Genomic DNA, 144,179 nt, shown 5'->3' with positions numbered 1-144,179 from the left:
ACAGGGTAATGATTTTCATGTAAAATTTCTTAATCTGCACAAAAAGGAGTTTATTGATCACTGTAATAGTCTAAGAATTATTCATGTCATGTAACAAATGTATGAGTCTTCTCTATGATGTTAGAATCATTGTTTATTACGATTAAGCATGGTTCTAGGTTGGATTTGTAGTGACAATTATGTTTATGTGTTTGGACTTGTTATTTTGAATTGCCCTACTTTTTTTTTTTTGACCTAATGATAAATTAGCCCATATTGAAAGTGTGTTATACAATCAAATGCATCAGGTCTCAATTGTTGAGAGCCTAAAGAGACCTGGTGGAAAACAGGTCCTACTCGGCCTATTGTATTGTGGCCCAGTTCTCGCAAAAATCTTCTGCATAAAACAAAAGATTGTTTATAGTTCAAATATCAGTTAAAAACCTATAATCATTCGATTAGAGCCCGTTTAGTTTAATTCGGTACATCCTTACACTGAGTTTAAACCCAACAGCCTTGTTAGTCAAGCTCACATGGTTAAGCCTTTTAAAAGCCATTTGCTTTCATACCAACAAGAGTATGGTATGAAATGACATCAGATGGTCTGCTAGGATATAAATGAATAAGGTCGTTTGTTTAATCTCATAATATCATGCCCTACAATAAAATTCACAAATCTTCGTAGAATGCTTTAGGCGCGTTCTAATCTATTATCATGATTGTGTACATGTTCGCGTGACATAATTATGATTTTCACAAATAAATCAAAGTATGTGGTCGCGCAACTTTGGCCGAACAATCCTAATATTAATAAAGCGTGATTAATTGTGTACACGTATGCACGACACGATTTTAGCGCTCCAAATAAAATAAATTTACACACATGTGATCCGTTTCAAAGATAAACCCATAAAGCGCCATAATTAAAAGCGGTAAAAAGGAAAATACACATAGGTTCTAAAAATACATAATTAAACAAATTAATTAAGTCAAGTATGATTAAAAGCGACCATGCTAAAATCACGAAATCCGGGAGTGCCTAACACCTTCTCCCGGGTTAACATAATTCCTTACACGGTCTTCTGGTTTCACAGACTTAAAAATATAGTCAATTTTCTCGATTTGGGATTTTAAAATAAACCGGTGACTTGGGCCACTATAATAATTATCCCAAGTGACGACTCTGATTAAATAAATAATCTCATTTTGAATAATATCACTTTAATTGGAAAAACTCCTTATTCCTCGGGAAAAAGGAGGTGTGACAGCTCTGGCGACTCTGCTGGGGATCGAACCCAGAATCTCTGGTTCAGGGTTCAGAATTCGAGCTTCTAATGTGATATATACTTGGCTTTCTTGATTGTTAATATTACTGTATTTGTGGGCCTAATGTGTTAATTGCCGCTCATTTACTGCTTTGATATTATTTAAACTGTATTAAACTATCTTATTACACCTCCCTTCTAAATCTTCTAAAAATATGGTGCACACGTACACGTGGCCCACTTTTCTGTTAGAGGTCGTATCAACTAGAATGAGGTTGGATCAGCAACTAGGCCGGGTAGACTTTCGTGCTCCCGGTACATTGGCCCCACCTCGGCTCAAGTTATCCACTTGGGTAAGCCAAGTTTAGAACACACACCCAGAATTTTAAACCTAGAATAATATAACCTCATGCCGGATCCCTAATAGAACTTTTATTTGTATCACGTGCATTTGACTTTTGGGACTCAACACAGGGGTTGGGTCTGTCTAGAACAGGTGTACCCGAAATAAAAGACCATCCTGATACATCCTACGTGCTATTTGTGCATTTATTTATTTTGGCTTGTATGTTGGTCGTCTAGGGAAATAAAATCAAGAGAAAAACTAAGAGTGAGGTAGGAGAGAGAAATTTATCCGGTTCTGAAAAACTCCAGTATTTGAAAAAGTCCCGAAACTCTGCCGAAATTTTGAAAAAAAAGGAAAGTCATTTCAAAATGAGCCAATATCTTCAAAAAATCATGTTTTCGTGTTGCGTCAAAACTGACCAAGCTACGCAGGTCTGATTCTCACTGGATGTGGGATACGTAGACAACCTCCATAGGGTTCGGCCTCATTTTTGCAAAAATAACCAAAGATAATAAAATGTGTCTAGTGTTTTGGTTAAATGAGTAGGCCAACCCAGCTTCGGTTGCGTCCCGAGCCGTTTCTGTCTGAATAGTCGTAGAACATCTCTAAAATATTAGAAGGGCTATTCTCGCAAGAACGGACATATCTGTCAATTTGACATCACTTTTTCCCATAAGTGCCCTTCCCCGGCCTCAAAACTTTCCTTGAAAGTGTGAAAGGGCCATTATTGCAAAATAGCCATTCTTGCTTTAGGGCTAATATTGCATAAATAGCCACCCTCCCTTGGGTTTTTCCTTGGAAAATTGAAAGGTTGATTTGCAAAAAGAGTCCATTGGTTTGTCTTTTGAACTAGTGTCAACACTAACCCTAACCTTCCACAGGTACAAAATGAGCACTGTCCAGAACCCGCCATTAACGGTTGTAGAGCAGGCTCTATTACAGCTTCAGATGTGGTGGTATGATTTAGGGAAAGATGGTCAGGATTGGGCAACGGAGTATTTGGGTGCCCTTATAGATATTATGAAAGTTAAACCGCGGGATAATTTGATTGAGGCCCTAGTGACCTTCTGGGATCCCGTTCACAATGACTTCCGCTTCTCGAATTTTGAGCTTACTCCCACTTTAGAAGAAATAGCTGGATATTCTGGTTTCGGCCGGGACTTGAGAAATCAACAACTTATATTCCCAAGGACTCTCTCTCTCTGCACCGATTCTTTGATCTTCTGAATATCAGGAAATAAATCAGGAAAATTAATGTAGACAGAGGATGGTGTTCTTTCTATTTATTGTACTCTAGGTTTGGGCACTTAAATAGTTTTGAAACGCATGAAAATGACCTAAACAACAAGCAGAATAAGGACACATGGAAAATTCATCGTCGCTTTGCTTTCATAGTGGCATTTCTGGGAATTATGGTCTTCCCAAATGAAGAGCGGGCAATTGATACCTGCATGGACAGAATTGCAGAAGTCCTCACTACCAAAGAGAATCACACGCTTGCTCCAATTATACTGCCATACATTTATCGGGCATTGACGTTGTGTAAATTCGGGGCAAAGTTCTTTGAAGGGTGCAATATTCTGTTGCAAATGTGGTTGATTGAGCATCTCCATCATCACCCCAAATTCATGAGTTATGGCCCAAATAAGAACAACTTCATTGCAAGTTACGAGGAAATGGTAAAGGATTATAATTCTCCAGAAGGGGTTGAAGCATGGATATCTCATCTAAGATCTTTAAACGCAAGTCAGATTGAATGGACTTTGGGATGGCTCCCGGTGAGGGAAGTGATACACATGTCGGTTTTGAAAAGCTATTTGTTGCTGGTGGGATTAAGAAGTGTCTAGTCGTATGCACTACAAAGAGTTCTAAGACAGCTGGGAAGGTATCAAGTGGTGCTCGAGGATGAATATTTGAGTGTCCAAGTCATCGAGCTACACCCAGAAGCTCCACTCCCCGAGACTTTAATCCAACGAGTTTAGAATAGTTGCCGGTACTTGAAAGATGATACCCAGGTGCCAGATCCCGCAAGAGGTGAGGTAGACTCAGGTTATGCTATGTGGTTCAAGAAAAGGTCTCGCATTGATGATGAGCCCGAAAGGCCCACCAAAAGGCCTCATGTTTAGGCTTTTGATGATAAAATCCGAGAGCGGTTGGCCTGGGGAGAAAAGGAGAAGGGATATCAAGCAACCATTCACGCCTTAGAAGAAAAGTTGAGAAACCTCTAGTTTAAGAATGACTTACAGGCGTAAGAGGTTGAAGGTGAAAAGAGAAGTCTGACCCGTGAGAATGAGGCGCTCCGAACCCAACTCCGGGAAATAAGGATAGCCGCTGAAAAGCCTGTGAGAAGTGAGAGAGATGAAAAAATCATGAGCAATTTGAGACGGAAAGTGCATGACTATGCAGCCGACCTGACGAAGGCCGAGAAAGATTTGGCAAAAGCTCACGCAAGGATAATCCAACTAGGGAAAGATGCAGAAGTGCAGACAAGGCTAGCCCGCCAGGTGAAGCAAAGTTATGATAGCGAAGTCACAATCTTAATGAAAGAGTTGGCCGTTGTTGAGAACCAAATGGGTCAACAAGTGAAAGACTTTAGGGCAGTGAGGGAGCATTGTTATGCCTTGATCAACAAATTGGAAGAAAAAGTTTTGATTTTGCAAAACCAAAACAACGAGGCCATGCAAATAGTAGAAGATCGAGAGCAACAGTTTGGGCGATTTCTCCAGGAGAATGGCGCTATCAAGCTCATAATCAAGGAAATAGCTTACTACGCGGCAATGAAATTCCATGAGTGTGAAAATATGATTCGAGCTATGTTCCTCGACTCGGCACTATTCTTCGCTCGCCAGGTCATGGCTGACCTCTAGCTCCTTCAGGAAGAGATTACAGGAAGTCCTGCACCGAGACCAGTTGAAGCCACTCGGGGCTCCCGGAATAACATTTGAGGCTCATCTGTGTTCTTGATTTTTCAGTCTTTAAGTCTGTATTTTACTTTTTCTCGAGTCTGTTTGTCCTTCATCAATGTCAAGTCTTTTTGTTGTTTTGTTTTAAGTTTGTATGTTTCCCTTTCAAGTCACCAATATCTATGAGTCTTTGTAATAGAAAAAAACAAAAAGATTTTTATTAATGAAATATTGAAAATCCCCCAAAAAATTTCTTTTCTTTCATTTTTGCATTTTTTCCCCCTGAACTACGAAATGGTCGGATTCATGCGGCGCCATGATACGTAGGCAATCCCCATCGGATGCAATCATAGCCATAATTAATCTAAGTGAAAATCAACAAAAAGAGAAAAAAATGAGAAAAAGGAAGAAAAGTGTGATAAAAATGAAAGAAAAAATAGGAGTGACAACAACAAGAGAAAACCATGAATGACAAAAACAAAAAGAGAAAAAAAAATGGAAATGAAAGAAAAGAATTACATAACAGAAAAGAGATAGTGAAAGCCGAGATGAAACACGCAGCCATTGCAAAAATATTTTAGAAATATTTAACTGTTCAGGTGTATTGCATCCCCAATGTGCGATTCCCTATCTGTTAAATGTCTCAAAACTGAAAAGGGTGTTGTGTGTGCAAATAAGCCAGGTCTTGTTCAAGTGGTTGGTTTTGTCGGTAATCTGGCTTCTCACCCCTATTTTACAAGATCCAAAGGAAAGGTTCCAATGGACTCAAAGAAAGCAATCTCTGTATCGTTAACACTGAAGATAGCCCTAAGCTAGCTATTTCACAACCAGAGTCGGCAACTGTCGAAGAAAACAAGATGTTGCGCCTCTGCATGTTAGAAATGTGGGACGCCTGGTCGAACGGTAAGGAACCACCAAGCGCAATTCCCGGGTTCCCCGAGCTGGTCCCAAGGACGGTTGGAACCACCAACATCCCTATGACTAACCGATTTGTCCCATTTGGGTACCCTTCTACATCATCTAACTTCACCGGTACGCCTTTTATGGTCCTCCTCCAGGCACCGTTCTCCGGAGCATCGTCAACATTGTTCTCCGCACCACCTGTCTTTACCATGGCACAACCAATCGTGCCCAGGCCATGCTTTTAACCTTCAACATTTACCTTCCAAGGCCTGCAATTTCATCCTGACCTAACTCATGTTACTCCGGACTCGTACGCTCAACAACAACAATATGAGCCCCCGATTGAGCAAGAAAGAACAGTTAGGAATCCCGAGCAGGAAGAAATGGCTCAGAAGATGAGAAGCTTGGAACAGAGCTTGAAAAACATGCAAGGCCTGAGTGGCCAAAAAAGTGTTTCCTATTCGAATTTGTGCATGTTCCCAAATGTTCATCTACCTGCCGGTTTCGAAATGCAAGAGTTTGAGAAGTATGATGGGCACAGAAACCCAATTGCTCATTTAAAGAGATACTTCAATCAACTGAGAGGGGCTGGTGGGAAAGAAGAGTTGCTGATGGCCTACTTCGGAGAAAGCTTGACAGGAATCGCCTCGGAATGGTACATGGATCAAGAAATCTCCCACTGGCACATATGTGACAATTTGGCCCTAGATTTTGGCAGACAATTCCAGTACAATGTGGACATCGCTCCAGATAGAAACTCCTTGTCTAATTTGAAAAAGATACCGTGGAAAGTTTCCACGAGTATGCTATCAAATGGCGCGAGCAGGCCGTCAGAGTAAAACCGCCCATGGACGAAACATAAATGGTTACAATCTTCCTGCAAGCCTAGAAGGCTGATTACTTCCAAAATATGATGTCCGCTATGGGCAAGCCATTTGCTGAGGCTATCAAGATTGGGGAGATGGTAGAGAAAGGTCTGAAAACTTGCCGGACATTAAGTTAAGCTACCTTGAAAGCTACCTCCCAAGCCATCCAGAACGGTTCAGGGGGTTTGGCTAATCGCAAAAAGAGGGAGGAGGTAGCCATGATGGCTTCGGGTTCAAGAGGGTCTCGCCGATCACTTGACCATTCTTATATGCCACCAAGAACCCCACAAGACTATTTCCCACATCAAGATGTAGCTTATGCTGTGGAACCACCTCACTAGGCGATGATAAATGCCCAACCTTACACACGGCCCCAACAACACTACAACCAAGCACGAGGTCCACCTCCCAGAAATAACCATCCCTATCAAGCTCCATATAATCTGCGCCCACCACAAAATGCACACCAACGTAACCCACGCCCTCGTGAGCCCCCCAAGAGAAGCAATTTCACCCTTATTGGTGAATCTTACTCCAGTCTGCTTCAAAGGTTAATCCAACTGGGTCTATTGCAACCTGTACCTCCCAATTGGAAAATCCCAAGTCCCCATCATAGAGGGCCGGTACCAGATGTGCTTACTATTTAGGAGTAGAAAGCCAAGATACAAAAGACTGTTGGACCCTCAAAAGGGCGGTCGAAAGCTTGATAGAAGAAAAATAATTGTGCTAAGGGACGAAGAGATCCCTAATATGACTAACAATCCATTACCGGCTCACAATAATGGTCCGGTCATTGGAATGATTTGTGATGACAAAAAGTTTGATCCAGCATTAAAGGCCATTGTTGCCATCACTAATTCAGAAGCAAGACCTAAAGCGGCGGTGCAACCGGACAAAACCAAAAAGAAAGTTGCTCCGGTTCCTTAAGCTTTTGAAACAAAGAATGGGCCGGCACCTGCCAAGAACGTGGTTCTCTATGTTCCTAAGGCCCCGAGAAAAGAACAATTTATCCTCAACACTCCTAAGAAATTCGATGAAAGGAAGGCGTCATTGAGTGTGCCAAGATTGTATGTGCCAAATGTGACCTATGTGGCACGAGGGCCGGTAATTTTACCAAGGCTAACTGAGCCCGTTGTTATCAGCCTCGTACCACAGAGTCCTATGAAAGATTCCCCCATAGTCCCTTGGAACTACAACAAACTGTGGTTACATACAAAGGAAAAGAGGTTATGGGAGAAGTGAACAAGATGAATCAGTCTGGGAAGTACCATACCCCAGAAGAGCTAAAGAAGTCCAAACTAAACATGGATAAACAAATGTCGTCCAAAAAGCATGTAAGCAATGAGGAAGCAGAAGAGTTCTTCATAAAGATGAAAACTTCAGAATATTCAATACCTGAAGACTCCTTCCCAAGTCTCACTCTTATATCTGCTGCTGAGTTTGGATGAACACCAGAAAGTGCTCCTCAAAACACTGAATGAAGCATACGTCCCGGTTGATACTTCTGTCGAACAATTGGAAAGAATGGCCGAAAGATTTGAGGTCAATAGGATTTCCTTCAGCCACGATGATTTTCCCCTAGAGGGAGCTTAGCTTACTACTACTTGTGAGCCCATATTTAAGTTGTTGAAGAAATACGCAGCAATCAAATGGACATATGAGTGTCAAAAGGCTTTTGATAAAATCAAAGAATATCTGTCAAATTCGCCTGTGTTGGTTCCACCCGAGCGAGGAAGACCTTTGTTTTTGTACCTGATAGTCTTGGAAAATTCTTTCGACTGTGTCATGGGGAAACACGATGTGACCGGGAAAAGAGAACAAGCCATATAATATCTAAGTAAGAAGTTCACCAGTTATGAAGCCAAATACACTTTGTTGGAAAGAACTTGTTGCGCCCTAACTTGGGTCGCCCAAAAGCTCAGACATTACTTGCCGGCCTACACAACGTATCTCATAACCAGGATGGATCTTTTGAAGTATATATTCCAGAAGCTAATGCCCACTGGAAGGTTAGAAAAATGGCAAATCCTGCTCACCGAGTTTGACATTGTCTATGTCACTCGCACAACGATGAAAGCCCAAGCCTTGCGGATTATCTAGCTAAGAACCCGGTCAATGATGAATACCAACCATTAAATAATTATTTTCCAGACAAGGAAGTGAACTCAATTGAATTTATTCTAGAGAACACCAATGCCTGGAAAATGTTCTTTGATGGGGCTGTAAATGTAAAAGGCATCGGGATCAGAGCAATTCTAATTTCGCTCACATGTCAACACTATCCGGCCATAGCCCGACTTCGGTTCTTCTGTACAAACAACACCGCCGAGCATGAAACTTGCATCATGGGCATGAATATGGTAGTTGATCTGGATGTAGAGGAATTATTAATCTGGGGGATTCTGATTTGATCATTCGGCAAGCCCAAGGTGAGTGGGAAACCTGAGACATCAAACTCATCCCGTATAGGCAACATGTGGAAGATCTCAGCAAACGGTTCAAGACCGTCGAGTTCAGGTATATTCCTCTATTCCACAATGAGCTAGCTGATGCACTAGCTACTTTGGCCTCAATGCTGCCATACCCGGGTAATGTTCATATTGACCCGCCGAAAATCCATGTTCGAGAAAGGCATGGTTATTGTAACGCAGTTGAAATAGAGTTAGATGTTCAGCCATGGTATCATGATATCAAAAGGTTTTTGAAAACAAAAGAATACCCCGAGCAGGCCAGTGACCAAAAGAGAACCATCAAAAGGCTTGTAAGCAGTTTCTTTTTTAGTGGAGAGGTCTTATACAAAAGAACTCCAGATCTGAACTTTTTGAGGTGTGTAGATTCCCGAGAAGCTGAAAAAATCATGAATAAAGTGCATTCGGGAGTATGTGGGCCTCACATGAACGGGTATGTCCTTGCAAAGAAAATCCTCAGGGCAGGCTAATACAAGATGACTATGGAAAAATATTGTTTTAGTTTTGTCCGAAAATGCCATCAGTGTCAGATACACGGCAACCTGATTCATGCAACACCTTTAGAGTTACATCTTATGTCAACGCCTTGACCGTTCGTCACTTAGGGCATAGATGTTATTGGGCCAATCGAAACTAAAGTTTCAAATGGGCACAAATTCATCTTGGTTGCCATTGATTATTTCACAAAGTGGTCGAAGCAGTCACTTTTAAAGCCGTCACCAAGAAAGCAGTGGTGGACTTCGTGCATTCGAACATTATTTGTCATTTTTGTATTCCTAATACTATCATTACAGATAATGCTGAAAATCTGAACAACCATTTGATGAGGGAGGTATGCGAAAAATTTAAAATCGGCCCAAAGCTAATGGCGTCGTTGAAGCTGCAAACAAGAACATCAAGAAGATCCTCAGGAAAATGATTCAGGGTTCCAGACAATGGCATGAAAAGTTACCATTTGCACTATTGGGATATCGCACAACCGTGCGCATATCAGTTGGGCCCACGCCCTACTTATTGGTTTATGGCACTAAAGCTGTAATACCTGTAGAAGTTGAGATTCGCTCTCTTCGGATCATTGTTGAAGCTGAGATCAAGGATGATGAATGGGTGAAGACCCGTTTGGAACAGTTGACTATGATTGATGAAAAGCGGATGGCCGCAGTTTGCCACGGGAAGTTGTATCAACAAAGAATGGCTCGTGCCTACAACAAGAAAGTGCGGCCCAGAAAATTCAAAGTGGGGCAACTCATTCTGAGACGTATTCTCCCACATCATGAAGAAGCCAAAGGAAAATTTGCTCTAAATTGGAAAGGTCCAAACATTATAAGAAGAGTGTTGCCGAAGGGAGTGTTGTACTTGGGAGATATCGAGGGAAACGACCCCGAGACAGCTGTTAATGTAGACGCGATCAAAAGGTATTACATTTGACTATTTTCACAGCTTTAACATGCTCCGATTGGGATGACGAAGGCTTTCTTTCTCGCTATCCAAACACTATGAACCTTTTGCAAACCTATTTGAGCTGGTTCCCTTTCTTTGATTACCCTCTTTCGAATCTGGAAGTTATTATGAAGAAAAAAAAATGAATGATGAAAAGAAATAAGAAAAAACAAAAGAAACGAAAGACAAAAGAAAATAAAAAAACAAAGTTCATTGAAGTACGTTTGGCTTGATTCCGAAAGGATACGTAGGCAGCCTCTTTCTGGGGTTCAGTCACACCACAATAAAAATTCACACTCCCCCAAAAGTTGAAACAGGGGCAAATGTTACAATGGTTCAGCGATGGTTTCGCTTGAGAGGTTCCAAATTTATAATTCAATTCATATCCTTTTTACCCAATTCCTTTTCAAGTCCTTCCGATCAATCAACGAGAATGTTCAAGAATTGGAGGATACAATCACTTAGATCTGATGCCACCAAAATGAGAGAAATAAAATGAGAGAGTCTTATTGGTGAAAACCCTCACGGGCACCATAAGACGATGGCGAGCAGTAAAACTAAAATGAGAGTCTTGTAGTGAAAACTCATAAAGAGCACTATAAGAAGATGGTGAGAAGAGAAATGAGAGAGGTTAGCTGATGAAAACCTGCAAAGGGCGCCACTGATCGAAAAAAGGATCCTCACAGCCATTGGCATCGACATAGTCCTGGGTAAGGTTTCTTGGTTTTGAGGCAAAAGTTGTGATGAATTTATGAGAGTCAGACGGTTTACACAGATCAGGCATCCAATCCAAAAGGCATGTCATGTTCATTGAAGTCCGCATGTACTCCAGATAAGTTCTTCTTTCCTTTCTCTGAAAGGGATACCTCTTGTCTAAATTCATTGTCCATTCTATTGTTTGTTTTTCTTTGAATCCCTTTCGGTCTAACTCTATTCCAAAACTAAGGCGAAGAAGGGATGGCAAGACTGATTTACAGGGCTTTTGTTTGATACAAGCTAATATTCAAAAGGCACCCAGCCTCGGCAGGGGCATCAAGTCAACCCCGACTGGCCATGGTGGTTGATGCTTGAAATCAAAAACTTTCTAAAGGAGAAAATCAAATTGAAAGTGCCTACAAGGACAAAATAAAGTTGAAAAGGTTAAGTCCCAAGTGGCTAGCCGTTTGCCGTTTGAAAAGCCAAAGGTTCCCCAATGCTCTGAAATTGGAAGTTTTGGAGGAAAGAAGTCGAAAGTGAAATGCCACAAAGGCAAAATAAAGTTTAAAAGGTTAAATCCCACGCGACCAACTGTCATGTAAAAGTTTGAAAAGTCAAAGGCTCTCCGGAGCCAGAAATGCAAGTGGTATTTAGGAAACAGCTAGTGGCAGGTTGAAATCATCATCAAAAGAAGATGGGCCAAGATCAAGTGACTGAAACACTCAAGGCCGTAAAACCAACCACCGTTTCAAACTAACAATTGTTCTTTATTTGAAAAAAAAGAAGAAGAAAACAGGTGTAATCCAAAAGCAACCTTGCAAGAAGCAGGTACAACCAAAAAGAAACCATGCGGAGACTAAAATAGCTCTGCAGCAGCAACAACTCAAAACGGGAAGTCTTCTCCAAATTCCTTCTCACATTCTACTTTATTCTTTTAATATATATATATATATATATATATATATATATATATATATATATATATATAATAAAAATAAAACTTCAAAATCATGGTAGCATAGGGTCTCCACTCCCTAGTTGATTTTATTTTATACATAGGGTCTCTACTCCCTAGTTTGCTTTTCCAAAATAGGGTCTCCACTCCCTAGTTGATTTTATTTTACACATAGGGTCTCCACTCTCTAGTTTGTTTTTCCAACATAGTGTCTCCACTCCCTAGTTGATTTTATTTTAGACATAGGATCTCAACTCCCTAGTTTTCTTTTCCAACATAGGGTCTCCACTCCCTAATTGATTTTATTTTAGACACAAGGTCTCCACTCCCTAGTCCCTTTTCCAACAGAGGGTCTCCACTCCCTAGTTGATTTTATTTTAGACATAGGGTCTCCCCACTCCCTAGTTTATTTTATTTTAGACATAGGGTCTGCACTCCCTAGTCTCTTTTCCAACATAGGAATTCCACTGCCTAGTTGATTTTATTTTAGACATAGGGTCTTCACTCCCTAGTCTCTTTTCCAAAATAGGGTCTCTACTCCCTAGTTAATTTTATTTTAGACATATGGTCTCCACTCCTTAGTCTTTTTTCCAACATAGGGTCTCCACTCCCTAGTTGATTTTATTTTAGATATAAGGTCTTCACTCCCTAGTTGATTTTATTTTAGACATAAGGTCTCCACTCCGTAGTTGATTTTATTTTAGACATAAGGTCTCTACTCCCTAGTCTCTTTTTCAACATAGGGTCTCCACTCCCTAGTTGATTTTATTTTAGACATAGGGTCTCCACTCCCTAGTCTCCTTTCCAATATAAGGTATCCACTCCCTAGTTAATTTTATTTTAGACATAGGGTCTCCACTCCCTAATTGATTTTATTTTAGACATAGAGTCTTCACTCCCTAGTCTCTTTTCCAACATAGGGTATTCACTCCCTAGTTAATTTTATTTTAGACATAGGGTCTCAACTCCCTAGTTTCTTTTCCAGCATAGGGTCTCCATTCCCTAGTTGATTTTATTTTAGACATAGGGTCTCAACTTCCTAGTCTCTTTTTCAATATAGATAAAGTAGTATAGAGTTTTGTTACAAATAACTCGCGAAATTTTCCTAGTAAAAACTGGGGCAGAAAAATTTCGTTCGTTTGTTTGTTTTGGTGTCTAAGCAGGTTCTACCCCTAGGCACAGGGATTCGAGATGACCAAAAGAAGAAGTCTCGATCCAGAATAAAAGAAAAGAACAAAAAGAAGTGAATCCATTATGCAGAAGTAAATGAAAAGGTGTGGACTGCTCAAGACATGATTGAAGTCACGAGTATTGCTGTTCTAGTCTTCATCAGAAGAAGCCGTAGAAGAATGAACTAGCACTGATAGCTAGCAAGCATCAATATTCAGATCAGAGTCTGCATTAAGAGCTAGTCAAGACTCAAGACCAAGTTTCAGAAGACTTATAGATAGAAATCTTGTAACTCATAGTTAATTGGCTGGTTTAATTTTTTTCCATTTCTGATTTATGGTGTAATAAGGAGGTCAGCAAATAGCAACAACAACAGTGAAATCAAAGCTTCCTGGTAGTCCCATCTACCAAAATTTCCAGAACTATACCGACCTGATTCCTTTATAGCCAAGGATATGTAAGCAACCTCCGAAGCAAGGTTCAGTCAAACTTTTTTAAAATGCTTTTCATGGAGTGTCAAACGGGTAAAAATTGCTCGTAACTGCTCACTTTATCTTTGCCCGAAAACTCTTCATGTTTCCGAGTAAAGAGGGGCAGCTGTGAGCACATAATTTTTGCCCTATGAAAATACTCCTACAAAATCCACAAAAAATAGTTTTCTAGTTTTTATAGAATTTTTAGGAATTTCTCTTTATTTGTTGGTTTGCATTTAGCTGTATTTTTGTGCATATTTAATATCTTAAAATCATAAAAAAATTATCAAAAATATTTTTTATATTTCATTTAGTTAAGCTTAGGATTTTAATTGCATGTTAGGATTTAATCATGTGTTAGAAGTATTGTTACAATATAAAATTATAAAAATACACATAATCTTTCTTGGTTTTCTTTTACATCTTAGGTTTAATTAATTAATTAAATTTGGGAATCCACAAATTAATTTGTTTAAATAGACCATTCAGGTAAAAAGGGTTAATTTTGCAATTTGAGTTTTAAGTGCTATGTTAGTTAAAGTGGCTAACATTGCAAAAAATTAAAGAAGGAAAAAGAAGAGGTTAGCTTGGTCTTTGTTGAAATTGGGCCAAGAGCACAATTGTTAAGTGGCCCAATTGCCAAAATTCGTCCCATTTTAGCCCCAAACCTGGTCCGTTTCAATTTACCCTCAGAAGGCTCTTAAACGACACTGTTTCGTCACCTTGAATCCCCACCCTCGATCTCTTTTGATTCTACGGCTACGAACTGATACCCTTTTCCCTATTTAAGTGTCTGAAACCTCCTCCCCCAAAATATCCCCTCATTTCTCCCATCTCGCTCATCTCTCTAACCCTAGCCGCCCCAAATTCCTCTACCGGCGGGCACCACCTCAATCACTCCCAAATTAACACCCTATAATCTCCAACCTTCCTTCATCCCTAATCTACCATTAATTCTCCCAAAACCCCCCACCAAACCTTTCGAATTTCAAATCCAAAAAACCCTAGAAATCCTAGGCCCCCATTTTTGATTCTTCAAGACTTCAAGACTCGATTCAAGCTGAAATTAACATCAATCGATTGATGTTAATTTCGGTTCGTGTCGAATACATTGGAGTCCAGCCAACTTGTTCTCGACCAGTCAGAGTTCCAAATTTTTCACACTCTTCAGGGTAATCATTTTCTTTCTCGTTTAGTTTAATTAACTGTTAGTCTTGCACTTAATAGTATTTGTTATTCTGAATGTTCATTGTTTAAGTTATTAGTTAATTGCATAATCATTTAGTTCAATTATATGTTAATTAATTTAATTGCATAAGTTTAATCAATTAATTATTAAATTATTTGGTTTTTGCATTAGTGTTTTTGTTCAGGTCTGTTTGTTTCTTTTGGTGTGGCTATTTATAATAATTGGAACTTTATGAGGTTAAAAGAAAAAGGAAAAAAGAATAGAATAGAAGATTTGAAAATACAATAAAATGAGGAAATCAGGTTAAGATTGGGGTTAAGGGGGTAATTTCAGAAGTTTAAGGGGTTAGAAGAAAAGGAAGGAATCTCTGGAACTGGACAGCTGTTCATTTTTGTTGTGAAAAGATGTTTTTTAGGAAACTGGCAGAATACTCTCACACCCTCTCTCACTCTCTCATAGGGCACAGATATTTCCTATATAAGGGATCTCACATTCATTCACACCCCCCCCCCCACACACACTCATTCTCTGCAGAAAATTCACACTCCTTTCTTGATTAACACTGATTTTTCTTGGAGAAAAACACTCTGAAAACTCGATTTACATACAAAGAAAACAAAAAAAAGGAGAAAAAGCTGTTTTGAACTTTGAGCATACTTGGTTGATATTTTCCTGGGGTTTCAAAGGATTTTCAAGCTTCAGAGCTGTTGTTTGCTGACTTGATTCTGCTGATTTCCCTGCTGTAGCTGAATTTAGGAATTCTAGACCTCATTTGGTTAACTGCTGCGTAGTTCCTACTTTTAGGTATGTTAATCTTCACTTGTGATTATCTTTGAGCTTATAGATGAATATTTGAATGTTTGATTCCATGGTTATACTCAATTTCATGCATTTATTTTGTGTTAAATTGCCATATCTGCTTATCTTTGTTCCTCTTTTAATGGATATTTTTGTTCATCTGTTTCTCTAGTAAAATTATGTATAAAATTACTTATGAACTAGTCTACTTGCTATTGATAATCATCCATCTTGATGAAATCTGTTAGTTTTTCGATATTTCAAAAATATATAAAAATGATGAAGTTGATCGAAATTTAATGCCTACTAAGGTTAATCTAAGTGTTGTTTTCAATTAGAATGTTAGATGTGTTATTTGATCATTTCAAGTCTAAACAACACATTTTCAAAGGTTCGAAATTGATTCCTATAAACAGACTAAGGAACAGAAGGCTACCATAGTATTATGCGCATGTAAGTAATTCTGTGTTAATTTGGAGAATGTAAAGAGTTGTTGCTACTGATCACATGGCTGTAGTTTGCAGATCTGACCACTAATTGGTCAGATTAGTAAACTCTAAAGCTCAAGGAGGATCTTGAAGGTAATGGGGATGATTCTTTTTATATATGGTAGTACAGAGGCTTAGTTATAATTCGGAGTTGATTTGAAAGATTAGTTGCTAGGGTAGGGTAATGATTTTCATGTAAAATATCTTAATATGCACAAAAGGAGTTTATTGATCACCGTAATAGTCTAAGAATTAGTCATGTCATGTAACAAATGTATGAGTCTTCTCTATGATGTTAGAATCATTGTTTATTACGATTAAGCATGGTTCTAGGTTGGATTTGTAGTGACAATTATATTTATGTATTTGGACTTGACTATTTTGAATTGGCCTACTTTATTTTTTTTGGACTTGATGATAAATTAGCCCATGTTGAAAAGTCTACTATACAATCAAATGCATTAGGTCTCAATTGTTGAGAGCCTAAAGAGACCTGGTGGAAAACAGGTCCTACTGGGCCTATTGTATTGTGGCCCAGTCTCGAAAACTCTTCTGCATAAAATAAAAGATTGTTTATAGTTCAAATGTCAGTTAAAACCCTATAATCATTCGATTAGGGCTCGTTTAGTTTAATTCGGCACATCCTTACACTTAGTTTAAACCCAACATCCTTGTTAGTCAAACTCACGTGGTTAAACCTTTTAAAATCCATTTGCTTTCACACCAACACGAGTAGGATATGAAATGACATCAAATGGTCTGCTAGGATCTAAATGAATAAGATTGTTTGTTTAATCTTATAATATCATGCCCTACAATAAAATTCACAAATCTTCATAGAATGCTTTAGGCGCGTTCTAATCTATTATCATGATTGTGTACATGTTCGCGTGACATAATTATGATTTCCACAAATAAATCAAAGTATGCGTTCGCGCGACTTTGGTCGAACAATTCTAATATTAATAAAGCGTGATTAATTATGTACACGTACGCATGACATATTTTAGTGCCCCAAATAAAACGGATTTACACACATGTGATCCGTTTCAAAGATAAACCTATACAGCGCCATAATTAAAAGCGATAAAAAGGAAAATACATATAGGTTCTAAAAATACGTAGTTAAACAAATTAATTAAGCCAAGTATGATTAAAAGCGACCGTGCTAAAATCACAGAATCCAGGAGTGCCTAACACCTTCTCCCGAGTTAACATAATTCCTTACTAGATCTTCTAGTTTCGCAGACTTAAACAGAGTCAATTTTCTCGATTTGAGATTTTAAAATAAATCGGTGACTTGGGACACCATAATAATTATCCCAAGTGGTGACTCTGATTAAATAAATAATCTCATTTCGAATAATGTCACTTTAATTGAAAAAAACTATTTATTTCGCGGGAAAAAATGAGGTGTGACACTTGCATATTATAGGATTCAAGTGAAGTGATGTCATGCACTTTCTATAGCAAACACATGCCTTATATTGCCTTAGAGAAGGTGAAGTGGTCTTAACATTAGTTCCAATTTTGATGATCTCAGGTCTCTAACCAATGCCTACAAAATTGGCCTCATCTGCAGCTATTCTTTTCTTGGGTAACATCTGCAGCTATTGTACAACTTTCCAATTTTATCGGATGTCCCCGAATGACATAGCTATTTATAACTTTCCAATTTTATCATATGTTCCGACCTCTCTTGAATTCTTGTATACGTAAGCAAAATTAATTTATTGTTCGTGCCTAGACTATTACATTTAACCTCCTCGATGAAGTTTGCCCCATCAAGGCTTGACCTGTAACGGTTCAGGTTCAACTGTCAAAGTATTATACTATTATTTTGGTTCAACTTTCGGATCCTCACAACTTTGACTGCTTGAGCTTTAATCCAAAATGTGCTTCAACAATTGAATTCTTGATCTCGTTTTATATGACCTCTAACTTTTCCATTCTATTCTATAGTGAAATTTGTTTAAGACAAGCTTCAGAACAAACAATATTTTGGAGTTCACTATTATAATTATGACACCTTATTTGCCTATATTTGGTGGCGTTTTAGAAACTTTTAACCATTAAGTTCTAAGTGACTGAAAAAGATGCTAACATATGTTTTTCTTGGTTTGTTTATTGTTTTGGGGCCACTCATTGTGTATGTATAATTGTTTCGTAAATAAGTTTTTTCAAGACAAATTGTACTAGTAGTCCTTTCCTCTTGATTTATTAACCTGTATTACTGTTTTAATGTATATTTTTAACTCTAATCATTTCCTATTGTAATGGTAATGTAACGTTTTTCTATCAATCTGAAATTTTTAATAGTCATTGTAAGAATTCTAGTGAATCAAGTTCCCAAAATTATTCGTTTAGTTTCCGGTGTAGGAAATTAACAGCTGCTCGTTCCCAAAATCACTCGGCTAATTATCCCATAATAAACGCATATGAACTAACAATGCAAAAATATATCGTTGCTGTTAAGAATAGTTAATCTTTTGTAACACATTACTACCTTATTTTTGAGGTTACAAACTCATGCATAAGATAAACAATACAAGTAATTAGCTTTTAAATGACCTGATACCTGATAGTATATAAAATTTTGCAGTCATTGCATTTAAGTTAAAACTCTAATTATTATTCCAAATATCTATTCACGCTTAACTACTCTCTCTGTTTCAATTTAAATGAGACATTTTTCTTATTAGTCTGTTCCAAAAAAATGACACATTTCTGGATTTAGAAATAATTTAACTTTAAAAACTTTTCATTTTACTCAGTTTACCCTTAATGAAAAGCTTTTATAACCATACAAATATTGTGGCCCCACAAAACTTTTGCCCCTCAAGCTTTTAGCACCACATAATTCAAAAGTCTTCTTTTGTTCCTTAAACTTTGTGTCAAGTCAAACTACATCATATAAATTGAAACGAAGAGAGTAATAAACAAGCTTCACTTGTAAGTGTTTTGAAACAATTTGTGTAACAAGTACATAACAAGATAATTCAATCCAAAAAGAGTACCTCACAGGGAATGAACAAGCTATATATACAGGAGTAGTCTCTTATAACAAACTTAAAAAAAAAGCTTAGCAACCACTTGGGAGTACAAAATACTAGTCTAAAACATGAAGGATGATCACAACAAATGGCTAATAAAACACTTTTTAGAGAGCAGGCAACTTTCTGGCTGTTGTTATTTAGAGTCTTCAGTCTTCACTTGATACAGTGCTTCAATCTCTTCAGATCAAATGTGTGCCTGAAATTCAAAGACGGCACGTTTCAATCGTATAGAAAAAAGAAATTCGGTCTAATGTAGAAGAACAGTTAATGGAAGGGCACCACAAAATGGCATTTGAATCATTACCCAATTTACCCGATAAGACAAACAGAACGCGCCAGCACGAACAGCCCTCTGAACTTAGGATCGGACTACACGAGCAGCTTGTGAGCTCTGACTGGCCAACTTTCATGTGACAGCCATAAAACCTTGAAGAGTTAGCAAAAATGCATCTGCTAGCAATCTGACGATGAACCTGAAGCACAAGCGCTTTCTGTATTTACTGTTCCTTATGGCTGCTACGTCAGTGCTACTTGCTGTCTGGGATTGAATAACATACTCCCTCTGCAGATCGTTAAGTTTCTCCACCAATTCTTGGAAAGATGGGCGATACTGTGTCTCACTGAGTTGGACGAAACAGTAAAGTTGCATACCAGGTCAGTTGAGAAGATGAGGAAAATTAAAGTGATTCAAAGCCAAAAGTTGCCAGGGCTAGCGTGGAAAATAGTGGACAATCAGGCAATACAAATTTAAAATGCAACTCAATTTGTACTACGTGTGGAAGTTAGTTATTAGGATGTGTATTGGCTACTGAACATGTATATTTGTGTTTTATGCTCTCAGTTTTTATAGGCAATCGGAGATGTTCCTAGCACATAGGCAAAAATGGATCTTCTCTTCACTTCTGTTTGGTCCACAGATAGCAAAGCATTCATCAGATCAGATGTTGTCATTGTCTTAATCTTCCATATACTCTCCGTCTTTAATAGTATAGGTTCTTGAAAATCAAATAATTAACACTGATATAGCTATAGTGATGTTTCATGAAGAACTTTAGTCGTCAATCCAGGAGGATAACCTAAAGTTCTAGTAAACTTGCACCACGACCAAAGTATACGCAATGCTCCATCTTAGAAGTTAACATGATCAAATAATGAATTAAAAATAAGACTAACTAGACAGGCTTACCCATTGGCTCAGAGATCAAAATATCAGCTTTCTCAGGCAACTCTACATCTTCAACCTTTCCTATGATTACCTAAACATCCATAGATGAAACATTAACAAAAACGCATAAGAAGCACTACCAAGATACTATATGAATATGTCGGATAGCATTGGAAAAGACACCGGAAAAAAACAAGAGAACGATCAATAAATCAAAAACACCTCAATCCCATACTAAGTGGAGTCAGCTTAAACAAGTAAAAGAACACTTGCTGTAATTCTTTCATTCAGTGATGGATTTCCAGCAATCAGTTTTCTGGCATATTCGGCCATTTCAGAAGCTTCTATGGCATAAACATGCTTTGCACCAGCCTATGAGGTTTTTTGGGTGTGAAGAGAGGTTGGAAAAAGAAAAGATAATAGAGTAGAGATATCAGCATAAATGGCTGTGCTATGGTTGATATCGTTCATCGAAAAGCACAAGATGCATTGGTACAAACAGATCACCTGAGCTGCAAATAATGACAAAATGCCACTACCAGCACCAACATCAACCACTATGCGACCCTCTAGAAAAATAGCCAGTAAGATCTAGTCTTCAAGCGTTGATTAGAAAGATGAGTGTCAGAAACCTCATGTAATTAACAACACAAATACTGGTTTAGAGTAGGCTTAGACATCATCCATATGATAGGACCAAGAGACCAGAATTTAGACATTGCGGTACCACGCCATAAGCATAAGCTTGATTCCAAAAATTCTATGATCAAGTTTGGAGTAACTGATAGACTTGTCTTTGACAATTTAACCTGTAAAAGGAATTTCACGCACCTTCTCCAATATGTTCTTCAATTGTTAAGTCCTCCCACAAGATTTCGTAATCCGGGCAGTCAGTATCCATGTCCACCTTATTAACATCACTACTGCTGGTGCTTCCGAAGCTACTAGTACTGCTTGTGCTGTTGACATCAAATGAAGTAGACCAGGATCCCGAAGCTTCATTGGTGGTTGTCCAGTTAGCATCAATGAACTGATTGTCTGGTATTAATGCATTATAACTGTTACTGTAATTAAACTCATGGTCAATGTTTAGCCAAGCCTGTACAAATCTCGTACTCCCTGTCTCTGACGCATCTCGCTTGTTGCCTTTCCATGGCCATGGTAAGCTCTTCTTCGCCATCCATGCCTCTGTCTTCAAGGTGATAGCCTTACAAATCCCTTGTTTTCCCTCACTCTCATCCCCAGAATAGCTTGAGTGTTTCCCCTGAGAATGTTCCTCTTTTGCAAGATTAGAGAATAATCCAAAGGGAGAAGTGTGAACATCTCCCAAACGCGTACGCGCTCCAATGGAATTTGCATCCTCCCAGTGATCTGAGAGAGCAGCCCCAGAAAATGCACGGCTCAAGTAATGACTATCTCCACTTCCACCTTCATGATGCACGCTGCTCTCTCCTGTCCTTATTTTTGACTTAACCTTGTTGCTCACCTTTGAGGCCTGTTATGAGATTTCGTCATATTAGCATATGCCTACCGTTGTATACAGACAGTAAAGAGAACTAAAAGAAAACCAGGCAACTATCCAAACAAAGTGAGTACTAACCAAATTAGAAATTTTGGAGGCAATGGTAACTTGCAGGGGCTGCTGGGGATCAAGCCCAAGTTTGGAAGAAGCAAGGGTTTTCTGGCTCTAAATCTTGCATCAGGTTCCAATTGCTTCACTTCCATTGATGCAAACCCTGTTTCTTGGAAATCCCTCGCATTACTCGATACAGAAATAACACCGACAAAAGTACCATCATCGTCATAAAAAGGGGTAGTGGTAGCAATGACTAGGAATCTATCCCCTCGCTTATTCTTAACTGGAAACAGTCCAGACCAACACTCACCCCTTTTCATCACTAGATGTACAATGTTATTAGCATCAGCATAATCCTGAGCATATGCTAAGAGCTGAACGGGATCTTGTCCAAGAGCTTCTTCAGCAGAATAACCATATAGTCGTTCAGCAGATCGATTCCTGTGCAACAATGGCTCAAATTACACTCCTAAATTAATAACATTGAAAAACATGACAAACACCAATCAAGGTCTAACAATGGCTCAACTTACACTCCTATGTTACATTGAACAAACGTGATAAATAGCAGTCATGGTCTAACTAAAAAGCAAACTCAGCTAATTTTAGACACAAACACAATCTCTCCCAGCCACTTCTTTTCTCTCCCAAGTCCGAATGAACAAAAGAAAAGTGAAAAGGCAAAAGATACGAAGTCTACTTCAATTACTCACCAGTAATTTATACGATAGTTGACATCAAATTTATGCAATGCTTGTCCCATTGACTGTAATATATTCAAATAGTGTCTATCAGTAAACTTCACTGCAGCATGGCCACCACCATTACTGCTGTCACCCTCGCCTTTACTACTACTCTCTCTTCCCAATGGTGACAAATGACTGAAATAAGTTGGCCCTCTCTTCCAAACAGAGACAGCACCACCATCAAAACCACCACCAGCCCTACAACAAGGCCGCTGCTGTGGGGAGATTGAATGGGACGTTTGTCTCTGTGATCTGGGATCATCAGAAATCGTGAGCTTAGACATCTCCTGCTTTAATCGAGCATGCCCTGCCTCAGCTGGTGATGATGGTCCTTGAGCTGATGCTGTTGTATTATCCATTTCGACCCAATATTCCAAGATCGATCAAACCCCACTTCAGATTCAGCCAGTTTGATTTTCCTTCCTCCAATGCTCTGAGAAAAACCAATAGGATGTATCTATGACTAATTTACTGACACCCCACTATATATCTGTGTCTATGTAGCCAAATACAAATGAAAAATTTGAAGTGCATTTCTTGCTGAAATGGAGAAAATGGTCGCCTTTTAAGTTCAAGAAGCCACTTTCTTCGGCCCCTGACAGCTAGCTTTCTCATATCATTTCCGTTAAATAATGACCGTCAAAGGTTAATGACATAGTTTTCCAGAACTCACGGAATGGACCCATATAAGATTCGGTAACGTGATGTCACGTGCCCCAAATGCAGTTTCTAGCAAAACAGCCTTTGAAAAGGTGAAAAGGTCTTAACATCAGTTCCAACTTTGATCATCTCAGGCCTCTCATGGTTCAGATACATTGGAGGTCAAACCAATGACCAGAAAATTGGCCTCATCTGCACCTATTGCACAACGAGCCTAGATATCTGAATTATTTGCATTTAGGCATCACAATCCAGTCTAATCCCACCTCAACTTCACTCTTCTTATGCCGACTAAACTTGCAATACATACATTCAATCTTACTTCTATGTATCCAAAAACTCTTACTCTAGAGTGCTTCTGCATAGTTCAAACTTTTGGTTTACACTCTCGTTGGTTTCGTCAATTAGCAAAAAGTTGTCTTGGAAAATATTAATCCTCATAGTTTAGAAGTGTCTTGGAAAGGTTGGAGTAGGACGGCTTACCAAGCTATTTAATGCTATACTATGAAGTGGTAGCATGCCCGACGAATGGAGAAGCACTACCTTGATTCCAATTTATTATAACAAAGGAGATATTCAAAGTAATGCGAACTATCATTTAAAATTACCAAATAAATCTTTACCCATAACTACTGACCTAAAGTTTCTCACAGCTTGTACTAATCCTAACGTACACCAATTACATAAAAGGCAGTCCAAAATTTCTGCTAAAACCAGAAAATTGAATCTTGACTGATTAATGTCAGATTTTTCCAGAATTTCTGGAATAGATTCAATATAGGATTCAGTAAAGTGATGTCAGTCACGCACCCCAAATTGCACATATAGCTAAATAAGCATTGGAAAAGGTTAGAAGGACTTAGCATGAGTACCAATTTTGATGATCTCATGCCTCCCTAGTTTCAGAATGACTAGAAAATTAGCTTCATCTGCATTAATTTTTTGGGGAACATCTGCAGGGTGCAGCCAAAGGGTTGAAATTGCTTAGTGAAAAAAAAAGGGGTTGAATTTGACCTCTTGAAAATTTTCACTTACACACTATTTACACACGATTATATAACAATAATAACATATCTAGTAAAATTATACAAGTAGAGCATTTTTGAAAAAACAACTTTTTTGAAAAGTATTTTTGAGAAAAATACACTTAGAAGCACTTTTTAAAAGCTTAGCCAAACCCTAATTGTTGCTTAAAAGAGATTTTCAAGTTAATTAGTCAAACACAAACTACTTCTCACCAAAAATATTTTTTTGAAAAGCGCTTTTCTCAAAAGCGCCTCTTAAAATAAGCGGTTTTTAGAAACTTGACCAAACAAGATATAAGATAACTAATGAGAAAAAAAATAACAACAAGGGAGGCTTCATCAGCACACGAAAATTTGGAATTCGGTCCGAATTCTAATATTTTGGCCAAAAAATGCCAAAACACGAGTAACGGTCATGCTGAAACCCTGACTATTGTTCATAAGGTTATTTTTTATGTCCACACACAATTTTAGGTGAATTGGATCCGGTAGCCCGAATTCATGCAAATGGCGTGGACTATAACACACGAAAATTTGGAAATCGACCTAAATTCAAGATCTTTGGCCCTAAAATGCCAAAACATGAGGAACGTTCATGCCGAAGCTATGACTGTTGTTCATTAAGTCAGTTTTGATGGCCCCGCAAAATATTTGGTTAATCAATCTGGTAGCCCGGATTTATGCATACGGCAGCACACAAAAATTTGAAAATCGGCAAGAATTCTAGTTTTTTGGCCCTAAAATACCAAAAAACAAGGAACGGTCATGCCGAAGCAATAACTATTGTTTATTAGGTCATTTTTGATAGCCTCGCAAAATTTTTGGCGATTAGAATCCGATAGCCCATGTTCATGCAGATAGCGAGGACTATAACGCACGAAAATTTAGAAACCGGCCAGAATTCTAGTTTTTTTTTATCCTTAAATTCTAAAAAAAATGAGGAACACTCGTGCCAAAGCCATGACTATTGTTCATTAGGTCATTTTTTTAATGGCTGCGCAAATTTTTAGGCAATTTGGATCTAGTAGCCCGGATTCATGAAAATGGTATTGACTATAGCATAAGAAAATATGAAAATCGGCTCGAATTCTTGTTTTTTGACCCTAAAATACCAAAAAACAAGAAACGGTCGGGCATGATTATTGTTCATTAGGTCATTTTTTATCCGCAAAATTTTAGGCGATTCGGATCCGGTAGTCCCGATTCATGAAAATGGCATGGACTATATATAACACACGAAAATATGAAAATCGGCTCGAATTCTAGTTTTTGGCCCTATAATGCCAAAAACAAAAAGGAATGTTCATGCCGAAATTATGACTATTGTTCATTAGGTCATTTTAGATGGTCCCACATAATTTTAAACGATTCGGATCTGGTAGCTCAGATTCATGCAGATGGCATGAAATATAACTAGTTTTTTAAAAGGCATTTTCGGGGCGAGTGCACCAAAAATGCCCCAATGCGATAGTGTGGGGAGAAAGTCTCAAAAGGCGTACACCCAACAATTCAGGGCGTACGCCCGAGCGTTTGAGGCACAATTTTTTAGTGAGGCATAAGCCCCAAAGACTTTTTCAAATTAAAATAAAATTTGCTGAATAAGTCATTCATATAATATCCAAATTCTCAAAAATCAGCTTGTAATTACTCAAAAGTTTTAAAAAGGAACTGAAATATATTAAATTAAAAAAGTTAAGGCCCTTTTTTTATTGATTAAATCCCTAATTTATGATATTTTTCAATTCTTTATCTTGTCCGCTAGTATACTAATATCTCCCAAAAGTAACGAATCTTTAATTTTTTTTACAAATACAAAAAGAACTCCATTCTCCTACATAGTAGCAAGTTCAAAGTTCAAATTGGAGGTTAGTCATCTTTTTTGTTTCTCCATGTAGAAAATTTTATTCTTTTCGACTCAAATTTTATATATATATATATATATATATATATATATATATATATATATATATATATATATATATATATATATATATATATTCGGGATGGATTTCCCAGGGCATGGACTTAACTTACCAAAACACGAGGAACTGTCATGCCGAAACCACGACTATTGTTCATTAGGTCATTTTGGATGGCCCCGCAAAATTTTAAGAGATTCGTATTCGGAAGCCCAGATTCATGCGGATGGCGCTAACTATAGCACACGAAAATTTAGAAATCGGCCCGAATTCTTATTTTTTGGCCCTAAACTGCCAAAGAATGAGGAACAGGCATATCGAAGACATGACTATTGTTTATTAGGTCATTTTTTATGGCCCCGCAAAATTTTAGGCGATCTGGATGCGATAGCCGGGATTTATGCTGATGGTGTAGACTGTAGCACACGAAAATTTAGAAATCGGCCAGACTACTAATATTTTGACCTAAAAATGCCAAAAAAGAATAACAACCATGCCAAAGCCATGACTATTATTCATTAGGTTATTTTTATGGCCACACAAAATTTTAGGTGAATCGAATCCGGTAGCCCGGATTCATGCAGATGACATGGACTATTGCACACGAAAATTTTGAAATCGACCTAACTTCAAGTTCTTTGGCCCTAAAATGCAAAAAAAAAAAAAAAGGAACGTTAAAGCCGAAACTATGACTATTGTTTATTAGGTCAGTTATGATGGCCACGCAAACTATTAGGTGATTCGATCCGATAGCCCGGATTTATGCAGATGGCGTAGAGTATAGCATTCAAAAATTTAAAAATCGGGCCGAATTCTAGTCTTTTGGCCCTAAAATGCCAAAAAACGAGGAACGGTGATGACAAAGCCATTACTATTGTTCATTAGGTCATTTTTATAGCCCCATAAAATTTAGGCGATTCGGATCCGGTAGCAGATTCATACAGATAGCGTGAACTATAAAACATGCAAATTTAGAGATCGGTCCAAATTCCAGTTTTTTAGCCCTAAAATGCAAAGAAATGAGGAACGATCATGCCGAAGCCATGCAGAAAATTTAAGGGGATTAGAATCCGATAGCTCGGATTCTAGTAGACGAGTACTATAGCGCACGAAAATTTAAAAATCGGCTCTACACTCATGCCGATGCCATGACTATTATTCATTAGGTCATTTTTTAAATGGATGCGCAAAATTTTAGGCGTTTCGGATCCGGTAGCCAGGATTTATGGAGATGGCATAGACTATAGCACACGAAAATATAAAAATCGGCTAGAATTCTAGTTTTTTTGGCCCTAAAATGCCAAAACATAATGAATGATCATGCCGAAACCATGAATATTGTTCATTAAGTTATTTTTTATCCGAAAAATATTAGGTGATTCGTATTTGGGCCCGAATTCATGCAGATGGCGTGGACAACAACATAGAGAATTTTAAAATCGACCCAAATTCTAGTTTTTAACATAAAAAAGCCAAAAAAAGGAACAGTTATGCCGAAGCCATGAATATTGTCCATTAGGACATTTTAGATAGTCCCACATAATTTTAGACGATTCATATTTGGTAACCTAGATTCATGTAGATGGCAAGGACTATAACACACGAAAATATGAAAATCGGCCCGAATTCTAATTTTTTGGCTCTAAAATGCCAAATATCGAGGAACAATCATGCCGAAGTCATGACTATTGTTCATTAGGTCATTTTTATGGTCCCGCAAAATTTTAGCCTAATCGGATCCGGTAGCCCAGATTCTTGCAGATAGCGTGGACTAAAGCACACGAAAATTTTAAAATCGACCTAAATTCAAGTTCTTTGGCCCTAAAATGCAAAATAAGGAGGAACGTTCATGCCGAAGCTTTGACCATTGTTCATTAGGTCAGTTTTTATGGCCCCACAAAATTTTATGTGATTCGATCCAGTAGCCCAGATTTATGCAGATGGCGTAGACTATAGCACACAAAAAATTAAAAATCGGCCCGAATTTCAGTCTTTTGACCCTAAAATGCCAAAAACGAGGAATGGTCATGCCGAAACCATGACTATTGTTCATTGGGTAATATTTTATTGCCCTGCAAAAATTTAGGTGATTCGGATCCAGTAGCACATTCATGCAGATGGCGTGGACTTAAGAACATGCAAATTTGAAAATCGGCCCAAATTCTAGTTTTTAGCCTTAAAATGCGAAAAAGAGGAATGGTCATGCCGAAGCCATGACTATTGTTCATTAGGTTAATTTTTATGGCCCCGCAAAATTTAAAGCTATTAGAATCCGGTAGCTCAGATTCATGTAGATGGCAACGACTATAGCTCACAAATTCTAGTTTTTAGCCCTAAAATGCCAAAAAAGAGGAACGGTCATGCCGAAACCATTAATATCATTAGGTCATTTTAGATGGTCCCACATAATTTTAGACTATTCGGATCTGTTAGCCCAGATTCATGCAGATGGCATGGACTATAACACGCAAAAATTTAGAAATTGGCCTAATTCCAATTCTTTGGCCCTAAAATGCCAAAACACGAGGAACGGTCATGCAGAAGACATGACTATTATTCATTAGGTCATTTTTTATGGCCCCGCAAAATTTTAAGAGATTCGTATCCGGAAGCCCGGATTCATGCGTAATGTGCTAACTATAACACATGAAAATTTAGAAATCGGCCTGAATTCTAATTTTTTTGCCCTAAACAGCCAAAAAATGAGGAACAGTCATACTGAAGCCATTAGGTCATGTTTTATGGTCCCTCAAAACTTTAGGCGATTCGGATCCGGTAGCTCGGATTTATGTTGATGGCGTGGACTGTAGCACACGAAAATTTAGAAATCGGCCCGAATTCTAATTTTTTGGCCAAAAAAAAGCCAAAAAACGAGTAACGGTCATGCCGAAATCATGACTATTGTTAATTAGGTAATTTTTTATGGACACACTTAATTTTAGGTGAATCGGATCTGGTAGCCCGGATTCATGTAGATGGCGTGGACTATAACACACGAAAATTTTGAAATCGACCTAAATTCAAGTTCTTTGGCCCTAAAATGTCAAAAAACGAGGAGCGTTCATGCCGAAACTATGACTATTGTTCATTAAGTCAGTTTTGATGGCCCCATAAATTTTAGGTGATTCGATCCGGTAGCCTGGATTTATGCAAATGACGTAGACTATAGCATACAAAAATTTAGAAATCGGCCCGAATTCCAAATTTTTGGCCCTAAAATGCCTAAAAACGAGGAACGGTCATGCCGAAGCCATAACTATTGTTCATTAGGACATTTATTATGGCCACACAAAATATTAGGCGATTCGAATCCGGTAGCAGATTCATGTAGATGGTGTGGACTATAGAACACACAAACTTGAAAATCGACCCAAATTAGTTTTAAACCCTAAAACGCGAAAAAACGAGGAACGATCATGCCGAAACCATGGCTATTGTTCATTAGGTCATTTTTTAAATGGCTGCACAAAATTTTAGGCAATTCAGAGCCGGTAGCCCGGATTCATGTAGATAGCATGAACTAACACACGAAAATATGAAAACCGGCCCGAATTTTAGTTTTTTGGCCCTAAAATGCCAAAAAAGAACGGTCATGTCTAAGCCATGAATATTGTTCATTAGGTCATTTTGTATGGTCTCACATAATTTTAGATGATTCAGATCTAGTAGCTAAGGTTCATACATATGGCGTGGACTATAACACACGAAAATTTAAAAATCGGCCCAATTCTAATTTTTTTAGCCCTAAAATGCCAAAAACGAGGAACGGTCATGGTCGAGCCATGACTATTGTTCATTAGGTCATTTTTATGGCCTCACAAAATTTTAGGAGATTCGTATCTGAAAATCCAAATTCATGCGGATGGCGCTAACTATAGCACACGAAAATTTAGAAATCGGCCCGAATCTAGTTTTTTTGCCCTAAACTGCCAGAAAGTGAGGAACGGTCATGCCAAAGCCATGACTGTTCTTTATTAGGTTATTTTTTATGGCCTCACAAAATTTTAGGCGATTCAGATCCGGTAGCCCGGATTTATGCTGGTGATAGCACACGACAATTTGGAAATCGGCTCGAATTCCAGTTTTTTAGCCCTAAAATATCAAAAGGCGAGTAACGGTCATGCCGAAACCATTACTATTTTTCATTACCTCATTTTTTATTGCCCAGCAAAATTTTAGGTTATTCAGATTCGGTAGCCCGGATTCATGCAGATGGCGTAGACTATAACGCATAGAAATTTGGAAATCGGCCTGAATTCTAGTGTTTTTGCCCTAAACTGCCAAAACATGAGGTACAATCATGCCGAAGCCATGACTAGTCTTCATTAGGTCATTTTTTATGGCCACGCAAAATTTTAGGCGATTCGTATCTGGTAGCCCGGATTTATGCAGATGGCGTGGACTATAGCATACGAAAATTTGGAAATTGGATCGAATTTCAGCTTTTTGGCCCTAAATGCCAAAAAACTAGGAACGGTTATGCCGAAACCATGACTACAAGCCAAGCCTCACGAGCTTTGAGGCCTGTTCCTTTCCTAGTCCGTGCATTAAACATTTTCTACTTGAGTTTGGAGTTGAGGACTCCGACCCTAACCTATAAATACCCCCTAAACGTGATTATTGATGGGTGGGTCAATTTTGAAGGCAGCAAAGGCATAGAAACACAAACGGAGCACGTAATTCATCGATTCTTCCATCTTTCATCTAGTATTCATAACTTTTATGTTTAAAAATAATATTTCGATTATTTTTATGAACATGAGTAGATAAAAACCTCATTATTCTGGGGTTATGGTTGTTATTGACACTTGTAGTTTGACGGTTGATTATTTTGCTTGAGTTATCATATTAATTTGTTTATTCAATCTTGCACTTAATTATTTTATTGCGTAGCTAACAATAGAATACTATCTACGAATTTATAGTTGAACTGAACAGTGAGAATTATAGATTGCATATAAGATTGAATAGAGTAAGTTCTTGAATCTAAGCATCATAGAAATTATTCGCGATTAGGATATACATATTCTAGTTGCCTTGGTTATTTTCGCAAGAATACACATGCATTCTTGTAAATTCTGATTCTATAGACATATAGTATTAGGTTGGCTTGAATAGGCAAACGAAACATCAAAAGAACTTCGCGAGCATAATAAACCATGTTAATCAATAAATTAGATAAATCAAGTGATTAAATCAACTGGAAGAACGCAATAGGAAAGACATTAATCCCATAACTCCGAAATATTCCCATCTCATTGAATTCTTTCTAAATGTTTGTTTGTTTATTTTGCACCTTTGAATTGTTTGCTTATTTAGTAATATCGTAGTAAATTTTAGTAGTATAAATCACAATCATCTTCTTCACAACTACTTGAGCAATAAATTTATAAATAGTTTAGATTGGACAATAATTGATCATAATTCCTCGTGGGACGATACTTTCTTATTACTTTATTACTTGTCGATCGTGTATATTTGCGTGTGCGTTTGGATCCAAAAAGTTTTTTCCATCATTGTCGGGGTTTTAGAAATTAGCTACTTGTCTAAAATAAGCTTTTATTTATTTTTGTTCAAGATTTAATTTGTTTTTTACTGTTTCTGAATCTATAGGTGTTCACATTGAATGCTAAGAAGAAGTAACAGTTTCAATAATCTTCCTCATTTTGATCCTGAACCCGAAAGGCTCTTTCACAAGTTAAGAAGGGAGACGGAAGCAAGAGTAAGAATTGCAGAGTTGAGCATTATAGTCCAACCATAGTCAATTGAGATGGCAGAGAATGATGAGAGACCGGTGATTGAGGCCGCAAGGCCTAGTCTCGCGAACATGACTTAGGCAATCATGACGCCTGACATAACTGGGCACTTCGAGCTGAAACAGTACACGGTGCAGCTGATTCAATTCATAGGGCAATTTGTAGGTTCGTCGAATGAAGATTCGCGTAGGCACATATAGAATTTTTTGGAGATTACGGATACATACAACTATCCGAACGTCTCCAAGGACTATGTCAGACTCACTTTGTTTCCCTTTTCTCTGTTGTGAGAAGCAAAGGAATGGTTGAACAAAGAGCCAGCAAACTCAATCCGCACACGGGATGATCTAGCACGGAAATTCCTCATTAAATTATTTTCCACAAAGAAAATAAAGTCACTGAGAAGCCAAATTTTGGGGTTTCAAAAAAAAAAATGGCGAGACTATGTGCCAAGCCTGGGAGAGATATAACTACTCAGAGATTTTTCGCACCACTATCAAACTAATGAAGTGTTAGGATATACTTTTATGGATGGGTAGGACGAGACCTCCAAATTGAGCCTAAACTCAGCTTGTGGAGGTAGTACATGCAAAAGCAATACAGTGAGATTCAGACTTACTGAACAGTTTCACTGCTAACGATCATAACTGGCATGGTGAGGGTGAACCAAGAAGACTGTTAAGACAGAAAGTAGCAGGTACACTCGAGCTGGATGAGATGTCAGCCATGCGAGCAAAGATTGCTAAACTCACCAACCAAGTGACTAAGATGGCAATGGGTCAAGGGTATCAAATGCAACAGGTGCAAGGGATGGCCATATGTTGTGAAATTTGGGGAGATGGTCACATGAGTGACAAATGTCTGGTGAATCCATAATCTATTTATTATGTGGGCCAGCAAGGTAGAGGTCCAATGAACCAAAATGCACAATATAGAAATACTTATTATCCCAACTAGAGGAATCACACGAACTTCTGATGGCCTCTCATGGCGGTAGAGAGGTTGTCTCCGAAGACCCTCGGCTCAAAGAAAAATAAAAAAAAGCAGTAGAAACAAGTAGTAACAACAACGATATAATAAGATAACTTATGCGAAAGAAATACAGATAGTCATATAACTTTACGAACAAGAAAATACAAGGCTAATACTAATGCAATTGGTATGGCAAAGAGATACTCTCAACTACCCACTAACCTTCTATCATAATCCTCGACTTGCACACCTTACTATCAAGGTTCATTTCCTCAATAAGCTAAAGTTCTCCATGTCCTACCTAATCACCTCGCCACAATATTTCTTAGGTCTACCTCTACCTCTCCTCTGGCTCGCCAAGGCCAATCTCTCACACCTCCTTATGGTGGCATCCACGCCTCTCCTCTTCACATGCTCGTACCATCTTAACCTCACTTCTCGCATCTTGTCCTCTACAGGGGCAACTCCAACATTGTCTTGAATAACTTCATCCCTAAATTTATCTCTCTCTTCATTCCTAAATTTATCTCTCTTGGTATGCCCACAAATCTATCTTTGCATCCTCATCTCTGCTACTTTTATCTTCTGGACATGAGAGTTCTTAATTGGCCAACACTCTGCTTAAAACAACATAGTCAGTCTAACCATCATTTTACAGGACCTGCCTTTAAGTCTAGGCGGCACTTTCTTGCCACATAAAATGCCGGATGCGAGCCTTCATTTCATCCACCCCGCTCTAATACGATGTGTGACTCCTCATCAATCTCCCCATAACCTTAAATTAGTGAACCAAGGTGTATGAAACATCCTTTCTTAGGGATGACTTGAGTGTCAAGCGTCACTTCCACATCCGCTTCATGAATTCCGTCACTGAACTTGCAATCCAAGTATTCCGTTTTGGTCCTGCTCAACTTAAAACCTTTTGACTCCAGGGCCTGTCTCCAAACCTTCAGCCACACATTACACACGATTATATACATATACTATATATTCGTTGGCTATTTTTAGTTTAAGCGCTGACTATTTAGGTCAATTCTTCAACTTAACCCAAAAGATACTTTAAATTCCTTATTCGGAATGACTTGTTAGGATTGTCTTCATCGTGTTTTCTAGAAAAATGAATGTGTATATATAATTGCTTTGTAAATAAGTTTTTTTTAAAAAAAAAAATTAAAAAAAAAATTGCTGTTTTATTATATAGTTTTGACTCTATCATCTCCTACTATCCGAATGTAATCTCTAAAGTTTATATTACCATAGTAAGAATTCTATTCAGCGTTCATTCCAAAATTCTTGACATGAATTAACAGTCACTCGGTTAATTACCGATAATTAACTTACTTACGCTTACAAAGCAAAAATTCTCGCCATTGTTAGTGTAGTTAATCTGTTGCAACATGTTACTACCTTATTTTTGGGGTTACAAACTCATGCATAAGATAAACAATTACCAGTAATATAAATAGCTTTTAAATGACCTGATACTTGATATTATATAAAATTTTGCAGTGAGTGAGTTTAAGTTGAACGGCAATTAATACAAAATTCTATTCATTCTTAATAAACAAATAAGCTTTACTTGTTAAGTCTTTTAAATTGTGCAATAAGCTCATAACAAGATTCAATCCAAAAAGAGCACCTCATAGGGAATGAACAAGCTATTAGCTGGAATAACAATGAATGCTATCATTTCTATATTGGCGAAAACTCCTCGTATGAAATTAATGAAAAGAGTTGTCTCTTATATAACAACAAAAAAAAAATCAGTATAATCTCACCTTGTAAAGATATAGAGCTTGTTTCCGATAAAGAAAAATACTTAGGCGACCACTTAGGAGTACAAAATACTAGTCTACAACATGAGGAAGAATGGCCACAACAAAAGGCAAACAAAACACTTCTATATAGAATGCTGGATAGAGAGCAGGCAACTTTCTGCCTGTTGCTATTGAGAGTTTCAGTCTCCACTTGATTTAGAGAACATACATGGGTGACGGTACAGAGGCAGAGGCTGCTTCAATCTCTTCTGATCAAATGTGTGCCTGCTATTCAAAGAGGTACGTTTCAACCTTTTAGCGACTAATAATTTTCTGTTTTAACATAGATGAATCGTAAATGGAAGTGCAGCACAAAATGGCATTTGAGGCATTGTTCAACTTACCCAATAAGACCAATAGAGCGTGCCAACATGAACAGCCCTCTGAACTTAGGATCCGAGAATACAAGCAGCCCGTGAGCTATGACTGACCAACTTTTATGTGACAACCATAAGACCTTGAAGAGTTAGCAAAACGCCAATGAAACTCAAGCATAAGCGCTCTATTTGTATTTACTGTTCCTTATGGCTTCGATTTCTTGCAGTTCTACTTGCTGTCTGCGCTTGAATTACATACTCCTTCAGCAGATCGGCAAGTTTCTCCATCAATTCTTGGAAAGACGGGCGACACTGTGGTTCACTGAGTTGGACAAAACAGTAAAGTTTCATACCAGCTCAGTCCAAAAGATGAGAAAAGTTAATGTGATTCAACGAAAAATGGTTGGCAGGGCTAGCGCCTACATGATCCTGAGGGGGTTCAATTGAATCCCGTTTGTCAAAAATTATAGTGCGGAAATAAGGTAAAACAATTGCATAAGGGAAAGCTTTAGTGTAGCGGTAAAGGTGGTTCAAAACTTTCTTTAGGTCATAGGTTTGAATTCCTAGGTGTGGCATTCTTGCTTTTTTCTAAAATCCCTTGTAAGAATTCCTGGATCTGCCACAAGCCAAGGCAGATGCTTTGCCATGGAGTGAAAATGCTGAAGTGATGGGATAGGTTTATCTAAGACTTTAGTCAGAGAATCAAATTCAGCCAGTAATACTTATTAGTCACTTGTAAATGAAATGCACTGGACTCCAACCTCCTTTTCCTAAACTGTTCGTTCTTAAACATATTACTAAAACCTTAAATGCCCAAATGTCAACAGCAAGCAGCTCAGAAGAATAAGAAGAAAAAAAAGGAGGAGAAGTGGGAATGGAAGTCTAAACCTAGTCAAACTGTGGTTGAAGAGGCTCTCAACAGTAAACGGAATGTCACTACTGCAGGACAAAGTGAAGACATGCAAGCATAGATAGATGAGAGGGGCAAGGCTGTGGTGTATCATGGTGAGACTAAGAAGCCAACCCACCATTGACTGTGAAATGCTTGCAAACGAAAACCAATTGCTTCCCTGAGGATTCAGGAAAAGGATCATGTTTTTCTACCAAACACAGGATAACTAATGCATGTATTAGTTATACATAGGTTGAAAAATGCTACCAAACAAGGATTAATAATATCAAAGCTAATAGATGTATTCTTCCCCTAATACATCCTACCAAACGAACCCCAAGTATTTCCATGGCCAGTTAAAAGCTAGACAAGCTAGAAACAGAGTATCCTGCATCTACACTGAATATGATGAGAGATTAACTGAACCTAAACTGATTCAGCAAGAATTTGTGGGGGGTTTTTCAGAAGTTACTGGGCGAAGCAGCATCAGAATTACCTGGGATTGACATAAAACCTTCAATGTCCCATACATCAGTATAAACTAATATCATTGCAAGAGGCTACCCAGGTTGCATATTCTCCATTAATGTCTTCTTTTTTTCCTCTCAGATTAGCAAAGACGATATTGTATGTGTTCCGATGTCATCTCAGCCTGGTTTGCTAAGGACAACTCCCTTATAACTTCAGAATATATTTGAAAGTCATGCAGTACACCTCAGAAGTTTTCAGCATTCCTCATAGGGCTATTTGATTCAGCAAAACAAATTATGATGGCAGAAAGAACTAAGATGCAAATCTGTGCCAACAGCTCTCAATAATAGAAGCCCACTGTGGATGAACATCCTTTGGGATATCTAGCCGCTGATTCATGAATCCTACAGCTCCAATCACCTGCAATCAACTCCAAATAGCTGTTCTTTATATATATTATGATGAAAAATAATCCAATTTTATCTTTTACTTATCTTATGCGTGAAGAGTGGGGGGCTCATAGAATTCAGTCAAACCCCCTCTCTTACAGAATGGGGTGGATACACTATGGCGGCAGGGACACAGCAGGGGCATTTACAAGGTTAATATAGCATACAAGTTACTGAGTCAGCCAAACCAACAGATCACTAATTGGCCATGGAAGCATATCTGGAAAGCCAAGATCCCTTAGCCTGCTTCACTTGGCTTTTAGCAAAGGAGGCTGTTTTCTTTGTGGGGAAGAAGCAGAGACAATCACCCATCTATTTTTACACTGCAGGATAACAGACCAGTTATGGAAAACCTTTATTAATCTCAGAAGTATATCCTGGACTATGCCTAATAAGATTACCGAAGCTCTCTTTAGTTGGGATGAAGCTGGAAGTGGAGCTAGAGACAGATAGATGGAGGATTGTCCCAGCATGTATTTGGTGGACAATCTGGAATGAGAGGAATGCCAAGTGTTTGTTAGTAATTCTGTGCAGAAAATCAAACTAAATTGTATTTTATTTTTTTGTTTTTGGTGTAATCAGGATTACAGAGAAGATACTGCTTCTATCATAGGAATTCTAGTTTCCTGTTAGGATTGCAGAACAGTGTATCTTTTTTTTTTTTTGAATGACTGTAAATATGGTTTCAGTACAACATATGTGCTGTCCTTTGAATATACACAACATGTTATCATCTCGGGAAAAAAAAGGGGGGGAGGGGGGAACTCTTCACCAACCTCTGCGTACACTCTACCCTCCACAGACCCCACTTATGGGATTTTACTGGGTTGTTGTTGTCCAACGATAATACCTGCATTGAGTTGAGGTTATCCCAAGGGAGTTTTCCAGTGGCGAGTTCCCATAGTATCACCCCGTAAACTGTATAGATCAGACCTAATCGCACATCCAAAGAAGGATTGATATCATTAAAATATTCCGGAATCTGCCTAAAAATGCATGTATCTCATAGTTGACATACTTCTCATCTGAAGGTTCACTTCGAAGAACTTCTGGAGCCATCCATTGAGGCTGCAGGAGAATTTAGGTAGAAAGTGATATGAGTCAGCTGAAGTTCAAACAACGTAGGTGAACTAAAATAGCTCTTACTACCACAGTAAGGAAGAGGTTTGAGTTCAAGCTGATACCGTTCCTTTACCCGTCTTTGTTGCTAGAAACGTTTCATATTTAAGACGTGACAGACCAAAGTCCCCAACCTATTGATAGTTTCACGGTTAGATTCTCTTTTTCCACATACTAAAACCTCTTTAGTAAAAGACATTAAGGAGATTGGTGAGAAAGAGAAACGATGACAGTCAGATGAACTGAAGCCAGACCTTAACAGTCCAGTTCTTGTCCACAAGAAGATTTGATGACTTCAAGTCACGATGAACAATAGGTGGGTTATGATGATGAAGACAATTCATGCCACGAGCCTGAAAAAGGTAACAAAAGTGTAACATGATTGTCAACCTAAAAGAATAACCCTGGTAGCTCCAAATATCTGAGATAAATATTATAATACTAACAGAAAGAATTTGATGATCAGCCACACATGAAGGAGAAAAGACTAAAAATGATGCTACTCATGGTAATATTTAATATAACTGGTGGTACCGGTGGAATTGTCGAAGGTGCGTGCAAGCTGGTCTGATATATATATATATAAAGTAACTGGTCTTCCAAGTCTTATAGGAACTTACAATGTCTAAAGCCATGTGGATCCGTCGTCTCCATTCTAATTTGGATGAATACCTCTGTAGTAGCCTGAACAAACTTCCCCTGCATAATGGAAAAGATGAAATGGTTAATAGTTACACACGAAAAATGCTGATACAGTCACAAAGAATAAAACCAAATAAATTGTCACACAGAAGGGGAAAATAGGAACGGGTTATTCAGCATAAAGAAGGTAGACAATTTACCGTGGCAGGAACTCTGTGACAATGCAGAAGCGTTGATGTGAAGTTACTGCACCCATGAAAAGAAGAACATTTGGATGTCGAAGATGTTTCATAAGGGACACCTACAAAAAATAAGCATAAAGCCTGTGAGAGATGCTTCTGGATTTAGCATAATTTTAACAACCTTACTTGAATTGGAGTGGAAAAGCATTAAACTTAAGTCTCCATGAACTAGTATCAGGCAAATAACCTTTTCCAATATATACTATGAATGAGATGTTACGTTGTAGAACTATTTTCTTTGGCCTTTAAATCCATAAAATCAGATAGCATCTGGGTTGGAAAATAAAAGGAGGAACTCCAAATGGAAGCTGATCAAAATTAATAGAATACTATAGATAGATTCAGAACCATGGATGTCTGATTTACAATTATCCAGACAACCAAGACTCGAGCAAAAGAAGAACTCGAAGACAGATAGCTCTCAGTCTTTGTTCCTTGTTTAAGTGCATAATGCAGGTGGTGAAGAACTTGGATAAACTATTAGCATTTATCAAATAATTTACCACTTATTTATGTATCTCTCTTGTTGAGAATTTTAATTTCAACTAGTACCTTATCATATTTGGTTAACATTTTCATGGATTCTATTGTTATAGTCTCTAATGAACTGGAAAGTGGTATTTTTGTTTTAGACAAACTTAATTCTCATCATTTGAAAATTGATGCTGCATTAACTGGGATTGATTACAATAAAAAGTTCAAACTTTCAAGAAATCAGTGACAAAGAGCATAAAAAGCTCCGTTTTAGTGCTCAGTGAGTATAATCCAGCTTTGTCCTTCTCTTCAACAATTCAAAGCATATAATTTGTAGCAAAATATTGCTGGTGTGTTTGACCTTGGTTCACTGCATCTAAGACCTCATTAAAGGCTACAACAATTTTATGGCGATTTTTAGGAAATAACTGAAAGACCGTGATTATGATGGCCATATAGCTTAAAGTTCTATGGGAAAACAAATATTTAATCAGGGGGTAAAAAAGAGCAAAAGCATTTCATGACAAATTTATGGAAAAAAAAAAGGACTGACCTCCTGTTTGAAGGAATAGAATATATCACTTCATCAGAATATTCTTGCTTGGAAAATACCTTAACTAACAGCGACATCCTGCACAGCAAAGACATAATTATGTTACAAAGGAGAACCAGAAAAGTCACACTTTCATGGATTTTCCCTCTAGAAAAAAGCTAGTAGATCCAGATTTCAAGTGTTGATTAGAAAGAGAGTGTGAGGAACCTAATGTAATATACAACACAAATACTGGCTTATAGAAATTTTAGACTTTGACATCATCCATATGATAGGGCCAAGAAGCCAGAGTTAGCCATTGTGGTACCACGCTATAAGCATAAGCTCCCAGAGTAAATGGTAACATACAAATGTATATTCGAACAAATGATATGTTTACGATGACATCTAATCAACATTGCAGTATGTTTAGAAATAACTGACAAATAATTGCTTAGAACATAGTTTCTCCATAAAGTTTAATAACAGAAGGGGCAAAGAACTCTTGGTAAAAAAAATTAATAATAAGAGAAGAGGCAAAGAACATACTGATCCATACCACATCCCATGATAAACAGTTCCACAAGAACCTAGAGAAACACAGATTAAAAGAAAAGTGAGAATGAAGAAGTAAAAGAAAATGCGATGGTTAAAACTGTCAAATGCAGCAGCTTCGGAAAGAGATGTACAAAAAGTTAGGTAAATACATAAGTCTGATTCCAAAGATTCTACGATCAAGTATGGAATAACTGATTGTTAGTTGCTATGTTTTAGGACTGCAGTTTTACTGTGAATAGTTGCAGTTACTTAGTTTGAATTCTGCAGTTATTACTTTTCCCAGTATCTTCGTTAGTTTTTTTTTTAAAGTAGATCATGTGCTGATATTCAGGACCATGAAGTTAGTAGTTAAGTTTTTCTTATAAATTATAACTTATATTACAATGAAAAGTATCCTTGTTCTATATTAGTCTTATGCTCTCTCTTTTCAGATTTCTTCTCTGTTCTTCATTCCTTTAATATTCTGCTCTTTCATTAATCACAAATATTCACTTGTTTTCTGGTTTGTTGATTAAAATTAACAACAATTGGTATCAGAGCTGTTTTTCTTGAGGGGCCTGTGTGAGTGCAAGCAGATCCTGTGGACGCCATGGACGGAGAAACAAGTTTTTCTTCAATCGCACCACCAACCTTTGATGGAGAAAGTTATCAGATCTGGGCAGTTAGAATGCAGACCTATTTGGAAGCATTGGATCTTTGGGAGGCTGTTGAAGATGATTACGAAATTGCTCCCTTGCCAAACAATCCCACGATGGCTCAGATAAAAAATTACAAGAGAGGAAAACCAGAAAGTCAAAGGCAAAGGCATGCTTGTTTGCTGCAGTTTCATCCACCATCTTCACTCATATCATGTCTCTGAAGTCAGCAAAAGAGGTATGGGATTATTTCAAGACTGAATATGAAGGAGATGAAAAAGTTCGAGGAATGCAAGTGCTGAATTTGGTGCGTGAATTTGAGTTGCAAAGGATGAAAGACAGTGAAACCATAAAGGAATATTCTGACAGACTTCTTAACATAGCAAATCGTGTCAGATTGTTGGGTTCCACTTTAAACGATTCAAGGATCGTTGAGAAAATCCTTGTAACGGTGCCTGGAAGATTTGAGGCTACCATTACAACCTTAGAAAAAACTAAGGACTTGTCCAAAATCACACTAGCAGAGCTCTTGAGTGCTTTTCAAGCACAAGAGCAACGACGTGTTATGAGACAAGAAGGAGCTGTGGAAGGAGCCTTACCAGTGAAGCATCAAGACTGTAGAAGAAACCAGAAGAAGCAGAACAAAAAGATCCAAGGAGAAAACAATGAGAATGTTGGAAACAACAACAAAATCAAGACTGGAAGCAAGAAGACAAACTTTCCGCCTTGTCAACATTGTGGTAAAAAAGGTCACCCTCCTTTCAAATGTTGGAGGAGACCTGATGCAAAGTGCAGCAAGTGCAATCAGCAGGGTCACGAAGCTGTAATTTGCAAAAGCAAAATTCAGTAACATGAAGTAGAAGCTCAAGTTGTTGAACAAGAAGAAGACGATCAACTCTTTGTTGCAACTTGTTTCACAAGTTGCGATTCAAGTGAAAGTTGGTTAATCGATAGTGGTTGCACTAACCACATGACATATGATAAGGCTCTGTTCAAAGAGTTAAGGAGCACTGAGACGAAGAAAGTTAGAATTGGAAATGGTGAGTATATTCCTGCTAAAGGCAAAGGCACCATAGCCATTGCAAGTTGTTCAGGAACTAAGTTTATCACAGATGTTCTCTATGTCCCAGATATTGATCAAAATCTGCTAAGTGTTGGTCAATTAATGGAGAAAGGATACGGACTTCACTTCGTAAACAAAGCATGTGTGATAGAAGATCCATCAGGCCATGAGATATTCAAGGTCAAAATGGTGGGCAAGAGTTTCTCACTAAATCCATTGGAGGAGGAGCAAACTGCTTTTCAAGTCAAAGAAAGTGTCACAGAAGTTTGGCATAAGAGGCTCGGGCACTATCATCATGAGGGGCTGTTGCGAATGAAATCTAAAAGGATGGCAAATGATCTTAAATTACAAGGAGAGGAAAACCAGAAAGTCAAAGGCAAAGGCATGCTTGTTTGCTGCAGTTTCATCCACCATCTTCACTCGTATCATGTCTCTGAAGTCAGCAAAAGAGGTGTTGCGAATGAAATCTAAAAGGATGGCAAATGATCTTCCAGAGTTCGATGATCCCATTCCAAACTGCGAAGCATGTCAGTTTGGAAAGCAAAATAGGAAATCCTTTCCTAAGTCAACCTGGAGAGCCACTCACAAGAGCTTGGTATAGTAGAATTGATGACCATTTACTCAGTTTAGGCTTTGAAAAAAGCTTATCTGAGTCCACTTTGTGTGTCAAATATTGTGGAAATGATACTCTAATTATTTCACTTTATGTTTGTTAGTTTATAGATATGTATAGTGTAGTCTTGTCCCACATTGGAAGAGGAGTAATATCCCTTTGTAGTGTATAGCTATAAATAGGGACCTCTTGTATTGTATTTATCATCCAATATCAATAACATATTTTCTCCCGTGCCTTCTCACATGGTATCAGAGCATTAGTGAGAAAAGATCGATGTGCGTCATTCCAGCGTTAACCGGGAAGAAAGAACTTAGTCATCGTGTAATTTTTCCGGTGACCTAAGGCTTGTCTAAGTGAAAGTCACTTTCTGTCGGTGTTGTGCTAAAACTAACACCACCATCAGGTAGATCACCCTCCGACTACCAACCCCTTGAAATTTTATCCGGCAGAAAAGCCGCCACGCTCCTCCACGCGCCGGAAACAACTTTTCCGGCGAGGGTTCCGGCCACTTTCTGGCCATTTTTTCGCGAAACTTCTTCAGGACAGTGTGTTCTCCTCAAAATTCCGAGCCTACCCATCTAATTCAAATCAAATTCCGGCCACTTTTATATTTTTCCGGCGTGAACAGTGACTTTTCTGGCCATTTTTTGAAAATATTTCTTCAGGACAGCTTGCTCACAAAGGAATTCCGAGTCTATCCATCCTGGTTACAACAAATTCCGACAACTTTGGAATTTTCCGGCGAGCTACAGTGTTTCCGGCATGAACAGTGTTCCGGCGCAGAACAGTGTTCTGTTTTCCTGCTGTAAACAGTGTTTTTCAAGCTATTTCTTCAGCTACTACTACAAATTGTAGCGACATGGGGACCGATGCTTTGAATAGTCGGATGGTTTCTTTAGCAGAGTATATTGAGTTCCTTCAGTATAAAGCATATAAGCAGACATCGTCTGAGATAGCTTCTGTTGTTCAAACAGGTAATAGCGTGACTTGTTTCTCCCAATCTTCATCCTCTGAGTTTTGGGTCATTGATTCAGGTGCATCAGATCATATTTCTGGTAACAAATCTCTTTTCACTACTATTTCGTATTCTCAATCTCTTCCAAAAGTCACAATGGCCAATGAGTCTCAAACCATGGTAACTGCAATAGGTCAAGCAAGCCCACTTCCTTCCTTACCTTTAGATTCAGTCCTTTATGTTCCCAATAGTCCTTTTAATCTCATAGCTGTTAGTCGCTTAGCCAAATCACTTAAATGCGCTGTTTTATTTCTTGATGACCATGTTTTTATACAGGAACGCAGTACGGGGCGGATCATTGGTACCGGGCGTGAATCAAACGGACTTTATTACCTTATCCTTGCTAAATCACATGGACTCATATCTTGTCTTCCTTCTACAACTTGTCCTGTTACTGATTCACCAGATTTATTACATAAACGGTTGGGACATCCCAGTTTGTCAAAACTTCAGAAAATGGTATCTGGTTTATCTCACTTGTCAGCTCTAGAGTGTGAGTCATGTCAGCTTGGTAAGCATACCCGCTCCCATTTCCCTCGACGTCTTGATAATCGAGCAGAGTCACCTTTTACTTTAGTCCATTCAGATATTTGGGGTCCTAGTCGGGTCAGTTCCACCTTAGGATTCCGCTACTTTGTTAGTTTCATTGATGATTATTCCAGGTGCACTTGGATATTTTTGATAAAAAATCGATCTGAGCTGTTTTCTATTTTCCAGACCTTCCACGCTGAAATTCAAAATCAATTTGGGGTTTCTATTCGCACATTTCGTAGTGATAATGCCCGAGAGTATTTGTCTTCCCCATTTCAGCAGTTTATGAAATCTCATGGGATTATTCATCAAACATCTTGTCCGTACACATCTCAACAAAATGGGGTAGCTGAAAGAAAAAAAAGACATCTTATTGAAACTGCTCGTACCCTACTCATACAATCTCATGCTCCGTTGCGTTTTTGGGGGGATGCCGTTCTTACATCTTGCTATCTTATTAATCGTATGCCATCTTCAGCTATCCAGAACCAAGTTCCATTCTCTGTCTTGTTTCCCCACTTACCTTTGTTCTCTCTTCCACCCCGTATCTTTGGAAGCACTTGTTTTGTCCATAACCTTACTCCAGAAACAGATAAGTTAGCTCCTCGTGCTCTTAAGTGCGTATTTCTGGGTTTCTCGAGAACACAAAAGGGGTATCGATGCTACTCTCCTGACCTCCAGCGGTACCTTATGTCCGCTGATGTTACCTTCTTTGAAACCCAATCATACTTCACAGGTTCAGGTCATCACTTAGATATTTCTGAGGTACTACCAGTTTCATCTTTTGGAGATTCAGTCACTCCAGCTCCACCACCTACAACTCCAGTTGTAGCTCCACCACCTATAGCTCCAGTTGTAGCTCTACCACCTATAGCTCCAGTTCCACCACCTACAATTCCGGTTGTAGCTCCACCACCTATAGCTCCAGTTCCTCCACATAATCCAGTTCAACCTTCTGCAGCTCCACCATTCTTGACTTATCATCGTCGTCCACATCCAGCATCAGGCCCAGGTGATTCACGCCCCGCATCAGATTCTGCACCTACTGCGGACTTGTCTCCTCTTAGTCAACCAATTGCACTCCGCAAAGGTGTACGATCCACACTTAATCCTAATCCCCACTATGTCGGTTTATGTTATCATCGTCTGTCGTCACCACATTATGCTTTTATATCTTCTTTGTCCACTGTTTCTATCCCTAAGTCTACAGGTGAGGCACTATCTCATCCAGGATGGCGACATGCTATGATTGACGAGATGTCTGCTTTACATGCGAGTGACACTTGGGAGCTTGTTCCTCTTCCTGCAGGTAAGTCTACTGTTGGTTGTCGTTGGGTTTATGCAGTCAAAGTCGGCCTGGATGGCCAGATTGATCGGCTTAAGGCTCGTCTTGTTGCAAAAGGATATACTCAGATTTTTGGGCTTGATTATAGTGATACTTTCTCTCCCGTGGCTAAAGTAGCATCTATTCGTCTCTTTTTGTCCATGGCTGTTGTACGTCATTGGCCTCTTTATCAGTTAGACATTAAGAATGCTTTTCTCCACGGTGATCTTGAGGAAGAAGTTTATATGGAGCAACCACCTGGTTTTGTTGCTCAGGGGAGTTTAATGGTTGTGTGTGCAGATTGCGCAGGTCACTATATGGTTTGAAACAGTCCCCTCGAGCTTGGTTTGGTAAGTTCAGCACAATTATTCAGGAGTTCGGCATGACTCGTAGTGAGGCTGATCACTCTGTGTTTTATCGGCATTCTGCTCCTAATCTGTGTATTTATCTAGTGGTTTATGTTGATGATATTGTTATTACTGGTAATGATCAGGATGGTATTACTAATCTGAAGGAACATCTCTTTCAGCACTTCCAGACTAAGGATCTGGGCAGATTGAAGTATTTTCTAGGTATTGAGGTCGCTCAATCTAGCTCAGGTATTGTTATTTCACAGCGGAAGTATGCCTTAGACATTCTTGAGGAGACTGGAATGATGGGTTGCAGACCTATTGACTCTCCTATGGATCCGAATGCTAAGCTTCTGCCTGGACATGGGGAGCCTCTTAGAGACCCTACGAGATATAGGAGGTTGGTTGGCAAATTGAATTACCTCACAGTGACTAGACCTGACATTTCTTTTCCGGTGAGTGTTGTAAGTCAGTTTATGGATTCTCAATGTGATAGTCACTGGGATGCAGTTGTTCGCATTCTTCGGTATATAAAGTCAGCTCCAGGCAAAGGATTACTATTCGAGGATCGAGGCCACGAGCAGATTGTTGGGTACACAGATGCTGATTGGGCAGGATCACCTTTTGATAGACGTTCTACGTCTGGATATTGTGTTCTAGTAGGAGGTAATTTGGTCTCGTGGAAGAGCAAGAAACAGAATGTAGTTGCTCGATCTAGCGCCGAAGCCGAATATCGGGCCATGGCTATGGCGACGTGTGAGTTAGTTTGGGTCAAGCAGTTGCTCAAGGAGTTAAAGTTCGGAGAAATCAGCAAGATGGAACTAGTGTGTGATAACCAAGCTGCTCTTCATATTGCGTCAAATCCGGTGTTCCATGAGAGGACTAAACACATTGAGATCGACTGTCACTTTGTCAGAGAAAAAATACTTTCAGGAGATATTGTTACAAAGTTTGTAAAGTCGAATGATCAACTAGCAGATATTTTCACTAAGTCTCTTACTGGTTCTCGTATTAGTTACATGTGTAACAAGCTCGGTACATATGATGTGTATGCACCGGCTTGAGGGGGAGTGTTAGTTTATAGATATGTATAGTGTAGTCTTGTCCCACATTGGAAGAGGAGTAATATCTCCTTGTAGTGTATAGCTATAAATAGGGACCTCTTGTATTGTATTTATCATCCAATATCAATAACATATTTTCTCCCGTGCCTTCTCACATGGTATCAGAGCATTAGTGAGAGGAAGTAGTGCATATCAAATTGAAGATTTCAAACAAGAAATGATGAAAGTGTTTGAAATGACAGATCTTGGGCTTATGTTTTACTTCCTCGGCATGGAGATTAAACAAGATCGGGGTGAAGTGTTCATTTGTCAGAAAAAATATGCAAAAGAGATACTAAAAAAGTTTTGCATGGAAGACTGCAAAGAGATGAGCACTCCGATGAATCAAAAAGAAAAATTGAGCAAAGAAGATGGAACACAGAAAGTGGATGAGTCATATTTCAGAAGTTTGGTTGGGTGTCTGATGTATCTAACAGCAACAAGGCCTGACATCCTCAATGCTGTAAGTATTCTATCTCGCTTCATGCATTGTGCAAGTGAAGTGCATTTAAAGGCGGCAAAAAGGGTGATCAGATATGTCAAAGGAACGACTGATTTTGGAATCAAGTTTAAAAGTTGTGAACAACTCAAACTAACTGGTTTTTCCGACAGTGATTGAGGTGGTTCAGTTGACGACATGAAGAGCACTTCTGGATACTGTTTCACTATTGGTTCAGGTGTCTTTTCATGGAGTTCCAAAAAGCAGGATACAATAGCTCGATCGACAGCGGAAGCAGAATTTGTGGCAGCAGCAGCTGCGGTGAATCAAGCATTGTGGTTGAGGAAAATATTGGAAGATCTTCATCTTGAGCAGAAAGAAGAAACTGAGATATTTGTTGACAATCAGGCTGCAATAGCTATTTCTCATAATCCAGTTTTCCATGGAAAGACGAAACACTTTAATATCAAGTTGTTTTTCTTGAGAGAAGTCCAGAAGAATGGGGAGGTGACTCTCATTTATTACAAATCAGATGATCAATTAGCTGATGCTTTTACCAAACCATTGTCAGTTCACAAGTTCGAGTCTTTGAGATCGAAACTTGGTGTCTGCAGATCCTAAAGCAAGGAGGAGTGTTAGTTGCTATGTTTTAGGACTGCAGTTTTATTGTGAATAGTTGCAGTTACTTTGACTGCAGTTACTTAGTTTGAATTCTGCGGTTATTACTTTTCCCAGTATCTTCGTTAGTTTTTTTTTAAAGTAGATCATGTGCTGATATTCAGGACCATGAAGTTAGTAGTTAATTTTTTCTTATAAATTATAACTTATATTACAATGAAAAGTATCATTGTTCTGTATTAGTCTTATGCTCTCTCTTTTCAGATTTTTTCTCTGTTCTTCATTCCTTTAATATTCTGCTCTTTCATTAATCACAAATATTCACTTGTTTTCTGGTTTGTTGATTAAAATTAACAACACTGATAGAGTTGTCTTTGACAGTTTAACCTGTAAAAGGAATTTCACGTACCTTCTCCAATATGTTCTCCAATTGTTAAGTCCTCCCACAAGATTTCGTAATCCAGGCAGTCAGTATCCGTGTCGATCTTATTAACAGCACTACTGCTGGTGTTTTCACAGCTACTAGTACTGCTTGTGCTGTTGCCATTAAATGAAGTAGACCAGAACCCCGAAGCTTCATTGGTGGTTGTCCAGTTAGTATCAATAAACTGATTGTCTGGTTTTAATGCATTATAACTATTACTGTGATTAAACTCTTTGTCTTGGTCATTTTTTAGCCAAGGCCGTTCAGACCGTGTAGTCCTTGCCTCTGACGCTTTTCGCTCGTTGCCTTTCCATGGCCATGGTAAGCTATTCTTTGCCATCCATGCCTCTGCCTTCGAGGTGATAGTCTTATAAATACCTTGTTTTCCCTCACTCTCGTCCCCAGAGGGTTTCCCCAGGGATCACTCCTCTTTTGCAAGATTAGAAAATAATCCAAAGGGAGAAGAGTGAATACTGACACCCCAATATATATCTGTGCCTATATAGCCATACACAAAATCAATATCTGCAAACTTGAAGTGCATTTCTTGCTGAAAATGAAGAAAAAGGTCACCCTTTGAGTTCAAGAAGCCACCTTTCCGGCCCCTAACAGCCTATTCCTCAAATCATTTCCCGTAGATAGGCTGTCAAAGGTTAATGACGCAATAGATCAAAGTACTTACGTTGGTCATGTACTCAGCACAATATGTCGCAACCATGAGAAGCCTTAAATGTTGAACCTACATAAGTGATTCATGCTATATAAACTGGACAAATGCCAGAGTTTTCCAGAATTCTTGAAATGGATCCACATTATAGGAATCAGTTAAGTGATGTCATGCACTTTCTATAGCAACCACATGCCTTGGAGAAGGTGAAAATGTCTTAACATTAGTTCCAATTTTGATAACCTCAGGCATCTCATGGCTCCGAGACATTGGAGGGTCAACTGAATGACTAGAAAATTGGCCTCATCTGCAGCTATTGTACAACCAGCCTAGATATCTGAATTTTAGGCACTCTAATCTCACCTCAACTTGACTCTTCTTATGCCGACTAAACTTGCAATACATACATTCAGTCTTACTTCTACTTATCCGAAAATATTTACTCTCTAGTGCTTCTCCATAGTTCAAACTTTTGGTTCACACCCTTGTTGGTTTGTCAATTAGCACAATATTGTCAGAAAATAATCGGACCTCATCTTGTATTGTATTGGCTAGCTCATCCATTGCTAGGGTTAAACAAATACAGGGTTCAATGTTGATCCTTGGCGTAAATCTACTGTTATGGAAAACTCCTTTGTACCTCTAACTACTGTTTTCACGTCAGTGACGGCTCGTTCATACATGTCTTTTATGGCATTTATATATTTAACAAGATTTCCTTTCTTCTCCAATGCCCACTAAATCAGTTAAACCAGGTGAAGCGTAATAAGGAAAAATGGAGAGACTATTTTGATTAATTGATTCAACTCGAATCACGAGAACAACAAGATCTACATACATCTGCATACGAGTAAAGAGTGTCATGAAAAATATGAAGTTTAGAAAAACATGTGGTCCAGATAGTATCCTCACATAGGTTTGGAAATGTCTTGGTGAGATTGAGTGGGGTGGCTTACCAAGTTATTTAATGCTATACTAAGAAGTGGCTCGATGAGTGGAGAAGGATTATCCTGATTTCAGTTTCTAAGAACAAAGGAGATATCCAAAGTTGTGCCAACTATTTTGGCACTAAAGAAAAAATTCAATTTAAAATATGAAATAAACTATCTAAGCGCTTGACGCCGCTGACACAAATGGCAGTGCACAATCATCCAAAATTTCTGCTAAAACAAGAAACTTGAAGCTTGACTAATGTCAGAGTTCTCCAGAATTTTTGGAATGGATACAATATAGGTTTCAGTGAAGTGATGTCACGTACCCCCAAATGCACTTTCTAGACAATGACTAAAAATTGGCCTCATCTGCAGCTATTGTACACCCAAGGGCTGAATTTGACCTATCTGGATATTTCTTTTTAATAAGCTGTACATAATTTGCTGCTTGTAGACAGACTACGTGGTAAACTTTAACATTCTCCGAGTTTCTGCAATTAGCAGTGATTGTACCAGAAGACTGAATTTAAGGTTGAGGTAAGCCAATTTCTTGCATACTTTCTTGATGACTCCTGAGTCAGGGTTTTTCCATAAATGGGGCCTTTTATAAAACTAGTAAACTACTGTAAGTTATTTTTAAAGTCTGTCCACCTTAGTATAGGGGACTAAATTATCTAATTTATCCATAGAAATGAAAGTCTGTCCAACTACTTCAAAGGAAGAATTTAGGAATAATACATTCCTCTTCATACTTGTTCCAACTGTTGAAAGCTGTGAGAAAAGACTGAAAAATATCACAAACACTATTTTATTTAATGAATTCTTGAAAAGTTAAGCAAAAAGTTGGTAGAAATATACTGGGGTAAAGAATAATACATAGCAAGTTTGATCAACTAGAGATTTATGCTATGTATCAGAATACAAGATAAAAGATGTTCTCGCTCACAGATTTGGAGACAAAGCCCACAGATCCAGGTCTGTATAGCTTGCACTGAATATTGTTATCAATGGTTCCAGCAGTATCACCAATCCTAAAAGCTCCAGCTTGAATCCATCCGACAGTAGCTTGAAGTCATTGAACAGAATCATGCTAGATTCATGTAGTCAGTGAATGACGAGTACCAACTTGACTCCAATAAAAGGCAGCTGCTTTTTCTCTATCAGATTTCCTTGCAGGAAAAGCAACCTTAACATTTTGCCTCTGAACTTAGGATCCGACAACACAAGCAGCTCGTGAGCTCTGACTGACCGACTTTCCTGTGACAGACATAAAACCTTGAAGAGTTGGCACAATGCATCTGCTAGCAATCTGACGATGAAACTCAAGCACAAGCGCACTATTTGTATTTACTGTTCCTTATGGCTGCTATCTCCTGCTACATGCTGTCTGGGCCTGAATAACATACAGCTTCTGCAGATCATTAAATTTCTCCACCAATTTTTGGGAAGACGGGCAAGACTGTGGCTCACTGGGTTTGACAAAACAATTAAGTTGCATATCAGCTAAAATCAAAAGATGAGTAAAATTAATGTGATTCAATGCAAAATGATTGCCAGGGCTAGCAGCAGAGTTACATGGTCCTAAGGGGGTTCAATTGAATCTCCTTCGTCAAAAATTTATACTGCGCAAATAAGGTAAAACAACTGCATAAGTGAACAATTAGAGGAGCGGTAAAGGTGGCTCAAAAATTGCTCTAAGTCATAGATTTGAATTCCAGGTGTGGCATTCTTGCATTTTTTATTTTATTTAAGAATTCCTGGATCTGCCAGAGGCCAAAGCAGATGCTTTGCCATTGCAGTGAAAATGCTGAAGTGATGGGATTGGTTTATCTAAAAATGTAGTCTGAGAATCAAATTCAAGTAATACTTATTCGTTACTCGTAAATGAAATGCACCGAACTCGAACCTATGTTTCCTAAAATGTTCATTTTTAAACAAATTATTAAAACCTTCAATGTTCCCAACTAAACTAATATCATGAAAGAGGCTATCCAGATTATATATTGTCCATTAACGTCTCCTTTATTTTGATTGCAAAGACGATATTGATTGTGTTCTGATGTCATCTCAGCCTGGTTTGCTGAGGACGACTTCATTACAACTTCAGGACAAATTTAAATAATGCAATATGCCTTTGTAGTTCCAAATAATAGTTAGAATAATTCATAATCTTAAGCATATATCTTAGACAGACAATGCATTCGTCATATCTTAGACTGCCACTGTAGCTGTTGCAGCCACTGCCAAAGCGACATGGGATTCCCTCCATACTGCTTATGCCAACAAGTCTCAAACTCGCGTATTCAGCTTGCGAGATCGCCTTGCTCGTCTCACCAAAGAGAACCTTCCTGTCATGGACTATCTCACTCAAGTCCGTTCTCTCTGTGATGAACTTGCGACTGAAGGAGCACCTGTCACCAACGCGGAACTCATTGTCAAGATTCTCACTGGGCTTGGACCAGAATATCGAGAAATCTCAGCAGCAATTCGAGCACGTGACACACCTATCTCGTATGAAGAACTATTTGAAAAGCTTATTGACCATGAGCTTTTTCTCAAACACAATGCTCTGCCTCACACTTCCACCACAATCACTGCGGCTGTTGCTCAAAAGACCAGCTCTCAAACAAGGACCAACGCCACCAACAACAACAGGCGTCAAAATAACAACCAGCAGCATCGTTCTCAGCCATGGCGCAATCGTCGCGTCAATCAGCAAGACAACAACTTAGTGTGCTAGTTATGTGACCGCATTGGACGCTCTGCTCGAGTTTGCTGCTCTCAGTCTCATAATCATTTTCAGGCACGAGCCAACTTTGCTGGACGACAAACGCAACAACCTGCTCCGTGGATAGTCGATACAGAGGCTACACACCATGTTGCATCGGATGCCCAAAGTCTTACAAACATTAATGATTACAATGGTCCAGAAGAGATTGCTATGGGAAATGGTAACACCATACCAATATCTCACACTGGTAACACTGATTTATATGCATCTAATTCTCGCTTTCAGTTATCTAATATCCTTTGCTCCCCTTCAATTGCCAACAACTTAATTTCAATTTCCCAATTTTGCCGTGACAATAAAACGTCCATTGAATTCTTTCCATTCTCTTATCTTGTGAAGGATTTGAGTACGGGGGCGCCTGGTTCAAGGATGGAGTAGAGGACGACTTTATGAATGGCCGCTAGACAACTCTTCTTCTCAACCGCAATGCAATGTGGCTATGCCTTTAGATTTGTGGCATCGGCGTTTGGGGCATCCAACACGCCGTAATTTAGATATATTTTTGAAAAAAAATTCCATTCCAGTTATGAAAGACTCTTTCGATTTGTAATTCATGCCAATCAAAGAAAAGCCACAGGCAATCTTTTTCGACAAGTTCTTTGCAGAGTCAAAGGCCGCTACAAATTATTTATAGTGATTTGTAGGGACCTTCACCAGTTTTGTCTATTGATAGAAAAAAATATTATGTTTTATTCGTCGATCAATTTTCAAAGCACATGTGGCTCCAAACAATACAGACCAAAAATGAGGTTTTAGATGTTTTCAAAACACTACATCCTTTGCTCGAACGTCGGTTTCAAACAAAAATACTATCTTTTTACACTGACGGAGGAGGTGAATTTCAAAGCTTAACTTCATATTTAAAATCACAAGGCATCAAACACTTAATTTCCCCACCTTATACTCCACAAAGAGTTGCTCTGGTAGAACGACGTCATCGCCATGTCGTCGAGACTGCCAAAACTTTAATGCACCAAGCTTCATTACCAGCCACATTTTGGAGTTTTGCATGTCATCAAGCTATTTTTCTCATTAATAGAATGATAACTCCAATTTTAAAATACAAGTCTCCATATGAGATTTTATTTCAAGAATCACCAAATTATGAAAACATCAAAAATTTTGGTTGTTTATGTTATCCGTGGCTAAAACCGTATTCACAAAATAAGCTTGATTCAAAATCAAAGCCCTGTGTTTATTTGGGATTTTCAAATAAATATTATTGCCATCATCAATGCTTTGACCCAACCACCTCCAAAGTTTATCTTTCGAGAGATGTAGTATTTGCTGAAAATAATTATCCTTTTGCCAATATTTTCTCTAATTAGAAAAATCTGAATTTAAAATTAATTGGGATGACGTATCTTCACCAAAAGGCACACACATAGATATCCCAACAGAGTCACATTGTTTTGAACTACCTGTGCCGTTGTCTACGTGTATACAAAAGTCTTGCTCTGTTCCTTCTCCAGCAGCGTCTAAGAGCTCAGGTAATTCTCCTCCTTATCCCAACAATCCAACTAGCACCTCTAATTATTCCTCCCCTACTCAACCCATCCTCCCTCCTCATGCGGAAAAAAGTAAACCACCCATTATTCAAACCTATAGCCGTCGGACCTCTAAAGTTACCACATCTGTCCAAGCCCCTCAACCACAGCCACCCATAGAATCCCAACCCCAACACGTTCTTTCTCCTCCATCACAACCAAAACCAGCCACCCTTCCTCATCCAATGGTTACCCGATCAAAAACAAATAGCCTGAAACCCAAGACTTTTCTTGCCAAAACCAACCTCTCACCACCAATCCCCCGCTCCTGCCGTCAAGCACAACTATACCCCCATTGGAAAGAAGCAATGAAAGCAGAATATGATGCTCTAATCAGAAATCAGACGTGGGATTTGGTTCCCAGTAATCCCTCTCGGAATGTTGTAGATTGTAAGTGGTTCTTTAGAGTAAAACATAAACCTGATGGAAGCATTGACAGGTATAAGGCTCGCCTAGTTGCCAAAGGTTTCACGCAAAGGCCTGGGTTGGATTATCATTCTACATTCAGCCCCGTTGTCAAGCCCGCAACAGTCCGTTTGGTCCTTGCAATTGTTGCCCAACGCTCATGACCTATTCATCAGTTGGATATCAATAATGCCTTCTTACAAGGCAGACTTGAAGAAGAAGTGTACATGAAACAACCTCCTGGTTTCGAGTCCTCTGAACATTCAACATATGTTTGCAAGCTAAAAAAAGCAATATACGGACTTAAGCAGGCTCCTAGGGCGTGGTACACCGAGCTCACCAACTATTTGACAAGTATTGGGTTTGTTAAATCCAAATCTGACTCATCTTTGTTTATCCTTTACATTTTAGAGGTTACTGTCTACATTCTCATATATGTTGATGACATAATTATTACGGATAATATTGGAAGAAGTGTCAGGTCCATCATTGATACTCTTTCTCAACGATTCTCTCTAAAAGATCTTGGGCTCTTGCATTATTTTTTGGGTGTTGAAGTAATATCAACGCCAACTGCCATATATTTGTCTCAACACAAAGATGTCATGGATCTTCAGGATGAATTGCATATGGCTGAATGCAAGGGTGTCCCAACACCGATGACATCAACCTGCTCCTTCGCTGATTCTGAAGCCGATTCTGCTGTTGACATTTCACTTTACAGAAAAATCATTGGTAAGCTTCACTACCTATCCTTCACTAGGCCTGACATCGGGTTTGTTGTTAGCAAGTTGTCTCAGTTTATGCATTATCCAAAAGTGTCTCACTGGAAAGCTATCAAACGTTTGTTGCGCTACCTGAAACACACCAGCACAATGGGAGTTAAGCTATGTCGACAACCAACAGATCTTTACTTGCTTATTCTGACTCTGATTGGGCTGGAAATCCACGAGACAGAACATCAACAACAGGTTATGTTGTCTACCTTGGGAACGCACCAATCTCTTGGTCTTCCAAAAAGCAAAGGTCTGTTTCACACTCATCCACGGAAGCTGAGTACCGAGCTGTTGCTGCTGTTGTTTCTGAAGTTAATTGGCTCACAAATTTGCTCCATGAGCTTCATTTCCCATTGTCTGCTCCACCAACAGTCCTCTGTGACAACGTTAGTACCACCTACATTTGTGCTAATCCAGTTTTTCACAGTAGGATGAAACATGTAGCTATTGACTTCCATTTCGTTCGCGAGCAAGTTCAACAAAAAGCACTTGAGGTTCGTCACCTTCACTCTGCTGATCAAGTTGCCGACATCCTCACAAAGCCTCTTCCGCGTACCACTTTTCTGCGCAATTTTCACAAGTTGGGGCTTGTTCCAGTCACCCCCAACTTGCGGGGGCGTATTAAAGGATAACAATTGATATCCTTCAGTTTAGGAGTTTGTTATTAGCTTCCTATTTTCTAGGTTTAGGATTTTGTTAGTTTCCTGTATTCTAGTGTATCCTACTGCACAGAATCTTATCACATAGTTTGTTCCACCTTTAATGTATTTCCGTTTGTATCTGCTCTATATAAAGAGCCTATTGTTCATGAATAAAATCATATTTCCTCTTGTGCATTTTAAAACTTCATAATATAGAGGTTTGACTATATTTTTCTCTTGTTCAGAATTTTAATTTTAACTAGTAACATAGTTGTGGCAGTGAACTGGGAAAATGATATTTTGTTTTAGACACATTTAGTTCCCATCATTTGCAGATACCTCTTCGCATTAGTCATGTGTAAACTGGGATTGATTACACTACAAAATTCAAATTTTCCAGAAATCACAAAGTTGAAGAGCAAAAAAGGCTCTGCTTAGTGCTCAGTATCTTCTAGCTTTGTCTTTCTCTTCAACAATCCAAAGCATAGAATTAGTGGACAATACATTGCCAGTGAGTTTAAACCTTGGTTCGCTGCATCCAAGACTTCTTTAAAGGCTACATCAATTTTATGACAACTTCTACGAAAAGAGAGACCACCATTATGACTGCATATAGCTTAAAATTTTATGGAAAAACAATATTCACTCAGAAAAAGACAAAAGCATTTCATGATATATGAGAAAGACTGACCTCCTGTTTGAAGGAATAAATCACTTCTTCAGAATATTCTTGCTTTGCAAATACTTTAACAGCAACATCCTGCACAACAACAACAACATTACGTTAGAATGGAGAACTAGCAAACAACCACTTGTGTGTTCCTTTTAGAAAAATAGTTAGTACATCTAGATTTCAAGTGTTGGTTAGAAAGAAAGTAAGAGATGCCTCATGTAAAATACAACAAAAATACATGCTTACAGTTTGATTTGATAAAAAAATCTGCTGGCTTGCAGCAATTTTAAACTTTGACGCCATCCATATGATGGGACCAAGAAGCCAGAATTTAGCCCTTGTGTTTCAGGCTATAAGCATAAGCTCCCAGAATAAATGATAGCTTACAAATATATATTTGAATGATATGTTATACGATGACCTAATCAACATTGAAGTATGTTTAGAAATAATTCACAAATAATTGCCAGGAAGTTTAGTGAACGGAAGAGGCAAAGAACTCCTGGCAAAAAAAAAAATATATAAAAAAAAGGCAAAGGACATACTGATCCATACCACAGCGCACGATAAACTTTTCCACAAGAACCTAGAGAAACGCAGATAAAAGAAAAGTGGGAATGAAGAGAAAAAGAAAAAGGTGATAGTAAGAACTGCAAATACATAAGAATATCATGGCTTTAAAGCTGGTAAGGATTGCTCGTTGCAAGATAAATGTATTAGCTTAGGAAAGAGATATGCAACATTTAAGTGCAATTGACTACTAACTTCTGATTATTCTGCACAACAGAAGCATCTACAGTGACTGGAAAACTGAAAATGAAAGTAAACTACATCCTTGTCCGATACCAAAAGATTCTATGATCAAGTTTGGAATAACTGATAGACTTGTTTTTGGCAATTTCACCCATAAAAGGAGTTCCGCACCTTCTCCAATCTGTTCTCTGATTGTTAAGTCCTCCCACAAGATTTCGTAATCCAGGCGACCAGTATCTACGCCCACCTTACTAAAAGCACTACTGCTGGTGCTTCTACAGCTGCTAGCACTGCATGTGCTGTTGACACTAAATGAAGATGACCAGGATCCAGAAGCTTCATAGGTGGTTGTTCGGTTAGTATCAATAAACTGATTGTTTGGTTTTAGTGCATTATAACTGTTACTGTGACTCAACTCATTGTCTTGGTCATTGATTAGCCAAGGCCATACAAATCGCGTAGTCTTTGCCTCTGACGCTTCTCGCTCGTTGCCTTTCCATGGCCATGACAAGATTTTCTTTGCCATCCACGCCTCTGCCTTAGAGGTGATAAGATTTGAAATTCCTTGTTTTCCCTCACTCTCATCCCCACAATCACTCGAGGCTTTCCCTGGGGAGTGCTCCTCAAGACTAGAGAATATCCCAACTGGAGAAGGGTGAACATCTCCCATAGGTGTGCTGCCTCCACTTGAATTTGCATCCTCCCTGTGATCTGGGAGAGCAGCATCAGAAAATGTGTGGTCAGAATGATGACTATCTCCACTTCCACTTTCACGAAGCATGCTGCTCTCTCCTGTCTTTATTTTTGGCTTAACCTTGTTGCTCACCTTTGAGGCCTATTATGAGGTTTTGACATGTCAGCTTATGCCACCATTGTATACAGAGAGAGAAGAGAACCAAAAAAACAAAAGAAAACTAGGCAACTACACAGACAAAGACAGTACTAACCAAATTAGATATTTTAGATGCAATGGTAACTTGCAGAGGCTGTTGGGGATCAAGTCCAAGTTTGGAAGAAGCAAGGGTCCTGGCTCCAACTGCTCTGAATCTCGCATCAGCTTCCAACTGCTTCACTCCCATCGATGCAACCCCTGTTCCTTGAAAAGGCCTCACATCACTTGATATAGAGATAACACCGACGAAAGTACCATCATCGTCATTAAAAGGGGTACTGGTAGCAACGACTACGAATCTATCCCCTTGCTTATTCTTAGCTGGAAACTGCCTAGTCCAAATCTCACCCTTTTTCACTTGGTGAACAATGTGATCAGCATCACCATGATCCTGAGCATCTGTTAGGAGCTCAATAGGATTTCGTCCAAGAGCTTCTGCAGCAGAATAACCATATAGTTGTTCAGCAGTTCGATTCCTGTACGAAAACAGCTCAAATAACACTTCTATGTTAATAACATTGAACAAACGTGACAAGCACCAATAAGGTCTAACTAAGGCCAAATAAAATGTTCTATCTATTTGTACAAAGTGTTTAGTGTTCACTGATGCAACATTTTACTAGCTAACTAAAAAGCAAACTCAGATAGTTACAGACACAAGTTCAATCTCTTCCACCCAGTTCTTTTCTCTCCCAAGTCCGGATGAAAAAAAGGAAAAATGAAAAGGCAAAAGATAGGAAATCTGTTTCAATTACTCACCAGTAAATTATAAGACAGTTGACATCAAATATATGCACTGATTGTCCCATTGACTGTAATATATTAAAGTAGTGTCTATCAGTAAACTTCACTGCAGCAGCGCCTCTACCATTACTGTTGTCTTCCGCCCCTTTATTACTACTCTCTCTTTGATAGTGAAGCATGCTGGAAAGAGGTTGACCCCCTTTTCCAGACAGCTACAGCACCATAATCAAAGCCACCACCATCCATAAGACGAGGCAGCCGTTGTGGGAAGATTGAATGGGACCTTTGTCTCTGTAATCTGTGATCATCAGAAATCATGAGCTTAGACATCTCCTGCTTCAATTGGGCATGCCCTGCCTCCAGTTCTTGGATCTTCTTTAGCAGCTCCTCAGCTGGTGATGTTGGTCCTAGAGCTGATGCTGTTGTCTTATCCATTTTAATTCAAGATCCCAAGATTGATTAAACCCCACTTCAGATTCAGCCAGTTCGACTTTTCTTCCCACAAAGTTCAGAAAAGAACCAATAGGATGGATCTATGACTAATTCCACTGATACCCCACTATATATCTGTATCTGTATAGCCTTTTTCTAAATAACCAACAAATCGCCAGTGATGCAAGGTTTGAAACTCAATGGACAGTGGGCCTGCCCCTCTACCCTTATCCAATTAAATCCTAGGCTTTTATCCGTGATGTGTGCCTAACCCACTAATCACATGTTGCAATGTTACCACTAGACCAAAGCCGTGGGGGAATGTCAATATAACCATATACAAACAATATCTGCAAATTTGAAGTGGATTTCTTGCTGAAAATGAAGAAATGGCCGCCCTTTCAGTTCAAGAAGCCACCTTTTCGGCTGCTAACAGGTAGCTTCCTCATATCATTTCTTTAGATAATGACTGCCAAAGGTTAATGACGCAATAGATCCAAGTACGTATATTGGCCTTGCACTGGGTGTAATACATAGCAACCATGAGGAGCCTTAAATCGTGAACCTACATTAGGGATCCTAAATAACCTGAACAATGTCAGCTTGATATGTATGCTATATGGACTCCTTTATGGGTATGCAATGGCGGAGTCCATGGGCTCACGGATGGTTAATTGAACGGCCTTTGCCGGAAAATTATCCCGTATATATTGGCCAAATATTACTTCTCATACATATATATTAAATTTCAAACACCCTTAGCAAAATATCTGGCCACTATGGGCATGTATCCTCGCTGGATTATTCAATACGGATTTGTCTATGTTTTTTTTTCTTTTTCTGGTCACTATTACTTTTTGTATATCTTAAGAGTTTAAACGAAGAACTCACATCAATATCATATCAGTTTCAATAAAAATATGCCAAGGCAAATCAAAGAACCTTGTAACATAAATGGCAGCAGTCGCTGAATCAAGTGGTGTCATCCAACACAGCTTCGCCTAAAAGTTTAATTCTGTCTGTGCATATAATTTTATTTTATTTTTGAAAAACAATGTGTATATACAGTAGGTGTCATTGTGTCATCCGAAACTGCTTCACCAAAAAAATTCTCTATATAAAAAGTTAAACCTCAAAACTTTATAGTGCCACCTAAGACTTAGCATTTGCAAATCCTAGCATACGGTACTGACATAAATGGCAGTCCATAATCATCCAAACCTCCTGCTAAAACAAGAAACCTGAAGCTTGACAAATGCCAGAGATTTCCAGAATTCGTGGAATGGATCCATATAAAATTTAGTAAAGTGATGTCACGTATAATGCACTTTCTAGCAAAACAGCCTTGGAAAAGGTAAAAAGGTCTTAACATAAGTTCCAAATTTGATGATCTCATGCCTCTCATGGTTCAGATTTCAGAGATAGTGGAGGGTCAAACCAATGACTAGAAAATTGGCCTCATCTGCAGCAATTGTACAACGAGCCTAGATATCTTAATTGTTTGCATTTTGGAGCCAAAATCCAGTCTAATATCACCTCAACGTCACTCTTCTTATGCCAACTAAACTTGCAATACATACATTCAGTCTTACTTCTACTTATCGAAAAAAACTTACTCTGTAGAGCGCTTCTCCATAGCTCATACTTTTGGTTTACATCCTCGCGGTTTCGTCAATTATCAGCAAATAACATATATCATGGGACCTCATCTTGTATTGGTTAGCTCAGCCATAATTAATGTAAACAAGTACGCGCTCAATGCCGATCCCTAGTGTAAACCCATAATTATGGAGAACTCCTTTATATCACTTAGTATTGTTCTCACGCTAGTCATGGCTCCTGCATACATGTCTTTTATGGCATTTATATATTTAGTTATGAATTCATTTGTTCTCCAACGCTCACCAAAGGACTTAAACGAGGTGAAGTCGATTCTCAATAAGTGTTGACAGGACAATTTGTATCTACATACATCTGTGCACAATAGAAACTCAATTTAAAATACCAAAATAAATACTTACCCACAACTCCGGACCTAAAATTTCTCAATGCTTGTACTAATCCCAGCGTACGCCACTGACATAAATGGAAGTCCACAATCATCCAAAATTTCCGCTGAAACAAGAAACTTGAAGTTTGACTATAGGATTCAGTAAAGTGATGTCAACAACAACAACAACAATAAACCTGTATAATCCCACCAGTGGGCTTTTGGGAGGGTAACGTGCCTGCAGACCTTACCCCTAACCTGGCACAGAGAGTTTGTTTTCGATAGAACACCACCTTGTTATTGGTGGGGCGACTCGAACTCACAACCTCTTGCGCTCGTCACTACATCAACTCACTTTTGGCAAAGTAAAGTGATGTCACTTACCCCCAAATGCACAAAATTGGCCTCATCTGCAGCTATTATACAACCAAAGCATTAAATCTGACCTCAGCTCGATTTCGTAAAAATCAAAAAGACTAGAACACCCCCTTTTTTCTTTCGAAGCAGAAATTTTTCTGTTGTACACAGACTACATGGTACTTTCACATTGTTTGAGTTTGTGCACTTATCGTTTGAGGTTGAGGTAAGCCACTTTCCTGCACACTTTCTTGGCTGTCTCACGAGTTCTTCACGGCATTTTATCAAGAAATAATTACAAGAAAATACACTTGCTTCGCGCAATAACAAAAAATGGCCCATGTTTTTAAGCTTTACCCGACTTAGCTCATACATTGTACATATTTTGAAAGCACTGTCAAATTCAAAATGTTTATTCTTACGATTATTGCTTCTAAAAGTTATGGAATTAAATTTGTGTTGTAACAAGCGTTGCTTTCACTCTCTCGTCTTCTCACATATGCTTTAAGCGGTCGTCCGCCATATCTGTTTCTCCTAGTGTATTACCTCATGCAGTGTAAGAAAATTGAAGAGTACAAGTTCACCGTTGAAGGCCATTCAAAGTTTTACTTTCCAAAATAGGATTTTTTGAGTTTGTTAGTTGTTTGGATTGGGTGTTGTTCCAATTGATTGAAAATATCAAAAGTTAGTTCAAAATTTAAATTTGAAGTGATTTGGAATAGATTTGAGCAAGATTTGAGTTAAATTTCAGAAAATACGCAAGGAAGGAGACGAAGTCAGTTTTTTATATATTATGTATAATATTGTATAATAGTGTATGAGAGTGTATATACACATCTTATACACTATTATATACCTTTATACAAGCGTCGGTAGACGAACTTATTCCACGATTTTTAGTTGCAATTCTTGTTCAAAACCAGTCCAAATCTCCATTAAATGACTTTAAATTTTATATACAATTCCCTTATACTATTTCTAACAAGTTTAAATAACACCCACTCCAAATTTCTCACAAAATCAAATTCGAAATTTAAACCCACATATTTAAACTTGTTAAAAATCTAATTTTCACCACCCAAATAGATTTGGTTTGTTGAACTAATATTTGAGTCACAAATACTAATTTGAAAATTAGTTTAAAAGCTTGAGCAATCTTTTTAAAAAATTAAATAGTAATTTCGAGAACCTATTGGAGTTGAATGTTGAATCTTAACCTATTATTTTTGGACTAGTTGGTTGTAAATTGAAATATGGGCTATAAAATTGAAAAATATGGAGCCCAGTTGTTCTTATATGAAATTTTCCCTTTTATCAAACAAGTACAACCACACGGTTGAATTTGTTTATGTTTCTAGACATATTAATCAATTTGATACAAGATGCAAGATATTTAGCTCAAATGAAGATAAAAGGATAGATTTGGAGAGCCCGAGAACCGGATTTCCGGGCGCAATGATGACAAGATCAACAGAAAAATAGTATCAAGATGTTATATTAGAACCTATTTTTTTATGTCAAGAAAACACGTCTCTTACAATGATACTTGAGCATATTATTTATAGCTTAGTAGGCGTAATGGTCGGGCCCACCACTAATGACAATTATTGAAATGTGATAATGAAAATATAATGGTAAACATAAGTGCCCAAATTTCTATAATGAGTCGTTACCCTTTAATGTTGTGGAATATTCTTCATCAAATGCTACCAGGTGCGGCATGCTTAATGCCTTTATGCACTTGCTTTTCTAAGTGACACACGAGATAGATGTGCCCGGTTTTCCGCCCTCTCAACTTTGATTCCACGTGTCCCCTTCTTTAGTGGCCACGTACCGTAACGTATTTTACCTAATACAGATAGCCCTCTGCTTTTCGGTAACATAACTTTGTGTTACCGGGAAGTTTGTGAGAATCTTCTTTTGGCGGGAATTACTATAATTACTTTTGAAGGTTACTGACAGTTGATTAAACGCATGTCTCTCCGCATTTAATGCCTTGAACACGCGTCCTCTATGATTTAGCACGCATTTTACCAGTTATCGAGGTAATTGGAACTAAGTATTTTAGCCGTCCAAATTGTTTACCTATACGTATCGACTCCCTTTTCCTTTAGGTGTCACTAGTTGCTTGAACTTCTAACCTGCATCCATGTTCTACATTTCTTCTCTAATTTCTTTCAAACACCGAACTTTTTCTTCCCCTCTTCCAATGGCTTCTTCATCTAAACGTTCTGGTTCTTCGAAGAATAAGAACAAAAACGAAGATTCTGCTCCTCCAACAGTAAGTTTCATAATCCCCAAAAGGCTTAGTACTTTGAAGGATTTGGAGGAGAAATTTCCCACTAATAATCCTCATACATGGTGGTTAGCAGGTATCCATCTTCCTTTTCGTCCTTCCAGTATCTCTACTGTGAAGGAAAACTGCTGCTACCCGAATTTGGACATCATCGTTTCCAACCTATCGGAGCGAGTGACCCTTCCCAAAGAGGGTTTCACATATTTATACACCCTTTTACCTTGGGTAGGTTCTCTTTGAGTGGGGAGCTTGATTCAGCGGTATCGGAATTTTGTCTTCGCTATCATGTATGTTTGGCACATGTAAGCCTCTCTGTGTGGAGGACGATTGCTTGCCTTCGGTGCTTGTGCTTTGAAACTAGAGAAGAGCTGGCCTTCGCTCACACGATGAATCTGTACTCCCCCAAGATCTTCCGCGGGGATGATAAATCTTTGCAAGCGTGGTCACCATGCTTTGATTTTCAGCAAGGATGATGACAATGACTGAGGGTGGATGGAACGGTTTGTTGCATTTACCTCTAGTGACATTATTCCAATAATTGCCTCATCCGTTCAGGTTGCTTAAAACCGTTCCCGTAAGTTTCATTCAATACGTTTCGGTTGCTTGGAACCCACCGGTGGTAGAAGGCTTGGACCGGTGGGTTTAAAAGATCTTGGACATCACCACGCTTGAAATCCGCCTGTGGAAAGAACTATCCATCAAATACAGGTAGAAGGCCAAAAATCATGGTAACTATAATTTGCTTTGCTTTAGTTTTTGCATATGTGGATTTTGGCCGAATCTCCTGACTTGTTTGTCAAATTAGGTCTACCCCGGGCTCAGTCGAGATCCCCGAAGAGGATGTTTTGGCTGATCTTACTGATGCGGCGAGGCTGCTCCAGGAGGTGTTTGCTCGAACGGGTGCCTCCGGGTCTACTCCGGGCACAAATATTTCTTCACGGAGTCCCTCTCTAGAGAACAAACAACCAAAAAGAAGGCGTTCCTCTACATTCGGGGAGAAGAATAAGAGAGCAAAGGTTGATGCCCCAGAATCATCCCAGGTGGCGATGTTGGTCGGTCCTCCCTCCAGGCCGGTTATAGACACCGTAGTGATTGATGATGATGAAGCTAGTGATGAGGGAGCTTCTTTTCATAGAAGACAACGATCCTTATCCTCTCAACAGGATGCTCAACCTGTTAATGCAGTCACATCCGCCGAGGACGATGTCTCGACGCTTTGGGGAGAGTTTGATTTGGTGAAAAATTCCAACTCTCATTCTCGACACCCAATTGTTGTGCCCGGTACTGTGAGGCAGAGTACCGGGTCCTTGTCTCGGTTGGTGAGCACCCAACAACTAGTGTTGCCTTCGATGCAGCCGTTTCTCGTTCTTCTCCTTTACCAGCTTTGTCACCACCTTCTTCGCCACCAGCAGCTGCTATATCTTTTCCGTCTTCATCCTCGCTTTCCCCAACAACATCATCTCCAACGGCTACACCTGGTCATGTTGAAGGCGTTCCTCTTCCCCAGTCTCCTGTTCATGGGAATTTGGGGCAAAATTATGCTGCCCCTTCTGAAGATCCTCAGAGGGTGAGAAATGTTACCTTCTCGATCTCTACTGGGTGCAACCTTCTTTCCCGGCCGGTGGAGCTTGCGAATTACCTGAAGCCCTTGGCTTCATAGAAGGATTGGGAAAAAGATTCAGACACTCTCGGGAGAGTGTTTGTTGAACAATGCCATGCATAATGCCGTAACGGTATGTTTCTATCTTTCTCTTATATTTTCCAGCTTTTGACTGAGTGCATTTTAAATTTTTACCTCTTCTTATCTTGCAGGTCAATTTTCTTGCTTCCAAGGGCCTACAAAGGTTAATCCGCGAGAAGAAGGAACTCTCTTCTGAACGGGATTAGCTTTTGGCGGAACGTGACCGGACTATTCTTCGCCTCTTGAAACTAGAAACCATGGCCACTGAGGCTGATGTTTTGGAAGCCCGTTTGCAGCAAAGTGAGCAGGAAGTGGTGACCCCTGGCCAGGAAGTTGGGCCGCTGAGGGCCGGTTTTGATGAAGTCAAGGCTAAATGGGCTGAAGTCCAAAATGGCATTCTTGCTGCCAATGATCGTGAAGTTGTTGCTGTTGAAAGGGTAACTAATTTAAAAGCATCCTTGAATTCTAAGGTCGAAGAACTTGTTGCCGCGGGCGAGACATGCCCGGTTGGAGGAGAAGTATAAGAAACCTATCGAGCACAACAGGCTTTATAGTTTAACTGTCCATGATCTCGATGTCATTCTTCGATCTACTAGGTCTGCTCGGGACAATCTTTCTGCAGAGATCGCTCAACTCAGAGAAGAACTCAGGCGTCGAGAGGCTTCCCTCGTTGTTGAAAAAACTTACGACATGTACAAAATGAGGAGAAAGACCTTGGAAGGAGCCAAAGCTGGCATTTTTTATATTGATGCCGAAATTGTTAAGGCATGCGAGCATGAGTTGGCTGCAAAGAAAGGACTCCCAGTGCGGTCTGATGCTCTAGGTTCTTCTGATTCTGGTTACGCGATTTCAAACACTGAAGAGGAATCAAAAGGCGATGATGCCGAAGATCAAGCCGGGGAAGATGTTGAGCCATCGATTGAACCGGTTACTGCTCCCGGGGATATGGATACTTCTCTTCCTCCCGATTCTAGTGATGTTGTACCTTAGATTTTTCTTTCCCTGTTTTGTATTTCTTTTGGCACATTCTTGTAAACGAAGACATATTTTTGCTCGAATGTTTGATCGAGTCTTACTTTTGCTTGAATGTCTAATCATATTTTCCTGTATGTGGTCTCGAATGCATTTTCTTCGATGCACTTCTGTCTCCAAAAATTATCCCTTTTACATGAGGGTTTCAATAAGTATTTGCGCAAGTTTTGTTTCTGCGCCTTTTTCATACGTGGCTTCGGGTGTATTTTTCCCCGATAGTATTATTGGTTCTGGGCATATATTCTTCCGGAACAACCCTTTAACGGGAGGGTTTTAAGAGAGGGCCCTCTTATGTTTACGGTGCTCTTAAAGAGGACGTCTCATGTTCATTACGACACTAACATTTGAAATACTTGTTTAACTTTCAAATGACAAAATTAGCTCATCGTTCAGACAAGAAACAAGATAAAAGCAAAAGGATTTCATTTAATTCCTTATGTTTTCATAGTTTACATAGGCATTTTGCTACGTAGAAAAGAAGTTGACATGACTTGTGACTATCTTGTACAATTTGTTTCTACGGGGCTATCTGTGCAGTCCCCGGCCCCGATGGTGTGTGGCATTCAGTTTTTCCTTGCCGGATTTTTGTTCCCGGTTGACGTGGCATTCAATGTTGCCTTGCCGTATTTTCGTTCCCGGTTGACGTGGCATACAGTGTTGCCTTGCCAGATTTTCGTTCTCGGTTGACGTGGCATTCAGTGTTGCCTTGTAATCATATCATTATCCTCCCCCCAGTGTTCTAATACGAAGAATGCGAGTTGGAACACTGGAAGTCTTGTATCTTCTAAGGTTCCACCAATGAATTACTACATAACCCTTCGCTCGGTAACAGATTTTGCTTTCCCCTTAGGAATTCATGTTGTCGAGCGAAAGAATACCTAACAATCCTCTAGTGGTTTGTGCTCGTGAACGATCGTGTAACCTATGTTCGGTAGCAAACTTAACTTCCCAGTGGGATTTGCTATCGAAGCAAAGATTACCTTATCATCCCCGAGTGGAGACTTGTTTGTTTTCCTACTTGTGGTATCTGCCTCGTAAAAAGCTTTGCTTTCTGTTTGACAGTTGTTTGTTAAGTAGTAATATTTTTTTAGATGAGCCATGTTCTAGTTGCTGGGCAACTTGTCTCCGTTGCTGTTTTCCAACTCGTATGACCATTTACCGGTGATAGCCGAAACCCGGTAAGGCCTTCCCATGTATAGCCTAATTTGCTGACATTGAGTTCTCGAGTGTTCTGAGTTACCTTCTTCAAGACCAAGTCCCCCCCCCCCGAAATAACGGTAGTTAGTTCTTTGATTATAATATCGCTTCATTCTCTGCTTTTGGGTTGCCAGTCTGACATGTGCTAATTCCCTGCGTTCCTCGAGCAGTTCTAAGTTGATTAGCATCGCCTCATTATTTGATTCTTCGTCTGCCTGGAAATACCTTAAGGTTGGATCCCCTACTTCCACCGGTATTAAAGCTTTTGCGCTATACAGAAGGGAAAAAAAGATTTCTCCTGTGCTTGACTTGGCCGTTGTCTGGTAGGCCCATAGCAATCCCGGTAACTCTTCGGGCCAATGGCCTTTTACTGCTTCTAGCCTTTTCTTTAGATTTTGCACAATTGTTTTGTCTGTTGACTCTGCTTGTCAATTTGCGCTCGAATGGTAAGGTGAAGAGGTAATCCTTTTTATCTTCAAATCTTCGAGGAATTTCGTAACTTTTGCCCCGATAAATTGTGGCTCGTAATCACATGCAATCTCTTTGGGTATTCCGAACCTGCAAATTATGTTTTCCCACAGGAAGTCGACCACTTCGTGTTCTTCGATATTTTGATAAGAACCTGCTTCCACTCATATTGAAAAATAGTCAGTCAAAATCAAAAGAAATATTACCTTTCCAGGAGCCGGTGGTAATGGTCCAACGATGTCCATTCCCCATTTCATGAACGGCCACGGTGACAGAATTGAATGCAGGGGTTCCGCTGGTTGATGCACTAGTGGTGCGTGGCATTGGCACTTATCACATTTTTGTACAAAGTTTTTGGTATCTTGTTCCATACGGGCCTAGTAATATCCTGCTCGGCCTAACTTCAGCACCAGAGAATCTGTGCTCGAATGGTTGCCGCATATCCCTTCATGGACTTCTCTCATGACATAATTGGCTTCTGATGCTCCTAAGCACGGGCCAACGGGCCTTGAAAGGATTTTCTATACAATTGGCCTTTACTGAAGCTATACTGCGTAACTTTGGTGCGCAATGCTCTTGAAGCTTTGGGGTCCTCGGTCAACTTTCCATATTTGAGATAATCGATTATCTCATTTTTCCAGTCCCAAACCAAACTGGTCGAATTTACCTCGTAATAACCCTCTGTGTACAAGGCTGAGTTCATCAGTTGTACTACTGTGCCTAATTCTGGTCCTCGGACTTCTGTTGATGAGTCCAGATTTGCTAATGCATCTACTTTCGCATTTTCTTCCCTTGGGATGTGGGTTATTTACCCTTTTCAGAATCGTGATAATAAGGCCTGAATCTTTACCACGTATTGTTGCATTCGCTCATCTTTGGTATCAAAAAATCCGTAAACCTGCTTTACCACCAACTGCGAGTCACATTTGATGTTGATGGCTTCAGAGTCGAGTCCCCGAGCCAATTCGAGCCCTTCAATCAAAGCTTCATACTCTACTTCATTGTTAGTTAGAGGAATTGTTCTGATAGTTTGCCTTAAGGTTTCCCCTGAAGGCGTGATCAAGATTATTCCGAGCCTAGACCATTTCACGTTTGAAGCTCCATCTGTGAATAAGGTCCAGACTCTCGGTGCCGGTTCTGACACCATTATTGCCTCTTTGGCGGCCAGAGGCAATAGTACTGGGCTGAAATAGGCCACGAAGTCAGCCAGGACTTGCGATTTAATCGATGTCCTCGATTTATACTTTATGTCTAACTCGCTCATTTGAACGGCCCATTTGGCCAATATGCCCGAGAGTTTGGGTTTATGGAGTATATTCCTCAAAGGAAAAGTAGTCACCACTGTTATCGGGTGGCATTGGAAGTAGGGCCTCAGCTTCTGGACGGCTACCACGAGAGCTAAAGCCAACTTTACCAGATGTGGGTAGCGGGTTTCTGCTCCTGTTAAAATTTTGCTAACGTAATATATGGGTAATTGCGTACCTTTTACCTCCCGGACTAAAACTGCGCTTACCGCAACTTGTGAGACCGCCAGGTAGACCAATAATGTTTCTCCTTCTTTAGGTTTCGAGAGCAACATAGGGCTTGACAGGTTTTTCTTCAATTCCTTCAAGGCTTGCCGACACTCTAGTGTCCACTCGAAGTTGTTTTTCTTTTTGATCAATGCGAAGAAGCGATGACACATTTCCGATGATTGAGAAATGAACCTGATCAAAGCCGCTAATCTGCCTGTGAATCTATGTACTTCTTTTATGTTGAATAGTTGATCAGGGATGTCCTCTATGGCCTTTATTTTGTCATGATTCACCTCAATTCCTCTTTGTGAGACTAGGAATCCTAAGAATTTACCTGATCCGATCCCGAACGCACACTTCTCGGGGTTAAGCTTCATATTGTGCTCCCTTAGTGTGTCAACGTTTCTTGCAAATATCTCAGGTGGTTACTTGTATGCAGAGACTTAACGAGCATATCTTGTATATATTCTTCCATAGTTTTTCCTAATTATTTTTCGAACATCTTATTTACGAACAGTTGGTAAGTGGCTCCAGCGATTTTTAGTCCGAAGGACATTACGTTGTAACAATATGTACCAAAATTTGTTATAAACAAAGTCTTTTACCGATATTCCGGGTTCAACTTGATCTAATTGTACCCATAATAGGCATCGAGAAAACTCATTAACTTGTGCCCAGTCATAGCGTCGATCATTTGATCGATATTTGGCAATGGGAACAAGTCCTTCGGGCATGCCTTATTAAGATCTTTATAATCTACGCACATGCGAAATTTATTGTTCTTCTTAGGAACTACTACCACATTAGCTAGCCAGTCCGGATATCTTCCCTATCGGATTGAACCAATCTTAAGTAGACGGGTTACTTTTTTTCTGACGCATTTAGTCCTTGCTTCGGCAATAGGGCATTTATTTTGCCTTACCGGAGGTATGCTCGGGTCCAAGCTTACCTTGTGCACGTGTATCTCTGTTTGGGATTCCTATCATATCCTCGTGCGACCATGCAAAATAATCAGCATTAATTTTAAAGAATTCAATAATATCTGACCAGAGCTCTAGGTGTAGTCCTGTTCCCAAATAGAATTTCCTTTCTCATAATTTTTCAAACAGTCTAGTTCTCCTGACATGGATTTTATTGCGTCTGTTTCTTCCGGTACTTGAAAATACCTTGGTATATGATATTGTCCCGACTCTCCTGCCCTCGAGGAAACTTCCTCTGGTTTGGGGGTGGAAGCCGGTTCCAATAACTGCTATGCCGGAGGTTCCTTTCCTTTGCTATGGGAGGTCGATATTGCGTTCATCTTTCAAGCGACCGGTTGATCACCTCTTATCGATCTGTTTGATCCCCTCGGGTGTGGGAAATTTCAGCAATTTGTGGTACTTCTAAGGCACATCTTTCATCTCGTTCAGCCACGACCTTCCCAAGATGATATTTTAGCCCATGTCTCCATCTACTATCACGAAGAAAGCCGTCTTTGTTACGCCCTCGGCCTCTACGAGCAGTAAAATTACCGCTCGGGTTATCACGCTTGCAAGGTTGAATCCAATAAGGAGCTTTGTCGTCGGGATGATGCTCACGGTGAGTTTAGTTTGATCTAGAACTCTCTGTTGTATGATATTTGCGGAACTTCCTGGATCCAATAAAACACGTTTAATTTTAAAGTTTAACACATTTAAAGAGATTACCAGCGTGTCATTATGCGACAGTAGTAGTACGTCCGTATCTTCATCCGTGAACATGATATCATCTTCCCGGAGCCTCTTGCTATAGGTTGTTGAAATTTTTGTCTTCTTTGCGGACGAGAAGGTGATCCCATTAATTTCGTCCCCTCCGAATATCATGTTGATCGTTTGGCGTCTCTCTTGGTTTTGAGGTTTGCGCTTCGCCCCTGCCCCGTCCATAGTTGTTTTGGCTCGGTCACTCAATAATTCTCTGAGCTGACCATCCTTTAACACTGCTGCCACTTCTTCCCGGAGGTGCCGTCAGTCCCCAGTCCGTTGGCCATTAGTGTCGTGGTATTCACACCATAAATTTGGGTCCATCTCGATTGGATCGGACTTTATCGGTCTCGAAAATCGTGCCTATTTGATATCTCTCATGTCCGACACTAACTACACCACGTTGACGTTGAAGTTATACTATGATAACTTTGGATAAGAAGAACCTCGTGATCCCGAGATTTCTTTATCCCGCAACGCTCTATTGTTCCGCCCATGATCGATCGTCCTGTCAATGGTGGACTTGTTTGATATCCGGAATCTCCTGTCACGACCTTCCTTCCGCTCGTACGGCAAAAAACGGCCCCTTGAGGTCCGCCTACCCGGGTCAATACCATCTTTCATATTTTTCATGTTCTTATCTGGTCCTTTGGTCGATGACGTAAAGCCGACCTGATCGTCTTTGATCCTTATTTTTGATTCGTACCGTTTATGGACATCTGCCCAAGTCGTTGCTTGAAACTCAAGCAGACTTTTCTTCAGCTTCCGGGAAGCGTCTGAACTACTCGGGTTTAAACCCTTAGTGAACGCTTCAGCTGCCCATTCATCCGAGACAACCGGTAACAACATCTTTCTTTCTGGAACCGGCTAACGAACCTTCATAATAACTCGGATTCTCCTTGCGCGATCCTGAATATGTCGGACTTTCAGGCTTGTACCTTTCTGGCGCCAGCATGGACCTTGATGTACGAATCCGCGAGCATTTTGAAAGAATCTATGGAATGCTCGGGCAATAATGAGTACCATGTCAAGGCTCCCCTCGTGAGAGTCTCACCAAATATCTTCAATAACACGGACTCAATTTCGTGATAAGCCAGATCATTTCCTTTCACCGTCGTTGTGTAGGTGGCGATGTGTTCCTGTGGATATGAGGTCCCATCGTATTTTGGCACTTCAGACATTCTAATCGCTTTGGGATTAATTCTGGGGCCGCACTCGGATTGTATGGCAATTGGATGTACTTCTTCGAGCTCGGGCCTTTCAATACCGATTGTGCTCCCTGGATTTGGTCCATGTGGGCATTTACTTCCTTCATGAACCGCAAGAGTTCCTCCTTGATCGGATCATTACTGTTGAGGCCAGACCTACTCCCCCAAGCCCCGTCAGAGCCAATTTCGCCCCTGGTGTTGTTGTCGACTCTCTACGTCGTTTGGTTTGTGGGAACAACAGGAGGAACCGGATCTCGCCTATTTGTATTATTTGAAGCGCCTGATAGCGCCTGTTTTTAATCCGTCATAACCTGATCCTGCCGCGTGAGGTAGCCTAGAATGATTGCTTGTTGCTCTTGTAGGATCCTTACTGCGTCTTCTACGTGCCCCTGGTCAGCATCATTTGGAGTCGCCTCCCGTACTTGTCTGGGGTACCACCCGTCATACACTAGCGTGGCATCTTCCCCCTCATTGTAAGTGTCGTTGATTGAGTCCTCGAAATGGGGTGTTCCCCTTGAACCTCAGGAATGTGAGTGTTATTAACGGTATTGATTGCCATTTTTTGGTGATTTTTTGCTAATATAGAAAAATGATCAAAACTTGTGAATGGATAAAAAGCAAGGACCAATTTTAATCGCACGACTGCCTAGGCCCCACGGTAGGCGCCAAACTGTTTGCTCGAAAAACGGTACAGTTGAATTTGTTTGTGGTTTCTAGACAGATGAATCAATTTCATTATCAGTCAATTTGGATGCAAGATACTTAGCTCAAATGAAGACAAACCGATAGATTTGGAGAGCCCGCGAACCGGGTTTACAGGCGCAATGATAATAAGATCAACAAGCTAGAGAGAAAAACAGTATCAAGATGTTGTATTAGAATCTATTCTTTGATGTCTAGAAAACCCGTCCCTTACAATGATAGTTGAGCCTACTATTTATAGCTCAATGGGCGTAATGGTCGGGCCCACCACTAATGATAATTATTGGAATGTGATAATGGAAACATAACGGTAAACATAAGTGCCCAAATTCTATAATAAGTCGTTACCCTTTAATGTTGTGAAATATTCTTCATCAAATGCTACCGGGCGTGGCATGCTTAATGCCTTTATGGACTTGCCTTTCTCGGTGACATACGCGATAAATGTGCCCGGTTTTTCGCCCTCCCGGCTTTGATTCCACGTGTCCCCTTCTTTGGTGGCCATGTACCGTCGTATTTTACCCAATACATTACTAGTATTTGAAATATGCCCTTCATTGTCTATGGAACACCCCATAAAATTGGAATAATAAATAGAAGATTTGAAATGGCCCTTCGCAAATTCATTCAAATACTTTTTTTAAAAAGAGCATGTCTTTGTCCGTACGTGAAAAAGAAAATTCATCCAATTATAAAGGTAAAGTTTAGTGGGTTGTTAGCCTACATTTTCCATTATAATGGAACATGACGTTTTTCTATAATTTAAAATTTTTAATACAGTCAAACCTAGAGTATTTCTATTTAACAGTAATTTACTATAAAAATTAAGTTTTCTTTATAATCAATTTTTTAAGTTATATTTTATTTTTTTATAATATTTTTTTTTACCTATAACAACAACAATCATATTCATAGCAGAACGCTCTTTATAAAATTAATCATTTATAATAGCCATATAGAATTATTAAAATTACTAATAATAGTTTTTAAAATATCCACACAATCTTGTCCATTAACAAAATCTCTATCTTGAGTAAGATATAAGATTTGAAGATTTGCACATGATATATTTTTCGTTGGATAAATTCCAAAAAATATTTAGATAAAAATTTAACTTTTAAACTCTTAGACTGTTTTCAAGGGAAAGCTATTGGGTACCTTTTTGTTGAAAATTTGGACACGAATCTTCGCCATTCAAGCATTATATCCCTGAGTAAATCTACAAAACAAGCTACAATTACAAAGTTCTTTCATCAATCTTGAAAGAATTTATTTTTCTAGGTAACAACTTTAAAATGTTTGTCTTAGAGTTTAAATCTTTATACATTTAGTTATGAATTTATTAATAATGTATTAGCTTTCTTCAATATTTAACTAGTAAAATATGCATATCTTTTGAGATTTTAAATTTGAATAATTTTCTTATCTTTTATATGTAACATTAAAAAGGAAAAATAATTAATTTTTGGATAATATTTATGTATAACAATAAAAAAATATTTAAATGTCAAATGATATTATAGGTGTATAACAGTCATTCACTATAAAACCAAAAAATATTGGAACAAACGAGTATATTATAGAGATGGTTGACTGTATATCATTGTTAGAATTCTAGTGAATCAATCTCTCAAAAAATTTCGTTTAGTTTCCGCATAGGAAATCAACAGCTGCTCGTTGGCATATGATGTGAATTTACACCTATTTTACACCAATAATGTAAATATATGTTTACGCCATTAGAGTAATTTAATCATAACAGGTCGTAACAAATTGCTTACCTTATTTTCAGGTTACGAAAAGTAACATTGTAATAAGTATATGAAAGTGTCAAAAAATCTGTTTAATAGCATGTTTGGCCAAGCTTCTCCAAACCAAAAGTATTTTTAATATTTTTTTTTCAAAGTTGAAGTGTTTGACCAATCTTTTAGAGCGGGAAAAAGTGCTTTTAATATAAACATAAGCAATTTTGGAGAAGCATAAAAAAAGTAGATTCTCTTCAAAGATACTTTTTTGAAAAGCATTTTTGAGACAAAATACACTTAAAAGCAATTTTTAAAAGCTTGGTCAAACACTAATTGATGCTCAGAAATGTTTTTTAAGTAAATTAGTCAGACACAAACTGCTTCTCACCAAAAACACTTTTGAAAAAAGCATTTCTCAAAATAAGTTCATTTTTGCAGCTTGGCCAAACATGCTATAAATTAATGGCCAAAAACATTTTTTATATATATATAAAAAAAAGTATTTTTTTTCAAAATTGAAGTGTTTGGCCAAGTTTTTAGAAGAAAAGAAAGTGTTTTTAAGTAGAAGCAGAAGTAATTTTGGAGAAGCAGAAAAAAGTAACACTTTTTTGAAAAACACTTTTTAAAAGTTTGGTCAAATACTAATTGTTACTCAAAAGTATTTTACAAATTAATTAGCCAAACACAAATTGTTTATCACCAAAAAAACACTTATCTAAGTAAGTCTTTGAAACAAATCTTGTGCAGTAAGTAGATATTACAATGACTCAATAAGCAAGGTAGAGCAATGAATGTGTTATTTCTTTGATATATAGGAATTGAAGGAAACTCTTGGTGTGAAACTAAAAGAGTTGTCTCTTATAACAACTTACAGAAATGCTTAGCAAGTTCTTAGGAGTACAAAATACTAGCAGAAAACAAGAAGAATGATCACAACAAATGACTAAACAAACACTTTTCGATAAAATGCTGGATAGGAAGCAGGCGACTTTCTGCGTGCTGCTATTGGGAGCGTCTTCACTTGGTGTAGAGAACATCTTCCCATGGGTGACGGTATAGAGGCTGCTTCAATCTCTTCTGATCAAATGTGTGCCTGAAATTCAAAAAGGTACGTTACAATTGTTTGACGACTAAATTTCATAGTTAATTTGAAGTGCACCATTGGAAGGACGAGCCAACTTACCCGATAAGACCAATAGAACGTGCCAGCACAAACAGACCATTCAGGTAACCGATCTCTACTATTTCATCGATTTCTGGTTTGGTGAACATTCCGCTACCAGCAAGGAGATCCAAGAAGAGAGTACCAATGGCGCCATCAACGTTGAGGACTAGGTTGTTTGCCTTTGAGAGTGTGTAGGTTTCAACCTGAACCGCGTATTCCATGTACTTAACAGAAGGGAAATTTTCCCTCGCGTAAAGCTGCAGTAGTTCCACTCTCTTATCTCTGTTGTCACCTCTCTTGATCCTATCACACAAGAAGTAGATGCAATGCATGAGCTCCATTCAAAGAGTCACACAAGTGTCCAGTGGCGGAGCCACCTTAGGCTAAGGGGTGGCAATTAACACCCCTTTGCCGAGAAATTACACTGTATAACTAGGTCAAAATTTTATTTTTATGTATATATATTATATGTTGAATCCCTTAGCTTCTTTGTATGAAATTCCTGGCTCCGCAACTGCGAGTGTCCGACCATGAAATGCTACAATTTCACAAGACTTTCAAGTACACCATTTAGCTTCTCCAACTACCATTTTAGGGAGCAAGTCTACGATATAAACTGTTGCTTCTACTAAATACGCTTAATTTCAAGAATGAATTAAAAGAAATGCTACCTGTGGCCGATTCCAGGCACTCTGATGCCCTTCTTCTTCATACTTTCGACAAACTCATATGGTGTAAGACCCTGCAAACAAAGCATTGCAAAAGTTTATTAATCCAGACACTCAAGGTAGCAGCAGGAACTGCTTCTACTCTAATAATAGCTTAGATTGTAAGCACTTACCCTGTCATAAGCATCCTTAAAGTATCGGGCAGCATCATCGACAGCACCACCAAATCGGGGACCAATCGTCAGCAACCCTGTTACAGAACCACATTATTCCAATTCCAATTGAATGATAAACCCATAATGTAACTACATTAATAACAAATTATAACATACCGGAAACAAGACATGACACCAAGTCTTTTCCAGCCCTTGCAGTTACAATGGAGTTGTGAGCACCAGAGACACAGGGACCGTGGTCAGCACACAACAGAATGCAAATCTGCCAAGTCAAACCAACGGCAAGAAAACAGATGTTTAGAAACAGAACGACGTAGGGGCAGAACATGAAGTCCAATATAATCAAATTTTATCACTTATTCAAAGAACAATAACAATGCAATCACAACTAACTTACCTCAATAAAACGTGCACAATAACGGGGGAGACTGCGTTTGAACCACAACAGAGAAATGACATCACCAACACCTAATCCTTGCTCCACAATAGATGACATGGGTACACCAGCGTAGCATGGCTCTTCACCTATAGATAGAAATGGAAGACAAAATCAGCATTCCTTCTGACTCTTATTTAGCAATAAGAAGGCAAAATAATCAATAATAAAATGTAGTCAAATTCAGTCCATACCTCTATCATCAGATATGGTGGAAATAATATGAGTTGGGGCTCGAACTTTCCCACTCTTAATTGCTGTGTTGAGATCCTCAGGAATTTGTGGAGGCGTTATTTCCTTTACAGGAGTTGTTTTGCCATCCGAGACCTATGAAAACGACCAGGTAAACCTATTAAAACTAATACCGAGTAGATGAATTGTTATTGAGTGTGCTCAATATCAAGGGACTCACCAGCTGTTCAAATGCTTCTTTGATTGCTCCTTCAAAAGCTTCATATGAGGTGGGGACCATGGCTCCAGCATCTTTGAGTGCTTGATTCTTTGCTTGTGCAGACTCCATTTCACCACCGCTCTTCGCACCCTATTTAGAGAGTCCCATGAAAAGTTAGATTTGACGTGTGAACTAGACTAGTAGAGGCAGAAAACTGCTTCACTGAATCAGCTCTCAGTACTTAAAGAGACAAGACATTTATCTGCATTTTACGAGAAATGAGGGAATAAGGTGAAATAGCTCACCGCATGTCCAAACTGTACTTCCGACTTGAAGAGTCTAGCACAAGTTCCACTAACCCATGCAACAACAGGCTTGTTGATTTTTCCCTGCTTCAGGGCTTCAACTAAGGAGTATTCATCTCGTCCACCAAGTTCCCCAAGTACCACAATCATTTTGATCTAAGATTTCATAAGAGAAAAGTAGATCAAATTGAGAAGGGGAAGGGCAAAATGGTTCAACATATAGTTGATCATGCCCTATTAAGGTTCTAGTTATACGAGGATGGTGAAATAAAATGCGACTTGAGTCAAAATTTAATGTTTAGAAACGAGCAAAGTTACCTGTGGGATATTGTTGAAGCGCAAAACATGATCAGAAAGGGTAGATCCAGGAAAGACATCCCCACCAATTGCAATTCCTGCACAGATCGAAAATTCACTCATATTATATTTCTAAGTACGAATGAATATAAAAGTGTTCTAAAGCATAATTCAGGATTTAGAATGCCCAACCTTCATAAACTCCGTCAGTCACACGGGCAATTGTGTTGTATAATTCATTAGACATACCACCCTATATATATTAAGAGAAAAGTTAGTACTATGAAACCACAAAAAGTTGTCTTGCTCTTTTATGATTCCACCTAGAGGAAATAACTTAACCACAGTTGAAAGTTGTGAGAAAAGACGGAAAGACATCACACATACTATCTTATTTAATTGAAAATTGTTGATATTAAAGTAAAAAGTTGGCATAAATCTACCGGGGTGAAGGGGATAAATACATCTTTGACAAACCAGAGATTTCTTCTATGTATCAAAATAGAAGATGTAAAGATACTATTACTTACAGATTTGGAGACGAAGCCCACAGATCCAGGTCTGTAAAGCTTGCACTGAATAATGTTATCAATCGTTCCAGCAGTATCACCAATCTTAAAAGCTCCAGCTTGAATCCCTCCGACAGTAGCTGGACCAATAACCACCTGAAAAAATGCACATATTATAAGCCACAAGGTTCGATAACTTCTGAAACATGAAACTTGTCGATAAGAAGAGTTATTGACTCCAGGAGAAAAGAACAATGATAAACAAGATTAGGTAATGGCTAAAATAGCACTTTATGAACTCATTCTTCGCTCGAGTATCTAACATCAGTCAAGAATGTGCCAGGAAAAAAGAAAAAGAAAGATACTAGATGCTGAAGGACACAACAAGAATGATGTAACAATTAGTATACCTTATTATTTGCCTTTGCATAACCAATAAGCTGTTTGGTATCCGACTCAGGAACACCTTCAGCTATAATAGCCACAACTCTGATGGTTGGCTGTTTTAGAGCGGACATGGAGGAAGCAGCAGCACTGTGATCACGTAAGAAGGAAAAATCAGATATAGGAGCAAATCTTTTGTAGTTTAAGATTTAAAAAAAAGAAAGAACAAACCAGGAGGATGTTTAATACTACCAACCTTCTGAAAGAGGCAAAGTTTATGAAAACATCAGCTGTGGGATGAGCAGCACAGGCAGCTTCAATGCTGTAGAATGGGTAAAAATTGCAAATAAGCATCAAAATTTATAAGACTCCTCAACCAAAGGTCTGTAAAGAAGGCAAAGTTCATTCATATTCACTATAGCTTGTTTTGTTTGGTGGTTGTAGATAGCTTAGAATTAAGACTATCATTTATCTGAACTAGTTCAAACTGAGAAACTAAAGCAACAAGTCTATCGACATGTGCTTATATTGCACAAATTTCAAATGATATAAAGTAGAACCAAAAGTTAGAAAGTCACATGATCTAATTTGACATTTGGCACTCAATTGTGCGAAATTTGAGTAACAAGATTAAACCTATAAATATTAAATTTGTACCAAAAGACTAAATATGATAAAAGAGTACCACATTGAAAATGACTTCCAAATGAGGCCCTTTAAAATGTCAGCATGGAAATATAATCACTAAAAGAAATCAAATACAGAGAAAAAAAAAGCAACGAAGGGACGGATTTCACGCACGTAGAATGTACTGGAATTGCAATTTCCTCCTGACCAAAGAAGAGTTTCTGGAATCCCTCAGAACCAGGGTTGATAATTCCAGCAACAGAAGGTGTTTCTCTCCCTACAATTCAAAAACAATTAATAAAAATGTGAATGAAAACCTTATGACAACAAGTATTGGGTGCACATTTGCCGGCAAATCAATTGAGAAATAGATAGTACGAACCACAAAGGAAATCAAAGTCAAGCATTCGCTGGATAGGAAGCTGCTTGTAGTTGTAGAACAAAGCTTGTGTAGTCTTGGAGAAAAGTTGTCCAGTCGCCATTCTGCTGGTTTAATTGAGACCTCTGCAAAATTTACATTATCAGCACAAATATCAAAGCTTAATTCCATCAAAGATAAAGTTTTCCATGGGAGAGACGGCTCATGACTTTTAGACAACCGCCAAAACAATATCTCAACAGGTGTATTCATGTACAATTAGCAATAGTATTTGCAGCCAGATGTAAATGCAATGTAGTACCAATGGGTTCCACTGAACCTAGTACTTTTACACTAAAATTTTGTCAAATACTACGTTTTGAACCCATAATTCTGGAAGGGCGAAGAATTCAGTGATGAGAACATAAATATTCAACACATCAAATTTAGATGTTGGATCCGCCTTTGTTTGCAGAATCTTTCGTATTCAAGCAACCCCCAAGTTGTCCCCTCAAAATCACCTAAAATTACATATAGAACAAGATGATCCCTAAGAGTTTTCTCTAAATTGACCCTTAACAAATGAAGATAAACCGCAAACAGGCTACATCTCCCTGAGTTCAACTAAATCAAAGACTAAGCTACCCAAGGGCCTGTGATAACTGAAAATCAGAACTAAGTATAAATAATAAGCAAGTGAAACTATAAATGTACTCAAGAAGGATACTAGTTGAATGGACAAAATCTAACAAGCAATGAGAAAGGTGATTCCAAATGATGATTTCAAAAGACATGATATACTAAAAACTCATTAAAAATCAAATCTTTAACATGTATACAAAGCATGATATACCAAATACTCGTACAAAGATCAGATCTTTAACACGTAAACTCAAGGAAATGCATCTTCAGTCTCCCAAAAAGATTACAACTTTAAAATGACTCTTAAAGCAGATCTTTCCTAGATCAAAATTCTATACAAACAAATCAAAGCATGTCACCTTAGAGACATCGAAAATCGCACGAAACAAAATAGAGATTCAACAACTACAGCAGTTATACACTAACAGACAGAAATCCAAATCGACAATTCAACAGTAAAATGACAAAAATGCAGATCCCATCTCAAAAATGGAAAAAGGAAACAAACATAATATTATTCAAAACTGGGTCAAAACAATAAAATGATAAAAACCCAGATCACATACTCTAAAAAGAACAGCAAGAATCCAAATAAAGAAAGTTTTAGGAAACAAATTGTTAGTATTCAAAATGTACCAAGTATGTATGTTCTAATTGATTAATAGACAGTAAATTTGAAAGAAAAAAAAAACAGATCCCAAATCAGTAACAACATTAAGAATTTGAAAAAAAAAATACTGTAAATGTAAAGGAAACTAATAACAGAATTTAAAAATTTACCAAGTATGTATATTCTTGATTAAATGGAGATGGAGAATGAACTTGTTCCCCCTAAGTACAGTTGAGGTGAGTGAAATAATTAGGTAGTTGGTTGGTTGAATGGTGGAATTGAGTTAGTTGAGTGTATGTATATATATATATATATAAGGGGTATGGGGACTGCTGCAGAGACATAGTAGAGTGTGTGTGTGTTTGGGGGGGGGGGGGGGGGACGGAGCAGCCAACCTTGAAAGACACAGAAATGATTCGCGTGTCTGGTACAGGTAGTTAGTTCAGAGCTAATTTGATTTTTCTTTTTCTTTTTTTTCTTTTTTTATTTTTAGATTTAAGAATCCTATATCCGGAGTTCAGAAAATGGAGTAACTCGATGTTTGCATCAATCAAATAAATTAATCATAGAAGTTAAAAATTAACGTAGGAATATATATCAATTAAATATGATTAAGTGATACATTTATCTTCGGTTCATGATTTGGTGTAAGTACGAAGGGTGAGTAAATTTTACGGAAGTTTATTAGCTCTAATATTCTATATTCATGTCAAGTTAACTTACTTATAATAAAGTTTTATGACCAACAAAGATTGTGGTGGAGTGATAAGTACTTCTTCATCCTTAGCCAGAGGTCTCGGGTTTGAGCCCCGGGTATAGAGTTGCCTTTGTATGTTAGAGAGCGCTTTACCCCCTAATGTGGGACTTCCCGGCGTAAATCCGAATTTGGTTGGGCCCCAATACGACCAGGTGAGAAACCAAAAAAAATAAAAGTTTTATATAGCAAAATGTTCTTTATTTCCTCGAAAACTCTTTAATTAAGAATTTTGTAATTTCGAATTTATTACACTATTCATTGATGAAAATTTATAGTCATTGTTGTTTAGACTTCACAAATATGTAAATTTTATATACGTATTTCTCATTTATCTAAGGTTATGTTATGTATATTTCTACTTTAATTTTAAATTGTTAAGATTATATTTTTTGATTTAGTGTAAACACTGAATATGCTTAAATATTTATCCTTCAATGATTGTTCTTTGTTGTTTTACCAAAGCTGGAAAAAGGAGGAAGGATCATTATAAGTATGGTAGATGATTGAGATCTTTCATCTTTAACAAGATGTATCGGATTTGCGTCTTAGAAATAGAGAAACTTCTGATAAAGTGATTCTCTTCTAATAAAATTTATGGAACGCGAATGCAAATTAGTCAAATTTTAAATAATGAAGTAATTAGATGGAAAAAGAAAAGCAGAAAAAATAATTGGATGGACGTGGGGCATTGGATTTGGTGGAATGAAAGTTGGAAGGTTGGCTTGACTCTACTAGCTTGACAAATCAAGGTGGGCTGCCCTATTATTGTGGATGCTCTTTTTTGACCTTTAGTTATTATTATTATTATTATTATTATTATTATTATTATTATTATTATTATTATTATTATTATTATTATTTGAAGTTATGGTTGAGTCACGTGAAACGCACACTCGTTTGAATGTAAATTTGGGATTCGTCCATTGCAAATAGGCTGACTAAAGAGTAAGCCTCAATAGAATGTTAGTGAAGTACACAAGTAACGATCAAATTGGATGGTCTTAAAGTTTTGTCATCGCTTGGCCCATGGGCAGAACTTTAAGTTTAATAAGTATTGTCGCTTATTTGTCCATGGGCCAAGATTTTTAACTTTTGACCTTGAAATTCTGCTCATGGGACAAGCGAGAATCAAAAATTAAAGACCACCCCAAAAAGTATAATATTGTTGCAATTTTTTTGGTTTTTGGGACTTCATAGGTTTTGATTGTGAATGTTTTACATTATTCGATTTGTCCTAGAACATATTCTTTTTAAAATTGTTTTAAGTATTTGATTGGTACATTAATAAAGTAACATATGTTGTTTTTAAAGAGATCGATTAACATATATGGACTAAAAAGATTTTATTTTTCTAACACAGGAAATATTATAAATTATGAAAAAATGTTCATTTGCATTTATTAGACATATCGAATGTTTTCTACTTTGGAGTTTATTAGTGGGGCACTCTTTTTCAATCTTTTGGTTAGGTAGAGTACCTGATTATAAACATGGGAGTCATAATTGCTATTCACACTTCATCATTAATAAAAAAAAAAAGAGAACCAAATTCAGTTTATTATCTATTGACATGTACTCCGAGTGTCAAATTATCAGTAGTATTTCTATTTTACACGTTTCTTAAGAAAATATTAAATATGAGAGGTTTTTGACTGTTTTATTATCCTTATTTAAGTCTTAATATATACTCTCTCCGATTCACAATAAGTGACCATTATACCTTTTTATTTTGGTCCAAAATAAGTGTCCATTTACATAATCAAGAAGGAATTAATTTTATTTTTTCAAAATTTGCCCTTATTTATATATTCCAATATGTCAAGATAACAATTAATTGAGGTTAATTTAGTAAATACATATTTTTTTTCTCTAGGAGTTTGTATTTTCTTAGTGGGTGTGTCAAAGGTAAAATGATCACTTATTGTGGACCGGAGGGGGTAATCTCTCTTCATTTAATATTTACTCATAATTGAGGTATTTGTAAATCTTCAAAAACGATTAATATTAAAGGTAGAATAGAAAAAAAAAAAAATTAGTGTTGAACTTCTAAAATGACAAATAATTTTAGACAACTAATTTTAGCAATCACGATAGATAATTTGAGACGGAGGAAGTAATGATTTCCCACATTTAGTCTAGTGACTTCCATTAAAAACAAATAAGGGAAATATAAAAGAAAATTTAACGTCAAATGTTCCCCAAAATCTTCCTATAGTGAATTGGAAAAAAAAATGATCATAAATTCTTTAATTAAGTATGAAGCATCTCAGGCTCAAATACTAACAATATACTAATAGCTAAATATTATGGCCATCACATTACAAGTCACATATAGTTATTTTTTGATTTTTCGTCATATGTTCGATAATCGTTCTGGAGCTCAATTAATTCAAATTCGTGTTGAAAAATTTCACTTTGAACTAAAAAATATTTGACAAATGTCATTTATAGTGAATGTATAAGTTATAAGTGGAAGCTCTTTATTACGTTCTTATGGATGTTCATTCTTGGCTGCTACCAAAATTGAATACACCTAAATGTAGGCATGGGCAAAATGATATAAAAGAGTCAGTTTGTTGGCTATGCTTAGAGTTTAATCGAAGTAAAGATAGAGAGAAGAAGAAGAAGAAGTACAACAACAACCCAATATAATTTCACTAGTGGGGTCTGGGGAGAGTAGTGTGTACGCAGACCTTACCCCTACCATGAGGTAGAGAGGCTGTTTCCAATAGACACTTGGCATCCTTCCCTTCAAGAGCTCACCACCTTGCTCTTGGGGTAACTCGAACTCACAAATCTTTGTTGGAAGTGGAGGTTGCTTACCATCAGCGCAACCCCTCTTGTCTTAGAGAGAGAAGAACAAAAGGAAAGAAAATAATAACATAATAGAAAAGTAGACCCGAGAGATGAATTAAAATACGAACATTATAAATGAAAGTAAAAATAGCACGAGCTAGTCAGTTTTCGGACTGGTCATTGAAAAATAGCCAGCGTTTGCAAGGTCATTGAAAAATAGCAACTATTTTGCTGCAACACGGAAAGTTCCAGCATAATATACTGGAGATCGGTGCACCTGTGTATGAACTTCCAGCATATTATGTTGGACCGGTATATTATACTGGAGTATTTTCTGTATTTTGAACAATATTTTCATTCAAATTTATCTTTACATGAAAAGTGGCTAAATTTCGATTACTTTTGAAAATGCAGTTATTTTTGAATGGCCACTTGTAAATCAGGCTATTTTTGAATTTCTGAAAAGAACAAAAAAGAGAATGTAATTAGTGGAATGGTCTTTTTTAACTGAAGTTCAAATGTAGTGTCACTTTCTAGTCATAATTCAAATGCTGGAAAATGCAATGGAATAATGGCTATATTTTATTTTATTTTTCATTCGGTGTTCAATATTGCATTTTGGATTTAGACTCATCCAGATTCGCTTTGCATAAACGTTTTCTATTAGGATTTATTTATTTATTTTCAGAACATAAACCTAAATTTTTTAATTAAGGACGAAAGAATCTTATCCATTTCACTACAACCATTGGGGTTAGCCGTCAAATAGCAAAAGGACATCTATCAAATGCTCCAATAATTTATTTATTGTAAAATACTATGAAAAGTAAAATATAGATACATTAAACCTTGTTGAATGCCTCCACAGATAATGTCAAGACCTTTAGCCATCACTTACGAACGTCTTACTTTACTAGTCATTAGTCAAATTCTTACTACAAACTCTTACAACCTTAATAAATTCTTGCAATTAATTATATAAATAGTACATAAAATGCCAAAAGAAGAGTGTATATAAGGATCTAGAATTTAAAGCACGTGGAACAAAGTGAATGTGATTTATTGTAAATTAGAAAATTATAGAAAATTCCCTGTCACATGTATAAATATATGATTTGAGTCGAAAACAGTGGGTATGATTGGTGCATTATATTAATTACTAGTATTTTAATATTGGGTTAAATAATCTAACTAATTCAATGTACTGACTTAAACTTATAGTTATATTTCAAGATTGGTTGGATACATGACTAAAATTATGGTACTGAATTATTCAAGATTGGTTGGATACTGAATTAATAGTTTACTCATTATTTGTTTGTTTGAATTATGGCATCTTAATCATCGAATTCCATCAATTAAAATATCAAATCAAATTCCAAAAACAGAAAACATTTAATTAGTCGGTGCTACAAATAAGAGGTTAAACGGAGACAAAAATATTACGTAATTTCTTCTTATCTTCTATCATATGCATATGCTGATAGGAGATAATAAGTATTTGATGAAATAATTAAAGCGTGCGCAAAATAATCCGGGCTTAAGTATGAGACATTAATTGGAAATACGAGCAATCTTGAAGTTGCAGGCTGCGGCACATCAGAAATAACGCAAACATAAGCAAGCAGCCACATATGACCATATAATTATTTATAATATCCACATTTAAGTGTAGAGAAAAAATAAGTAAATAATTCTAAGGAGCCGTCAATCATTTTCTTCTTATATTATCAAGAATTCTTCATTAGTTTCGTGATTATTTTTCTTTTCTACCATTGGACTACAGTTTTTCCAAGCAGCAGTTCATCATTGACTTGGCTGGAGGCCTCGGACTTGTGCATCTAATTGCTTGAAAATACACTCTCTTAAAACTTATTTAGTTGGTCTCATTACGTTAAAATTAGGGAAAATGACATTGTATAGCCGCTCTCAAAATAATAGTAAAAAATATATAGTTTATATATATATATATATATATATATATATATATATATATATATATATATATATATATATAGAAAGAGAGAGAGAGATGGTCTAGTGATCATTTTGCCTTGAAGGCAAGTCAAAGCGGAAAGAAAGCCTTAGCCGGAGCAGTTGCCAAAGAAGCAAGAGCAGCAAGGCAAGCTTAGATAGCTTAGAGCCTTAGACTGAAGAGTTGTAGCTTCTATATTTTTTTGCTCTTGTCAGTGTGTCTAGAGTTTCCGGTTTCGGCTACCGAATATAAATAGTTTCTAACGTGGGTTAAAAATGAAAATAACCCTTAAAATTAAATATAAGAAATAAAAGCTAAATTGCTCTCTCCATTATTATGGGTAAAATCGAGTGCGGAATGGAGAATTTCTTGGTAGAGAATATTTTTTTTGAAATATTCAGATTAATCGAGCCAGTGAATATCATATACGAATTTTGTAAAAGTTTTTTTTAAAAAAAAAAAGAGAAGAAGAAGAAAAAGTGACTGAATAGAGAAAGAATAAGCAATCGATTCTCAGCAGCCGTCATTCATTTTCTTCTTATATTTTTAAAGAATTCTTCTTTTCGTGTAAAGTTTCAATTTGTACAGAAATCAAAGAAGAAGGGCTTAAGAGAAGGAAGAACAAAGAAGAACAGTGCTATAATTTTATTCATCCTTTTTGTAAAAATAAATCCATTTACTGCCGAAGGTTCTAGAGTTTGTATTTATATACAAGGGTAAAAACAAGAAGAACTAATGCTAATTATGTGGGTCGACCCGGCAGAGTGTGGGCTGCTAAGCCCAATACAAATAAATACATATCAAGCTTCTACATAGACTATGTAACTCCAATACCCCCCCCCCCCCAAAGTTGGAGGGTGGGCACACACCCAACTTGGCAGCCAAAGAATGATGAACGCCACCTGTCAAGCACTTGGTAAAAATGTCAGCCAAGTGGGAATTAGTAGAAACATGATGTAAAGAGATCAAACCATCAGCCAACTTGGTACGGATGAAGTGACAGTCAACCTCTATATGCTTGGTGCGCTCGTGGAAAACAGGGTTCTTGGCTATGTGAATGGCAGCTTGATTGTCACAGAAAACAGGGAGAGGAGTGGGGGCTTGTAAGCCCAAGTCAGACAACAAACGGACCAGCCAAGACAACTCATCAACAACTTTGCTCATTGCTCTATATTCAGCCTCAGCAGAGGATAAAGAGACTACGTGTTGTTTCTTGGACTTCTAACTAATAAGACTACCACCCAGGAACACACAAAAACCACTAACAGAACGGCGAGAATCAGGGCATGCAACCCAATCACTATCACAGTAGCCAACCAAAGAACAATCAGCAGAATCATTAAGAAATAGACCAACATCAGAAGTCCCTTTTAAGTAGCGTAAGACATGTAAAGCAGCAGCCATGTGAGGAACTCTAAGTGTTTGGAGAAACTAACTAAGGTGTTGGACAACAAAGCAAATGTCAGGGCGAGTATGGTTAAGAAAGTTAAGTTTCCCTATGAGGCTGCGATATGTGTCAGTCTAGGCAGAGGGTCACCAACATCAGAATGCAACTTAACATTCAAATCCAATGGGCATACAACAGAAGAGACATCAGAACACTCTAAATCAGCAAGCAAATCAGAAATGAACTTTTGTTGATGCAAAAGAACACCAGAAGAGTGATAATGAATCTGAATACCCAAGAAATAATGAAGAAGCCCAAGATCCTTTATTCGAAATTGGTCATCCAGAAAACTTTTCAAGGCAGCAATTTCAAGCATATCATCCCCTGTTAGAATGATATCGTTTACATATACAGCGAGAAACACAGTAGACTGAGGCGATTTCTTCATAAACAGAGAGTAATCATTTAAAGAATGGCCATAACCTCTAGAGCAAAGGGCATGGGACAATTTAGCATACCATTGGCGAGAAGCCTGACGCAAACCATACAAAGATTTATTCAATTTACACACCAAAGTATGAACATGAGAGTCAGAAGCAACAGTAAGCCCTTGGGGGAGTTTCATGTACACCTCTTCATCCAAATCACCATGTAAAAAGGCATTATTGACATCCAATTGGAATAAAGACCATTTCTGTTTAACTGCATAAGCTATAAGACATCTAATAATACACATTTTGACTACAGGAGAAAAGGTTTCATGAAAATTAATAACCTCTATTTGTGTATCTCCACGTACGACTAGCCTAACTTTGTATCTTTCCACACTACCATCAACTTTATATTTGTATTTTGTACACCTATTTACAACCAATTGGCTTTTTACCTTTGGGCAGTTCCACAATATCCCAAGTCACATTAGCTTCCAATGCCTCAAACTCTTTCCTCATGGCTTCCTGCCAAGCTGGATTGGCAGCAACCTGAGCATAAGAGTGAGGCTCAACTGCTGCATGTTGAGCAACAGAAGTGGAGGCAGTAGAGGAGCAAGAAATAGAAGGATGAAGCTGAACTACATAATTTTGAAGATGAGAAGTAATATGATGACTTCTAGAAGACTTTCTAACTGCAGGGAGAGGTGAAACAAGAGCTGGTGCATTAGAAGTAGGAGAAGAAGTGACAGATGGAAGTGGAATGGAAGAAGAAGGAGAAAGAGGAGGATCAGAGGAAAAACTAGAGGTAGATTCATCAAAATAAGGAGGGAAACCAGGAGGAAAAGGAGAGGAAGGAGAGGAAGAGGAAGAATAATTGAGATGGAGGGGAAAAATAGAATCATGAAAGAGGTCATTTCTGGAGACAAAAATAGACTTGTTCTTAAGATTGTAAAGCTTGTAGCCTTTTTTGCCAAAAGGATAACCAATAAAGACACAAGGGACAACCCTAGGTTGAAATTTATCCCTATGACACTTGGGCACACTTGCATAACAAAGGCAACCAAAAGTTTTTAAATGACTATAAGAGGGTGCTTTGCCATAAAGAATTTTATATGGGGATTTGTTAGATAAAACAGAGGAAGGAAATCTATTTATAAGATAAGTGGCTGTTAAAACACAATCCCCCAAAAATTTTGTTAGAAGTTTGGATTGGAACAATAGAGCTCTTGATGTTTCCAGCAAGTGTCTATATTTTCTTTCAACAACCCCATTCTGTTGTGGTGTATGAGGGCATGTAGTTTGGTGCAGGATCCCATTATCAGAAAATAAATTGGCAGGCTAAGTTTGAAGAACCAAGCTCCAAGGCATTATCACTTATTATTGTTTGAACAGAAAGATTAAATTGTGTTTTCACCATGGCAATAAAAGCTTTAAGTAAAGTAAAGGCAATGCTCTTGGAACTCATTAAATGTGTCCAAGTTGCCCTACTAAAGTCATCTACAATTGTCAAAAAATATTTAGCACCAGAATAAGTTTGGGTATGATAAGGCCCCCATGTATCAATGTGAATGAGTTGAAACAGAGAAGTAGAGTTGGATGTACTATCGGGAAAAGGCAATCTAGCTTGTCTAGCCAAAGGACAGATAGAACAAATAAAAGACTGTTTAGTAGACAAATCAAAAGAAACAGAAGGTATACACTTCAATTTTGCAAAAGGAAGATGTCCCATTCTATTATGCCAAATCATATCAAGAGCATTCACATGTTGTACAGAATGAACATATGAAACAGAGGGAACCACACATTTATTTAGACTACAGACATAAGTATTCAAAGATGAGCTAGATACATTCTGCACAACATTATTCAAAACAGAACCAGAAGGGATGAACTGGGAAGGTGATGAAGTTTGTATAGCCCTTGGTCCGGTCTACCAAGAACCAGAAGCTTCTTCCTGGAAAGGTCTTGTATCAAGCAGGAACAAGAAGTAAAAATGACTATGCTATAAAACTGTTGAATCAGCCTATGCACAGAGATGAAATTGTACTTGAAAGTAGGTATGTAAAGCACTTTGTGCAAGACAAATGAAGAATTTAGAGTGAGTGACCCTGTGCATGTGACTTTTACTTTGTATCCATTAGGTAGACTGACTAAGTAGGGAACAAGAAGTGGAGTAATGTCAAAAAGAAGTTCTTTAGCAGAGGTCATGTGATTAGTTGCTCCTGAATCTACTATCCAAACACTTCTAGCTACACTAGTTAACATGCAAGCAGAATAAGCAGCAACACCATTAAGCTCAGGCAAAGAAAGATTACTACCAGCAGAGTTAGCAGACCTCCCAAAGTTGGGTTGAGGATTGGAATCAACAAGACTGGATTGTTGCAGCAAACTCAAGAGTTGGGAATACTGCTCCATAGTAAGACCAGGTATACCAGCAACTGGACCATTGGAACCAGATATTGTAGGAGAATTAGAATTTTCAGAAGACTCAACATTTGCGGCAGTCCCAAACCTTTTGCCCTTGTTAAACTTGAAACCTTGTGGAAATCCAATCAATTTATAACACTTATCAATTGTATGACCACTCTTTTTGCAGTACTTGCAGGATAAGTCTTTGTTCTGATTAGGAACCAGCCTCTGATTAGGTGAGTCAAAATTGACCTTTTGAGTGCACTGCCTTTGGGGCTGAAAATGAGGAGGAAACATAATAGGTGTAGTTGCATTTGCATTGAAAGATGCTAGGTCATGTGTGAAATGAGTATTGAGAGTCACTTGTCTCTGCTTTTCATCTTGCAGAAGAATGTTATACACATTATCAAGTGAAGGAAGTGGATTCATCATGAGGATGTTGCTTTTGACAGTTATATAAGTTTCATTCAGGCCTATTAAGAATTGGTGAACTTTATTTTCTTCATCTTCCCTCAACAAACCCTCATTCGCAATACAAGTGCATGTATTTGCATGATTTGAACCCATAGCCCCCAATTCATCCCATAATTTCTTTAACTTGTTGAAATAAGAAGCTATATCAAGAGGTCCCTCACATGTGGAAGCCAATTCTTTTTTAATTTTAAATTTCTTTGTTCCACTAATAGTTCTATACCTATTGTTCAACTGTTTCCAGATGCTTTCAGCAGTGTCAGAATAATGGACACTCTCAGCAATCTCAGGTGTGAGTGAGCTGGTTAACCAGGATATAACCATGTTGTTACACCTGTCCCACTGTTTAGACTCAGGGGAACCAGCAGCCGGCTTAGGAAAACTACCATCAATGAATGCAATTTTATTCCTAGCCGACAAGGACACAATAATGCTCCTTCTCCACCCACCAAAACCACAACCAGAAAAAGGAACAGCAACTAAGGACATCCCAGGTATATCAGACGAATGAAGGAATAATGGACTAGAAGCACGTGGTATAAATTCAAAATCAGCAGTAGTACTACTAGACCCGTTAGCCATGACTGAAACTAGACGGAGAAACACCAGCAAAACTATACCACAAAATCAACAGAAATATACCACAGGATTTAACTTCAACCAATAGTGCTCAATAACCAGCAGAAACAATATAGAAAATAAAACGTGTTTACCAGCCTTTTTCGCAACCGGAGAAGAACAACCTTGAAAAACAAATGCACGACGTCACTGAAGATAACGATGTTTCGGACTAGGTAGAGTGTAGAGTCACAAACTCTAGTTTCGAACTTTATCTCGAAACCGGAGAAATTCGACAAAATACACCAACAATCGGAGTGAAAGCTCAACAAAGTAGGAGAAAATCACTATGAAACCAACAAGTCTTCGCCGGAAACTGAGAAATTGACGAAGTGAGTGAATCCAGACGAAAATCAAACCTGAACGGAATTGGACGAGGGTACCATCGATCGACTCGGGAGATGAAGATCTACAATATTCCCGGCTCTGATACCATGTAAAGTTTCGATTTGTACCAGAAACAAAGAAGAAATAGTACATTAGGGCTTAAGAGAAGGAAGAGCAAAGAAGAACAGTGCTGTAATTTTATTCATCCTTTTTGTAAAAAATGAATCCCTTTACTGCTGAAGGTTCTAGAATTTGTATTTATATACAAGGGTAAAAACGTAAAGAACTAATGCTAATTATGTGGGCCGACTCGACAGAGTGTGGGCTGCTAAGTAATGTGGGATGCTAAGCCCAATACAAATAAATACATATCAAGCTTCTGCATAGACTATGTAAGTCCAACATTTCGTGCCTTTTTTTTTCGTTTCTGCCATTGGACTAACATTTTTTGCAAGCAGTATTGACTAGCTGGAGGTCTCGAACTTGTGCATCTAATTGCTTGAAAATACTCTCTTTATCTTATTTAGTTGGTCTCAATACGTTAAAATGAATTATAAAAAAAAAGGTAAACTGCTCTCTCCGCATTATTTTGGGTAAAATCGAGTGTGGAATGGAGAATCTCTTGGCAGAGAACACTTTTTGAAATATTCAGATTAATCGAGCCAATGAATATCATATAAATTATGTAAAAAAAAAAAAACTGAATATTGTTAATTATGACTAGGCTAGAGGAACAAAGTTAAACTTTAAACTAGCTGAAAATTTCTAAAGAATTGTATATATAGTTTTTCAGTTCATCTGAGTAGAATAAGAGATTAATGTCTGTGTCATCAAATTTTGAAGTCTTATTTTTAGTGTGAGCTTTTCTTATTGAGAAGAAGCAGACTGCATATATTGCAAATGAAGAGTTTGTCAAGAAATGACAAAAACAATTATTAATGTAAGCTAGATATAAAAAAGACATGAATTTTACTAAGCAGGTGTGCTGTCTTCACTTAATTATTATCCTACAATAAATCAACATGATTATTAAAATTGAGTTTTGGATTATATAATAACAGCAAAAATGTTACAGCTAGCCTATGACATTTGGATTTGAGTTTGGTTTGATTTTGGACTACCAAGTTCTAGAAAACCTTTTGGCAAAATATTTTGAGGAAAAGTTTTGTGCTTAGATTACAAAGAACAAACTTTGTAGCAGGGAAAGATTGAGGACATCTCTTGCTTTGATACAATAGTAAACCATAAATGAATCTAACCACCGGCTAAATAACATACTCCTTTACAAGCTCTATTTGCTGGTACACATTGAAGGTTGTGTCAGAATTGGAGTAGTTATTCCAAAAAATGTTTAGCCTTTCGAGATGAGGGGGTTGGAAGAGGGTGCTACTGGAATCAATCGTCCCTACAAGCAGGCTGCAATTGAGGTCTAGTTCAATCACTTGGCCTGACATCTTATCACATTTCACTCGATCCTATAGGCAGTAAGCTGCGCTCATATTCCATGAAATTATTTTAGATAAGATTCTAACTGCGCTCATATTCCATGAAATTATTTTAGATAAGATTCTAACTATCGTAATGACAAATACTAGATGAGGGACCTTCAGTAAGCGTTTTGTTGAATTTTAGTAGGTAATGCTTTGATCTTTGGGGCACAGTTGAAGTACGGACGAAGAAATCTTATCAAAAAAGAGCATGGCCATCTAGTATTTGTGGTTACTATAGTAAGAAATCTTATCCAAAAACAATACCATGGAATAAGAGCGGAGATTGCTGCCTATGGGAAGGAGTGAACTGTGATGAGATGTCGGGCCACATGATTGAACTTGACCTTAGTTGCAGCCTGCTTACCCGGGACGATTGATTCCAATAGCAGCCTCTTCCAACTCTCTAATCTCTAAAGGCTAAACTTTTCTTGGAATAACTTCTCCTATTCTCACATCTCAGCAGATAGATGACTTTAACTGATCTACTAAGAAATATGGCAATTGCTGATACACATGTTAGAGCTGGTGGTGGATTCTTCCAATCAAGTGCTGGTCATGAGTCACTAGTCAGTCACCAAATAATCCCTATGGGTCTGCACTCTGTTAACTAAACATTGTAGGCGAGAGTCCAAGGAATCTGTGTGCTATACAGATGCCTTTGCCGCCTTCGCCTGGTGTCAAGAATTTCCTGATAACGACATGACCACAAGAGCCAAAACTTAGAGAAAGTACAAATAAAGAGGAAAACAATGTACAAAAAGATAATGGATATAGAAAATTAAGTTATAGAAATGTTAGGTTAACAAGAATTTAATAGAGCAGATATTTCAAATGCTAATAAGATTCCAAAAGAACACTATACAGTTCAAGCGAGTGCATGTTTTGATGTCATTTTATATCCATATAAGATCGTATATCGAAAAGATCAATATTGGCATGATAAAATAAACATCAGAAGTTTTAAAGATCTCATGGCATGACTAGGTCCTTATGATGACCGTTTTTAGTTGTAGCACTACCAGCCAGCTGAAAACAGCGGCCAATTTTTGCATGGGATAGCATTTCGACACTAGAAAATAGACATATTTGGCTAATACGGTATACCATTTCATTACTGAAAAGTAAAATGACTTTTAATGATATATCTACAATGGTTGTTTGTAAGGGAGGTCAAATGGAACTTTTAGCTAAGCAAGCTAATTAATAAAGCACTTCATAACATTTAAAAGTATTGCTGGAACCTAGATTCGCTCAGCTATAGATCTACCAAAGTAGCTAATGAGTAAAGTGAAGAACTTAAGGTTAGAGAGCACACCGTTAAATCAAAGTTTTGAAGTCCTCCCCTATGATCATGTATAGGAACTGATCCTTCTCCAGTCTGGTATTTGTTTCTATATTCTGTCTGAGCTATACCACCGTCATCTTTTGATTTTGACCTTTGACTTTTTCTGTACCAAAGACCATAAATTTTAATCTTGAGCCAGGTCTTCCCAAAACCTCATAGTTTAAATTTCTTCTGGTGTATCAACCTCAAATACAATCTAAGTGATCTGCTTCTGGATGTTGTAACATTTAACAGTTCCAACCAGAGCAAGTGATTCAAAAATGGCCTGCAGAAGTTGCTCGGGGAAATCTTCGACATGAGCAAGTCCATGATGGTTTTGCACTGAATTCAAAACCCTGCCAACTATCTGAAGAGGAGAATAAGAAGACGAAATTATGATACTGCCAAGTATTTACCCCATGCAGTTGATTCGATAGACTACAATAATTTCCATGATTGGCAAAAAGGACCAACCTTTCGTGCATAGCCACCAAAGGCCACACCAGCTATCAAAGCATTTGGTGAATGTAAGGAACTCGAGGGAATTTTCTCATAATCTGAAGCCTCTGAAGAAATGTGCAAATTGATATAAAAATTTCAGTGTTATGAGGAACATGAACTTAATAAAGTGAGGACTGTGGAGTTAATACCATGTATGGTTGTTTTTTGGAATAATCTCTCCTTTTTCAAACCCTCTATGGTGTGAGCATTTGTACCACCCGCCAGTTGAAGAAAACCTATGGCGTACGAAGAATCTTCAAGTTGCACCAGCGAGTATTTTATAGAAACAATGAGTTGTTGCAAGCAGTAGCAAACGAATTAGTTTTATGTGGATACCTTTAGGCTTGTTTCCAGCAGAGGCCAATTTTCGTGCAAAAGCAATTACATCTCTCGTGGCACCTCGCCCAATATCTCCACTCATAGGTCGACCATCCAACTTCAATTCATGATAATAAATGGAAATTGTGAGAAATATCTTTGGAGAGTCCTAGCTTCTAAATAAGTATTGCAATAGGACGCATGATTTGCACCTGCCATAAGTTGAAGCATTGTATGTTGGTTTCCATTATGGAGTACATAGCTTCCATTGCCGATATGGTTGAATCTCTCAAGTCTGGAAAGCTAACCTACAGGAAACCAAGATAAAAACAAATTATGTAACTTACTCTTTTGAAATGGAATAATTTTTTTAACTTACTAGATGATAGTATTTAATGTAGCCATCAGAGATCAGAAAATGAATAACAGCTTCACATACTGCGACGAGCTTCAGATTTGCAGTTGAGTTCCCCAACCCAGTCCAGAGTTCTCTAAATACTGCAGGCACCCTATTCCAAAAATGAGGATGCAGATAAAATACATTTGCTAGCTACAAATGATGTCACTTTGATAATGTGACCCCGACTCTTGAAAACCATGGAAGTAGAACTTTTATCCTTAAAAACTTACGAAATAGAACCATGTCTACATTTTATTTGTGATTTTTGTTGTTAAAGAATTTAGAAAAACCAAAGTCAGAGTGTATTAGTCTGCCTACACACTACCCTCCCCAGACCCCACGGTGTGGGATAATACTGGGTATGTTGTTGTTGTTGTTGTTGTTGTAAAATCAGAGTGTATTACAATTTACAACAATATATCTTGAGTAGGTACCTGTTCTACGGGTTAAGTTTGTGTTTCAATAGAATAAGTAGTGAAATTCACACTTAAATGATTTCGGGGAATATATTAACCAAAACATTTTGTATGCTAACCTTGCACTGGTATGAATTTCTATGGCATCAACATCATCCCTTTCAAGAAGTTCAGCTGTAGCAGTAACATCTCTCACGTATGTAATAGCTCCTAAATCAACAAAAGATTTTTTCATGAATTAAATGTGCACACAAAAACAACAATGCTAACATTAAAGGGAACAGAGCTAATGGTATAAAAAGATGAGCAGCGGCACGCAAAAACCGTGGTGACAGAGAAAGAAATAGATTTCTTTTTCTTTTTCTTTTTCTTTTTTTTTTTGGGGGGGGGGGGGGGGGGATGGAGAGAATGATTATTTTAATGGAGCTCACTTATTTTGTCATAAGGACAAACCGGAAGGCAACGACCACAGCCGTAACAGCGCTCAGCCAAAACTCCGCCCTGCTATAGTTACAGATGCAACCATTAGAAATGAACATGAATAAACTTTAAAATGAATATAACAGGGGGCAGCCACAAGGTTAAGTGTATGATAGATAAAATCAAGGGAATTGGAAACAGAAAGAACCTTTTGCAATATTGCATTAGCAGGACAGACTTTCTCACAAGGTCTTGTGCAATCCTGAGGGCAATCATCCGGATCAAATTCTGCCACAATATCACACAAAACAGGAGTATCAAATTCAATCGTCTTATTTCGCGATATTTCCAGTGATCTATGAGTAATCCTTCATGGTAAAAATACAACCTCAGGTCTTTGAGCTAATTTTCTCAGTACCATTCATTTTTTTACAAAAAGGGTTGCTGTCTTCATATTTCATGAGATTGACAAATAATAGACTCTATCGAAAATGACCATGCATTATAAGCTACTGTGTTTGATAAACTAGATTAGTTTGAGCTAAATTCTCTTCAGGTGATTCTCCGTTCAATTTTTGGAAAAAGTAAGATTTGATGATACTTTAAAGCTCACTAAAAGACTTGATATTAGGAAGGCTGAATACGGATGACAAGTTCTTCAAAACAAGAATATCCAAAGTAAAAATATACTCAATGAAGTTAGCATTTCACAATTTCTAATGCTTCAGAAGATTATACACTCCAATCAGAAGCCAATTATTTTTTAATAAACCGAGAAGTCTTGAGGCTCAGTAGCGCATGGTTCAAAACTCGGTGGACAACGGCCTGCCTCTCTATCCTTCTCCACTTAAATACCATATTTTTGTTGACAGCAGGTTTTTGTCTATGGCAGGGTCCCAATCCGAAGCCTACTTATACTAAACAAAACCAAAAAACTTTTACCCCTACATCAGGTAACCAAGATTGTTGAGTATCAGAGAGGACAAATATGCTGATCGGAATCAGGGTGGGGAGAATTACCAGCTTTACGAAAATGAAGATCTTCATCGTCATTAACACTGATCATTACCCAAGGCCTGCGAATGGGCACAATCGCTCTGGCTGCTTCTATTCCTTCGCTTACAGCATTCACCACTGATGCCTCAGCAGCACAGTCGATGCAATCAACTACAATCAACACACAAACTCACCAATCCAATCCTATGCAAGAAGTACTAGTACCAAAACTATAAAGAGATAGTTAATAATTCATTTTTCACCTCCAGCAAGAGTATAAACCAGAGAAAGGTTCCTGATGTCGACCAAATCCTACAAAAACCAATAAAGATACAATTGCTTAAATAACTTAACATGTTTATGCATTTTGTATAATCTTCAAACTTAGTTTGTACTAGCTTCGTTACACTTTATATGACAGTATTCGACTGCAGATGGAGATTAAGATGCGAACTTTAACTCTATATATATGTATACAGATAATATTAGTGATTACTATAACAGAAAAAAGATCAGTGATAGTAGAAAAAAATATGAAAATGCTACTACAACTACAACAACAACAAAACCCTCAAACCCAAACTAATGACCATTTATTAAAATAATGATTCAAATCAGTTTGATAGATAAACATATCATCAAAGTTCAAGATTTGAATATAATAATGAATTTGAACTCTGCCAAGTGGTGAAATTTATACAAAATTGAAATAGTATCAAACATTTTGAGGCAATCCTTAAACGATAGAATGTCATATAAACTGGGATTGAAGTAGTTGAATTTAATACATAGTCCCTCTGTCCCAATTTATGTGGCATTGTTTGACTGAGCATAGTGTTTAAGAAAGGAAGACAACTTTTTTGAAACTTGTAGTCTAAAACAAGACTTAGACATTTTCTTTTTGAAAAATTCCCAGGGAAACCCTCAGTCCTTGCCCTTTGGGTGCGCACGGGGTAACCTGCTCACTGTGCAATAGCTCGCAAACCACATAGGAGACGTAAACCGCACTAGGCAAGCCCGTTGCGACGAGCTCTGACTAAGGGCAGGGGCGGATGTAGAGTTTGGCCATCGGGTTCATCTGAACCCAGTACTTTCAACACGGAGCATATATTTATGTGTAAAAATTCATTAAAATTGCACTAAATAATAGGTCTGAACCCACAATTTTAAAAATATAATGGATTCAATGCTAAAAATCTTAAAAGTTGAAACCATAAAATCTAAATCCTGGATCCGCCTCTAACTAAGGAGGCTGCTGGCGAAGGGAATCAATTCCAGGTGTGGGAAATCACTCACCCAACCAACTCAACAAACCTTGAGGGCAAGATATAGACATTTGTATGGCTATAAATTTAGTAAAAGCTTAATGTTAAAATATTTCTAAATATAGAAAGGTGTTATCCTTTTTTTTTAACAAAACGAAAAGGGAAATTGTGTCATCTAAAATGGGACAGAGGGAGTAAAAATAAGCTCAAAAGAAAGATCAGGTGCAGAAAAGTGTAAAGGTGAAGTCTTTAGAGTAAATGAGGGGTTAGGTGAAAACCTCAAAGCTAGCACCACAAATGAGCTTAACCCAATTGCCTTTTTGGAGAGATTCAACAGGAGAATTACTGATACAAGGAATCACTGTTTTCTTTACGATGCTTTTCACTTTCTCAAGATCATTGTAGCTGCTGGAATTAAGCGGAGCTGTAATAGAGATACCAGATAATTAATTCAAGAAAACTGAAATAAATAAAAGGAAATATTAACTGAAATCCCATATGATGATAGAATAGAGAGAATACCTCTCAATTTGGTACTAAGTGAAGCATAGCAAGGAATGCTCAGAGCCATCATCTTGTTACGATAGTAGCTCCGTTTGGCAAGAATCTGTGATTACTCTTTGTTATCTGAAAAATCTCACATTTTTTTATATTACAAGATTACCCCCTTTAACTGTTTGAAAATAATATTAGTAACCCCTCTATTTTATCGAAAACAATATTAGTAACCCTCTATTTTATGGAGTATAGTTTTCATCTTTTTGTTAACTCCATTTTACTGGTTTCATTTTAGGATAAAACGTTTTATGTCGAAAGCAATTACACACTCATAATTAAACTCCAAATGTAAGTCTGATTAAGAAAGAAAAAGTACTAATCACACCATTATAATCTTGGTCGATAATTTATATTATGTCTAGTGTCACTAAAACATAGATATTAATTATAAATATTTCTCATTCGTATTTTATAATGGATATACATAGTAACAATTTTATTATGAATCTCTTTTATTTTTTTCCTTTGTGAATCATTTCTTGAACAACACCACCTATCTTAGTCACATAGATTGGGGTTAGAGGCTAAAAAATTAATTCTAGTTCTGTGTATCTTTTGTTTGATTTTATGTATCTCGAAATTCCAATATTGAAATAATTTTAGACATTATCCTTTACTTCATTTAATGAGCTAAAATGCTTTTTTCACTAATCTTATGCAAATAGAGAAATAACTTTTGTTTCTTTGCTAAGTACCTCTTCAACCTTAAAACCCTTTTTTTTCCTTTTGTTTGCTAATTGAAAATGAAAAGTAAAGCAAAGTAAAAAGTTACTAGAATTAATCCCATTTATGCTAGGCACGAGTTATCCTATTACACAAGGTATTCGTTTCAAGAATTAACTAATTATTAGAAGACAAATGAAAGTTTAAGTAATAGGTGATAATTAACTAATTATCAAATAGGTGATATTGCAATAATATTTATTTGACTATAAATTTTTTTTATTAATAGTAAAATGAAAAGTTTAAGTTTAAATAATAACCACTTTTAAAAAGAGGTCATTTTTCCGGAATATATCAAGAAATAGGGAAAAAAATTAGAACTACTTAACATAATGCTAGAAGAATTAATCCAAATAGCAGTTTATTCAACTACTTAAATTAAAAATAGTTGGATGTGTGCAATCCATATATAATGTGTACACTCATGCATAATTAGTATATATATAGAGAGAGGGGGAGAGAGAAAAATAAAATAAACAGTAAATTCGATCCGATTATTTGTATAAAGATTCACTTTATATAATGACGCCACTTTTGGTTCCAAAAAAATGGAATAACCTTTGTTATTATAAAAGCAAATACCAGACTTAGCGATAACGAGAAAAGGAAGAAACACATAGCTCTCTTCTCGTTTTCTCTTTTTTAATAACATGATGTTAAACTAATGTAAAAATAAACTACACAGAATACTTAGAGATTTGATTAGCAAAACTTGGCAGACTTAACGGAAAGAGCGTACATATATGTATTTGAGTAAGTAAATCTGATAATTTTTCCAAACTTCAAAGGTTTTCCTCCATTAACCAAACAATCATCAAAATACAGTCTTTTAAAAATTGTTGGATTGACCAATCTTGCAGATGCAAATGAACCACAGTTGAGATGAATATTAGAGGCTGCACAATTTGTAGAACAAGCGTTCACAATCTCAACTATGTACTCTGGAATTCCATGGCCATTTGAAGTTCTGCTCTGGTAAATTCTTATATCTTTGCCTGTGCAAATCACTGTCATAATTGCCAAAAATAAAAAAGAGTTTAAGTTATTTGTATCGACTATATAATACGTACGTATATATAATAGTTTTACAACATTGAGATCATTTTGATCGTCTTTTCATTATAAGATTCTTCCAAACAAATTTTATCCAGTCAAGACTGTTTAACGTATCTCGTAAAGAATCTCGAGTTGGTTGCACCACGTTACATGCATTTACTAATCTAATGGTATATTTAACAAATATGATGTAAGAACGCTTAAAAAAAGTTGATAACATGTTAAAATATATACTACCGTCAAAAATTTGTACTATTGCATATTGACAGCATTGTTTATGTACTTTAACATGTTGTAATAGGTAAAGCCTTATTCTTTTGGTTACATGTAGTTTTGATTGAGTAAAAATCCGTTTACATTTTTATAATATATGTAGAAGTTAATATCAATAAGAATTAGTGTGTGCGTTAACAATATTGAAAATTTTATCAAGTCACATAAAAATACTACTCCGTTAACAATCAATTTAAGATTTGATTGTTTAATTTGTACTGTGTACTAGATAGAATCACAGATACTTTTAGAAGGAACTTGTACATAGTAAAAGGATTTAAAATATATACAATCGAGAGGAAACAGAATTAATAATTACTCCATAAAGATAGAATATTTTACCTGCATCCGACAAATCTTTTCTGTTACCAGACTTATCACTCAAGTAAAATTCACAATTGCATCCTATAATAATATTCATGACAAAAGAGAAACAGAAGAAGAAATTCAAGAAATGGCTCATACTTTTAAAGTATTTTAGTTCTCAAGGAGAACGACAATACAAAGGAAAAATGCTTACAAAAATAGTGAGGACTCAGAGTTTAAATAGCTAGAAAGATAATCGTTAATTTTGCAATACCAAAATTAAACTTCGTAATTACTGCTAATTTTTAGTCAATCAGTTATATTGGAATAAGAAAAAGTACTTGTTACTGCTATTTTAATTCATAGTCAAAAACCATTAATTTAACTATAGCAAAACGTTCATTTTTTACCTCCATTTATTTTGTATTAAAGAAGAATAAATAATGCCTAACAATTGATTGACGTGAGTCCTCCTCCTCCTTTGGTGACAAAATATATTTTTATTTGCAGAAGATATTTTCCACAACTAAAGATAATTAGTATATTGAATACATCGGAAGCTAGCTAGAAAGAATTTGAATTAAGAAATTTAATAATCAAAAGAAGTGATCAATCTTTTTGTGAATACAGCAATGGTAAGGTTTTGAAGCATTCGCCCGGAATATGAGCAAATATATTATTTCGATTGTTCAATCATACTTTGGCTATCTTACGTGTAACTAAAGTAAATTTTTTCGGTGTTCTTGTTGAAACATGTGCGAAGATCCATGAGTTTACTACCGGTCCATGAATTCGAAATGTGCATTTGGACTATATTTACTATATTAACTTGTAAAAGTATGTAACCGGCAGAAGGGCAAGGCCATGGATTTGGGGCCTCATTTTTTAAAAGGGAAAGGGTCAAATATACACTTTTACTTTGATATATTATTCATATTTATTATCTGTTAAACTATCGGGTCAAATCTATCATCACCGTTAGCAAATTTTCAAATTTACCCTCTAACCTAACGAAAAGCCCCAAATCCCTTCTATTTACTGTAATTCTTCTTCACAAATTAGTCATCTTCTTCGTGTGATCCACCAGAGAAGAAAAAAGGTCCATATTATAGAAATGGGAGTGTAGAGTTACATCATAATTATTTTCCTTGTCTCTGGTTATGCTCAAACCATAAATGAAAGGTAGAATTCACAGTTTATGGGTATGTCTCCAACAGAATAAAGATGAATGAAATACCGTACATAATTTGGAAGAGATTTTTTTTATTCTTTCGGTGGTCGAAATGCATTCGCTTATGAAGTTGTTACTAATATTTATTATTTTTTATGGACCACAAGCATAACAAGGCCGTAGGTATCCATGTAAATGCATTCCCTTTCGGATTTGGATTTAGCATGTCATTTGATGCAAATTTTGCTTGCGCAAGCACTTCTGCATGAAAATATGTGACATATGATTTTTTTAGTATTGTCTGAGAAATCCTAAATTAAATGACTGTTTAAATTTATATCCAGCTTCAGAACATCCTTTCAAAGGAATATTTACTAGTGTTCTCATGCTTGTAGGTGGCGAGTTTGTTAAGTCTTCCTTCTCTAAATAATCAAGTGGAACAAGAAATCAACTTGTCGAGAATAATTTCTTCTCTGTTATAGCACACATAGGGATAAGTAATTTGTGAGAAATTATTTTAGTAAATAGAATGGATTTGGGATTTTGGGGCTTTCCGTTAGATTAGAGGGTAAATTTGAAAACTTTGCTAACAGTGAGGGTAGATTTGACCCGATAGTATAATGAAGGGTCTATGTGAACAATATATCAAAGTATAGGGGTATATTTGGCCATTTTCCCTTTTTAAAATTATATTTCTATGATTGATTTTGTAACGACTCGACCGATCGTTATGAACTCTAGCCTGTCGTTCGGCGGTTTGAGGCCTTGAGTAGCTTCACTTAAGGTATTATGACTTTTACGTGTGGTTGAAGTTTAATTTCGGGAAGTTCATGATTTATCCGGAAAGAAAATTATAATTTCGGAAGCTTTAAGTTGGAAGAATTGACTAAGATTTGACTTTTGAGTAAACGACTTAAAAATCGAGGTTTCAAGGCTCCAAGAGGTTCGTATGATGATTTCGGACTTGGGTGTATGTTCGGGTTGAGTATAGGATCACCCGGGAGTATTCCGGCGCTTATTATAAACGGTTGGCATTTTAAAGGTTTAAGAATTTCATGAGTTTGATTTGAAGTGGATTTTGATGTAATCGATGTCCGTTCGGGGTTCCGAACCTTGGAATAGTTTTTTATGTCATTTGTGACTCGTGTGCGAAATTTAAAGTCATTCCGGATTGATTTGGTACGGTTCGGCACATGATATAGAATTTGGAAATTTAAAAGTTTGATTCGAGGCGCGGTTCGTGATTTTGATGTTGTTTGACGTGGTTTAAGGCTTCGACTTAGTTCATATTGCATTTTGGGACGTGTTGGTTATTTGGTTAATGTTCTGAGGGCCTCAGATGGATTCCGGATGGTTAACAGATTGATTTTTAGACTTAAAAAATGCTGAAGCTGGGTAGCAGCTGGTGTGATCGCTTTTGTGATGTCTTGGTCGCATAAGCGAAATGGGAAGGGACTGGCAGTGGTCATAGGTGTGAAGATTTTCCCGCGTCTGCGTGACCGCAGAAGCGGCCCAATCGTTGCAGGAGCGGTAGGGAGTGAAGGAGGCTGGAGGCACATGTTCGAGGTTTGTGCCGCACTTGCGTGACCGTAGGAGCAGATTCTTGGTCGCAAGTGCGACTACGCAGAAGCGGAGTCTTGTCCGCAGATGCGAAGGCAAGGGGTTGAAGGGTGACCGCACGTGCGGAACCGTAGAAACGGTCAAGTGGTCGTAGGTGGGAGAGGTCGCTAGGTAGTATGTTATTTTAAGAACGGGATTTGGCCCATTCTCTTTCATTTTTACTTGGTTAGGGCGATTTTGGAGAGTTTCAAGCGGAGATTTTCATTAAGCAACACAAGGTAAGTGATTCCCATATATTACAAGTTAAATACATGGTTTGTATATGAATTTAAACATGGAATTAGTAAAAATTTGGGATGTTGGTAGAAAACCTAGAATATAGTATTTTTGAATTTTGACCATAAAATTGGACATGGAATTTGGAATAAGTTATATTTTAGTTCGTGGTGTTATGGGTAAAGTTTATCTTCGAAAATTTTCGGAATCCGAGCACGTGGGGCCGAGGGTTGATTTTATCGACTATTCGAGCAAAGTTGGGGACTATTATTAATTGATTAACTATGGGTAATAGAGTATATATTTATGGATTTTCACATTTGTTTGGCTAGTTTTGAAGAGACGGGCATCGATTTGAGGTGTTTGAGAGGCGTTGGAGCCGGTTTTAGAACTTCGGAGCGAGGTAAGTCTCGTGTCTAACTCTATGAAGGGGAAACTACCCCTATGTGATGTATTTATTATGTGCTACTTGTTACGGGGGTTACGTACGCACAAGGTGACGAGAGTCCGTGCGTAGCTAGATTCATGTTATGTCCGGGGAGACTTAGGTTCCCGCCATGCTAAAACTATACTATTTGAGTTGTCTCTTGCCTATTAAATTCCTTTATTTTACGTTGCGATTTAAGACTATACTTGTGTAGGGTGATACACTTGTTATTGTAGAGATGTGACAGGCTTTATTATTAGCCGTGAAATAATTGTACTCCTCTTATGAATTTCTCCCGCGTTATGCGTTCTCATCGAAAGGTTCCCTTAAAATTTATAACTCACACGTCTATTTGTGAGGGGGTAAATAACCCGCCAAAGCTTCTTATTCTAACGGGATCGGGCAGTTCGCCTCGGCAAGATAGATACATCTATGGTTCATGTCGTTCGACCCTCGGCAGTGCGTATATTATGATGGATCGGGTTGTACGCCTCGGCAGGATTATGTACCACACTCTCATGGGAGCGGGCCGTTCGCCTCGGCAATAAAATAAATGTATCTATGGTTCGACAATGTTATGATGGATCGAGTTGTACGCCTCGACATTGCTATAAAATACTCTTATGAAATCGTGCATATTAATTGGCAAGAAGCTAGCATATTTGTGAGCTTTTCCTGATTGAACAGTGACGACCTATTTGGTAAGGTCCAAAATATATATACTCTGATTCAGGAGGTAACTACTAGCTGAGAGTTTGAGTTATTGCTGAGAGGAGGATTGTGCCACATATTATACTTGTTGTTTCACTTATTTACTTTGACTCACACATGTTTACTTCTATTGTATCTGTCTTATTGGACCACTAGTAAGTGTTGATGTCGACCATTCGTCACTACTTCTCTAGGGTTAGGCTAGGTACTTAAAGGGTACACGTTGATTTACGTACTCATGCTACACTTGCTGCACTTTTTGTGCAGATACATATATGTCTGGTGGTCGTTTGGGCACCGAGGCGCGGCTATTACGGGGACTTTACCGTGAGCTGCATTTCATGTTACGATCCGCAGAGTCTCCATCAGAGTTATTTATATTCTCCTGTCTAATTTGTATTCAAGACAGATGTTGTGTTTTATTATATTTCCTTGTTGATGCTCATACACTTGGGACACCGAGTTTTGGGGGTTCCTACGGGTTGTTCACTATTGTAGTTCATGTAAATATTACCATTTACCTTGTAAATTCTATTTCATACTATTTAATTAATGAAAATTATGATTTCAAAATACTAAAATGAGTAATTAACCGATCAATTACCGTAGGCTTGCCTGATGGCGGTGTTAAGCGCCATCACGACTTTTAGTAGATTTTGGGTCAGACAGATTTTCTTTCAAATATATTGAATAAATAAGGTAAGAAGTATAAATATTTATAGAAGATGAATAGATAACTATTTACTCAAGGATTGAAAATGAATGTTGGTTAATTTACGGGATGACATTAATATTGTCTTCTCTTTTTTTCATAAAAAAAATTGTATTTTTTTTAAAAAAATTCTTCTCTTCCAAAGCTATTTATTCTTTCAAAAACAAAGACTAGAACAAGGACATTAAATAAATTAAATTGTACATGTATTGTCATTACTATTTCTCAAGTTTTCAAGCACGCACGATAACTATCAAACTAATTAAAGCATTGAAACTTTGCTTTGTAATTTTTGTTTGTTTTCACTTTATCGCTGTAATTTTTTTTTTTGTTTCATTATAAATCGGTGAGAGTACGAATAAGGTTACTCAACTTATAAAAAGATCATTATTGAAACTTTAAAACTTTCATGGGTAGTCAAAAAAGATTAAATAGACTATTTATATTGTCGAATAGAGAAGAACGTTTATAATAAATTATATACATATCAATAATAATTTTACATCTCAAAAAGCTAGACAAAATAGAGTTAAAATAAAAATATGTTTGAATTTTTTTTCTAAAAGCTTAAGGCCTCTTAATAAAGTTTGACTTTAGGCCACAACTTTTCTTGAGCCACCCCTGTAGGTTAGTTATCATTAATTACCAGATTATCAATTAATGCTTATTAAAAAACTTACATATAATTACTATTATGTGATCTGATTGTGTATACTTTTTTACACCGTCTAATGCATAAAACTTAAACAAATTTAAGAATCTATAGATTGACTGGCAAAACTTGGCAGATTTAAAAGAAAGAGGATACATGAATGAATTTGAGTAGGTAAATCTAATAATATTGCTATCCTTTAAAGGTTTTCCTTCATTAACCAAACAATCATCATAAGATAGTCTTTTGAAAATTGTTGGATTCACTATTTTTGTAGAGGCAAACAAACCACAACTTAGATGAATATTGGAGGGTGCACAACTTGCAAAACAAGTGTTGATAATCTCAACCATAAATTGTGGAATTCCGGTGGTTGAATATTGGCTTTGGGAAATGCTTATATCCTTGTTTGTGCAAGACCCTGATTGTCAAAATAACAATAGTTAGTATCAACCACACTAAAAAGTTTTCTTGTTAGCAAATATTGGTATTCATGAGAAAGCTAACATCCAGCTATGTTGCTCGGTCTATGCAAAAAATGTTGAGGTTTTGTTTTTAAGATGAAATATTCTTAAAATGAGGGTGAATGGGAAATGGAGGAAAAATGAAATTTTGAGTAAAATTTTAAGTTTTCCCCTCTTGACAATGAGACATTGTCCCATATTGGAAGAGGAAGACATTTTTGGTGGGTATATATATAATTGCTCTTCTTGTAGCTCTTAAAGAGTTAAGAAGAAAGCAAGCCTCGCGCCGTCGTCGTCGTCGCTCGCTCGGCTCGGTTTCGGCTACGGCTACGGCTTTGGCTTTGGCTTTGGATTTGGTCAAATGATCGATTGATTGCTCCACAAACAAGCTAATGCTTGCTCCACCATGGAGGGTGGACGTTTGGTTTTCTTCAACACTGGCTTCTATATATATGTGCAGCAGATGTTGAAGAAAGACACTCAACACACAACACACAATTCGCTCAACAAATTGGCTATACGTTGCACTCCTTCCTCTCAGCATTTCCATATTATTTTCTGAGTTTCTACTCCTTCGTCCTGCATTGTTTTTAACTTCAAACAAAGCAACTGTAAGTGTGATTTGCTACCGAACTTTGTGTTCGCAGAAACACTGGGGTTTGAAGTACCGCTACACCAGTGTGTTATTCGTTCTATCCTGGGAGGAAATAATCTATTACCTTGGGTACTAGGAGGGGATTAAATTCCTTAAGGAAACACTGTCAATTCAGTGGGCTCGAATTTATTACTGTTTCATAACGTTAACTTATATTTTGCAGAATTATTATTTACAAATACAGCAATATTGGCGGGGAATAACAAAAATATTACTGTGTGCGTGTCGTATCCTTCAAAACTAGTGTATTTTTGGAGGATTCGATAAAGATGCATCAATATTTTTGGAGGTCTGTGCAACATAAGCAACCCGAATTCAAATAGTCTTTTTTTTCTGGAAAATTCCTCGGGAAACTCGCAGTTGCTACCCTTCGGGTGTGCACTGGGTAATCTGCTCATTGTGCAATAGCTCGCAAACCACACAGAAGATGTAAAACTACATTAGACAAACCCGATGCAGCGAGCTCTGGCTGAGGAGGCTGATGGTGAGGGAAATCGATCTCATATGGAAAATCACTCACCCAACTAACTAAGCCAACCCTTGCTTTTTTACACTAATGAAGAAGTGCGATCAGAATTTTATACTCCTACGAGAATATTCCCTTTACTTTTCCTTATACAAAATATAGGGATTCAAGCATTTATAAATATATAACCAATTTTTATTTTTATTTTTACCCTATTAAACCAGTTAAATTTTTATGGGATTGACCTCTTACTAGCTAGTTCCGCCTCTGACGAGATGGTTTGACCTTTTGCGTATAACTATTATCAAAATTGTTTTCCTTTAGCACCTCTTCTAGAGTAAATAATGGAAACTTATCGTACACAATCACATGGTCAGAATTAAAGAGAATATTTGAAGTGAAAATTGAAATATATATATACCAAAGGAGTTATAAAAGATGAAAAGGAAGCAGAAATAATTCATAAAGATGGAAACTTTTACCATAAGACAAAAGTTTTCTGTTGCTGAATTATGCCTTCTCTGTTATAGTACTTGTGGTTCTGCTGCTATTTTGATAGGAAAAATGCAAGAATTTGCCTGAAAAAGAAGGGATGAGAGAGTTCTGTTTTACATTATCAGACTTACATCCACTCCAGTGAAGTCCAATATTGCAGATTATAATCATGACCAAAAAGAAACATAAGCAGAAGAATTTCTGAAGATAGCTCATAATAAATGATATTAAAAAGTAGTACTTAGTACTATTTACTACATTAGTTTTTTCAGAGTGAAGTTTGTTTTTTCACAAGAAAAGGAGTTGAGTTCAGGAAATAAGGCCTAGAAATAAGTTATAGAGAGTTTTCCTAGAGAAAGAGAAAGTACACAGAGATAAAAGGAGAGAATCATGTTTTTACATTTTTATAGATTTCAACGGTACATTTCTCTATAAAAGAAGAGTTTGTTCTTCTATGCGATGACGATGTATATAATCACATCATTTCTTAAATAATTACGGAAGAAATCTCATGATAATTATTACAGTAATTATTTTTTGTTACAATAATAATAAATATGTTATCATATGTTAAAGTTTATAACTTAATTAAATCCATAAAAATAATTTTTGATATACATGCAAAAGTATTTTTAAACACTTATTCAGATAATCATTCATAAGAAATAGAATTAGTTTCTGAAAAATTAGACAAATTACATGTTAATACAACATATGGAAAGATATCTACAATGTAAAATCTCATTATATTGTGTGCATATAAGTTAAATTATATGTTTTCAATTGGGATGAATAATTTAACGATTGGGGTACGACATGGTTATATTAAAAAAACTGAATGAATGGCAAATACAACTTATTTTTGATAGTAGAAAAGTAAATTTGACCCTTTTCCGAAAATTAAATATGTAAAATATATGTAGGCATGCCGTTTAATGATATTGTTATGGTCAAATCTCTCTATAACAGTCTAGTTTGTTCCGAATATTTTTGGATGTTAAAGCGAAGTGCTGTTATAGAGAATATATATTATAACATAACATAAAAATTAATTACGAAAAAATTTGACTTTTATAATAAAATATTATTATATAGGGATGGTTATAAAAAGGTCGGACCTAATAACATTTGGCTTTCGGAGGAAGCTAAGCTAATATTTGAATAGTCAAATAAGCCGGAAAAAGTGCATAGACAGGAATGCATTGGTCTATGTTTGCCTTTTTAGCATTTTCTAAAATGGAACTTTTCATTTGTATTATACATCAATAATAATATAAATAATTTTCACACTATCAAGTCGTATTTCCTATAATAAATATCATGCCTTATTTTTTAGAATATAAATCCCAATTTTTATGATCAGTTATTTGTAAATAACTTTAGAGTGACAAATTAACTTGTACTACATATTAACCACCGGCGTATATAAATTAAATTATCAAAGGTATGCTAGAAAAAAGGAAACTCGTTGTAGTCGATAAAATTTAGCAAATTTTAGAAGAATTTTAGCCATAAAGTTTGCAGGCAATTAAGCTCTGAGACTATACCCATAGGTAGGGCGACAAACGGGCAGGGTCGGGTATGAGCGTGTATAAAATGGGTAATGCAAAACGGATAAATTATTCGACCCGACACATATTTAATACGGATAAAAAATGGTTAGCCGACGGATAATATGGATATCAATATTATCCGTGGCTTCTTGAATATGATCAGTTTTGGGAGAATTTCTAGCCTCCCAAACTTGAGGAACCTCCAATTTGAGGCTTTATAAATATAAAAGTTACACCCATAAATTATCCATTGGTTATCCATTTTATAAGTGGATAATATGGTTCTTATTCATTTGACCCGCTTTTTAAAAGTTCATTATCCAACCTATTTTTTAATGAATAATATAGATGGATAACTATTTTCTTATAATCATTTTTATCCATAGGCTAGCCTTGCAATTGATTAAAGACTTATATATATTGCCAGTTCTAGATCTTCTTGAAAAAAATGGCTTCCCTATTTGTTCTAAAGTTTAATTCATACTTATTGCTAACGACTCGTGACCCAATTTCAATGCAAATCCTCCACCCCCAACTGTTTCATTTAATTCCAAGTAGAAGCAATAACATCAATGTCAATCATTTTTTTTCCAGTGAAAATTAATTGAAGAGAAAAATATTCAGTACAACCGATTCTGAAAATATTAGCCGGCAAAATGTATATTTTTTTATATATTAATGTATAATATTCATATTTTATACATATTTTTTTGCATCTGGCTAGCATGTAATTATTTTTGGCCGATCTACTAGATGTGTAACTTACCCAAATTTAAAATGTAATATAAAGTGGTCTACTATTTAAAAGAAACTGATGTTGTAGATTACTATTAACAAAATTTGCTATGTGACATAAGGATTAATGCAATAAACTGTCCCAATCTCAAGAAAACTCGAGCCAACGAGTAAGATGACTCTTGATCAGAAAAAGAAAATTTCTTAGGGGTGATTTGGTCGAAGGTATTAGAAAAAATAATGCAAGTATTAGCTTTATGCATTTTTATACCTTGTTTGATACATTTTTTCAATCTGTGTATAATTAATACGGTATTAGTTATACATCATATTTGGTATTATACTATGCATAAGAAATGTATAGAAAATCATGGCATTAGTAATACCAAGGCTACTAATGCATGCATTAGGTTGGTTAAAGACAAAATTATTCTTAAAGTTCCTTAAAGCTTGAGAATATAGAAGACATTTTTGTAAACAACTATTTTTCTTAAAAATTATGCAATGCATTATAATTTTAATACACCATACCAAATAGTAGATAAAAAATAATATATGCATAACTAATGCTTGCATTACTAATCTATTTATTATTAATCCATACATTACTAATACGCCTTATTCCGCACTATTCTTGTACGCCCTACCAAAGGACCCCTTAGTGTGGAACGCCTTTGATATTAGAGACGAAACATGAATTTTACTTGAGTTTTAGTTGACGGTATTACTTTTTTTTTCCTTTTAGTGGAGCAACTAACAAGACAATTGGAGAGAAGATAGATTCTTAAATTTTAAATCTACACAATTTACCAGTTTAAACAAATATGTAAAAATCGTATACATGTAATATATCTATTTAGTGATATATGTAGTATAAGTATAAGTTTTTAACATGAAAAAAGTTAATTATATTTGACTATTTTTATACTAATCATTCACTTGTTTTTTCCAGAAATATTTTCCTAGAGATATTTTGGTCACTATCAAACACATTCTAAATTTTAGCAACTCTACTATAACCAGGCTATTAAGAAAAAACATAGGTGAGATAAGCCATTTTATCTCTTTTGTATGTTTAGTACTTTTAAAAAATATTTTCTAGCATTTGAATATCATAAAATAATTTATTTTCTAAAAAATATTTTTTGGAAAACATTAATTAGAAAATATATTTCGAAAAACATTTTCCATCACGCTAAATACACCGAGATGATAATTCCTTTTAATTACACTTTAAGTAGGGTTTATCTAAAACCCTGAGTTCACACTCTTTTCGTGTACACCGTACACTCGAAATGGAGAACGTCGTCGACGACGACGACGATTTCGGCGATCTCTACGCCGACGTCGAAGTTCGAGCAAGCTCAGCAATAAACACCGTACAGATTTCAACGCAGCTTCAAACGGAAGTCAACGACGTTGACTGTAATGCCGTCGGTAACTTTAACGGTGAAAATGGAGTAAGAGAAGAGGAAGAGGAATGTGAGAGCGAGAGTGAGGATGATTTAAACATAGTGTTGAATGATGATGAAGAAGATTATGATAATCATTTTCTCAATGAAGATGAAATTGTGGAAAATGGAGGAAATGCTGAAGGAAATGGCTCAGGACAAAATTCAAACAGCAGCGAAAACGGCAATGCAGAAAAAAACAGTTACAAGGTAGCATTAGACTGTAAAATTGAGAAAAAAAACTAGTTTAAAATTTGAGTTTATATTTCTAAATTGCTCTGGTATTGATTAATTATTGAACCTGACCGAAACAAGTTGGTTAGATTTTTTCAACACTAGTTGATTTCTTCCTAGGCAGAGTTACCCTTAGGCAGGAGGGTACTCGGTGAATGGGCAAGCTGACCCGGACACCATGGTAATAAGAAAAAAAGGAAAAGAAAAGAGAGTTCTTAGATTTTGGAACATGTATAAATATCTAGAACCCGATTATTATTGTATACTAACTTGAGGTTGTTGTCGGAAACTATAAACTTCAAATTCTGTATCGACCTCTGATCATTTAGACTGTGAAATTAGAAAAAAAATGTAGTGTAAATTTGAAATTATTTCATGAGTAATTGTTTTGGTATTGATTAATTGAACCTGATTGAGTAGTTGCTTAGATTTTTGGATGCTTATTTTGGTTTGCTTTTATGCAAAAGCAGGCGGACTTTAGTACAAAGCTAATTTTGTATACTCTGATATTTATGCCATTTTCAATTTTCGAGAACTCTTACTTGGCAGTAATTAAGTTGAACTAATTCTTTTTATTAGAAGTTTGATTGCCTGAGAATCTGAATATTAGGTAAATATACACACTGTTCCAATTCGTTTGGCATTATTTGCTGATCAAGAGTCCATTTAAGTTAAAATCAGACGAGAGTAATTCTTTTTCTTAAAAAACTGAAAATTTAAATATTCTGAAGCTACTATAAGTTACAATTATCCTCATATCAAATGGTGAAAATACATTTTCAAATGTTACTCAAAGTCACTTAGTTTGAAACCTGGGAAGCGAGAAGTCCCAAAATTTTCGGAGTGGGAGAAATACAAATTTGAGTTGTTTCGATATTGCTTTGGGTTTAATTCAAGTGTTAAACCGGGCTAAACCGAGTTGATTGATGATATATATATGTATGTTTATATTGTTTATTAGAAAAATGGGCAGAATCATGCTTTATGTCATGTATCTTGATTTTGCTCTTTTTCAAAGCAAAGGCAGAGAATATTTGCTTCCCTTGTTTTTTGGGTTGCGATACACCTACCATCACTTGCTGCAACTTGGGAATTTACTGAAATTATCTTTATATATTTCTTCTTGATTATCTATTTTGAATTCTTCAATTGCGGCAATTTTCATGGTGATATGTTTCTTCAGCGTTTACATGAATTAGTGCAGTTTAGCTTTTGTGGATTAGTTAAGGTGCGCGCAAGTTGGCCAGAATACAATGTATACAAAATGAAGATGAATTAATGCAGTTCTGTTACTTCATATTGCTTCATGCTCCATATTATGATTTTTCTCTATTTTTCTGTAGAACACCAGACCTCCACAAGCAGCATATTCAAGTCATCTCAAAGCCAATGGATCTTCTTGCTTACATTCTTACTCCACAGCATTGGTCAAGGGCACCTGGGAGGATAATGGCTACATGCAAAGGATGGGCTCAGGCTCCGCTGCTCAAAATGGACAGAGCTTCTCACTTCCTCGGTCGAGGTTAGTAAATTTGGTCAAACTTAGCCTGTAGTCTAATCTTTGGTTAAGTGCTTTCTTGTGTTTCCATTTTTATTGGAAAATATCTACATTTCAAACATACTGATAAAAGACAATAATCTACATTTGAAACAACTGGTTCCATTTTTCCTGGTGCATATTTGCTTGTTGGAGATAGTGTTGATCATCTCCTCAAAGAACTGTTATGAAATAGGTTTAACAAAGAAAACCGTTCTATGTTCTTTTGAGGCAGAATCTTTTCATATTTTTTTGAGATGGTAACATTTGTATGTATTAGTATATAACAGTACAACCTATGTACTAAACCATATTTACAAGAGAACAAAAGGGAAGAATAACTGATCTACAATCCTAGCAGTATAGAATCTTTTCATATTTTATAGATAGGTAATTGATCTATAATTTTTCAGGAATATCTTGGACATGAATATTGATATGTTTGAGAAGAAACCTTGGCGGTATCCAGGTGCTGACTTGACAGATTATTTTAATTTTGGGTTCGATGAAGATAGTTGGAAACAGTATTGCAATTGCCTGGTAATGAATGTATACAAGTTTGTCTTTTATGATATGTATTATATAGTTTTTCCTTCTGTCATTTTTTGTTCATCTTTCTTTTTGTATATTTTCCCAACTTTCGAGTATGTATAGTGGTGGTAAAGTTGCTTCTACCATTTTTACTGCAAGTCTTACATGTTCATCCTTGGTCTTGACTTCTGAAATAGGATAAGCACCGAGAAAAGGCCAAAAGGGTAGTCAAGGATTCAGATTACAAGACTTCGAAAAATAGTAAGGTAGGTATCTCTGGATGATTCTCATGATTTACTACTTCTTAAACAATATCTGCAGCTTTTGTGTATCAAATGGGTTGTGAAATCTGAGGGTGACCATATTTTTCAAGAAGTAATGTCCGCAAACGCTGGTCACTTTAGTCAGAGTAGAACAGTTTCTCCAGCCAACAAAAGTTGTTTAGACAACAGCAGTTCATGCTGTTATGTCTTTCCAAAGTTCCTTACTTAATCAGGTCATACACACCACTTCTATATGCATCAAATGGGTTGTGAAATTCCTCTTGATCTTTAACCTTATCTTTTCCATTATTAAAAGCCAAAATAAGTAATTGAGTAAAGGCATAGCTCTGACCCTTTTCTGGAAAAGGACTGCCTAAAAATGCAGGTAATTCTTACCATAATGAGTGCACCCCTAACTCTACCTGCATCTGTATTTTAAAGGTTCTTTCTTTTACTCTTTCTCTCATGCTCAGCAACTCTTCTTTGCTTGATTTCCTTTGTGTTAAGATGCTGTAGTCGAGATGCCAATGGATTGGTTGCCACCCATTTGAGGGTGCTGGACTATGAGAACCTGTTATAGTTGGCAAAACTTGTAAAGAACAAATTACCTTTATGATGGACGGGCATTTAATCTGAATTGAATTGGAAAACTAGCATCTTCTGTTCAAACCATGCTGAGTATGGAATTTAAAAGGAAAAAAAATTGTAGATGTCTTTGTAACCTAGTCGTTTTTAATGTTTTCTGAAATTGCACTGTTAATGATGCTTATGGTCTAAACTTGCCATGATCAGCCAAAAGGTAGAGAAATTGAGGTGGAAGAGAGCATCATCGAGCGTCAACCATCGACAGATGTGGAACGTTCCCAGGATCGGGATTCTGATGTTGTCATACAGGTAACAAACTTTTTTATTCTGCCCACTTCTTGACCATCTAAGCACTGTCTTCTCACAGTCTTGTGCTGGCACCAGATTGCTTTGCAGGATTCAGTGGAAGATCCCATAAATTCTCCAAAAGAGCAGCGGGAATCATCTGAGAATGGAGATGTTGGGAGAGATGGAAGGGATTTTCTCTGTTTTAGTAGTGCCAGTGAAGATGAGTCAGCCAGCTTGGAAGGAAGAGGAGTATCAGGCAACTCTACATCTAGAAGGTCTGAGATCTACTGGTTGAACTGTCATGATAGTCTGTATCTCTATTAGATTTATTCTTTTTCTGGTTATACTTATTCTTCTCTTTGGACCACAACTATTTTGGAAAAGACATGTTGGTAGAAATCCCTTGCAGATTTTACTTTTTAAATCGTTGAACTTCGAACGCTATATTTGATGTGACTTAAGAGTTTGACATGTGATAGGTTTGCTTGCATGGTTTTGATGCTCGTAGTTGGCTTAAAGTTGTGTCAGCTTCTAAGTTTTTTAAGTTTTTGTCCCAGAAATATTTGCCAAATTCCATAAAAATAATCTAAATTTCTTTTTCATGGACCATGGTAATCTGTTTCATTTTTGGGTTTCTATTAGTCAAATGTGTTACGAGGAATTGCTATCTTCACCTTTACTTTTAGGTCTTGCTTCTCGCTTCTCAGCTGGTTTTCTGCTGATCTGTATTGAATAAAAATATATTTAATGATTAAGTTACTTCATTCTCATAAGATTAGCTCTGGATTCCAGGAACACACCTGTTCGTGAACACGTGTCTATGGATTCAGATAACAATGGAAACTGTGAGTTCTCTGATGCAGATGAGCATCACCACCAAGAGGGGACTGAATGTGATGTCGATCAAACCTCGGGAGCAATTGAATCTTCTCATGATGCAAATAAAAGCAGTGTGAGAGACATATCTGATCCAAGAAAATCTGTAATGTTGCAAGAACCATTGCATGGTGAAGGCCGACAGCATAGCCCAGGTTCATCTTGTTGTTCTCTAAGTCATAGTGATGCATCTGAAGATGGGGCTTTTCTTGACATTGAGAAATCCCATGATCATCATATAAGGTCATTACCAAACGCAGACTCTGAGTTACCGGAGAAGGGTACAATTGATTACCAGCCAGTTTCCGGAACCCATTATATCCAAACCAAGTCTGGTGGTTCTAAATATTTTACACGAGGTAGAAAGCCTGTGCAAAGAGGTCTGCTGCATGACAGAAGAAGACCTGGTAGAATGAGTGAAACAATTCCCACTCACCTGAAAGTTGAAGATTCCCGCAAATATGATGCTAGGATACTGTATGAAAGGCGTAATTCAACTGTGATCCAACACAGACATAGGGATAGACGGTATGCTTTTGACTCTCATGAAAGAGAAGAGACTTCACATTTTAAGAGGGCAGATGCAGGAAGATTTTCTGATTATCCATGCCGGGATTCCTATAAAAAAGATCCTGAGAGGGAATGTCAGTTAGAATACAGATATGACAACTGGTGTAGCAGTCGAAGCACGAAAAGAAAGCTAAATCCTCTTGAACTGACACTATCTACATATGATGAATTGTCCAAAAGGGATCGACCCCATTATGGGAGCAGACTCACTGTTCAGGACATGGACAATAATTCTTTTCATGAATCAAAACAATGGATTGATAAGCACATTCCGTATCTGGATGATGAGATACCCAGTCAACAAATGTGGAAAATTGATCAGCTGCAGAGTAACAACAGAATGAGGACTGATGATCTTGTAACCGAATGTAATTACATCTATGATATCATGGAAGAGACAGATAACAGATATAGATCATACAACAACAGGGATACTAATATTATAGAAGATGGCTATCATGTAAATTTGACTTATTTCAGAAGAGAAACTAAAAGCCCTAATAGGGGCAAAAGGAGAGATAACAGTCCCCACGATAGTTTAAATAATGTATTTTGCATGGATCTAAAGGATGAGGAAGGGAGATTTGACGGGTATCGACCTCCATCCTTTCGTTTGTATAGGGAACCTTGTACAGCTAGCAGAAGGTGGCAGAGCCCTGAACTGCCACGTGGTAGACATGGAATATTCAGTGGGACTAGGAAATGTCAAGATGGTGGTCAGTCTGCTAATTTGACCAACTCTATCAGTGCTGATCAGACAATCAAGTATCCTGGTAATCAGGGTAATTTTAAAAGAGGAAGAAGGTACCGGCAATCTGAAGGGTTGCACAGGGTTGAAGATGAAAATATTAGGTATCAGCAAAATATATTAGATGCTGAGAGGGCATCATGTTCATTCAGAAGAAATTCAAGTGACAAAAGGTTTGAGTCATTTGACAATAAACATGGACCCGATCTAGTAGAAAAACTTTTAGATGACAGGCATGTGGATCATGAAAAATACAAATTGATCATGGAAAGCAATAAAGCCAGTCAATTTGGTCAAGGGTCTAAATTTTTTCATAGAGATAATCATTGGAGATTCCCAAAGGGGAGAGATTCTGTTGCCACGTGCTTGGTTGTTGAGAACAGAGAGGTAATTTTGTGTATACGAATATCAAGATTGTATACTTCCATATGTAAATATGAGTACTCCATATATGTTGGGTTTTGTTCCATTGTGCGATGTCATCCCATTCTTCCAAGGTCTCCTAATTTCCCTGTGCGTTTTATTCAGTATGTTCCTTTTCTCTGAAGTTTTCATATTGCCTTGGTTTTCTTTTAAATTTAAATTTCTTGAATTGCCCCTTAAAAGATTGGACGTGCCATTCCAAAATCATATTAAGGTTGCTGTTCTAGGAATTCTTACATTACCTATGATCAATTGATCATCAATATTCTGTAGTTAATTATGGTACCATATAAATTTGTCGGTGACCATTTAGTCGGTTTATTTTCTTGATCCAACAAAAAAAATTGCATCTAGATTTTTAGTGACAGTTGTCTATACTTTGATGAGAAAAGAGTGTTTGTTTAAGGAGCATATTATCATTATGTAGCTCCAGTTGGTGGTAGTCTTTTGTCACTTGGTGTACATTAAATATCTAATGTGATAAAGCTTTTGCAAGAAGTGTGAGAGGACTCCAGTGGTTCGTTGTCTTTATAGAATTATATAGGTAGTCTTTCTCTTCTCCAACAGTGATAAGCAAGTAAAGTATTTTTATATAGGGCAATGTTAATATCTGTAAAGAGGATCTCTGCTAAACTAGAAAGAAAACTCACCAAATTGTATAGCTAGCGGGTGGATATCACTAAATTGTATACATGGTGAGACTTTCTATTTCTTCTGACTAACCAGATCTCAATTGAAGAAAAGAGTTTCTATTTCTGTGGTTGAAAGGGGTTGTGGATCTTTCTATTCTGATTCTGGCAGATTGATACGTCACTCGCACAATGTTTCTGCATGACTTCATTGATTGTTTTTATCTCTAATAGAGAAACGGTTAGGAGGAAAGTCGCCTTTTGTAGCTGGCATTGGCATAAAACTTTGTTGAACTTTACTATTAGCGTCAAGCTACGTGTCCTGAATGTGCTTTTCTTTCTGGGTATCAACTATCCTAAAGTTGTGCTTACGCAGGAACTTTATTGTTATAACTCCACATTCTAGAAAATCATATGTTCTTTCTTGACATGAGCTTGTGTACATGGGATACCTTCTGTTTTTACTAAAGTATTATCTTTGCTTTCATTTATTGCTCAATATCAAGAAATTTGAAAATGATGACTTTGAATCCTGTTCAAGAATGTGAGATGGGTAGTGAAATAAGATAAAGTAGATTGCCACATCACTGAAGTTGCTGTTCCTAGTGTATGCTCCTTTTATGTCTTTGGTGTGGCCAACTTGTCTTTTAGATAGGAAATGATAGTTTTAGCCAGACAGTTAAATTCTCTAAATTCGATTTGAGAGGCCATACTGGGTATTGCGCCTGCTTGAACTTGGACTACAATGAAATCTTTTTTATCTTTTTAAGGGGATAGGGACTGGGAGGGGGTGTTAGGTGTAGTAGTCTTCAATTTTTCGATACATAGTGCTTGGGATCTTAAGGAGATAGTTTTCAGTCTGAGGACATAACAATTAGACATCATACCTTGTATGTTTTTGGACCACTTTCTGATATTTCCAGTTAGTGCTGATGATCGGGTGTTTTTTGTAGAGAACCATGTCTTTTTATAAGGTTCTCTTATAAAAGGATATGGTTCTCTATCATCATGGTTTTTAAGGTTCTCTATGTGGTATAAATATTGTATGTATGGGTTTTCCCATCTTTTCAACAAAATCACTACCTTCATCAAAAAGGGAAAAAAAGAACAAGAAAAGCTAAACACCATATATCAAAATATAAAAAGGATTTGGGATTTGCCCTTTGCCTTTTCCAGCTCTGTATGCTTAATTCCCACCCCTCCCTCTGTTTGTTTCAAAGTGAAAAAACTAATATAATAATAGAAAATCGAAAAAAGATGTGGAGAAAACTTTAACTGCATACTTTGTTTCATGATTATAATGCATTTACTGCTGCTTCAGGATCCATTTCTTTTTTCTCAATATAACCATCAACTTTACATACATTGATGCCTCATGGTAAAAATGTACTCTCTTATATAATTTATATTTTATGTTGATATACTTTGAAAACATTATAAAGCTTTGTGATTATCCTTGTTCCTAACACATTCCAACGTCTTAAATTGAAGTTATTGATAAACTAAAACATGGTGTTCTACTTCGGCAGGTCCTGTAGATTTGCTCATTTGCACGTATGCTAATTCCTTTTATTCTTCACTTCTAATTATGATTTTACAAACCAATATAGTCATTGATTAAATAACTCTCTTCTATTTAATGATTTAATTTACATACCCTTTCAAAGTTTCAGTTTTGTTAGTACTTAGTATGATAGTGATGCCTTTTAACAGTTAGCAAGTTCTCTAATTTTGTGCATGGTAAGTTTTTGTGTCATGTGAGCTCTTGCACGATAAGGCGGCCTCTCTTCATTAATTGTGTAAACTATCAGGATTTTGATTTTTTGTTTGTGACCGTGGATCTGCAGTCCTCCGGAAGATGCTCCAAAGCAGGGGGTGTAACATACTTTGGCAGGTATGGCTACTTGGATTCAGATAGTTATGTGGAGCTGAAGCCTATTGATGGAACTAACGAACCCCATTACAGGAGGACACTCAGAAGTCGAAACCTGACAATTGATCCTAAAGAAAATGATAAAGAGAGGCTCGATATATTCTCAGATGCTCAGCAGAAAGGGTCTCTGGATATTGAAGAGGGAGAGATAATTTCTGAAGAAATAAATGAGAAAACCATTAAAAGGAGAAGCACTTGTTTTGGCAAATCGCAAGTCAGTGAAACGAAGAATTTTGCTAATGCTAAAGATGTGGAAGGAAAGGACAACCCTAAAATTTTGGAGATCATGGCAAAGATGGAAAAGCGTGGAGAGCGTTTCAAGCAGCCTATTGCTCTTAAAAGTGATTCAAAGAATCTCTCTAAGCCTTCCGTTGATTTGTTTACTGGCACGACTGAAACTATGCAACAAAGACCAGCACGAAAGAGGAGATGGGTTGCAAGTGAGGCCAACTAAAGTGAATGATGTTTCATCAAATGCCATCGGCTGTATGGTCATATTAGAGGATCTGCCTCTTAGTTTACCTCCATAACTGGATCTGTATAGTGGCATTCCACCTACAGAAATGGCTGCTGATGGTATACCTGGGGTTAAGAAGAATACTTTTCCCATGAAAAGAGGGAAAAGAAAACACGTCTAATAAAGGATATTGTTATGTCTCTGCTAAACTCCATTTTTTCCTCTTAAAAGTATAATCGATTATTTTGATGTCAAAAGGATTTAAGTTGCTCATAACAGGCTACCAGTGATGGTATGATTTGAGTTTATTGAATTCCCAATTTTACAGGAGGAAGCCATTGGTGGCTCCAATGTATAATCTCTCAATTCTTAGGTTTGTCATTTTTCTTATAGTTCCTTAAATAGGTTTTGGAAGCAGTGGCATGAAAACAGCTATTCCTGTTCGATGCAGTGGTTCGGAGCTACAGGTTCAAATAGCCAGCTCGCATGAGATATTTGTCTTCTGCTATTTTTCATTTTGCTTTCCTTGTTTATTAAGTTCGTACGTTGAACAATTGACTCAAGGATAATATAGTAAGTACAGAAATAACATTTTGGTGTTTAGTTTATAGTTAAGTCGTGAAGACTTATGGGTAGTTGGACGGAAAGAACTAACTTATTACTTATGTGCTATCTGCAACTTGTTATTCAGCTTTTCAGTAGTTTTAAGGGACTATTTTATCGTAGCTATTGTAGTTTCCACTGGGTCTCTTTTCCTTAGGCATTGTGATACTAAACACAGAGTTGTCATTTTTGAGTATCTATATTATTTCGTGGTAATAGGAACAGTTTCAGGCAAGAGTTGTAGAAGAGACTATCTCATGCGTTTATTTATTTTGTGAGTGAGGTGCTAGAGGAGATATTTTGTCTTTCAATGTAACTGAATATTCAAGTCTTTGCCCAGTACAGTTAACTATCATAGCTAAGGCCTGAGCATGAAACTTAGAAATATTGCTAATGTAATACAACTATGGTCTCATTTCAATTTGGTATACAAGTTTCTTTTGGCTCGGATTGGAATGTCACTGGGCAGAACTTTTACTAAAATGGTGCGATTTTGAGAATAAGAATGATCATTATCAGAGGATACATATAGCCCGGGCCATAGTCATGCACCATGGGATAGTGCCGATGAACCATTTTAGCTTAACAATTTCACGAGTGTCAACGCTGGACAGAAAAGTAATTAGAACTGATCTGAATAATCCCGATAAAAAACAAAATTGATTATCCAGTTAGTAAACCAAAGGTAAACGTTGGTAAGAGTTCAACCCTGAGAGCAATTGCGGGATGAGAGATCAAAGGAAATTGTTTTGAGTGCTTGTTTTTAAGCTTCTGGCAAAAAAGACGAGCAGTAGTTTTAGTCACTTCGCCTTCTATTGCTCGTGGGGGTGGTTTGCTCTGAAAGGAGTTTCAAAACATTCACCAATGCCCGTAAACGATCCCAGATATTCAAACCATAAAGAGCCTCCACAAGAGACTCTTGAAACTCGAATCCATTCTCAGCAACAGGATACTGCAAAAAGATGGGGTAAATGACATGAAATGTACGAATGATAGAATGATTTTAGAAGATGTGGAACTCACCTGAATAGGCTTTGGTATCTTGGTTTTAATAAGAGGCCACCACCGATCCTCCACAACTGATTTTACAAGACAGCAAGCTCGCAATCCTTCAATACCAGCAAATCTTCCAAATCCACTGTCTTTTACACCACCAAATGGCAGGGACTGCATATCATTATTCAGAAGAAGGGTTGAGAAGGGGCGCAATTTGAAAAGAAACATGAAAAAAGGGATGCCGGGAAGGGGGATGGCGTTAACCAAGTAAGCTGGGAGGTCCAAATATTTAAACCAAAGTCAGTTTTCAAGGATAAAGTTTGGGACTTTTGAGGTAGTTGGCCTTTAGAAGAGGGAGATGTCAGGGTTGGACACGAAGCTTCAGGACAGATGATGGGAGCAGAAAGGTCATGAGCCTCACTAATTGAGAATGAGGTTAAGTCATGAGGGGAAAGGTAGCTTTGGATTAGGTTATGCAATTAAGGGTTACTTTGGCAATTGAAGAATGGGGGTAAGTCATGACGGAAAGGATCTTTTTGATCTCTTTTGATGTTAAGGTTAAGAAATAATAAGACCATGTCGGATCTGCATAAACTTTCAAGTAGGACAGTTAGACTTAAGCAGAGGGAACCTTGATACATAAAATAGTAATAATGGAGAAAAAGTAATTACGGCAATCACTAATGGAGTTCTCATGCATATGTCACAGGGTATTGTCTGAGGTTCACAAAATTGTCGTTAGTTTGTAATCACACCTCAATCATCATGAAGTAAATAGTCACATATAAGTATGCCAAACTCTTGATAAAATGCCTCAAGAGTCTGATGCGTATACTTCAAGTACCTGACACATGTAACTTGATGCGAAGTCATTGACAGCAGCCACTCCACAATGTAATTTTGAAGCTATCTGCTTAGCACGACGCTGACTGCCTGAAAATACAGCACAACCAAGTCCGTATCTTGAATCATTTGCAAGCTGAACAACTTCTTCATCAGAGCTGAATTTCATTATCGGCAATATTGGTCCAAAAGCCTGCGAGCAATTTCCATATGGAGTTAACTAGACCACCTTTATCCCTGTAGTAAACTAAAACAAAAGAAAATCTATCAAACTGATGATACCTCCTCCTGCATCAACTTCATGGTGTGATTTACGTTTACAATCACAGTAGGAGGGAAGTACTGATCAACAGCACCTTCGCCAATATTGCCTACGCTTCCTCGAGCAACAATTTCAGCGCCTTTGTCTAGGGCATCATTTACCAGGTACTGAAGCTTTTCAGAATGCTCTTGCATGCATATGGCTCCCATGTCATACTTCCCAGATAGAGGAGGGCCCTACAATAAAATTCAGTTTAGATTATATAATTATTTTAGAAAATCGGACCACATCAGCAGAATCACTAATATTAATGTCATTAACAAAAGAATAAGTAGTTTTATGCTGAGGCTTCAGGAATTATTTTTTTGGAGAAAGGTAACAGTTAGGCTTCAGGAAACTATTATGTATTTATCTCTCAATTCTGGGCAAACTCATACTTATAACGCTCACAATTAGCAGCCTACTGGAAACTGAACAAGGATGAACATGATATATTGGGAGCTGAGCATTCAGATAAGATCAGTAAGCCATCTAACTAAGAAGTCAAACAACCATTATGTGCAAAATGCTATGTCTCATGAAGAATAAAGATCTTATAATGCATCGAGTTGAAAATGAGGCAAAAATGAGAAAAATTACGTACAGCAGTAACCGATTTCACAATTTTAACTACTTCAGCAACAAAAGAAGAGTAAACGTCCTTGTGAACATAAAAACGTTCTGCACCAGCACAATTCTGCCCACTTGATTGGAGAGCTGCTCTGGCAGCAACTTGTGCAACCTGCATTAAGTTTGATTATTTCTTTGAAGGCTCATAAAAATAAAGGTATAGTTGAATGATCTTCTTTCTTTAATTTCTCGTAGAGATTTGAATGATCTTATCATAGTGGAAAGTAATCAAATGTACTTTATCCCCAAAAAGAAAGCAGACTGGAAAAATTTATACATGTGGCACATCGACATCTTCACAGACAATAAATGCATCTTTTCCACCAAGCTCAAGGGTAACTGGTATCAGTGTATCTGCAGCAGTCCGCATAATCTGCAGAACACAAAGTCAGAACATTAGGATTTATAAAGCAGAAAAAAGAAAAAGAAAAAGAAAATTTACTCAAAGGTATCGAGAAGATGAAAAGGGAATTTAAGTTGCTCCACATTAGATATCAAAAGATAAGCCCTATTCAGGGAGACTTACCTTTTTGCCCACACCAGGTGATCCAACAAATATCATTTTGTCGACAGAGGATACTAGTGCTTCTCCAGTTTCAGCAAAGCTGGCAAGGGAAGTTTGATAAAATGTATGACAAATCAACCCATAGCGAAGATGATAAATGCTCTATAAATGCATACCCTGTTATAACTTCTACCAAGTTCTCAGGAGCTCCGACTGCAGCAAGAGCAGTTTGAATGATTCGCAGATAGAAACACCCAGACCAACTGGCATGTTCTGAGACCTAAGGTAACAGCGAGGGGATCTCGTCAAAGTCAAAACCACTGCTTTTTAGCATTTTGCTTCTGAGAGGTTGTATGGTTTGCAGTTTTAATTGTATGTGTACATATTTAAAGTTCAAGATGTGACAACTACATTTAAGTATGCTCATCTCAAATATTTTCCAAGTGCATACCATTTTGCTAAAGTTCTATCCATGAGCAAACAAGCATTGTAGGTAGTTGGAAAAGAAAAATGAAGACCTTTATCACAATGCTGTTCCCTGAGAAGACTGCAGCCAACATTGGATTAAAGATATTGTGAAATGGGTAATTCCATGAAACAATAGCACCAACAACACCAAGAGGATAAAATTCCACTTTTGCAGTCTTGTGAAGCATTGATCTCCCACATGTACTGCAAACCACAACATCTTATCATAAATTTCTTTTTAGGTATCAAGGGCTGAAGCCATGTAAGCAATGGATCCACTATTTTATAGAAATGCAAGTACGGAAAACCATTTGCATGACATACCGGTATTCAGGCTTTAGCCACTTTTCACCCTCTGAAAGAAGCCAATGTATCTTTTCACATGTAGTCATTATTTCTCCCAAGGAGGCATCTACCATTGTTTTTCCAGTATCACGTGAAGAGATACTAGCAAAAGTTGTTCAAAGAAATAATCCGACAAGGTCAAATAAAAATAGGAAGATAAATAGTAGCTTAGCGTAAAGAAGCCGCAATTTAAATGCAACTAACTCTTAGACTAAAAGCTAAAACTATAGGTTGTCATATGCGAGAGAAAGAGAAATTGGATAATGATAGGTTTTCATAATCATGAGATTCTTCCGTTATTATTTTTTTACGACCAATAAATCCCGAGGGCCGGTGGCGCATGGTTCGAAACTCTATCGATAATGGGCCCTCCCCTCTACCCTTCTCCACTTAAATACCATCCTTTTGTCTGCAGCATTGTTCGAGCATGTGACATGCGCTAACCTATGCATCACATTCTGAGCTCTTACCATTAGACCAAAGCCCTAGGGGTGAGATTCTTCTGCAGTTCTTTTATTTGTTCATCTTTGATATTCCATTAGTTATATTTAGTATTATTGGACAGAAAACTTTGATGCAACCAAACACTTGGAATAATGTCACTGGCATAAAGTTCTGATCTCTAGGCGATAGTTTAATAGTTTTCTGCACTTATCTCCTCTTCAATTTCGTAGTGTATGATTGTGAAACGAAATTATGTTTAATGGAACACTGCTCATGTCTCCAAGCACTTTCTATCTGGACCACCACAAGAGTTGTTTCAACTATGGGTCTCTCCTGAAACACTTTACTGTGTACACCATGTTAGTGTATAAATCAATAACTGATAGTAATTCATTTGGAGGTCCACCAATATTTGGTCACTAATTGTACCTCACATCCATGAAAACTGACATATGCGTCAATGTGGACTTCAGCATATAGTCTTCCAGCATCACTAACTCTTCTAAATTCTTTGATCCGTAAAATGATGTCCCAAAAAGAAAGAATCCAGTCTAATTCCCTAAGTTTTTGCTCGAAAATTGTCGGTTTAAGCGTTTACTGCTTCTATACAGATGATGTTGAAGAAACATAGGCAACAGTTACCTTAAGCATTTCAGTATATTTCATCATGCACCTTGAACATACTTTAAAGTGTCAATATTGTTGGCAGTGTCAAACAGCAGTTTTACATGGTAAGTGGTCCTTACTTGCATATAAGGTCTTGATGTTCAATAATATACTTTAGAAGTATACGCAGAAACAGGCGTCTTTGCTTGAAGCTACTCTTTGCCCATATCTTCTGAGCTTTTCTTGCATGTGCAACCCGCTCCTTAACCTGAGCATAATTTAATTTGTTAATTGCATTTGGCTTGCATGTAAAGAGGTGTTTATCTACAAAAGACTGTCGATGCTGGTTTTAGGGGTGAAGAACAAGGAAATTAATACGATCCCAGATATGAGGTGGAAAATGCTAAGGCAAACCACGGGGAACCTCCACCACTTTAACTATGATAAGGCATAAGCTGGTGCAAAAGTGTGCCAAATAAGGATTATTAATTCTGACGCTAATCTTAGCACCCCTGTTTGGTTTATTTGTAAGAACAAACCTATAATCTTGAAGTTCATGTATGAGTTTAAGATCACATAAAAGTTCTTAGAATATAAGTGGCAGGAAAAGAGAACCAGTTAGCTGATTGCTTAATCAAATCCCAATAAATATGACTCAGTATTTTTATGCAAAACTTCATACAAAAATACTACATACTTTTTGAGAAATTACAAATATTCTAGATACTGAACCATGTAAAAAAGGATGGAGAAAAAGGGGAAGTTAGTTTAGTGCATGACACAAGATATTGACATTTAGAATAGAGGAACACAAATGTCATATTTATATTAGTACATAAATCTGACCTCATCAGGTTTCAGCGCTGGGAAAAAACCCAGGTACTTCATTGTTGCAGGTTCATAGCACTGAACTTTGTCCGTATGTCTTCTCGAGGGAATCTAAATGAGCAAAATTCGTCATGAAAAGATACAGGTGTCACATTCTTTTTCCTTGTGAAATGAACCATATAAAGTTCCACAAAATGTAAGAGGGCAAAGTTCTAACAACACAGACATGCACACCACATTAAAACTCAAACTGTGTCATCTGACTAGTTCTCCTAAAGAGAAATGCTTTCTTGGTAGTGTAAATGAGTTGGAAGCGCTAAGACCTAAGAGCTACTCTCAGTAAGATGTCAAGCTGTAAATTACATAAAACTCATATTCCCAGTGTGTTCACTAAGACAGAAATAATTTCCCAATAATTTTCAATGTTCAGTTATCTTGAATTTTTGAAAATGGTTGTGGAATAAACTTATTTCCATCGAAAGAATAAAATTGACTTCAGAAACATACTGACAGGTCATTTTCTTTTACAAAATATCCCCATTCTGCTACATATCTTTTGCTTCAACCAACATTCAGGCTTTTTTGATAAGAATAATTCATCTAGTATAGCTTCTGTCGGGACTTTAATCTTGCTTCCCAAGGTTGTCTCGACCGTTAGACTTCCCCCTTGGGGAAATTCAATCCCCATACTCTATCCACCATCCCCAGGACCCCACGGTGTGGGATAAGACTGGGTATGTTGTTGTATACTCTATCCACCACCTTGTATGATATTATGATTATAATATACCAATTGAACATTGTAAAAGGTTAAATGATTTCTAATGTCAATGTGAAACACTTTCCACAGAATACTTTTCAGGAAATGGCTTTACATTCTACCAAACACACTTCCAAATTCAAATTGTTTTCTGCAATACAGTAAAATATATATCACTACATTGCCTCCTCAACTAACCACATTTCAACCAAATCACGCCATGAAAACTGTCTCAAACATAAAATGAATTTTTTTTTTTTAAGCAAAACGCAATTTGACACTATCTACTACTACTATTATTATTATTAGTATTTGACGGTAGTGTCCGGCCAGCTTGCGCACCTCGACTATTTCAAAGGGTACATGCTACCTCCCACCGGCATAGATACCCCGTAAAACTCTTACTAACAAGGCTTAGGCAGCTGTGAAGAAATCAACTAGTATTTTTTGCCTTCCCATCTGCCTGAGCTTTGATGGGTCGAGTTACCTAGTACCTGTGCTGGTAGTAGGTACCCAGTGTAATAGTTCGACACCATCAATAATTCGAATCAACATCAAGTAAATGTACCAAAATTCAACTCTAAAGCAAAAAAGCATTTCATTCGTTACTTACATAAATGAAGCTGTTCTCTTTCGTGTGATTCCCATCGTCCAACACTACAACACCAAAAATATCATTAAAACCAACACATTAATACATGTAAAAAAAAAAAAAAAAAATACAGCTGATCAATAATAAGCAATTCGAAAGTAGTGCAAAATGCAAAATACGACGGCGTATCGTTTCGTTCGTAGGCTTACCGTCGGAAGTGTCGACGTCAATGGAAGGGACATTGGAAGGAATTAGCATCAACAGTAACTTACAGATCGCGAATGCGAATACGATTACAATCAGCGCCCACCAGAACGCCATAGAAGTTTCGGGAAAACTCTAGAAGCTTCGGAGAGGGAAATGGCGAAATGGAGAAGAACGTTAGGGTTTTACGCTAAGGAATATATGAGATTCATCTCCATAACCACAGGAAAAAAAAAAAAAAAGATTCAGTTCCTCGTTGACGTCGCTTTTCAGTTCACTAATTATTAGTCACTGCTAGTTTTACAGCTTCTACATATCTAATTATTCGATAATTGTATTAAATTGATAAATGAATATTAAATGTATGCCTTTAACATAAATATTTATCATTTAATTATAGTAAGTAATTATGTATCTCATTTTAATTTGTGACTCTAAAAGTTAAAATATTTGGATTAGTGCAAACTTTGGTACGAACAAGTATAATTCATCAAAAATATGATCATAGTAACTTTTACGGTTTTACCACAGGATTTGATAGTGTAATATTGCCATTATTTTGGCTAATGAAGTTCATATCACATAGCATAAGCATCTTTGTAAAGTGTAGATTTTGTTGGCAATATTTTTTGGGACCCAAAAATATTGCATTGTGTGGTGGACAACATTTGCACAAGTTGTATCTCTTCTTTTACACCTAAGGAGCCAAGACTTTTTTGCCTATAAAAGGGAAGGCTATTAGTTCATTTTAGACACACCAACAAGATTTGAGTCTTCATTTCTTGTTTCTTATTTTCTTTATTTATTAAGAGTGTTTTGTACGAGAGTTAAGTGTTGGGAATCACTTGTGTGAACCCTTTCTTTGGAGTGATCTTGTGATGTTATTCTCTTAGGGTATTTGGGATTAATTAGAGTATTTTGTTATAGTAAATTGCTCCTCTCCACTTGTGGACGTAGGTCACTTTGATCGAACCACGTTAAATTTGTGTCTTCTTTATATTCTTTAATTACCGTTATTATTAACTTCTATTGTCTTTATTATTATCATTATACCGTTATTTGGCTAAATTCCGCACTACTCGGGTTCCCGATCCTAACAGTAATGACCAAAACTTCCCAAACTTTACCAAAGTCTTACTAAACAACCAACCCGCTTCTAATAAAACAATCCTTTTATAAAAATTTTGCTAAAATATTTCTTAAACTATTTTCTAGTATTTAAAAACCTGCCAGACACCATTATAAATAATTTTTAAAACATCACATAAACCAAGCAGGTAAATTATAGCTAGATTTTTTTTATAATCGTGGTGTCTGGATCAATTTGCGCCTACGGCCTACCTCGACTAATTTTACGGGATACACGACACCTCCTACTAACATTAGGTGCTAGGTAACTCTGTCCACCAAAGATAGAACAAATAGGGAGAAACCAAGCAGGTAACTAATAGCTAAATATTATCTATTTATCTCCATACATTAACATAACATGCAAAAGTTTTCTTCAAAAATACATTTAGAGTAACTTGTTCAAACACCAAAAAACCCTATAAAATACATCCTCTAAATGCACTAGCAAAGAATTAATAATGGGAAGATATACAAAGTAATACATTTAGAAGCAGACGAAATCAGAATTTAAAGTTTATGAGTTTGAGATTTTATTCAAGACAAAATCCAGATTTGAATTAAAGCTACTTGATTTGACCGAATTCGTAACCGACACTCTAAATGTGCCCCTAAGCATATGCACCAACATTAAACAAAATGAACTACATGAATCAAAGTAGTAGATTAATCAGAAAAACAACGAGAAGAAACATAGTGTAATTCCACATGTATACGGTCGAAATAGATTTCGGCCTTCGTACGATTGATCGAGGTCGAAATATAATGGATCGAAGAAAGACTTCGTAATATCGAGATGGGTTCTGAAGATGGTACGAACGAGCTTCAGATTTTAGGTATAGGTCAAACACCGAGTTCGAAGTCATTATCGAGCTCGGGTCCGAATCGAACTATGATGAGATGATTTCGAGCTTAAGGGGAAGAGGCCAACCGATACCGAGCCTGAATCATCACCTGATCCCGAGTCCACATCGAGCTCTAGAAGCAATACCGACCAACGCTGAGGCCGATCGTGCTCGAGCTCACAGACAAGAGCCGTTGCAAATACACTAAGGGAGAGAATCTCGACGAAAATTAGGGAAAAACTGATTTATCATGGGTTCTCCATTATGTATTTTTAATTATATCTAAATTAGGATCCTCCACTATAAAGAGGATGGCTACATTTCTGTAGAAGGCGGTTTTTCTTTGCTTACATTGTAATTAAAGCACCATACACTCCTATATTGAAGAGTTATTCCGTCAAGTTTCATACATTGATTCATCTTGATTAGTCCTAAAAATCATCTTCTTTCCAACCTTATTTATTTGGTATCCGTATTTAAGATTTCTATTTATCCTTATGATTTGTATTAAGCTATATCACATATCCTTAGAACTACGTACAAATTCAACTCTATCCGTTTTTCGGGTAAACAGTTTGGCGCCTACCGTGGGGCTAAGGATAACAGTGGTTATTTGATACAAACCTGCAACACACACCGTTTTACGCTTGTCTTTCGAGAGTATCTTTGGCTTCGGATTAGCAAGGACAAACCTCTGATTAATGGCTTTACTTATCGACAACGAAGTCGGCCTTCAAGATGAAACCAATAACTTGACGCCCAGGGATGGAAGGCCGCTTGTCGATGTCGTTGAAGCTCGAATCGAAGTACCACTAGACGTTAATTCGCATATGGCCCTTGAGGCAAACCAACGTTCTGAACCTGAACACAACATTCATGGTGGCGCTCGATCTGCAGCCTGAGACACCCATAACATTGAGGAAAACAGCGTCAGCTTGTGTATGATTTTTGAAATGTTGCAAGCCCAACAGGTAGCGATAGCTCAGTTGCAGAGCCAAACCCAACTACCTAGCAGGCCGAAGCCCAGTCCACCTCGAAAAATTGCCCACATAACGGAGCTAGCCATAGTGAGGTCAAATGAGCAAGAATCGGGGACTACTCCCGAAATTGCTAAAATACTCGAGGAGCTCACAAAGCGAGTCGAAACCAACGATAAAAAAGTAAAAACATATAACTCTAGGGTCGATCAGATCCTGGGGGCTCCACCAATGATAAAAGGGTTGGATTCCAAAAAATTCGTGCAAAAGCCTTTCCCTCGAGCGCAGCCCCAAAACCAATCCCCAAAAAATTCCGTATGCCCGAAATTTCCAAATATAACGGAACGACCGATCCCAACGAACACGTTACCTCTTACATGTGTGCCATCAAGGGCAATGATTTAGAGAACGATGAAATCGAATCTGTGTTGTTAAAAAAATTTGGAGAGACCCTCTCGAAGGGAACAATGATTTGGTATCACAACCTACCACCGAATTCGATGACTCATTTGCCATGTTAGCAGATTCTTTCGTAAAGGCACATACCGGGGCCATAAAGGTCGCAACGAGGAAATCAGACCTTTTCAAAGTAAGACAAAAGGATAACGAGATGCTAAGGGAGTTCGTATCTCGTTTTCAAATGGAACGAATGGATCTGCCACCAGTCACAGACGATTGGGCTGTTCAGGATTTCACTCAAGGTTTGAACGAATGAAGTTCAACGGCATCACGGCAGTTGAAGCACAACCTGATCGAGTACCCAGCTATCACTTGGGCCGACGTGCACAATCAGTACTAATCAAAAATTAGAGTCGAAGATGATCAGTTGGGGGCTGAACCCGTTGCTCGAAGGGATATCAATCGAGAACAAGGTCCGATCAGGGACCGATACCGACCGTATAGTGAAAACCACAGAATCAATGAATCGAGATGTAACCCCGTACAAAGTAATAGAATAAGTGATCGAGGTCAAGGGTCTCGGGGGATGACAGACAGATGTGGGTTTGACAGGCCTACCAGATCTAAGGAAGAACCTCGGCTATAGGAGTATAACTTCAGCATTGATGCATCTGCCATCGTGTCGGCTATCGGACGCATCAAAGACACTAAATGGCCTCGACCCATGCAGACTGATCCTGCCCAAAGGAATCCCAATCAAATGTGTGAATATCATGTCACCCATGGCCACCAAACGGAAGATTGCAGACAATTAAGAGAGGAGGTAGTTTGGTTATTCAATAAAGGGCACCTTCGAGAATTTTTAAGCGACAGGGCAAAGAACCATTTCAAAAACAGGGATTTCGGCAAGCAAAACGAACAAGAAGAACCATAACACATCATCCACATGATCATCGGCAGCGTCGATACCCCTCAAGGGCCGGTGCTTAAATGCATTAATACATCGAGTATGAGAGAAAATGAATCTCTAACTCAGGATTACGCACCCATAGGAACTTTGTCCTTCAATGATGATGATGCAGAAGGAGTCATACAACCTCATAACGATGCACTGGTAATATCCGTGCTTATGAATAAAACTAAAGTAAAACGTATGTTAATTGATCCATGTAGCTCGGCCAATATCATTAGATCGAATGTTGTAGAACAACTCAGTCTACAAGACCAGGTCATACCCGCAACCCTGGTTCTAAACGGATTTAATATGGCATATGAAACCACCAAAGGCGAGATAATTCTGCTGATAAACATGGTCGGGACCATCCAGGAAACAAAGTTTCACGTAATAGAAGGCGACATGGGGTACAATGCCCTTTTCGGAAGCCCATGGATCCACAACATGATAGTTGTACCTTCAACCCTACACCAGGTTCTTAAATTCCCAACACCGAGAGGGGTCAAAATAGTGTACAGAGAACAACCGGCCGCAAGAGAAATGTTTGTCGTTGAGGAAGCGAATCTGATATCCTCGCCTTCTCCAATAAAGGGATCGATCTCAAAAGAGGAACAAGATGCCAAATAGCAATCACAAACATCAGCTTTAACCCAACCAGAAATGAGAAGATCGATGCAGATGATGATCAAAGGATCCCTCGATCCTTCGTGCTTCCCGATGATTCCGACGCTACCCAATCAACGATTGAAGAGTTGGAGCAAGTCATACTAATCGAGCATTTGCCCGAATGAAAGGTATACCTGGGAACGGGATTAACCCCCAAACTCAGGAACATGCTTATTTAATTTCTTATCGATAACATGGATTATTTTGCTTGGTCCTATTTAGATATAACAGGGAACCCACCGTATATAACGATGCATCGGCTAAGCCTAGACCCTAGGTTCCAACCAATAAAGCAAAAGAGAAGGCCCAATCCGAGGTAAAACATGCATTCATAAAGGACGGGGTAACTAAACTTCTCAGAATAGGGTCCATTCGGGAGGTGAAATATCCCGAATGGTTAGCCAATGTAGTTGTAGTCACTAAAAAGGGAACAAACTTAGAATGCGTGTAGATTACAAGGATTTAAATATGGCATGTCCCAAAGATTCTTTTCCACTGCCTAACATCGATCGCATAATCGATGCCACGGCCGGCCACGAGATCCTTACTTTTCTCGATGCATATTTCGGGTATAATCAAATCCAAATGAACCCGGAAGACCAGGAAAAGACTTTATTTGTCACCAAGTATGGAACATATTGTTATAATGTGATGCCCTTCGGGCTAAAAAATACATGAACTACTTACCAATGCCTAGTAAACAAAATGGTCGAGGAACAAATAGGTAAATCAATGGAAGTTTATATTGATGACATGCTAGTTAAGTCCCTGCGCGCAGAGGACCATTTGACCAATTTGCAGGAAATATTCGAGATTTTAAGGAAATACAACATTATATACGGTCGAAATAGATTTCGGCCTTCGTACGATTGATCGAGGCCGAAACATAATGGATCGAAGAAAGAATTCGTATTATCGAGATGGGTTCCGAAGATGGTACGAATGAGCTTCAGATTTCAGGTATAGGTCAAACACCGAGTTCAAAGTCATTATCGAGCTCGGGTCTGAATCAAACTATGATGAGATGATTTCGAGCTTAAGAGGCAGAGGCCTAACCGATACCAAGCCCGAATCATCACCTGATCCCGAGTCCACATCGAGCTCTAGAAGCAATACCGACCAACGCCGAGACCGATCGTGCTCGAGCTCACAGACAAGAGCCTTTGCAAACACACTAAGGGAGAGAATCTCAGCGGAAATTAGGGAAAAGCTGATTTATCATGGGTTCTCCACTATGTATTTTTAATTATATCTAAAGTAGGATCCTCCACTATAAAGAGGATGGCTACATTTATATAGAAGGCAATTTTTCTTTTCTTACATTGTAACTAAAGTACCATACACTCCTTTATTGAAGAGTTATTTCTTCAAGCTTCATACATTGATTCATCTTGATTAGTCCTAAAAATCATCTTATTTCCAACCTTGTTTATTTGGTATCCTTATTTAATATTTCTATTTATCCTTACGATTTTTATTAAGCTATACCACATATCCTTAGAACTACGTACAAATTCAACTCTATCCATTTTTCGGGTAAACAAACATGAAGCTCAACCCCGAGAAATGTGCTTTTGGGGTCGGTTCGGGCAAGTTCCTAGGCTTCATGGTGTCAAATCGGGGGATTGAGATTAACCCCGATAAAATCAAGGCCATCGAAGACATCGCCATCGTGGACAACGTAAAATCCGTGCATGAGGCTAACAGGACGGATTGCAGCCTTGGGCCAATTCATTTCAAGGTCGTCAGATCGAAGTCCCAAATTTTTCTCTCTACTCAAAATGAAAAACGATTTCGCGTGGACTCCGGAATGCCAACGAGCATTAGAAGAATTAAAACGATATCTATCGAGCCCACCACTGTTTCATACTCTAAAAACAGACAAAAAACTTTGCTTGTAGTTGGCAGTATGGGAAATCACGGTAAGCGATATCCTAGTTCAAGAAGAGCAAGGTACGCAATTTCCCGTCTATTATGTAAGTCGAACCTTAGGAGAAGCATAAATTAGATATCCACACTTAGAAATACTGGCACTTGCACTGATAAGCGCCTCTAGAAAGTTAAGATCGTACTTTCAATGTTACCCCATATGCGTATTGACCACTTACCCTCTCCGTAATATTTTGCACAAGCCCGAACTATCTGGACGATTGACCAAATGGGCCGTCGAATTCAGTGGGTACGATATCGAATATCAACCCCGTACAACCATCAAGTCTCAAATTTTGGCGGACTTCGTGGCCGATTTCACGCCGACCCTCGTACCCGAAGTTGAAAAAGAACTCTTATTGAAATCAGGTACGTTATCGGGGGTATGGACCCTTTTTACGGACGGGGCTTCGAACATGAAAGGGTCCGGGCTAGGCATCGTTTTAAAGCCACCCACGGGTAATACTATTAGGCAATCTATCAAAACTACCAGGTTGACTAACAACGAGGCCGAGTATGAGGCCATGATTGTAGGTCTCGAGCTAGCTAAAAGCTTGGGAGAAGTCATTGAAGCCAAGTGTGACTCTTTGCTGGTGGTAAATCAAGTAAACAAAACCTTCGAAGTACGAGAATATAGAATGCAAAGGTATTTCGACAAACTGCAGGTCACTTTGCACCATTTCAAAGAATGGACTTTACAGCATGTTCCACGAGAGCAAAACAGCGAGGCCGATGCACTTGCAAATTTGGGATCATCGGTCGAGGAAGGCGAGATAAGCTCGGGGACTGTCGTTCAGCTCTCGAGATCCGTGATCGAAGAAGGTCATGCCGAGATAAATTCTACAAGCTTAACCTAGGATTGGAGGAATAAGTATATTGAATACTTAAAAAATGGAAAGCTCCCATCGGACCCTAAAATTTCTAGGGCCCTACGAACCAAAGCCACTAGATTCACATTAACTGCAGATGGAACGTTATACCGAAGGACATACGATGGACCATTGGCAGTATGCTTAGGTCCAGGAGACACCGACTACGTCCTACGTGAGGTGCACGAGGGCACTTGTGGAAATCAATCTGGTGCCGATTCATTAGTTCGAAAAGTAATCAGGGCATATTATTATTGGATCGATATGGACAAAGATGCAAAGGAGTTAGTTCGAAAATATGACAAATGTCAAAGGTTTGCACCAATAATCCATCAGCCCGGAGAGCAACTTCACTCGGTCCTATCCCCATGGCCATTCATGAAATGGGAAATAGATATCGTCGGCCCTCTGCCATCGGCCCCAAGTAAAGCTAAGTTCATTTTATTTATGACTGACTATTTCTCTAAATGGGTTGAAGCACATACGTTCGTGAAAGTAAGAGAGAAAGAGGTTATAGACTTTATCCGGGATCATATCATATGTCGATTCGGGATACCCGCCGAAATAGTGTGTGACAATAGGAAACAGTTTGACGGCAGCAAAGTGATGAAATTCCTCGAAGACCACAAAACAAAAAGGATATTATCAATACCGTATCACCCCAGTGGGAACGGACAAGCCGAATCAACGAACAAAACTATCATTCAAAACCTAAAGAAGAGGCTGAACGATGCTAAGGGAAAATGGAGAGAAATCTTACCTGAAGTTCTTTGGGCATATCGAACAACATCAAAATCTAGTACGGGGGCGACCCCATTTTCCTTAGTATATAGCTCCGAAGCCTTGATTCTAGTCGAAGTCGGGGAACCCAGTGCCAGGTTTCGATATACAACAGAAAAGTCCAATAACGAGGCTACGAACACTAGCCTATAATTATCGGATGAAAAACGAGAAGCTGCTCTCGTCCAATTGGCCGCCCAAAAGTAGCGAATCGAAAGATACTATAATCGAAGAACCAAGCTTCGCCACTTTAAACTTGGGGACTTAGTGCTAAGGAAAGTCACCCTCAGTACCAGAAATCCAAACGAAGGAAAACTAGGACCGAATTGGGAAGGACCGTATCAGTTTCTCGAAAATGTCAGAAAAGGATCATGATCATTCAACACAAAGCCCTAGGTCTGAAAACACGCGTTGCACTCTTTTTCCCTTCGACCGATTTTATCCCAAATGGGTTTTTTGGCAAGGTTTTTAATAAGGCAACCATTGATCGTGCTAAACTTAGAAATAATTCGACAGTATCCGAGGCCTCTTTACAATCGACCTCGAATACTTGGGGGGCATTAGCCCTCAAATATATCAAGTTCTGATGCAAGAAAATTACTTCGTAACAACAGGGTTCCAATAGAAAAAATTGTAAGAGCCAAATGGTCAAAACAAACCATGCTCATGTAGTTGGCTCGAGCCCTGACGCAAAATATGAACACATGTATAATGACCTGCAAAGAAAGTTTTCTTCTTTACCGATATCTTATATCCAAGAAAAATTCCTCTATTTCGAGATTTATTATAAAAACATGATTGAGATAAATCTCCGAGTTCGAGCAAACATTCACTCGACTAATAAACCTATGGGCTACTCTTATCCCGAGTTCGAGCAAGTACTCACTCGAACCTTATGCCTACAGGCTATATTACATCGAGTTTGAATCATTCACTCGACTAATAAGCCTACGAGTTACTTTTATTTCGAGTTCGAGCAAGCACTCACTCGACCATTACGCCTACGGGCTACTCTTATTCCGAGTTCGAGCAAGCACTCACTCGACCCTTATGCCTAAAGGCTATATTACATCGAGTTCGAATCATTCACTTGACTACTAAGCCTACGGGATACTTTTATTTCAAGTTCGAACAAGCACTCACTCGACCATTACACCTACGGGCTACGTTACTTCGAGTTCGAAACATTCACTCGACTAATAAGCCTACGGGCTACTCTTATTCCGAGTTCGAGCAAGCACCCACTCGACCCTATAGCCTAAGGGCTATATTACTTCGAGTTCGAATCATTCACTCGACTAATAAGCCTACGGGCTACTCTTATTCTTAGTTCAAGCAAGCACTCACTCGACCCTTACGCCTACATGCTACATTACTTCGAGTTCGAATTATTCACTCGACTACTAAGCCTACGGGCTACTTTTATTTCGAGTTCGAGCAAGCACTCACTCGACCATTACGCCTACGGGCTATATTACATTAAGTTTGAATCATTCACTCGACTACTAAACCTACGAGCTATTTCATCTCAAGTTTGAGCAATCACTCACTCGACTAATAAGCCTACGGGTTGTATTACTTCAAGTTCAAACAATCACTCAACTCGACTACTAAGCCTATGGGCTACCTTATTTCAGTTTGAGTAAGTGCTCACTCGGTTATAAATGCTACGAAACCCAAATTCGATCAAATAGCCTAAATCCTTATGAAAATATTCATAAGGCATGAATAAAATCTTCACAAGGCAGGAAACAAAACAGAAGCAAGATATACAAGATTTTTTACATGATTGATTGCAACATAGAAACTAAGGGCTAAGTTTCTTGGTTATCTCTGGGAGCGGTCTTTTCTCCACCGGGCTCCCCCTCATTCTTGGACCTGCTCTTACTCCCATCATCGTCATCATTATCATTATCTTCATCATTGGAAGCCAAGGCTTCAGCATCGGCTTCGAGTTCTTTAGCCCTTTTTATCTCTTCAGTGAGATCGAAACCTCGAGCATTGATCTCCTCGAGGGTCTCCCTCCGAGATCGGTACTTAGCAAGTTCAGCGACCCAATGTGCTCGAGTATCAGCGGTCTCGGCTGCCTCTCTTTCTTGGACCTGGGCAGCTTCTGTATCGGCCCGATAGATGGCCACGAGCGCATCCGCATCGGCCTTTGCCTTTTCAGCGTCAGATTCGGCCTTGGCAAGTTCAGAGGCCAACCGAGTCTTGAGCTCCTCTATTCTTCTTGCTTGAACCTAGCATTTCTCCTTCATACTTTGAAGTTGGTTTTCGGCCAATGATAATTGGGCTCGAGCAGCTTCTTTCTCTGCAGCAAAGCGGTCCATACCTTCTTTCCACTTCAAAGACTCCTCTTTTATCACATCGACCTCCTCACAGAGTTTCCCGATCATCTCAATTTTCTGCTGCAGTTGTGAGACCAAAATATTAGCCATCATTCCGGTATCGAGCCCATAGGCTTTTAAAAGTATCATTACCTGCTCGGGCAGATCAGCCCGATCTTGGTGAGCCTTGGCCAACTCAATTCGAAGGTCTTTTATTTCCTCTCCCATTTGCCCTAAGAGGAGTTTAAGGAAGTTCCTCTTCTCCGTAACCCATTGAAGGTCGGCCTCGTACCGACGCCGCTCGGTTCGGGCCCGAGAACATGCTTCTCAATGAACTGTCGCGACCTGCAAAGAAAGAAGAAACGAAGTTAGAAAAGAAAAGCAAACATAAAGGTAATGCCAACAAAATAATTTAAGGCTTACGTGATTCAAAGCCTGATGCACTCCGTGAAAAAGATCCGATGCATCACTAGTACCGGTAACGTCCTCGACACCGGTAAACAGGTCACGAAAAGGATCCTCTCTATCATGAGGCCTATCTAGTTCGAGGGCCCTAAAGCTTGGGCTTCCCGAATCGCCCCTGCGAAAAAAGTAGGGAAGGTGGACGAGTCTTCAATTGCTACTGCCCCAAGTGAATCACATGGAGCATTCTCTTCGGTTCGAAGAGATTCGGAAAGAGCCCCTTCAGACATATCCCCCATCTGTTGGCTTCGATGGGAAGCATCTTCGATCTTCAACAACTCGAGGACTCTGCTCGAATCTTTCTCTGATATAACCTCAGTTCGAGGCAGAGCCTTATAAACCACCATCGATCCAGCTGCATGTAGAACGTCAGTGGTCTTCTTCGTTCGGGCCGCCAGCGCAAACCCATCATTTTCTTCTTCTTTTTAGTCTTCATCCCTTAGATGCAGAACTGATTCTACGGTTAAATGAATGGTATTCTTGTTCGGCTTACGAGCCATCCTCTTCTTCGGTTTTGGATCTTCGGGAATGGAGGCCATTTTCCTCTTATTATCTTTCACCGGCTTTGGGAAAGAGGCCGAAGCCTCTTCCTCGACGGACGAGGGCCTCAAAATCGCATCTTTGCCCATACCTACATACGAGAAATTTTATTAAAGTATATGGAAAGCATCTTGTTCGAACTACCAAAAAATACGAGAAAAGGGCTTACCATGATTTTTGGCCTCTCATCGGCCCTTTGACAAGTCACGCCATGAGTTCGGCATATGTGGAGGTCGAAACCAGATACCGTACCTAGTTCTTGAGATCGGAAACTGCGCCGGGCATTCAGGGAACCGCTGTATCACAAAAAAGAGGATATCGGTGAGAAAAGAAATGAAAGAAAAAAATAGTAGGAGATAACAACAGAATTACACTTACGCTTCA

General features: G+C 37.7%; 7 protein-coding genes and 2 pseudogenes across 31 annotated transcripts; 1 reads left to right on the top strand and 8 right to left on the bottom strand.

The window, feature by feature from the left end:
• Nucleotides 1-18,875: 18,875 nt before the first annotated feature.
• LOC107808323 (uncharacterized) lies at nt 18,876-24,165 on the bottom strand (annotated as a pseudogene).
• Nucleotides 24,166-34,556: 10,391 nt separating this feature from the next.
• On the bottom strand, nt 34,557-50,149 carry LOC107808315 (serine/threonine-protein kinase EDR1-like; annotated as a pseudogene).
• Nucleotides 48,423-48,785, bottom strand: LOC107793543 (uncharacterized). Its single transcript, XM_075231804.1, has one exon. The coding sequence runs from the start codon at nt 48,783-48,785 to the stop codon at nt 48,423-48,425; it is 363 nt and encodes a 120-aa protein (XP_075087905.1).
• A 687-nt stretch (nt 50,150-50,836) lies between the features above and the next one.
• Nucleotides 50,837-62,358, bottom strand: LOC107766683 (uncharacterized). 13 transcript variants are annotated; one of them, XM_075231352.1, is made up of 8 exons: nt 62,073-62,358; nt 61,720-61,813; nt 58,578-58,957; nt 57,802-58,465; nt 57,423-57,463; nt 56,896-56,964; nt 51,620-51,666; nt 50,837-51,513 (listed from the first exon to the last, which is right to left on the bottom strand). In XM_075231352.1, the coding sequence occupies exons 2-8, from the start codon at nt 61,799-61,801 to the stop codon at nt 51,411-51,413; spliced, it is 1,386 nt and encodes a 461-aa protein (XP_075087453.1). In that variant the 5' UTR covers nt 61,802-61,813; nt 62,073-62,358; the 3' UTR covers nt 50,837-51,410. The 13 variants fall into 13 exon arrangements, 11 of the variants coding, with proteins under 11 accessions (XP_075087453.1, XP_075087451.1, XP_075087446.1 ...); XM_075231350.1 differs by having other exon boundaries at nt 61,886-62,356; XM_075231345.1 differs by having other exon boundaries at nt 58,578-58,998; nt 59,282-61,813; nt 61,900-62,356.
• A 14,028-nt stretch (nt 62,359-76,386) lies between these two features.
• On the bottom strand, nt 76,387-82,600 carry LOC107793546 (ATP-citrate synthase beta chain protein 2-like). The gene is made up of 17 exons (XM_016615924.2): nt 82,345-82,600; nt 80,947-81,068; nt 80,739-80,841; nt 80,194-80,259; nt 79,964-80,087; nt 79,575-79,709; nt 79,237-79,297; nt 79,066-79,142; nt 78,748-78,903; nt 78,464-78,592; nt 78,246-78,378; nt 78,013-78,140; nt 77,772-77,877; nt 77,613-77,689; nt 77,443-77,513; nt 76,790-77,074; nt 76,387-76,699 (listed from the first exon to the last, which is right to left on the bottom strand). Exons 2-17 carry the CDS (start codon nt 81,044-81,046, stop codon nt 76,624-76,626), a joined length of 1,827 nt encoding a protein of 608 aa, XP_016471410.1. The 5' UTR covers nt 81,047-81,068; nt 82,345-82,600; the 3' UTR covers nt 76,387-76,623.
• A 5,722-nt stretch (nt 82,601-88,322) lies between these two features.
• LOC107793544 (uncharacterized) lies at nt 88,323-93,571 on the bottom strand. The gene is made up of 2 exons (XM_016615922.2): nt 91,839-93,571; nt 88,323-89,473 (listed from the first exon to the last, which is right to left on the bottom strand). The coding sequence occupies exons 1-2, from the start codon at nt 92,980-92,982 to the stop codon at nt 89,199-89,201; spliced, it is 1,419 nt and encodes a 472-aa protein (XP_016471408.1). The 5' UTR covers nt 92,983-93,571; the 3' UTR covers nt 88,323-89,198.
• A 924-nt stretch (nt 93,572-94,495) lies between these two features.
• Nucleotides 94,496-101,116, bottom strand: LOC107793545 (uncharacterized). 12 transcript variants are annotated; one of them, XM_075231333.1, is made up of 15 exons: nt 100,998-101,116; nt 100,754-100,899; nt 99,474-99,522; nt 99,235-99,381; nt 98,423-98,502; nt 98,226-98,298; nt 97,914-98,004; nt 97,358-97,487; nt 97,191-97,286; nt 96,997-97,096; nt 96,810-96,914; nt 96,634-96,725; nt 96,365-96,526; nt 96,151-96,283; nt 94,496-95,523 (listed from the first exon to the last, which is right to left on the bottom strand). In XM_075231333.1, the coding sequence occupies exons 1-13, from the start codon at nt 101,047-101,049 to the stop codon at nt 96,377-96,379; spliced, it is 1,311 nt and encodes a 436-aa protein (XP_075087434.1). In that variant the 5' UTR covers nt 101,050-101,116; the 3' UTR covers nt 94,496-95,523; nt 96,151-96,283; nt 96,365-96,376. The 12 variants fall into 12 exon arrangements, with proteins under 12 accessions (XP_075087434.1, XP_075087437.1, XP_075087442.1 ...); XM_075231336.1 differs by having other exon boundaries at nt 96,810-96,896; XM_075231341.1 differs by having other exon boundaries at nt 96,810-96,896; nt 97,418-97,487.
• A 13,379-nt stretch (nt 101,117-114,495) lies between these two features.
• On the top strand, nt 114,496-124,379 carry LOC107766678 (uncharacterized). Of its 2 annotated transcripts, none has more exons than XM_016585498.2 (9): nt 114,496-114,929; nt 116,297-116,475; nt 116,904-117,030; nt 117,219-117,287; nt 118,077-118,178; nt 118,254-118,432; nt 118,950-120,738; nt 123,251-123,297; nt 123,370-124,379. In XM_016585498.2, exons 1-9 carry the CDS (start codon nt 114,564-114,566, stop codon nt 123,788-123,790), a joined length of 3,279 nt encoding a protein of 1,092 aa, XP_016440984.1. In that variant the 5' UTR covers nt 114,496-114,563; the 3' UTR covers nt 123,791-124,379. The 2 variants fall into 2 exon arrangements, with proteins under 2 accessions (XP_016440984.1, XP_016440983.1); XM_016585497.2 differs by having other exon boundaries at nt 123,215-123,297; nt 123,370-124,144.
• Nucleotides 124,380-125,018: 639 nt separating this feature from the next.
• On the bottom strand, nt 125,019-132,237 carry LOC107766679 (aldehyde dehydrogenase 22A1). The gene is made up of 14 exons (XM_016585499.2): nt 131,924-132,237; nt 131,736-131,779; nt 130,381-130,473; nt 129,675-129,802; nt 128,464-128,586; nt 128,190-128,343; nt 127,848-127,951; nt 127,693-127,771; nt 127,444-127,539; nt 127,141-127,278; nt 126,518-126,733; nt 126,237-126,428; nt 125,420-125,563; nt 125,019-125,348 (listed from the first exon to the last, which is right to left on the bottom strand). The coding sequence occupies exons 1-14, from the start codon at nt 132,033-132,035 to the stop codon at nt 125,193-125,195; spliced, it is 1,779 nt and encodes a 592-aa protein (XP_016440985.1). The 5' UTR covers nt 132,036-132,237; the 3' UTR covers nt 125,019-125,192.
• Nucleotides 132,238-144,179: the final 11,942 nt, after the last annotated feature.

Source organism: Nicotiana tabacum, chromosome 15 (assembly GCF_000715075.1).
Source record: "Nicotiana tabacum cultivar K326 chromosome 15, ASM71507v2, whole genome shotgun sequence".
Classification (NCBI taxonomy): domain Eukaryota; kingdom Viridiplantae; phylum Streptophyta; class Magnoliopsida; order Solanales; family Solanaceae; genus Nicotiana; species Nicotiana tabacum.
The sequence above is the reverse complement of the archived record's forward strand: the minus strand, read 5'-3'. Positions and strand labels throughout refer to the sequence as shown.

Excerpts from the sequence above, each read along its gene's own strand:
- LOC107793543 (XM_075231804.1), bottom strand. The coding sequence starts at position 48,785 with ATGGCAAAGAATAGCTTACCATGGCCATGGAAAGGCAACGAGCGAAAA.
- LOC107793544 (XM_016615922.2), bottom strand. The coding sequence starts at position 92,982 with ATGGCTAACGGGTCTAGTAGTACTACTGCTGATTTTGAATTTATACCA. Across the intron at positions 89,474-91,838 it reads GAGGTCTGCTAACTCTGCTG|GGGATGATATGCTTGAAATT; the intron begins GTAGTAATCTTT and ends TCATTCTAACAG.
- LOC107793545 (XM_075231332.1), bottom strand. The coding sequence starts at position 101,049 with ATGATGGCTCTGAGCATTCCTTGCTATGCTTCACTTAGTACCAAATTG. Across the intron at positions 99,382-99,473 it reads GGTTTATACTCTTGCTGGAG|TTGATTGCATCGACTGTGCT; the intron begins GTGAAAAATGAA and ends TGTTGATTGTAG. Across the intron at positions 97,287-97,357 it reads ACATTAAATACTATCATCTA|GTTAGCTTTCCAGACTTGAG; the intron begins GTAAGTTAAAAA and ends GGTTTCCTGTAG.
- LOC107766683 (XM_075231344.1), bottom strand. The coding sequence starts at position 59,445 with ATGCTTCACTATCAAAGAGAGAGTAGTAATAAAGGGGCGGAAGACAAC. Across the intron at positions 58,999-59,281 it reads AACTGTCTTATAATTTACTG|GAATCGAACTGCTGAACAAC; the intron begins GTGAGTAATTGA and ends GTTTTCGTACAG. Across the intron at positions 51,667-56,895 it reads TTTATTCCTTCAAACAGGAG|TATAAATTTTTGACGAAGGA; the intron begins GTCAGTCTTTCT and ends TTATTTGCGCAG.
- LOC107766678 (XM_016585497.2), top strand. The coding sequence starts at position 114,564 with ATGGAGAACGTCGTCGACGACGACGACGATTTCGGCGATCTCTACGCC. Across the intron at positions 117,031-117,218 it reads AACAGTATTGCAATTGCCTG|GATAAGCACCGAGAAAAGGC; the intron begins GTAATGAATGTA and ends CTTCTGAAATAG. Across the intron at positions 118,433-118,949 it reads GGCAACTCTACATCTAGAAG|GAACACACCTGTTCGTGAAC; the intron begins GTCTGAGATCTA and ends TCTGGATTCCAG.
- LOC107766679 (XM_016585499.2), bottom strand. The coding sequence starts at position 132,035 with ATGGCGTTCTGGTGGGCGCTGATTGTAATCGTATTCGCATTCGCGATC. Across the intron at positions 128,587-129,674 it reads CATCAAGACCTTATATGCAA|TATCTCTTCACGTGATACTG; the intron begins GTAAGGACCACT and ends AACTTTTGCTAG. Across the intron at positions 125,564-126,236 it reads CATCAAGTTACATGTGTCAG|TCCCTGCCATTTGGTGGTGT; the intron begins GTACTTGAAGTA and ends AATGATATGCAG.
- LOC107793546 (XM_016615924.2), bottom strand. The coding sequence starts at position 81,046 with ATGGCGACTGGACAACTTTTCTCCAAGACTACACAAGCTTTGTTCTAC. Across the intron at positions 78,141-78,245 it reads CACCATATCTGATGATAGAG|GTGAAGAGCCATGCTACGCT; the intron begins GTATGGACTGAA and ends TTCTATCTATAG. Across the intron at positions 77,514-77,612 it reads TTAAGGATGCTTATGACAGG|GGTCTTACACCATATGAGTT; the intron begins GTAAGTGCTTAC and ends CTTTGTTTGCAG.